General features: G+C 44.4%; 1 protein-coding gene and 1 pseudogene across 5 annotated transcripts; both read left to right on the top strand.

The window, feature by feature from the left end:
* The first annotated feature begins 60,690 nt into the window (after positions 1-60,690).
* On the top strand, positions 60,691-139,781 carry LOC115104075 (junction plakoglobin-like). 5 transcript variants are annotated; one of them, XM_065006425.1, is made up of 17 exons: positions 60,691-60,821; positions 95,772-95,902; positions 112,865-112,919; positions 113,533-113,697; positions 114,139-114,392; positions 125,248-125,486; positions 126,635-126,836; positions 128,058-128,202; positions 128,370-128,473; positions 129,159-129,497; positions 133,054-133,206; positions 134,314-134,433; positions 134,604-134,754; positions 135,598-135,719; positions 136,470-136,512; positions 138,352-138,501; positions 138,611-139,781. In XM_065006425.1, exons 3-16 carry the CDS (start codon positions 112,904-112,906, stop codon positions 138,486-138,488), a joined length of 2,190 nt encoding a protein of 729 aa, XP_064862497.1. In that variant the 5' UTR covers positions 60,691-60,821; positions 95,772-95,902; positions 112,865-112,903; the 3' UTR covers positions 138,489-138,501; positions 138,611-139,781. The 5 variants fall into 5 exon arrangements, with proteins under 5 accessions (XP_064862497.1, XP_029481114.2, XP_029481117.2 ...); XM_065006426.1 differs by lacking the exon at positions 60,691-60,821 and adding an exon at positions 60,828-61,009; XM_029625254.2 differs by lacking the exon at positions 95,772-95,902.
* A 4,058-nt stretch (positions 139,782-143,839) lies between these two features.
* The window catches only part of LOC115104074 (WAS/WASL-interacting protein family member 2-like), an 8,627-nt pseudogene continuing 8,287 nt past the window's right edge, over positions 143,840-144,179 (top strand).

Genomic DNA, 144,179 nt, shown 5'->3' with positions numbered 1-144,179 from the left:
CACACAGTGTTTAAGCTTTAATGTGAGTCAACTTGGCTATTCATTTTCATATGAGAAAACGTAAGTGCAGAACTCAGTGGTTAACTATAGACTTCTGTAGCCTTCTCTATCAGCCTCAATACTCAGTGTTTACAAATGGTCTTGAATTGCTGTTTCTGTCATTTCCAAATTTCTCCTATCCATATTTTTTATCTGCTTTGGGTTTCACATTTTCAACACCTACATAGTCATATGCTGCGTTCATAACCCAGCTGGAGGTGGGAATTCAACAGTTGGGAAGTCATAAATACCAGTTGGATGCATTCACGAGCTTTGAACCCGTTGAGAAACGCAGATTGGCTAATGGCTAACAAGCTGTGTAAACCATAAACTAAAAGTACAGCTATCTCTCTTGTAAAGAAATTATAGTGTTAAAAAACATTAATAAATTGCTTTTTCGAAATTATGTTTTGTTGTTTCATTTGCTGAAAATGCTGTTATCAGGGTAATTTCCTTAGTAGGTGATGTCAGAGGTCAGCATGTAGGAGCTCAGGATGATGGACAAGTTTCCCACTAGTAATTACCAGTTCAAGTAGATTTTCCCCAGTCGTACAGTATGTGGTAAATTGCCACTTCCCACTTGGTTCCGAACGCAGCTTTGGAGTAGGCGGAGGAGAAGGAGGACAATTCCATGGTAACAGAGTGATGCTGAGACTCACTTTTTTACTTTAAATTGTGAAAAAGGTCTAAAACAAACCATACACCTATATGCAGAAGTCTACTTTTAACAGTTGCCTCTGAAAATTGTACTAAAACGTAAATACTTGATTGTTTGGTAACAGAATGACAGTAAAATCTCCCTCAGTTTTATGTGAACATAAATATCTAATCCGAATTCAAATTCAAACATGTCTGCAGAAAGAATTTGGTGTCAGCTGTGATATGACATGTTTTAACAAATCTAACGCAGTGGTAAATCTTAGCGCTGGCGATCGTGCTATAGGTTAATACAGTAGGTTATTTTTGCTACTTTCACAACCGAAATTATGGGCGCAGCAGCTGTCGGTGGTTGTGGGTGTGTCAAGGCTTGACACCTCACTGGCCAATCAGAACGTGCTCCATGGATAAATATGTGGTTGCTTCAAGTTGTGTATTTCCGGTCTTTTATGTATTGCATTGTCATCAAGTCCAATTAGAATGCTAGTTCGTTAGCCTGCCCCATGCATTGCTTCAATATGGAAATACTGTAGATTGTTAAATATAGATGCTAGACGAGGGGAAAAACTCACTTTAACATGCATTGATGGATCAACATATAATCTGATAGCATTCACACTGATATAGGGCCTAGGCCTACTGTAAATTGCAGTCTGGACATGAACATGCCAAACAAAGTCAATAAGCAAATTTACATTTACTAGGCTGTTGATGAGGCTTAAAAAGAGAGTGTATAATTCGAATCAAATTTGAATAAAAAACGAAAGAACATGTATTAAATAGGCTGTCTAAATACAGTTACAGGCACCATAATTGCTCCCTGTGGGCGTATAAAACAGACACATCCAAACATTTCACACGAGCTGGACAAAGATACAATATAAAGGCAAACATCATGGAACTCATTTTCAGTTCATATTTGCACTTCTCCAGAAATAGCAGACAAAATTGCATTGCATTCGCGCTTTTTACGTTTTCAACATAAACCCATGGGCAGTGACTCTTTCTAATGAGTAAAAACAATATATATATCAAATTAAACAAAAACAATCGGTTTTCTCAAACAACGACAATATTCATAAATAGGATTGGTTCAGAAGCATGATATCGTAATTCACCTCTAGTTCCGTGAGCACAAGGCAATGTGAGCACACACAGCCCTAAAGGCGTCTGCATACATAGGTTCAGTTTGCTCCTAGCATAACTCAGCTAGGCGAATATTCCCTAAAGACCTTCTCTTGAAAAACAAGAAAAAGGTGGCAATATTACTGTTGTTTGTCCCTCTTGAGCCACTGTAGCAACAACATAGCCAGAAACACTTCCTCAAAAAAGTCTGAATTAATCTACGATAAATCAAGAAATCTGTCATTAATTTGGATGTTTTTGCCAAGGTCTTAGTCGTGCAATTTTACATCATAACTAAGATGTTTGGTGCAGTATTTCTTAAGTGAAAAAATGTGCATAAAAACTATCTCTCTTGTTGAATGAGAAGAAACACTTAATTGAATAATCCAGTCTATACTTCCCACTCCTACTAGGAGTAGTACTGTTGACCATTCACCGATAAAAAAACAGAAAAACCTCTGCCAAATCCCAAAATGAACAAAAACCTCTCAAAATGTTTCTATAATATATGCGCAAACTGTTTTGACTGGAAATGCCATTAGTAACCATAACATGTAATCCATATTGCTTAAAAATACATTTTTAAAGTATGTATAACAAAAAAAAGTAAGTTTTATTCTCGGTCACGATCTTCAACCAAAACCTAATATTAGATCAAGTGAAAGTCCATACCTAATCCAAGTTGAGATCTTGTGGCAGGACTTGAACCTGAGTAGTTCATGCTTGAAAACCTACAGATGTTGCTGTGTTGAAGCCGTTCTGCATGCAAGAGTGGGCCATAATTCCCCCACAGCGATGTGAGAGACTGATCAACAACTACAGGAAGCATTTGGTTGCAGTCATTGCAGCTAAAGGTGGCACAGCCAGTTATTAACTATAAGGGGGCAATTACTTTTTCACACAGAGGAATTGGATGTTGCATAACTTTGTTCATTAAATAATTAAATAAGTATCCATTTCTTTGTTATTTGTAAGCTTCTGGATCCCTTTATCTAATAATAGGTTTTGGTTGAAGATCTGATAACGTTCAGTATAAAAAAATATACAAAAACCGAGAAAATCAGAAAAGGGGCAAATACTTTTTCACCGCACTGTATTCCTCAGCCTACTTACCCACACACCTAAACCCAATTACTCACACCCCCCCAGCCCTGTCACCCTATGCCCTAACCCTAACACCCACATGCCAATACTGATACAATCATGTACAGATACAACCATATCCTATCTCTAAATGCCATATTTGTTACTCAATTCCTTTGCCAATACACCTCATCCCTATTACTTGCCAATCTCAGCCCTGTTACCCACTTTCTTTAGGCCTTAACCTGATCTGCCGTTGTGCAAGAGAAACTTAACAAATCTACCGACATTCAATATTTGTTAAGTTATTACACTAATTCAGTTTATGGGTCTATACATGGCCAATTCCCCCTGACCATCCCTGATTTAAGCATATGTAAAGGCTCATGGATAATGGTCAAATCTGTACGATCATCTTGATCAAATATATCCATAACCCAACACAATTTCAATTTACTGAAAAAATAAGTCATCTCTACTGAACTCAACTCAACTCTACTTTTTATTTTTTAACTTTACTGTACTCTACTGTGCTCTACTGCAAATGTGGTTTGTTACTATTATGTTTTCAATTCAATTGTGTTCATTCTGTTACAGATTTGGTAACAGAGTGACGTTTTTAGTCACTTAATAATGAATCAACTAAATTGATATCAGTTAAAGCACTAACTTATTGGTAGGTCTTCCTTTACTTGTTACTTCTGTGTACTTTCATAATCCTCCCTCCTCATCAGATAGAAATGTGAAATACATTAAAGATATGTGAGTTTTTGGTAACAGAATGACAAAACACTAGGTAATATTTCTTAAACTTACAGAAGGCATAATCTCTGCAAAACTAAATATAAATATTGATATTGGCATGGATTTTTCTTCAACATTATTCTGTTTTGATGTATTTCTAATACCATTTAAGGATTTTTCTAGTAGATTATTTTAAGGCCCCTTTTCCATCTTTGAAATCAAAAGTTTTTGCTTTATTCCTAATTTTTGGGGATGGAAAAAGCTTGAAAAACATATCTATGCCTCAATTTCCCCTATATATAGAGCCTTAGCTTAGTGTGTTAGTGCTCATGGGTCCTTTACATGGACATGACTAGTAGTATCTGTGAAGCATTTTGGATATTGCATTGTCATATTCTTGTATCAGTATTCCTAGACCTTACCGGTTGGTCCACCATGGTCTTTTATAAGGCCAAGCCAACCATAAAGTTGAGGTTAGGTTTATAACTTCACATGTTGATGCTTATGGGTCCTTTTACATGGAAATTACCAGGAGGAGAAGAGAGCAGATCTCAGTCAGAGATAGGTCAACTTTGAAATGGCAGTGAAAGGTGAATGTTTCCACACAGCTGTTACACAGTACACTCTTAGAAAAAAAGGGTTCCAAAAGGGTACTTCGGCTTCCACTTTCTGTCGAAAGGGTTTTATATGGAATCCAAAAGGGTTCTACCTGGAACCAAAAAGGGTTCTTCAAAGGGTTCTCCTGTGGGGACAGCCAAATAACCCTTTAACCCTTTAAGGTTCTAGATAGCACCTTTTTTTTCTAATAGTGTAGGTAGTGCAAAGTATAGCACAGAGAACTTTTGACCAACCTTTACATGGCGATACTTCCTCATTTCCCGACTTGAAAGACAACACGTCTTCTAAACTAAAATGTCTAGTTGCAGGGGGTTCGTTTGAATTTAGAAAATGCTCCATTAATAAATCAAATATTTGTTTTTGCTGCATGAAGTAATCAAGCAATGTGTATGCCGCCATCTTGTCTATTTCAAATCTTCTCATTGATCGAGACAGGTGAGTGTCATCATGATATGCAGCACTTTGGGGTGGACACCCACCTGTCTCAATCAATTAGAGAAGATTAGGAATTCAGATATCACCAACTGTCCCTTCCCTTACATTCAATGTGACACCATGTTCTTGAAAATAACAACGTTGTAGATGTCCGTGCCTCCAAACTAGTCGCCCAGCTTAAGGACCAGCTTGTTTTGTTAGCTCTGGAGTTATTGACTGCTACAAAATGTTTGTGTGAGCCATTTAAGATTGTCTCTGAAAACTGCTTAAACGAGGACACTTTTTGGCGTGGAAAGAAGTAGTTTGTCACAGGAGGGTGACACATACCAGTGATTTGGCTGAATTCCTAGGGCCACTGCCAGCCATAGGGTGCTTGCTGCTATGTTGAGGGCCCAGGGCCCCAACCCTCTGGTCAGAGAGCGCCATGAGTTGGGTGAGCAGGCTCACCTCTAGGTGTAAGGGAGCGGCAGGAAGTCTGAAGGAGGAGGACTAAACAATATTCACACGGACATAGTTTGGTCAGTATCGCCAATATTCAAGCATTAAAAAACACTCACCAAGTGTCTTGCTATTAGTCTTGCTTTGGCACTGTAGATGTCTAATCTGGTATTGTAATTTCCAATTTATGGTAGGGTAGCCCTATAATACTTACACTGTCCGATCCAGTATTTGGTCACCATATGCACATACAGTGTATTTGATATGGATTCTGAAGTCCTCCGAATACAGATCCTAGTTCTGATAAATGATAAATAGTTCTGCTAAATGACATAAAGCGTGAAAGGCTGGCTGGGTTTGGAGCTGAGCAGGTAGTAGCAGTCCCACAGCAGCTTTTCATCTAGGTATTATCAGCGTTCGGGCACACTGCACAGCTATGGCCGCGGGGTTCAAACCAAAGGTAATTGGCTTGAAGAAGATAAACCATCTGGTCTTTAATTGTCACTGATAAAATGTGTCCTTTTAAGTGGCTTACGCCTGTGATCTCTGCTGTGTGATCCAGAGTGTATCTGATTTACTTTGAGCTGTGTATTATATATTTAATATACATGCTCTGCAAGGAAAGCAGAAATACTGTAGATTCTTCTATGTTAAGAATACAAAATACACGTTGTATACACCAGGGCCATCATTACGATGATACTGCTGATGAGGATGCATTGATGATGATGATGATGATGATGATAACGATAACAACCCAATGGTTCAGCAACTTCAGATAAGTTAACTCTCTGATCAACAAGGGTCGGGGTGAAAGACAGATGCTTCTCACCAGCTCTGCTCAGCTCCCATCCTTCACGTCTCGTGATGACATATAGGGATGGGAAAATATCTTCCACCTGCAGCTTTTGCCAGGCAAAGGCAAAAAGGAGAGAGTGTGAGAAACGCCAGAGGACTCCAGGGACACGGAGACCAGAGTGGTTTTGTACTCTTTCATGTCTTGCTTTATTTTCCCCTCCAAGTTCATTTGATTATTTTCTCAAAGAAAAAGCATTTGGCATCTTAGGCATGATCTTGTCAACACAATAAAGCTGTTCCTCTGTTGGGAATATTGTGGCCTGGCCAAACTGCCAGCCACATTCAGAATTCCCTAACATCACCGTGCAAAGCCTCTTAGTGCCATGGCAACACAAGAGGCTGTGATTTGGACCGAGTTTGATATGTGGATGTGCTTTGTAGCCCCTCCGTTGATGAATGGGATCATCTCCTGAAAGGCCTTACAAAGTTGTGTAACATTCTCTGCTGCTGACTGAGTGCTTGAGTCAAAAAGTCTATGCCGGCTATTTTAACTTGATTGTTTTTGCGAAGGAAGAGCTGACAGACAGACAGACTGACAATACACATAAACACTTTTGTGAGTATTAACTAACAACTACTGTACTACACACACACACACACACACACACACACACACACACACACACACACACACACACACACACACACACACACACACACACACACACACACACACACACACTACATACACACACACACACACACACACACACACACATACACACACACCATGAGGTTGAACTGAACTGAGGTTGGGCCAGGACAGGTGTCTGTTCCATTTGTTTCAGGGAACGCCAGACCAGCGGTGATGAGTCCAGACAGGCCTCCATATGTAGCCCTCCTCAGAGATTCCTAATGAACTCCCCAAGGTAACAATTAGGCCCCACTCCTTCGTTCTCCCCTCCCTCTATCCCCTCCACTGGCCCTACTCCCTGGGGGACTGATGACAGCAACACCTGGGTTTTGATGGGTGCAGGGTAGAGCCAGAAAAATTGGCTCTGACTCTCCTCTCCACTGTCATAGCCGATGGGCAGAGGTGAGCGTTGTGACACAAAATGGCTGCCGTGTATCACCCAGCTGGGTGCTACAAATGGATGATGGATGTGGGAAGTTACCCCACAGTGAAAACCAGTGTTTCCCCCAGAATAAAGTACTTTTGACGCATAGTGAGAAGAGCTAACCTATAGAAATGCAACCCATTTCTCGCTGTTATTTATTATTAAGTGTGTGTGAGTTCAAGGGGAGGGGGTGGGGGGAGGAAATATAGGTTGAAGGGCATCAAATATCCTCCCCTGGTGTGCGATTTGAAAAGGACAGGAGTTTTCACGGATAGCGAGACAAACACATCCAGTCAATCAGTAAGTTCACACGCAGGATATGGTTTGTGCTAGTGCCTGTGTTTTCTTTGTCTGGAGGCTAGCGTGGGCCAATGCCAGGACAGTTCTAAGCTGACAGCTTGATGGAGTGCAAATACGCCTCCAATGTTTTTACAGTTTTTACAGCTTCTCTGGGATTGTGACCCATTAATACATTGGCACGGCCATGTATCACTTTGCAGGGGAATGCTGTCGAGCCAGAATGATGGATTTATAGACACCTCACTTATTGGTTCTAATGGAACGTAATCACAAAAACAGTGGTATGACTCACAACTCACCTCTGACAGGCAGGGAAAATGACTGTTGTGGTACATGTTGCGGTAGAGATCAGGGTACATCTGAAATCTCTTCAACAGGGATGAATCTGTGGTAATAGCCTTATTTCAAAGTCATAAAGGTAAGAGGACTTTGGTGTCACCATTAAAGTTACAGCTGAACTTGTAGTGTCACTAAAGAGGTATTAATTCAAGGTGATGGAGGCCTAGTTGAGATTCTGCTACAGGGTTGAACAGTATGCTAGACAGAAAATGGCATGTTAAAATAAGTGGCTATTTTGCGATATAATCTAACCAAAAAAGCATTTATCGAGCCATGTCTTAGAACAAATTACTACAATTTATGACCAAATTAAATGTCTGAGAAGGAAATTATTGGAAATATTTATTATGGGCTAAAGTGGATGAGGTAATTGACCAAGTAGAGGGATTATGAAGAAAAATCACATCTTGTCTGCAGCAGCTTCACCAGTATAGGGATAGCAGTGCAGATAATGAGGGATTCAGAAACCAAGCGCCAAAAATGTATTCTAAACCAACAAAGGGTTGACCTTTTGGTTCAGTTGCTTTGTCTTCGGCCAACCTTATGGCCATCCTTGGCCTCCTTTTTAAAGTGTTGCCGAGATAACGCAGCGAGACCTTCAATATCGCTATCATTGTAGCAGAGCGACTTATTTTGTGACAGAACCATTTGTACGGGTGGTTTTTCTTTCCTGTGGGACAAATACAGTATATCTAAGTGTTTCACCATTAGACCTTAACAGAAAGGCTTCCTCAATGCAACAGCGTAAATTGGTAGGCCGTTGCTAATCTAAGTTAAACGTTTTTTTAAAAATTGAAAGTATTATATTGTTTAAGTCCTCTCTCTCTCTTTCTGACGCAGTTATTAGCCTAAATCTGCTCTGTATGGTGTCTCTTGTCATCTTCATCTATGTCTACTGGTTATGATTATGGTCCGCAAGAACTTTGCACTTAGAGGTGAATTGCCACAGCCTATACTTTATTGAAATACTGTGTTCTATAACTACTTCTACAAGCGAGAAGATAGACATACTAATTCCCAAGTGACCATAACAGCACAACAGCATGCCAGACCATTAAGAATGGAACAAATGAAACACTCACAGCCTCATCTGAATCTGCCCCCCCCCACACACACACACGGCCCCTGCAGCTATTGAGCCGTTTTAGCAGGAACAAGATAAAGCCCTCCGAGGCCGGCCACTTCTCTGACCCAGAAATGAGCTGCAGGCACCGGGTCTGGAGTGGGCCCAGGCTCCCTGCTACTTTCTCTTTCTCTCATATAACAGGCTCCACATCAGCATCCCCTGCATAAGCCAGGAGGGTTTAGGGAGGAGTGGTAGTGGTTTCCATACTAATGTTTTTCTTGGTTAAATTATGATAATGGTCAAAAATAGGAAGAATTTAGAGATGCAAGCTTAGGAGAATGTAATGCCAGATGGAATGGCAATGGAATTGTCCCCTGACTTATGCGTCAGTGTAGTGCAGCAGCAACTTTAGCTGTCTGCTACAGTGTTTTTTTGGAGCAAGAAGCTTCCCAGCTAACAACAAACGTTCCCACAACTTTAGCTGTCTGCTACAGATTGTCTATTTGGAGCAAGAAGCTTCCCAGCTAACAACAAACGTTCCCACAACATTAGCTGTCTGCTACAGTGTGTCTAATTGGGGCAAGAAGCTTCCCAGCTAACAACAAACGTTCCCACAACTTTAGACAACATTCTCTTTAGAGTCTCATTAGGTCATTAACTAACATTAATGAACATTAAGGAATGTTCTGGTGATGTGCAAGGAATGTTTCCAAGAGACAATTCCCTTAAAAACCCTTAGCCTACAATTTCCACCCCCCTGCGGAAATTTAATTAACATAGTAAAAAAATCCCCATGAAAATCCATCTGTTTAAGCTAGATATCTGTTTTTTTGCATGGGCAGCATCTCAATCCACCGCATATCGCCCTTACACATCTGAGGAGCTAGAGAGGTGTTTGTCAGACCATGAGACATCCCAAAAATCGATCTTCTCACAAAAATGTCTGTAGCATCACAAACACCATTTTTTTTTAATTATCTTTTTTTATATACCTTTAAGGCGTCTTACAGTTTGAAATTAAATAGCTAAATGAACCTAGGTATGACCATCTTAAAACAATTCAATATGTTATCTTAGAACCCTCCTCTGCTTAGACAGGGCTTAGACTCCAGAGCAGGGGTGGGCACTCCATTCCTCGAGGGACTGATTGGTGTCACACTTTTTATCCATCCCCAGCAAACACAGCTGATTAATCAAAATGCATTCTAAACTGAAGATCATGATTAGGTGATTGGAGTCAGGTGTGTTAGCCGGGGCTGGGGCAAATCTGTGACACCAATCAGGCCCTTGAGGACTGGAATTTCCCACCCCTGCTCTAGAGGGATAATTATTCATGTATAATAGAACTTAACCAGAACGTGGTTGCCATGTTCTCAGAATATAAGATATCAATGTTCTAGACAATTTTCATAGTAACGTTGCAAGAACATTCATGTGTCCAGTTTTCTGAGGGTTAGGAGAATATTCCAACAACGTCCCACCAAACATATACGGAACATGGTTGACCATGTTCTCTGGATATAAGATATTAATGTTCTAGACACGTTTCAGGAATATTTCTGTGTATCAGTTGTCAGGATGGTCTCAAAGAAACGTTCTACCCCAGAAAAGTTACATTACACATCGTTACCGTGCCAATCAGGGTGAACCACTGATCCATTCATAGCACTTTGTCTGTTGGCCTGGTTAGGAACACTCACAAACAGTGCTTTTAACATAGTGTTTTCAATTTACATATTTGATTACATCATGTGTGTTGTTTTAAATAGTAATTCAGATTCAATTTGTCCACACCTGGAATTTGAACTCACAACCTCCTGGTTGACAGTACTCTGATCTCCCCCACTACGCCACTGTCAGGAATCACTTAATATGAAAATTCTCATCATGGAATTGATTCTTATTTCATCAATTTAAGAGTTTTCTGTATAGTTGACTAATGTTAGTGGGGCATGTTAACCTGTTTTAATGATACTCCTGAATCACTAGGATCAATAAAATCGTTTTGTTCTTGAATGTACTTTTGACAGAGCTGAGATGTATTTGAAAGTGCATTCACCCTATTGCTTACACCTATCACGTTGTTTCAACTACATACGTGAGAGAGGAGGGTTCAGGGATTCTTTTGGACAGGGCCTAACTATACTGGCCCAATAAGCACATGTCCTAGAAACATCACTTATTGGGACAGTGGTTAGGGTGTTCATCCTTGGTGCTAGTGGCCTGGATCTGAGATCCTCTAGGGCCTACTCTAGTCTCACATTCTTAGCACTATATGTTAGTCATTATTTGGCAACAGTTACAACACACCTATCTGATCTAACAAAACATTTAAATGAGTTTCTAGCTAGGTCACTTTCATCCCAATCTCAAATCAGCTATTTAACAATTGGGAGTGAAAATCGGCAACTGTATGGCAAGAACCTGGACTGCAAATTTACTGGCACCATTTTAGCTTGGTCTCAAAGCTAGCATAATAATTATGGGGGGGGGGATTTCTCTTCTGTTTGTGCTCATATTAAATCTAGACAATAGTGAAACATTGGATTCTTGATGCAGCAAAGGGACTCCCCTGCACAGTTTAAACCCACAAACCAGCGGTAGTGTCGCCGTTGTCGTGCCACCCGGGTCTCCATGGACACCGCAAGAGTCACTCATGCAGCACCTTTCTATTATTTCCATGAAACTAAAGTTCTTACATTTAATCCCAATTCATTTGCCTCTCTTTGAATACTTGTTTCAATGAGAGACAGATATTCCCAGGGAACAGCAGCAGCCTCCATCTCATGACACAGAACTAATGTAGAGGAGGAGGCATGGGGGACATTGCATGGGTGTGTAACTGGAAATACCATACATTACGCATCAACGTATCCATTATTCAGGATCACTTGTATAATATAAAGCAATGATAATAACTTGAATGCTTGTGTTAATCTGAAGAGTTACCATCCCTTGCCCTACACCAGTATAGATATTTAGTGAATGTATTGTACTTAAATACGTTCTTGGATTATATAGCTCTATTTATTTATTTTGTTGGGGGGGGGGTTGTCTCTCCATTTGTCTCAATAATAATGTTGTATCTCTTCTTCTCTCCCTCTTCCTCTCTCTCTCTCAGTCACTCACTCACTCTTTCCCTCCTCATTCCTCTCTCACTGTTTAGCTTCATTATGCTTTATGGAGGCATTGCTCTCTCGCCGGCCAGTCACAAACCAATAAATATTACAGCCTGTCCAATAGACTGTGGTAGGGGCTCCTTCGTCCTTGAGGTGAACTTAACCAGTGAGCATTTAATCACACACACACACACACACACACACACACACACACACACACACACACACACACACACACACACACACACACACACACACACACACACACACACACACACACACAAAGTGGGAGCTAGCAGAAAGTGAACTTGACATTTACCCAAAAGCATTTTAGCTCTTTTTTTTTCTCCCCCCATTACAATTTCCTACTTGTAATTTAAGTATATGATGAAGTGTTTGCATGGATAAGCAGTATGCTCTGAGTCACTGTTACAGCTTAGGTGATAGACAGTCACTGATTGGCCACAGCAATGAGTAACTGGTACCGTCCAGGTGTTGATTGGCTGGACACAGTTCCTCCAGGCTTGCCAAGCAGCGTGGCCAGTCCCGCCCCTAACAACATCTAAATGTTGGAGCTGTCATGCAAGAAGAGGGATTTAAATGTAACAATGTGACAGGCAGCTTGGAGGCATTCCCTCAAAATTGACAGAAATGTGGGTGAGGCTTGGGTTGATAGGGGACGGGCTAGCCTCCAAGCGAGAGGGCCTAACACGAAGATGCAGCATTTTTGTAAGCTACAACTGTACATTAGAACCCTGTCGTAAGAAACAAAGTTACTCTCTCTTCATCAGAACATGTTCTCAGCTAATGAATAATACAGCCATAATACCATTGTTTCACCCCTCTAATGTGGTTTTCATGTGAGCTTACAGTTAACACTGAATTTCCAGCCATGATTCTCAAATACATTTTGAATGACCATAGCCGGGTCAAGTATCAATAATCCTTCTTTTTTGAGACACCCTCGGCGTGCTTCCAATCTTAAATGGTCCGCACTGGAGACGGTCGTTTTGTCGGACAAGGCCTCATCTGATTGGTGGATGGGGGGTTTTCGCTATCTGACAGCATGCTAATGTTGAATAATAGATGTGCGTGAGCAAGAGCCAAGCTGCATTTAAAATCAATTATTCAAACTGCCTCCACGCTCTCCTCTTCCTCCTCTCGCCTTCCCTTCCTCCTCCTCTTCTTCTCACCCTCCTCCCCTGCCAGCTCTATTACGCCCGGCACTTTATTTATTTCATTCTCAAAACGTTTGTCGCGTGCTTCCGCGTGAGCGATAGCAGGGACCCGGCCCTAGCGAATAATTTGAATATGAGCTTTCTTATCGAACGATGAGGGAGCCTTTCATTATTGTCTCCCTTCCTCCTCCAGTTCGCCCCTGTCTCGCTTATCTGGGAGTCCCACACGCCGAACGCTCGCACGGACTCTTCTGTGTCACCCTCTCCCTCTCTCTCTTTCTCTCCTTCTCTCTCTCTCCCCTTCTCTCTCTCTCTCTCTCTCCCTCAACCTCTCTCTCTCATACTCTCTTCCCGCTTTCTTGTTTGTTTGTCCTCCGTTCCTCTTTTTTTCTCTCTCTCCCCATTGTAACTCTCTCTTGGTATGTATCCATCTGTTTATCCCTTGTTCACTGTCAGCTTTGGCCCTGTTATCTCCTTGTCCATCCCCATGTTCCCATTATATTTATCTTGCTCATTTTATAGCTATATTGCTGCCTGTGACATCCCCTGTGCCTCCCAATATGACGGTGTAGTTTCACCGTCATATGTGAGTGATGTACAGTAAGTGCTAGGAATTTTCCCTATAGGTTCTGTAAAGCTTTTTCTAACAGCTTTCACTTAGCTGTACACAGACACATTTGCATTGAGACTCATGGGATCTGTCAGAAGTTTTACTCTGCTTGAGGCTGATCCGGTGATTTCATGATGGGAGCCATCCCTTCCCTTTGAAATGTATTAGATCATATAGAAAACTGCTCAAATCCATCAGAAGCCTCATTTTACCTGTATTACATTCAACTATTACGACCAATCGTTTCTATCTTGAATCAAGAATGCTTGGCCTTTCAGTGATGCCCTTGATACTACATTTTCTCAATAGCACAGGCTTGACACTCAGTCAGTGCTTGTTCACAATGCTCAAACCTTTGGTTGAAAAATACACGTATTGATGGAGGTCTGAATGACATGGTAAGCTTTACAACTTGGTAAGCTTTACATGTTTACATTGTTTAATGGGACTGCAATAGGAGGCAAAAGGAGCTGGATGAATAGATAGACAGAGTTTCAGAATGGAGAAGTAAGGGGAGAGTCCTTAACCTTGGAGCTCACACACACACACACACACACACACACACACACACACACACACACACACACACACACACACACACACACACACACACACACACACACACACACACACACACACACACACACACACACACACACACACACACACACACAGGGTGTAGGCCAATAACAGGAATTTATGATCTGTGAAAGAGGCCTTATCTCCAGGTGAGTTATCACCCCCAGGAATAGGCCATGTCCTGGAAGACGTTCCCTGTCCTCCACAGTGTCCCCAACCCGCTGAACATCCAGGTAAACAGGCCCAGGTTAGGGGTCACCTCCATGTGTGATGCCTGCCAAGGTGCTGTGCATTGGGCTCTGGTTGACAAATGACGTCCCTAAGTCTCATTGGAGCCCGGATGACTGAGTCAATTCTTCCCCCTGGTTTAATTTCAGATTGTTAAATGTTATGGAAGACACTGTTCACTTCACCTGTCCTACACGTCATTGCATACAGCTAGTGTAGCATTAAAGGATAATCAAAGCTAGCTTTATTTAATAAATGTAATGAACAAGAAAAATAACGGTTTGCATGGGGAGAGATGGGCAGTATTTCTGTCATTGAAATACGTATGTAACTTGTATTTCACTGGTCTGAACTACAATCCAATGTATTTTGTAACAAGATACTTTTGAGACCTGTGTGTGTAAAATACATAATAGTTTTTTTTTTAATCTAAAAAACATTAAGCGGTTGACAATTTTGTGGCCCTCTTTCTCCCTGCATTGGTATAAGAAGTCTGATGGTAGTATGGTGTGATAAGTTCTAAATTGAGCAGCTGCTGAAAAATGAGCTCCTGTATATATTGAGATTTAAATGTTTTTTTAGAGTGAAGTACATCGAAAAAATCAAGAGAAAACTGCCAGACTCAATAGAAGACAAAACAAGGAACAAACCAAAAAGACAGGCTTTTGAAGAAGTAACTATTTTTCATAAAATTGTACAGTTATCTTAGCTAGCTGAATTGCTAGCTGAATTGTTTACTTGTTGCTAAGCAGTTGCTAGGGACTCTCCTGGAAGAAGCTAGCTAGCTTACAAATAATAGCAACAAAAAATATCTAGTTAACAGAAGAAAGGAAGACAAAATAAGGACAGAAGAAAAAGGAAAAGAAAAGGACAACAAAGTGAAACCTCTAAAGAAACAAGAGACCATAATACAAGAAACAGCACTATAGAGAGATAGAACAACAACAACGCAGCCACTGCCAGCTAGCCTACTTCAGCAGTACTGTATCATTTGAATTATTTTAGTCAATAAGATTCCTGCTACGTAAGCTTAACTTTCTGAACATTCGAGACGTGTAGTCCACTTGTCATTCCAATCTCCTTTGCATTAGCGTAGCCTCTTCTGTAGCCTGTCAACTATGTGTCTGTCTATCCCTGTTCTCTCCTCTCTGCACAGACCATACAAACGCTCCACACCGCGTGGCCGCGGCCACTCTAATCTGGTGGTCCCAGCGCGCACGACCCACGTGGAGTTCCAGGTCTCCGGTAGCCTCTGGAACTGCCGATCTGCGGCCAACAAGGCAGAGTTCATCTCAGCCTATGCCTCCCTCCAGTCCCTCGACTTCTTGGCACTGACGGAAACATGGATCACCACAGATAACACTGCTACTCCTACTGCTCTCTCTTCGTCCGCCCACGTGTTCTCGCACACCCCGAGAGCTTCTGGTCAGCGGGGTGGTGGCACCGGGATCCTCATCTCTCCCAAGTGGTCATTCTCTCTTTCTCCCCTTACCCATCTGTCTATCGCCTCCTTTGAATTCCATGCTGTCACAGTTACCAGCCCTTTCAAGCTTAACATCCTTATAATTTATCGCCCTCCAGGTTCCCTCGGAGAGTTCATCAATGAGCTTGATGCCTTGATAAGCTCCTTTCCTGAGGACGGCTCACCTCTCACAGTTCTGGGCGACTTTAACCTCCCCACGTCTACCTTTGACTCATTCCTCTCTGCCTCCTTCTTTCCACTCCTCTCCTCTTTTGACCTCACCCTCTCACCTTCCCCCTCTACTCACAAGGCAGGCAATACGCTCGACCTCATCTTTACTAGATGCTGTTCTTCCACTAACCTCACTGCAACTCCCCTCCAAGTCTCCGACCACTACCTTGTATCCTTTTCCCTCTTGCTCTCATCCAACACTTCCCACACTGCCCCTACTCGGATGGTATCGCGCCGTCCCAATCTTCGCTCTCTCTCCCCCGCTACTCTCTCCTCTTCCATCCTATCATCTCTTCCCTCTGCTCAAACCTTCTCCAACCTATCTCCTGATTCTGCCTCCTCAACCCTCCTCTCCTCCCTTTCTGCATCCCTTGATTCTCTATGTCCCCTATCCTCCAGGCCGGCTCGGTCCTCCCCTCCTGCTCCGTGGCTCGACGAATCATTGCGAGCTCACAGAACAGGGCTCCGGGCAGCCGAGTGGAAATGGAGGAAAACTCGCCTCCCTGCGGACCTGGCATCCTTTCACTCCCTCCTCTCTACATTTTCCTCTTCTGTCTCTGCTGCTAAAGCCACTTTCTACCACTCTAAATTCCAAGCATCTGCCTCTAACCCTAGGAAGCTCTTTGCCACCTTCTCCTCCCTCCTGAATCCTCCTCCCCCTCCCCCCCTCCTCCCTCTCTGCAGATGACTTCGTCAACCATTTTGAAAAGAAGGTCGACGACATCCGATCCTCGTTTGCTAAGTCAAACGACACCGCTGGTTCTGCTCACACTGCCCTACCCTGTGCTCTGACCTCTTTCTCCCCTCTCTCTCCAGATGAAATCTCGCGTCTTGTGACGGCCGGCCGCCCAACAACCTGCCCGCTTGACCCTATTCCCTCCTCTCTTCTCCAGACCATTTCCGGAGACCTTCTCCCTTACCTCACCTCGCTCATCAACTCATCCCTGACCGCTGGCTACGTCCCTTCTGTCTTCAAGAGAGCGAGAGTTGCACCCCTTCTGAAAAAACCTACACTCGATCCCTCTGATGTCAACAACTACAGACCAGTATCCCTTCTTTCTTTTCTCTCCAAAACTCTCGAACGTGCCGTCCTTGGCCAGCTCTCCCGCTATCTCTCTCAGAATGACCTTCTTGATCCAAATCAGTCAGGTTTCAAGACTAGTCATTCAACTGAGACTGCTCTTCTCTGTATCACGGAGGCCCTCCGCACTGCTAAAGCTAACTCTCTCTCCTCTGCTCTCATCCTTCTAGACCTATCGGCTGCCTTCGATACTGTGAACCATCAGATCCTCCTCTCCACCCTCTCCGAGTTGGGCATCTCCGGCGCGGCCCACGCTTGGATTGCGTCCTACCTGACAGGTCGCTCCTACCAGGTGGCGTGGCGAGAATCTGTCTCCTCACCACGCGCTCTCACCACTGGCGTCCCCCAGGGCTCTGTTCTAGGCCCTCTCCTATTCTCGCTATACACCAAGTCACTTGGCTCTGTCATAACCTCACATGGTCTCTCCTATCATTGCTATGCAGACGACACACAATTAATCTTCTCCTTTCCCCCTTCTGATGACCAGGTGGCGAATCGCATCTCTGCATGTCTGGCAGACATATCAGTGTGGATGACGGATCACCACCTCAAGCTGAACCTCGGCAAGACGGAGCTGCTCTTCCTCCCGGGGAAGGACTGCCCATTCCATGATCTCGCCATCACGGTTGACAACTCCATTGTGTCCTCCTCCCAGAGCGCTAAGAACCTTGGCGTGATCCTGGACAACACCCTGTCGTTCTCAACTAACATCAAGGCGGTGGCCCGTTCTTGTAGGTTCATGCTCTACAACATCCGCAGAGTACGACCCTGCCTCACACAGGAAGCAGCGCAGGTCCTAATCCAGGCACTTGTCATCTCCCGTCTGGATTACTGCAACTCGCTGTTGGCTGGGCTCCCTGCCTGTGCCATTAAACCCCTACAACTCATCCAGAACGCCGCAGCCCGTCTGGTGTTCAACCTTCCCAAGTTCTCTCACGTCACCCCGCTCCTCCGCTCTCTCCACTGGCTTCCAGTTGAAGCTCGCATCCGCTACAAGACCATGGTGCTTGCCTACGGAGCTGTGAGGGGAACGGCACCTCAGTACCTCCAGGCTCTGATCAGGCCCTACACCCAAACAAGGGCACTGCGTTCATCCACCTCTGGCCTGCTCGCCTCCCTACCACTGAGGAAGTACAGTTCCCGCGCAGCCCAGTCAAAACTGTTCGCTGCTCTGGCCCACCAATGGTGGAACAAACTCCCTCACGACGCCAGGACAGCGGAGTCAATCACCACCTTCCGGAGACACCTGAAACCCCACCTCTTTCAGGAATACCTAGGATAGGATAAAGTAATCCTTCTCACCCTCCCCCCCTTAAAAGATTTAGATGCACTATTGTAAAGTGGCTGTTCCACTGGATGTCTTAAGGTGAACGCACCAATTTGTAAGTCGCTCTGGATAAGAGCGTCTGCTAAATGACTTAAATGTAATGTAAATGTAATAAGAGTGTCTGGTAAATGACCAAAATGTCAGTTGTAAGTGTTAAAATAAACTCTTGCAAAGCATGGGCATTATTGTAATGAGCCCCACTCCCAAAGGCCAATAATAATTTAGTTAAATGTAAGGCGCTTTGTTGGCATGGGAAACATATGTTAACATTCCCAAAGCAAGTGAGGCAGATAATATACAGAAGTGAAATAAACAATAAAAATGAAAAGTAAACATTACACACCAAAAGTATAAAGACATTTCAAATGTCATATTATGTATATATACAGTGTTGTAACAATGTGCAAATGGTTAAAGTACAAAACAGAAAATAAATAAACGGAAATATGGGTTGTATTCATAATGGTGTTTGTTTTTCACTGGTTGCCCTTTTCTTGTGGCAACAGGTCACAAATATTGTTGCTGTGATGGCACACTGTGGTATTTCACCCAGTAGATATGGGAGTTTATCAAAATCGGGTTTGTTTTTGAGTTCTTTGTGGATCTTTGTAATCTGAGGGAAATATGTGTCTCTAATATGGTCATACATTTGGCAGGAGGTTAGGAAGTGTGTCACGTCCTGACCCTAGAGAGTTCTTATTTTCTATGGTAGTGTCACGTTCTGACCTTAGTTCCTTTATTATGTCTTTGTGTTAGTTTGGTCATGGTGTGAGTTGGGGTGGGTAGTCTATGTTCTTTTTTCTATGTAGTATTTATGTGTTTGGCCTGGTATGGTTCTCAATCAGAGGCAGGTGTCGTTCGTTGTCTCTGATTGAGAATCATACTTAGGTAGCCTGTTTCCCCCATTTTAGTTGTGGGTGATTGTTTTCTGTCTCTGGGTCTTCACCAGACAGAACTGTTTCGTTTTCGTATGTTCTCCTTGTAAAAATGTTTTTGTTTGTGTTCAGTGTTAATAAATATCAACATGGACACGTACCAGGCTGCATATTGGTCCGATCCTTCATACCCCTTGTCAGAGGAAGACGAATCTCGTTACAGGTAGAGTAGGTCAGGGCGTGACTGGGGGTTAGTCTAGTTTATTATTTCTATGTGGGGTTCTAGGTTTGTTTTTCTATGTTGGTGATTGTGTATGATTCCCAATTAGAGGCAGCTGGTAATTGTTGCCTCTAATTGGGGATCATATTTAAGTAGCTGTTTTTTCCACCTATGTTTTATGGGATATTGTTTTGAGTTAGTGCACGTAGCATCTCGTTAGTCACGGTTCGTTGTTTGTTTCTTTATTTGTTTTGTTCTAAGTATTCACTTTAATAAATGATGTGGACACCATATCGCGCTGCAGGTTGGTCCGACCATTATTACGACAAACTTGAAAGAATATCCCATCAAACCAGGACCAAGCAGCGTGTTCACCAGGTGAAAGATTTCTGAACATGGGAAGAAGTGATGGGGAGATTCGAAACCCTTCCTTGGCGACAGACGGAAGGAGATAACGGAGGACAGTGACGACGACAGGGTTCGCGACTACAGAAAGCCCAAGGAAAACCCAAGTTCTTTGGGGGCGGGCACATGGAGCTGGCGACTGAGCAGAAGAAGGAACCAGAGACTGTCAGGGAGGCAATGGCGAAGTTGGGAGAGAGTGAGATGAGAGAGATGTTTTGCAAGTGTGTTCTGCTCAACATCCGACCAGAGAATCCGGTTAGCAGTCTGGTGCAACCTGTGCCGGTTCCACATTTCTGCCCTCAAGTGCGCCTCTCCAGTCCGGTACGTCATGTGTCTCCTCCTCGCATTCTCCCTGAAGTGCGTGTCCCCAGTCGGGTACGTCCTGTGCCTGCTCCTCGCACTCTTCCTCAAGTGCGCCTTCCCAGTCCGGTACGTCCTGTGCCTGCTCCTCGCACTCTCCCTTAAGTGCATGTCCCCAGTCCGGTGAGTCCTGTGCCTGTTCCTCGCACTCTCCCTGAAGTGCGCTTCCCCAGTCTGGTACGTCCTGTGCCTGCTCCTCGCACTCTCCCTCAGCTCAGTTTACACCTCATTTTGTGGGCAGTGTGCACATAGCCTGTCTTCTCTTGAGAGCCAGGTCTGCCTACAGCGGCCTTTCTCAATAGCAAGGCTATGCTCACTGAGTCAGTACATAGTCAAAGCTTTCCTTAAGTTTGGGTCAGTCACAGGTATTCTGCCACCGGTCAGGTATTCTGCCACTGTGTACTCTCTGTTTGGGGTCAAATAGCATTCTAGTTTGCTCTGTTTTTTTGTTATTTTTTTCCAATGTGTCAAGTAATTATCTTTTTGTTTTCTCATGATTTGGTTGGGTCTAATTGTGTTGATGTTCTGGGGCTCTCTGGGGTCTGTTTGTGTTTGTGAACAGACCCCCAGGACTAGCTTGCTTAGGGGACTCTTCTCCAGATTCATCTGTCTGTAGGTGATGGCTTTGTTATGGAAGGTTTGGGAATCGCTTCCTTTTAGGTGGTTGTAGAATTTAGAGGCTCTTGTCTGGATTTTGATCATTAGCACGTATCGGCCTAATTCTGCTCTGCATGCATTATTTGGTGTTTTACATTGTACATTGAGGATATTTTTGCAGAATTCTGCATTCAGTCTCAATTTTGTCCCATTGTGTGAATTCTTGGTTGGTGAGCGGACCCCAGACCTCACAACCATAAAGGGCAATAGGTTCTATAACTTATTCAAGTATTTTTAGCCAGATCTTAATTGGTATGGCGAATTCTATATTCCGTTTTGATGGCATAGAAGGCCCTTCTTGCCTTGTCTCTCAAATCGTTCACAGCTTTGTGGAAGTTACCTGTGGCGCTGATTTTTAGGCCAAGGTATCTAGATGGAATTTGTATTTGTGGTCCTGGCGACTGGACCTTTTTTGGAACACCGTTATTTTGGTCTTACTGAGATTTACTGTCAGGGTCCAGGTACGGCAGAATCTGTGCAGAAGATCTAGGTGTTGCTGTAGGCCTTTCTTGGTTGGTGGCAGAAGCACCAGATTATCAGTAGAACAGTAGACATTTGACTTCAGATTCTAGTAGGGTGAGGCCGGGTGCTGCAGACTGTTCTAGTGCCCTCGCCAATTTGTTGATATATATATTGAAGAGGGTGGTGCTTAAGCTGCATCCCTGTCTCACCCCACGGCCCTGTGGGAAGAAATGTGTTTTTTTGCCAATTTTAACCACACATTTGTTGTTTGTGGACATGGATTTTATAATGTTGTATGTTTTTCCCCTAACACCACTTTCCATCAATTTGTACCCCCATGCCAAATTGAGTCAAAGGCTTTTTTGAAATCAACAAAGCATGAGAATTATATTTATTTAACCAGGAAAGTCAGTTAAGAACAAATTATTGTTTACAATGATGGCCTAGGAACAGAGCATTGGACTAGTAACTGGATGGTTGCTAGATCAAATCCCCCCGCTGGCAAGGTAAAAATCTGTTGTTCTGCCCCTGAGCAAGGCAGTTAACCCACTGTTCCTGGGCCATCATTGAAAATAAGAATTTGTTCTTGACTGACTTGCCCAGTTAAATAAAGGTAAAATAAAGGCAAAAAAATTGGAGAAGTGGTTTACCCATACATCTCCATTTTGGACAGATAATTATTCATGTTGTTGTTTGTTTAGTGTTTCCAATTTTTCCAGAAGTTGTTAGAGTCTATGGATTCTTCAATTACATTGATCTGATTTCCGATGTGCTGTTCCTTTTTTCCCCGTAGTGTATTTCTGTATTTTTTTAGTGATTCACCATAGTGAGGGCGTAGACTCAGGTTTTCTGGGTCTCTATTGTTTTGGTTGGACATGTTTCTCAAATTTCTTTCTTATGTTTTTGCATTCTTCATCAAACCATGTGTTGTTGTTGTTCATTTTCTTCGGGTTTCTGTTTGACATTTTTAGATTTGGTAGGGAAGCTGAGAGGTCAAATATACTGTTTAGATTGTTTACTGCCAAGTTTACACCTTCACTATTACAGCGTAATGTTTTGTCCAGGAAGTTGTCTAAAAGGGATTGCATTTGTTGTTGCTTTATTGTTTTTTTGGTAGGTTTCACCCTACATTCCTTCCATCTATAGCATTTCTTAATATTACTCAGTTCCTTTGGCTTTGATGCCTCATGATTGAGTATTACTCTGTTCAAGTAGATTGTGATTTTGCTGTGATCTGATAGGATTGTCAGTGGGCTGACTGTGAACGCTCTGAGAGACTCTGGGTTGAGGTCAGTGATAAAGTAGTCTACTTTATATTTATACTTTATATTTAGTACAGTACTACTGCCAAGAGATGAGCTATAGTTGTATCTACCATAGGAGTTCCCTCAAAGCCTACCATTGACTATGTACATACCCAGCGTGTGACAGAGCTGCAGGAGTTGTGATCCGTTTTTGTTGGTTATGTTGTCATAGTTGTGCCTAGGGGGGCATACCCAGTGTGCTTTGCAATTGCTTATTTTTACATAAACATTTACATTTTGGTCTTTTAGCATACATTCTTATCCAGAGCAACGTACAGTTAGTTCAACTGAGGTAGATAAACACCACATATCGTGGTTGAAGGATTATACTTGATTAAATACAATACTTTGCAAAAGTATTTTGTATTTTGTTATGATACATTGGTCTTTAAAGTATTTTGTAATTGTAACAGGTTATGATCTTTTCCCATCTATGTGGATGGGTAAAGTGATGCTTTGCCATATCCGCTGGAAAATGTTTAGGGGTACTGCAGCAACCTCACTAGCCCTACTTCCCACGGCTATGTGCTTCGCTACTAAAATGAGTAAATCATGGCCGAGGTAGACTTCTAATTCTATACAGGATATAGTATAAATGGTGATGATTGAATAGCGTGATCAGAACCTGCATGTACAGTATATGCATCAGACACCCTCAACCCACCAGATGAGGTACTCAATGGCTTTTTTCCACTCTTCCACATCCTTACGCCTTCAATAGGCTTGATTAGAGGGTACTGACCTTAGGGCCTCTTCTGAAGGCCAATTTGCCGCTTTTTGGATGAGGCCACTTAAATCATTTCTTCCATCTCCATCCCCATGTCCTTGCTCATGGAAAAAGGTTCTATATTTTAGTCCATGTGCTGTGACCCCTCTAAAATAGAGTACATATATAAGAGTAGACCTACATATAAAAAAAGTACATGAGTAATGGTACTGGCTGTTCTAATGCAACATGTGTGTCTAAGTACTGTAGAGTAAGAGCTCTGATACAGATATAGGGTCTTAATTAGAGTCAGTTTGCTAGAGCAGGAAAATATTCCTGCAGAAACAGGAAATGTGAATAATTATTTAATGGACATTTCTTTTGTAGGGGTTGATACATTTTTCATCCAGTCTGACATTTTAAAGTGGAAATTACACACTTTAGAAGCAATTTTAAACCTTGAAAACACTACAAATTTGCATTCCCTGCTGTGCACAAAATAGTGATCAAATTAAGATCCTACATCTGTATGTCAATGTACTGTATAATTATTGTTTAACTAGATTACTGTATAGGTGACCATGCTACTCAGAATTCCACTTATAATGGAATTAATGCAGTGGCAATACTGTATTAATTTATGGTGCTGATCAAGATGCCCAATTGAGTTGCGTAACTGATGCATTCTAAACGTGTGCCTCGTAACAGTATATTTGCTATGTAACAGTGTATTTTCAAATACGCTGCCAAAATGTCACTCTCACCCAGCCTGAAATAACACAACTGCCAATCCACTGTGTGTGTGTGTGTGTGTGTGTGTGTGTGTGTGTGTGTGTGTGTGTGTGTGTGTGTGTGTGTGTGTGTGTGTAAGCATTAAACCCCTGTAGCACTATTAGTGGAGTGTTTTAAGTGGAGTGGATGTGTCACCGGGGGATAGACTCTAGGGACTTGTCCATTTAGTCACTCTGAGTCTAGACTCAGCGTGCTTACGTTCCATGAGGGGAGTCCAGGAATGTCATAGTGTCAGTGAATCACCCATAAGGAATCTAAAGGTCTTTCCCCACACTGTACTATAGTGGAATGCCTGTAGCCTACTGTTGAACAGCACTACATAACATAGCCATCATCAATAACCACGACTGTTATCCCTTATGTATGAAGAATACTGATCATTATGATTAAGAGAACAATGGGATTATACAGTACCAGTCAAAAGTTTGGACACACCTATTCATTCAAGGGTTTTTCTTGACCTTGAATATTTTCTACATTGTAGAATCATAGTCAAGGTCGAATTCATGGTCGAATTGCTGCAGATAAACCATTACTAAAGGACACCAATGTGAGGAAGAGACATGCTTGGGCCAATAAACACGAGCAATGGACATTAGACCAGTGGAATTCTGTCCTTTTGAGATTTTTGGAACCAAAAATGTGAGATTTTCGCCATTTCTTTGTGAGAAGTAGAGTAGGTGAACGGATGATCTCCGCATGTATGGTTCCTACCGTGAAGCATGGAGGAGGAGGTGTGATGGTGTGCAGGTGCTTTGCTGGTGACACTGTCAGTGATTTATTAGAATTCAAGGCACACTTAACCAGCATGGCTACCACAGCATTCTGCAGCGATACGCCATTCCATCTGGTCGGTGCTTAGTGGGACTATCATTTGTTTTTCAACAGGACAATGACCCAACACACCTCCAGGCTGTGTAAGGACTATTTGATCAAGAAGGTAAGTGATGGAGGGATGGAGACCTGGCCTCCACAATTACCAGACCTCAACCAAATTGAGATGATTTGCGCTGAGTTGGACCACAGAGTGAAGGAAAAGCAGCCAACAAGTGCTCAGCATATGTAGGAACTCCTCCAAAGCATTCCAGGTGAAGCTGGTTGAGAGAATGTCAAAAGTGTGCAAGGCTCTCATCAAGGCAAATGGTAGCTAGTTTGAAGAATCTAACATCTAAAATATATTTGGATTTGTTGAAGACTTTTTTGGTGACTAAATGGTTCTATATGTGTTTTGATGTCTTCACTATTATCCTACAATGTAGAAAATAGTAAAAAATAAAATAAAAACCTTGACATGAGTTGGTGTGTCCAAACTTTTGACTGTTACTGTATGTTTACAGATGTGTAGCTATGTGTGTACGGTGTGTGTGTAACGGTTTTCTTTAGGTGAAGTAGAGGCGAACCAAAACACAGCGTGGTGGTTATTCATGTTATTTAATAAAGACACTAGACATGAATAAACTAACAAAAACAATAAACGTGGAAAACCTAAACTGTCCTATCTGGTGCAAAACACAGAGACAGGAACAATCACCCACAAACACACAGTGAAACCCAGGCTACCTAAATATGGTTCCCAATCAGAGACAATGACTAACACCTGCCTCTGATTGAGAACCATATCAGGCCAGACATAGAAATAGACAAACAAGACATCCAACATAGAATGCCCACTCAGATCACACCCTGACCAACCAAAACATAGAAACATACAAAGCAAACTATGGTCAGGGTGTGACAGTGTGAGTGCTGGTCTAGTTCATGATCTCCTCTGAAAGAATCTGGGTCTCACTTATTGTATGAGTAGAGAACTGTCTTCCCTAGCAGAGTCCATATCCCAAATAATACATCACTTCATTTTTTTTCAGAGGAGATGGGCCAGTAAAGATCATGAATTCTGTCTTTCTCACATCTCTCTCATGCTCTCTTTCTTTCCTTTACTTTCTCCTCCATCAATAACCAACATCGTCTGTGTGATTATGACCAGTGGCCTGGAAAGACGGTGTCTGTCTTAGGGCCCCCTCAGGTAATACAAACAACATTATCACCCTCCCCCAATAATCATCATCATGATCATGGCCATAATAATTCACCTTTATAAACTGCCATAAGGGAGTACTGGAGTTCATAAATGGCCCGTTAAGAATGTCCACTGTATTCCAAATGTTCTCCTCTCCCTGAGGATAGCTAAGCTTCACAAACAGGCACACGACCCACACCGCACTCTATCCTGGAACATGATAAACATTATAATAGCAACAGCAACACAAACACCAGAAGCCTGCAGCTCACCTAGTTAAAAGAGCAAGAGCATTTCCCTTCGTTTTTTTGGTGGCATTTTCCATACTCAATAATGTTCTTCTCATAGAAAATGCTCTCGGGTCCACTTCTGGTTGGGAAACTATAAATAGATAAAAATAGATTTAAAAAAAATAGAGGGCTACAGAGAGGCTGAGCTGAGGATGACACCAGGGTTAGCAAGGCAACTCCATCACCTGGCATCACAGGCTACAGAGAGGCTGAGCTGAGGATGACACCAGGGTTAGCAAGGCAACTCCATCACCTGGCATCACAGACTACAGAGAGGCTGAGCTGAGGATGACACCAGGGTTAGCAAGGCAACTCCATCACCTGGCATCACAGGCTACAGAGAGGCTGAGCTGAGGATGACACCAGGGTTAGCAAGGCAACTCCACCACCTGGCATCACAGGCTACAGAGAGGCTGAGCTGAGGATGACACCAGGGTTAGCAAGGCAACTCCATCACCTGGCATCACAGGCTACAGAGAGGCTGAGCTGAGGATGACACCAGGGTTAGCAAGGCAACTCCATCACCTGGCATCACAGACTACAGAGAGGCTGAGCTGAGGATGACACCAGGGTTAGCAAGGCAACTCCATCACCTGGCATCACAGGCTACAGAGAGGCTGAGCTGAGGATGACACCAGGTTTAGCAAGGCAACTCCATCACCTGGCATCACAGGCTACAGAGAGGCTGAGCTGAGGATGACACCAGGGTTAGCAAGGCAACTCCACCACCTGGCATCACAGGCTACAGAGAGGCTGAGCTGAGGATGACACCAGGGTTAGCAAGTCAACTCCATCACCTGGCATCACAGACTACAGAGAGGCTGAGCTGAGGATGACACCAGGGTTAGCAAGGCAACTCCATCACCTGGCATCACAGGCTACAGAGAGGCTGAGCAGAGGATAACATCAGAGCTGGCAAGCCAACTGCATCACCTGGCATCACCATCATCAACCATCATCAAACTCAGTTTAGAGGCTTGAGATCCCTGATTTACTGAGGAAGTCCTGCTCTATGGCTATGACAATGTCGCTCTGTCCTTTGTTCTGGTATGTGTGATATGTGTAACCCAAGTAGGCTAGGTCTACTGTGTAGCCTAGGACTACCATATGTATGTTTGTACATTTTATAACCATTAATAAAGGACCACAATGGACATAGGTTTTCAAACTTGTTTTGTGTCTTCCTCGATGTTTCTAAATGCTTTATCCACATGTGTGGTTGTATTGTGTTTTAAATGGTCCAAAATAAATGTATCTATCTATGTGGCTAAAAGGTTTGAGTGGGGTCCACAGTATGATCACGCATTTTTATTCAACCCTTAAAGAGGCAATGTATTTTGGGAGGTGAGGTATTTTCATAATAACTGTCAAGGGAATTGAGACAGGTAACATAAGTTATTTTCTCACTATAGAAACCATCCATGATTGCTAGGCAGAAGTAGGTTCTATTCATTGAAAATCATATTTATATTAATACACTCTAAAAGATCCTGGTTTTGAAACCCAGGTCAGCGCCGTACAGACAGACATCTACAGGAACTAGGATTGTATTGACATAAAGACATCATTAGAGCTACGAACAGTTCTTTAGATTGAGAGAAATGGCCAACATTGATCTGTTCCAATAAGAATCGATGTTGCTAGATAGACAGGGGTAGCTCGATCCTATAAATAGAAATCTACAGAGATAAGTTCCGCTGGTAAGGACCATTACTGTTGACTTGAAAGGTGGAGATGCTTTCATTGATACAAGACTGATGGCAAAACATCACGTCGATGTCAAAACATCACACCGCTGTCAGTTTCCGAGGCTTCTATACAGCCGACTTGTCAAGTTGTTACCCTCTTGTCTATGTATACGTTCTTTCCCCGCCTTTTTAGACGGAGGAAGCCTCCCGCCGCTTCTCTCCCTCCGGTAAATGACAGAAGCAAACAATCAGGGGCAGGTTGGTATCTGTGACCTGCTCGTATCTGTTCTTCTGTTATGTTTCTGTCTCTTGAGTTGAACAGTGTGGTAATAACTCAACGTCAGATGACTAAAAGTCCCAGTAAGCTTTAGTCTGATAAACAAAGGTTCAATAAAAAAATAAAAATAATAGTAAATCACCATGCAAGAGTATAGCACATTTATAGGCTTTGTAAATAATCATATGATAATTGCACGTCGATTAGCTGTTCACTGTCGTTAAGACAGATAGTTGAGTCACCACATCAGGTCCCACTAGAGTGGCCTAAGATCACACAAGGTATCATACTGATTGACTATGCATTGAATAGAGAATGCACTGTGTTGAGCTTGGTAGATTGATTCTACTGCATCACATTCTAAGGGCACTTCATTTCTCTTCTACAACTATGATCACGGCTCAGCCGAAGCTCAGGCTTCTTCACACCTGTGATTTGATGCGTTTTGAAGATTGCATTTAGCTGTAAATGAAACTATACAGAGGGATAGCTACCAAGTTGTTGTATCGTGCTTGAAATGAAATTCCTTGAACCTGACATTCTGTAGAGGGTGCATTATACTCAAGGCTGTCTCTGTCTTTCTGGCTGTCTCTTTGTCTGTATCTGTCCATGCCTAGCAGTCCATCCGTCTGCCACTTTGTCTGCCTCCACTATCTGTGTGTCAATATGTCCATCTGGGTGTTGGTTGTTTCTCTGTCTCCCTGTCTATTCATCTCTGTCTGTCTCCCTGTCTGTCTGTCTGTCTGTCTGTCTGACCCTTTTCCCTGTTTCTTTGGGCATGGATACCTGTTCATCTGTCTATAGAAATGTGGCCTTGTTGTTCCACCTAGCCTTGGCCCATCCACCTTATTTAGTCATTCCTGTTTGCGCCCATTCTTCCCCTTGTCAGGACTGCTGCACTCTCACAGTGAGCCCAGATACACCCCAGGCAGTGGCAGGCAGACTCATATTCCACTGCTGGTGCTGTACTCTGGCTGACTTCTATACTCCCATTAGAATCATTTTTTATTTGTCTCATTCCTTTTTCTCTCTCCCTCCATCTCTCTCTCACTCCACCATACACTTACTTGACCTCTTTGCTATTCATTATTCCCATACTCCTCTCCTCCTCTCTCTCTCTCTCTCTCTCTCTCTCTCTCTCCATTTATCCATATCTCTCCCTCTCTTGATCTCTCTCATATACCTCTCTGTCTTAGGGTGGATTTTCCTGCCAGGCAGATGAGTCCAGTTGTCAGTCTGCAACAGAAAGGGGAGGCGGTATCAGCTGGAGGGGTGGCAGATATACTGTATTCTAGTCAAGGCCATCCTATTCAACTATTGCTGTACAAATACTTTTCTATCCTACGTGTTCTACAGATATACTACATGTTCTATCCACATACTGTCCACAACGTCTATACATCCCATATGCTCCAGACAGTGCTCATCTTAATATTTCTTTATTTCTTAATTCCATTCTTTTACTTTTGGATTTGTGTGTATTGTTGTGTACTGTTAGATAATACTGCGCTGTTGGAGCTAGGAACACAAGCATTTCACTACACTCGCAATAACATCTGCCAAACGTGCGTACAACCGATGAAATTAGATTTAATTTCATTTGATAGGGGAAGAGGGGAAGAGTGTGTGTTCACTCAGCTAGCTAAACAACAACTGAAACAATGTATTTCAGAAATGTCTATATACACTTCACAATGGCCCATCAACTTGAAACATTTTAGGGTCATCAAAGACATTGCCATGATGAACTACGTTAAGTTTTGCATTATTATCTTGAAAAATAAGGAAACTATTAACAATTCACTTTTTTTTGTAACACTTATGCTTAAAATAATTGTTTTATCTTCTCATGGACTAAAAATCAAATTCACTCCAAATTTGGTCTTTGGAATCATCACAATAATTTGAGAAAATAACTATAATTCTTTAAAAGATGGCCACAATATACCAGTAGATGCATATTAACACATAAGCTAATATGTTGAAATATGCACAGCAAAATAATATAAAAAATCTTCTTCTCATGAACAATAGAACCAAATGACACAAAATGTGGAATGTAGGCCCGTAACTTAGCTTTTCTCTAACTAGGGATTGGTCAAAAGATGGTTGAGTTATTTACAAATGAAAATCTGATTTGACGTGTCCATTTAAACCAGTATAAATCCACTCCACAGGGGCCTATCAACTTGAAACATGTCATCGCTGTCATGGACTACCCTAAGATGAACCACACTGAATTTGCTATTAATATCTCAAAGAACAAAATAAACTATTAGCAAGTCCTTCTTAGCATACGTAATGCTAATGCTCAAAATCATCTGTAACATCTTCCCCGCATGAACGTTTCAATGTCAGGTGAATGTTTCATACAATCATCAGCACAACTGGAGAGTTTTTGTGTTATGAGAACATTTGCCACAACCTAACAAATGTTCTAGGAACTTTCATTAGAACTAATTTTGTTTGCTGTGTGTGTGTGTGTGTGTGTGTGTGTATTTGAGTTGCATTTGAGGTTAAGTTGGTGCTTTGAATATATATCGGCGAGGGTGTGCGTGAGTGTGCAACAAGATCTCACGGTTTGACCAATTTGACCTCAGATTCTGAAATTGTTCCACGTTTCTCTAAACGTCAAATTTCGAAGTTGCTCGCGAGAAACATTCATTACTGGGTTGCCTCCTCCTGCTAAGGCTCCCCCTTGATTAATTCTGAATGGTTAAGTTAAAGGTTAAAGTTTGGAATAGGTTAAACATTTATAAAAAATAATGAGTGTCTACCGCTGGGATTGAATATGCGACCCTCGGAGCCGGAGCTTGCGGCTTGTGCCCATCCGCCATTCCCTTCCATAATGCCATAGCAATACCCAAGCCTACTTGATGGTAATAGCGCTCAATCATGCCACTAGCGGCAAGTTTTGAAGGCATCTCCTGACATCCTCGGGACATGCATGGACGTACAATTTTGAAGTGAATCTTGAGCGAACTGGCTGGAATGTGACAGTTGACGGCTTATGTTTGGAAGCATGAATATGTGAGTGTGTCTACAGGTGTTGTATGTGTGAGCGTTGACGTATGTTAGAGAATGATGTGCTCGCACATGTGCGCGCATGTGCGTGTGTTGCTTATGTGTGTGTCGGAATAGTGGCTATGGTTCCAAACGCATCCACTCAGCCTGTTTCTGATGGCTTTTATCAGAGAGCACTGACTACATGGCACAGCATGTCATGACACATTTCCTGTGATAATCATGACTCTCTCTGATGGACGCAGTGGGCTTCGCTGGGAGCACTCTGACATTACACTCTGTGAAATGTGTTTGGGTGGAGGCGGCACATCTTTTCAACCCTAATGCAATGTTTTCATGCACACGCCCTCTCAAACAGCCACTGAAGTGGGCAAAAGCTCCTACTGTACTGTACTGCAGCACAAAAAAATCCATTATCCCCCCTTCCTTATAGTGTATAATTTAAGAAATACAAATAAAATATTAAGTCTTCGTATGTAACCATGGTGATGAATCAAATTGTCAGCATGTGTTTGAAGGGGTATCAAAACAACCATCTTCAATCGAAATGTGAAAATAATTTGTTTTGCATTACATCTTGAGGCCTGTGTTCACTACAACAACAAGAACACAGAGTGCATCATGGCATGAGGCAGCAGTATTGTGTCCATATGCTCCATATTGTGTCCACAAAGCCTTCACTCCCCTGTGTATAATTTTCTGCTTCAGTCCCATTGTGACTGAAATGTTTCCAGCCTGACAAAACACTTGGGCTATGCTCTGTTTTGAGTGTGTGTTTGTGTGTGTGTGTGTGTGTGTGTGTATGAGCTGCATTCTAAAAGACTGGGTCTGGTGCTGTGAGTGAGAACTGTGTGTAAGGGGACATTGTCCAGAGACGCTAATCAACCCCCCTCTGTCCCAATCGTCCCTCACCTCCATCCGTCACTCCCGCACAGACTTTATGGTGAGCCAGACAAAAACCAGCCACTGTACTGTGATTAAGCAGGCTCTGTTGTGTAGGGTAGTGGAGGGGGGTCAGGGGGTTGCTGGTGGTTGGTGGACAGTGAAGGGCTCATAGTCAACATCCAGCCAGCTATCCATCTGCCTAGGAACACTAAGCCTGTTCTCAGTGTAGCCTCTCTGAGCTGGACAATGGGCAGCCCTCCATGGCCGGATCCCAGGCAGCTGCTGGTTCTTCCGGTCTCGTGCCCAGGGAAGGGACAGTGCCTGGGTTCTGGAGGGGAAGGGGGTGGAGCTAGGGTTGGACAGTTCAAATGGCAGCGTTGTTGGGGAGCAGCCGCATCAGTCCATCAGAACAGCTGCTGAACAGGTTGCGGGTTCTCCAGCCAGAAACGACAGCTGCCGTGCGAGACGTTTTCCATAAACATCTGGCAGAAATTGGTGTGAGTGTGTGTGTGTGTGTGTGCACATGCCTCCTACTGCACAGCTGTGTGAATCGTACAGGAGAGAAAGAGAGTGTAGTCAATAATAGCACCATAAATATCATCAAGCACCAGGAAACTACACAGAAAGATTTTGAACAGGCATAGGGGTGATAATCTACTCCCATTCAATATACAACACATTAACCTATGTATAATATCTCCCCTAGGATGTCGAAAAGCCCCTCCACGATTACCGTGCCTCTTAACCCGAGAGTCATTAAATCTTGATTTAAATACACTTCCTGTTTAGCCAGATAAGTGTCCACAACATCCTGGTCCTAAGACTCGGGCCTAGGAAGGCTGGTTCCCTTGAGCCTAATCAATGAAGGACCATGGGTAATGAATCCACCATGTATCCTGTGTCGGTGGGGCAAGTGCAGGGTGATATCATCACCCATCATGTTCCTGTTACTTACATTTACATTTACATTTAAGTCATTTAGCAGACACTCTTATCCAGAGCGACTTACAAATTGGTGCGTTCACCTTAAGACATCCAGTGGAACAGCCACTTTACAATAGTGCATCTAAATCTTTTAAGGGGGAGGGGGTGAGAAGGATTACTTTATCCTATCCTAGGTATTCCTGAAAGAGGTGGGGTTTCAGGTGTCTCCGGAAGGTGGTGATTGACTCCGCTGTCCTGGCGTCGTGAGGGAGTTTGTTCCACCATTGGGGGGCCAGAGCAGCGAACAGTTTTGACTGGGCTGCGCGGGAACTGTACTTCCTCAGTGGTAGGGAGGCGAGCAGGCCAGAGGTGGATGAACGCAGTGCCCTTGTTTGGGTGTAGGGCCTGATCAGAGCCTGGAGGTACTGAGGTGCCGTTCCCCTCACAGCTCCGTAGGCAAGCACCATGGTCTTGTAGCGGATGCGAGCTTCAACTGGAAGCCAGTGGAGAGAGCGGAGGAGCGGGGTGACGTGAGAGAACTTGGGAAGGTTGAACACCAGACGGGCTGCGGCGTTCTGGATGAGTTGTAGGGGTTTAATGGCACAGGCAGGGAGCCCAGCCAACAGCGAGTTGCAGTAATCCAGACGGGAGATGACAAGTGCCTGGATTAGGACCTGCGCTGCTTCCTGTGTGAGGCAGGGTCGTACTCTGCGGATGTTGTAGAGCATGAACCTACAGGAACGGGCCACCGCCTTGATGTTAGTTGAGAACGACAGGGTGTTGTCCAGGATCACGCCAAGGTTCTTAGCGCTCTGGGAGGAGGACACAATGGAGTTGTCAACCGTGATGGCGAGATCATGGAACGGGCAGTCCTTCCCCGGGAGGAAGAGCAGCTCCGTCTTGCCGAGGTTCAGCTTGAGGTGGTGATCCGTCATCCACACTGATATGTCTGCCAGACATGCAGAGATGCGATTCGCCACCTGGTCATCAGAAGGGGGAAAGGAGAAGATTAATTGTGTGTCGTCTGCATAGCAATGATAGGAGAGACCATGTGAGGTTATGACAGAGCCAAGTGACTTGGTGTATAGCGAGAATAGGAGAGGGCCTAGAACAGAGCCCTGGGGACGCCAGTGGTGAGAGCGCGTGGTGAGGAGACAGATTCTCGCCACGCCACCTGGTAGGAGCGACCTGTCAGGTAGGACGCAATCCAAGCGTGGGCCGCGCCGGAGATGCCCAACTCGGAGAGGGTGGAGAGGAGGATCTGATGGTTCACAGTATCGAAGGCAGCCGATAGGTCTAGAAGGATGAGAGCAGAGGAGAGAGAGTTAGCTTTAGCAGTGCGGAGCGCCTCCGTGATACAGAGAAGAGCAGTCTCAGTTGAATGACTAGTCTTGAAACCTGACTGATTTGGATCAAGAAGGTCATTCTGAGAGAGATAGCGGGAGAGCTGGCCAAGGACGGCACGTTCAAGAGTTTTGGAGAGAAAAGAAAGAAGGGATACTGGTCTGTAGTTGTTGACATCGGAGGGATCGAGTGTAGGTTTTTTCAGAAGGGGTGCAACTCTCGCTCTCTTGAAGACGGAAGGGACGTAGCCAGCGGTCAGGGATGAGTTGATGAGCGAGGTGAGGTAAGGGAGAAGGTCTCCGGAAATGGTCTGGAGAAGAGAGGAGGGGATAGGGTCAAGCGGGCAGGTTGTTGGGCGGCCGGCCGTCACAAGACGCAAGATTTCATCTGGAGAGAGAGGGGAGAAAGAGGTCAGAGCACAGGGTAGGGCAGTGTGAGCAGAACCAGCGGTGTCGTTTGACTTAGCAAACGAGGATCGGATGTCCTCGACCTTCTTTTCAAAATGGTTGACGAAGTCATCTGCAGAGAGGGAGGAGGGGGAGGGGGAGGAGGATTCAGGAGGGAGGAGAAGGTGGCAAAGAGCTTCCTAGGGTTAGAGGCAGATGCTTGGAATTTAGAGTGGTAGAAAGTGGCTTTAGCAGCAGAGACAGAAGAGGAAAATGTAGAGAGGAGGGAGTGAAAGGATGCCAGGTCCGCAGGGAGGCGAGTTTTACTCCATTTCCGCTCGGCTGCCCGGAGCCCTGTTCTGTGAGCTCGCAATGAGTCGTCGAGCCACGGAGCGGGAGGGGAGGACCGAGCCGGCCTGGAGGATAGGGGACATAGAGAGTCAAAGGATGCAGAAAGGGAGGAGAGGAGGTTTGAGGAGGCAGAATCAGGAGATAGGTTGGAGAAGGTTTGAGCAGAGGGAAGAGATGATAGGATGGAAGAGGAGAGAGTAGCGGGGGAGAGAGAGCGAAGGTTGGGATGGCGCGATACCATCCGAGTAGGGGCAGTGTGGGAAGTGTTGGATGAGAGCGAGAGAGAAAAAGGATACAAGGTAGTGGTCGGAGACTTGGAGGGAGTTGCAGTGAGGTTAGTGGAAGAACAGCATCTAGTAAAGATGAGGTCGAGCGTATTTCCTGCCTTGTGAGTAGGGGGGAAGGTGAGAGGGTGAGGTCAAAAGAGGAGAGGAGTGGAAAGAAGGAGGCAGAGAGGAATGAGTCAAAGGTAGACGTGGGGAGGTTAAAGTCGCCCAGAACTGTGAGAGGTGAGCCGTCCTCAGGAAAGGAGCTTATCAAGGCATCAAGCTCATTGATGAACTCTCCGAGGTAACCTGGAGGGCGATAAATGATAAGGATGTTAAGCTTGAAAGGGCTGGTAACTGTGACAGCATGGAATTCAAAGGAGGCGATAGACAGATGGGTAAGGGGAGAAAGAGAGAATGACCACTTGGGGGAGATGAGGATCCCGGTGCCACCACCCCGCTGACCAGAAGCTCTCGGGGTGTGCGAGAACACGTGGGCGGACGAAGAGAGAGCAGTAGGAGTAGCAGTGTTATCTGTGGTGATCCATGTTTCCGTCAGTGCCAAGAAGTCGAGGGACTGGAGGGAGGCATAGGCTGAGATGAACTCTGCCTTGTTGGCCGCAGATCGGCAGTTCCAGAGGCTACCGGAGACCTGGAACTCCACGTGGGTCGTGCGCGCTGGGACCACCAGATTAGGGTGGTGGTTTGTACGATTTGTATGGTCTGTGCAGAGAGGAGAGAACAGGGATAGACAGACACATAGTTGACAGGCTACAGAAGAGGCTACGCTAATGCAAAGGAGATTGGAATGACAAGTGGACTACACGTCTCGAATGTTCAGAAAGTTAAGCTTACGTAGCAAGAATCTTATTGACTAAAATGATACAGTACTGCTGTATCATGATACAGTACTTGTCAGTCAGAAATCTACAGATGCATTGTGCATCTCTTGAATGTGTTCTCTGTCAACTTATCTGGTAAAAATGCAAAAATACTATAACTTTGTCTCAAAAATCCCCAAACCCGACCATGATTTCTTCCACAAAATAAGTTGGAGACGTTATACTGTGTTTTGTTTCACGCTCTACCGTACATTCAACTCAAAACAATAGGGACCATGGGGACTCAAGGTCAGTCTGACTCAAGGTCAGAGCTTTAATACTACGAATCAGGTTTGAGGAGTTACCGAGGTAACTTTGTACAACTCTGAGTTCAACTCGGGATAACCGGTACCACGAAAGTGACTCACATTTTAGCCAGGAAAATGTATAAGGCAACAAATCCTTCAGAACTAACCTGCTCCCGGGCAGGCCAACTCAGCAGATTCCCTTCCTCTTGCAAAGATCGTGTCATCATCCTCTTCATTTCAGGAAGATGACTGATTAAATATTTTATTTGTCAAATATGTTTTTTTGCATAGCCTGCTGAATTTGCAAGATAACTTTTGTTTAATTTTGATTTTGGCACAAATGTAAATGTGGCGCTGACTTCCCATGGGTTGATGTTTCAGCATTGTTTCCACGTTCAACTAGCCACGTGCGACATGCACGCGTAGTTACAAGCCTGCTGGAGCAGCAGGAGGACGAGCAATCCTAGTACGGATAAAGCCTGAGCTAGAATGTGAAGCTAACGGAAGCTGGCTAGAAAACCCTGAGTAGATTTAGCTTACTTTGTAGTATACCCCTCTGGTTTTCATTCTAAAGCAATGACAATTATCTGCGGTTTGTTCAGTCGATTTGGTAATTGGCTAATGGCTTGGAAAGAACATCATGTCACCCCAGTCAGGCAATTGCATACAACTGCAGCCCGCAATTCGGGGCATTCCTGCATGTGGGCATTCATGCATCTGCAGGACCGCCTCCCCTCAAACATCCCATTGGTTGCTTCATGAACACCCCCCCCCCCCCCGGGCACCCTATTGGTTCCTGCATGAACGCCCCCCCTTGAGCACCCTACAGGAAGGGAAATAAAAGTACTATCACCCCTGCCTACCGGAATTCTCCTTGCTAGCTAGCCGCAGACAGTGTCTTTTGCTCCAGTTGCAGCTCACGGTGTCACCCCCGCCACCCGCCTGATGTGTACCAGAGTCCTCCTTAGTACAAGCTGGCTAAGCTAGCACACAGTGTCATTCGCTCCCACCTGCCAAAAACCTGCCCTCACTGTCGTTAACAGAACTGCGTGAAAACAGTCCCCGACAGGCGGGGTGAAGGACATTATCTACCGGTGTACGACTACCTAGCTACCGTTGTAGCCCCACCCCTTCTCCCCTTCTTCTGTGGGGTTCATCGGCGGCTGGCATCCAACGCTATTGTACATTAATGCCACCTACTGTACTGGATCGCCCCTTGCCTGTCCTAACTTAAAAATGAACCAATCGAAGTATAAAGAGGAGTTCCTGCAGATGCAGGAACGCCTCGAATTACGAACCTCAATTGCACTCTTCTCCTGTCAGGCGTGATATACTGTCATCTGTGAGACCTGTCACAAGTTAATGTGTAGCCTTTAATGATGACAGCAGTGTCACATTGTCACAGCACACACATAGACACACTCATCATCAGAAACAACAGATATTTTGTTGTGGAGATTGACAGGAATGTCAGGAAAAAGAGTCAAGACAGATGTTTTATTCATGATCCGCCCAAAGGCACTCATTACCTGTCCCAAACTTACTTGTAGTAAAACAGTGATTCTCCTGGGGATTCTGTTTGTTAATTCTGTTAATACATGCACCATGTCTCATAGAAGGTCCTCCTAACCTTGAACTGACAAGTCGTGTTTAGGTTGATTTCTATGCTTGGCACCATATAAGATATATTTAACCTTTATTTAAGCAGGGAGTCATGCTGAGACCACGGTCTCTTTCACAAAACATGAAAAGCAAAACACAATCACATGAAACAAACATATTCTTCAGTATAAGGCTCTGCAACATCCACCTGAATTGCCCTATAGACACCAACTCCACCAGCTTTAAGGAGTTTTAGAGATAATTCCACATGATAGGCATAAAACATCAAACAGGTGGAGATTAAAGGGATCTCCAGGGTTAGCATTTCCTGAGTCCGGGTCTGGTAACTTATACGTCTGAAGGTTAACAATGAGGTAAGGTATGGCGGACGGAAAGAGTACAATGCATTGATCTACGAGACATCAAAGAGGGCCAGCTTACTTTTTGACGCAAAATGCAATGATGTGTACTGCATTTATTTCCCGTAAGAAAGAAGACACCATACAAGACCTCAAACAACCAGCTGGTGATAATGAGAATGTGCAGATAAGCTAGGCTGGAGTGAAATCGAACAGTGTTTCCCTACCTCGTGCATAAGCAAGCACCTGCTTTTGAATGGCAAGAACTCCCTGTTCTTCTCCAATGATTTCTAATATAACATAACATCACTGTTAATTTTATTTACTTGCATTGAATTAGCGTAAGTTAACGCATGGGGTTTTAAAGTGGAAGTCACCGCAGTGTTGAGCACTCTCTGAATCCGACATCAATCAGGTTCTGGCTCCCCGCCATGAGACGCAGCAGTCACCCATCATAGAGGCCTGACACTTTACAGTGAACAGTGCATGTTCCGCTGTGTCAACTCTCCCTTCATTCTGAGAAGGATCTGACAGCCACACTCCTTTCAGAGCCTGTGTGGAGATGGAAGAGGTGAAGTTAAAGAAGTCTACAGTAGGACAGGAATGGTATAATATAGGCTACAGTCTGATGCTGTATTTTACCTCCATTCTAAGGGAGGTTGTGCGTTGTATCAATACTATGACTATATACTGTATATATACAGTATATATTATTGGCTGCATCATTTCCAATTTCCCATATATATTTCTTTTAAATGTGTGTATATACAGTGGGGCAAACAAGTATTTAGTCAACCACCAATTGTGCAAGTTCTCCCACTTAAAAAGATGCGAGAGGCCTGTAATTGTCATCATAGGTACACTTCAACTATGACAGACAAAATTAGGGAAAAAAATCCAGAAAATCACATTGTAGGATTTTTAATGAATTTATTTGCGAATTATGGTGGAAAATAAGTATTTGGTCAATAACAAAAGTTTATCTCAATACTTTGTTATATACACTTTGTTTGCAATGACAGAGGTCAAACGTTTTCTGTAAGTCTTCACAAGGTTTTCACACACTGTTGCTGGTATTTTGGCCCATTCCTCCATGCAGATCTCCTCTAGAGCAGTGATGTTTTGGGGCTGTTACTGGGCAACACGGACTTTCAACTCCCTCCAAAGATTTTCTATGGGGTTGAGATCTGGAGACTGGCTAGGCCTCTCCAGGACCTTGAAATGCTCCTTCATTGCCCGGGCGGTGTGTTTGGGATCATTGTCATGCTGAAAGACCCAGCCATGTTTCATCTTCAATGCCCTTGCTGATGGAAGGAGGTTTTCACTCAAAATCTCACGATACATGGCCCCATTCATTCTTTCCTTTACACGGATCAGTCATCCTGGTCCCTTTGCAGAAAAACAGCCCCAAAGCATGATGTTTCCACCCCCATGCTTCACAGTAGGTATGGTGTTCTTTGGATGCAACTCAGCATTCTTTGTCCTCCAAACACGACGAGTTGAGTTTTTACCAAAAAGTTATATTTTGGTTTCATCTGACCATATGACATTCTCCCAATCTTCTTCTGGATCATCCAAATGCTCTCTAGCAAACTTCAGACGGGCCTGGACATGTACTGGCTTAAGCAGGGGGACACGTCTGGCACTGCAGGATTTGAGTTCCTGGCGGCGTAGTGTGTTACCGATGGTAAGCTTTGTTACTTGGGCCCCAGCTCTCTGCAGGTCATTCACTAGGTCCCCCCGTGTGGTTCCGGGATTTTTGCTCACCGTTCTTGTGATCATTTTGACCCCACGGGGTGAGATCTTGCGTGGAGCCCCAGATCGAGGGAGATTATCAGTGGTCTTGTATGTCTTCCATTTCCTAATAATTGCTCCCACAGTTGATTTCTTCAAACCAAGCTGCTTACCTATTGCAGATTCAGTCTTCCCAGCCTGGTGCAGGTCTACAATTTTGTTTCTGGTGTCCTTTGACAGCTCTTTGGTCTTGGCCATAGTGGAGTTTGGAGTGTGACTGTTTGAGGTTGTGGACAGGTGCCTTTTATACTGATAACAAGTTCAAACAGGTGCCATTAATACAGGTAACGAGTGGAGGACAGAGGAGCCTCTTAAAGAAATCTTGCTTGTTTGTAGGTGACCAAATACTTATTTTCCACCATAATTTGCAAATAAATTCATTAAAAATCCTACAATGTGATTTTCTGGATTTTTTTTCTCATTTTGTCTGTCATAGTTGAAGTGTACCTATGATGAAAATTACAGGCCTCTCTCATCTTTTTAAGTGGGAGAACTTGCACAATTGGTGACTGACTAAATACTTTTTTGCCCCACTGTATATATATATACAGTGCCTTCGGAAAGTATTCAGACCCCTTGACTTTTTCTCCATTGTATTAGGTTACAGTTTATTTTAAAATTGATTAAATTGTTTTTACACACAATACCCCATAATGATAAAGTAAAATCAGCTTTTTAGAAATAAATAGAAATAATATGAAAAATAAAAAACAGAAACATCACATAAGTATTCATACCCTTTACTTCCCGTATCCGCATCAGGTGGTAAGCGTTCCATAGCTCCAGCTTGGAGAACACGGTGGCCTCCCCGAGCGGCTCGAATGCCGAGGAGATGAGAGGTAGCGGGTAGCGGTTCTTTACCGTGATATCGTTGAGACCCCTGTATTTGATGCATGGGTGCAGAGTTTTGTCCTTCTTCTTCACAAGAAGAACCCTGCGCTGGCGTGGGAGGCAGAAGGACAGATGAACCCTGCAGCTAGGGAGTCCTCAATGTCGGTCTCCATAGCCTTGGTCTCCAGACCCGACAAAGAGTACAGTCGTCCCAGGGCCGGAGTGATGCCTGGGAGAAGGTCAATCCCACAGTCATATGGTCGGTGTGGTGGCAACGAAGTGGCCTGGGCCTTACTGAACACCTCCCGGAGGTCCTGGTACTCCGCGGGAATGGCAGGAATACAGGAATACTAAACAAATACAGTACAGTATATGAGGTTGCTCTAAGAGAGTGAATACCACCCCCACTGTTGTCAGAGTATCTGTGGCTTACCTCCAATCAATTGTACTAAACGTATTTCTGTATGATCTCATTATCAAGCTGCACTCAAGGCCATTTTAATAAATCACAGTTCACATCTCTAGGTCCTGAGTGTCTCTTAAAATTCAAGTATTTCAGGCCCACTAAACTTTTAAATATCCAATCAAGATGAATCACAGTCTTGACTGGAGTAACCATGTGCTCCTGATGGCTCTTCAGGTGTGTGTGTGTGTGTGTGTGTGTGTGTGTGTGTGTGTGTGTGTGTGTGTGTGTGTGTGTGTGTGTGTGTGTGTGTGTGTGTGTGTGTGTGTGCGCATATATGTGTGTGAGTAAGAGATTTGGTTTGTCGACTCCCTCTCCTCCCATCCTCCCCACATGTTATTATTTTCTACACACTAAGCAAATAAGTAAATAATCAAACAGGATCAACATACGTTGCAATTATCACTTAGCACATCAGCAGCTGTAATCCTCATCTTCTGCCTTTACTTCACAAGTGAGACACACACCAAATACTAGAACAGAGCAGCACAGCAGCACATTGCCTGCCCTGTAGGTAGTGACATATGAGTAATCCTGTTGAGGCACTGCTGAATACATTAGTCATTCTGAATACATGGTTGTTGTTGTTGTTGTTGTTGTTGTTACAGAAACTCAACACATACAGTATGACAGCTAGTAACAGCTACAGTGAAGGACTGTGTGTGTGTGTGTGTGTGTGTGTGTGTGTGTGTGTGTGTATGCGCGCGTGTGTGTATGCGCGTGTGTGTGTATGCACGTGTGTGTGTGTCTGCATGTACGAGTGTGTGTGTGTATGTGTGTGTATGTGTATACGCGAGTGTGTGTATGCGTGTGTGTGTGTGTGTGTGTGTGTGTGTGTGTGTGTGTGTGTGTGTGCACGTCTGTGTGTGTGAAATGTGAGGGAGGGACTCAACAAAAGGCCATAGAGAGTGAAAGCAACGTGAGGATGATAAGCCCTGAGGCATTTAAAGCTCACCAGCATTATCTTATATGTATGGTGGTATCATGGAGATTAGGCTTCAACCGTGTTATAGGACTGTGGCGCTATGCACACACACACACATGCGTGCAATAGCATAATTTGCACTCACGCACGCACGTACACACACACACACATGCACACACACATGCACACACACACATACGCATGTATGCATGACACATATTTTTATCAGGACGTCACAGTGAGAATAAGATCTCTCTTGTAAGTGTGTAAACACAAGCTTGTTTATATACACGCAAACAGGCACACATGCAAACACACGCACAAACACACAAATATAAACACATGCTTGAACAAACAAACACACATATGGGCAGCTTGCATGGGTCTCAGGAGATTAAACAGGAGCACATTCCTCTGGCCGATAAATTCAGCAACGATGCACATCTCTCCCAGTACCCTCAGGGTTAGACAATAACAAGCCAACCAAGGGAGGGAGAAGAATGAGCTAGGTTTGATTTTCCACAACCTATAACCAGAACCAGGCTCAAATTAGGTTTTTCATCATAAACGTGCTACACGTAACTCGTCACAAGTCACTAATCTGTTCCAAGATGGCGTAGCAGTCGGACGTGTGTTTTGTCTTGTCCCGTCCTGTATAGTGTAAATATAGTTTTTTTCCTCTTTTTTTCCGTATATATTTCGTACATATTTTAATCTCACTTCCCAACCACAGGCTGAATATACTCTCCTGCAACCCGCATCACCCAATGTGGTACGGATCTGCTTTTTCTATGCTTTAGAATCGGAACCCTCATCAGAAGCTAGCCGCTAACTAGCTACTAGCTAGCCACTGCTAGCGGTCTTCAACGCTAACTAGGACACCAGCGCGACATCTACCCAAAGCATATCAGACTGCTTTTTCTCTACCACATCTCCGGACTCCTACCGCAAGCTCTGAAGCTTTATACCGGATCATCGTAAATAGCTAGCTGCAATCCGAGTGGCTACTCCTGGCTAACGTCTCTGTCCCAGAGCAAGCACCAGTTAGCCTGGAGCTAGCCTCGAGCTAAACCCATCTCCCGACTACCCGAAGAGGTCCAAAAATACCTAATTTGCCAATTGGCCTGGACCCTCGACTGACCCTCTACTGCCGACACGGAGCCCCGCCGATCCATCACGACTGGTCCGCCGACATAATCGTCCGAGGGGGTTTCAACAGGCTTCTCCGCTGCGACATCGCCAAAGATCCATCTGCTGGCCAAGGCCCGCGAGCTTTCTGAATCGCTGTATCTCCAGCTCACCGCATGAAGAGGAATAAATAAACAGACTCACCCCATCGCGACGTCCCCCAAAGGTTAACTCTCTAGCCCTCGCTATCTCCCTGCTTGCTAATTCGGCCTGCTAACGGCTAGCTTGTCAAGCTCCGGTCCGCTAACTGCTACCTTGTCCAGCTCGGGCCTACGAACTGTTAGCTTGTTAGCACAGGCCTGCTAACCGTCTGTACCACCGCGTCCCAATCACTCTCTGACCCCATTTACTTTCTATCTCTTTTTGATTTTTAATTTGTTTATACCTTCCGGAAACCTGCCTCACCCAATGTGATACGGAATCGCTATTACTTTTACTCTTATTTTTATTTTTATGACACTCAAGAACCTCCAGACGCTAACCAGCTAACTAGCTACAAGCTATTGTTAGTTAAAAAAAAAAAATTAAAAAAAAAAAAAAAACCTGAATCACTCGCCAGCCCCCTGCCCATCCACCGCTGCCCCCTGGACACTGATCTCTTGGCTACATAGCTGACGCACGCTGGACTGTCCATTAATCACGGTACTCCTTTCTGCTTGTTTGTCTTACCTGTCGGCCCCGTTGCCTAGTCAACGCCATTTTACCTGCTGTTTGTTGTGCTAGCGGATTAGCCTCGCCTACTGTTTTTAGCTAGCTTTCCAAATTCAACACCTGTGATTACTGTATGCCTCGCTGTATGTCTCTCTCAGATGTCAATATGCCTTGTATACTGTTGTTCAGGTTAGTTATAATTGTTTTAGTTCACAATGGAGCCCCTAGACCCACTCTGCATACCCCTGTTACCTCCTTTGTCCCACCTCCCACACATGCGGTGACCTCACCCATTACAACCAGCATGTCCAGAGATACAACCTGTCTCATCATCACCCAGTGCCTGGGCTTACCTCCGCTGTACCCGCACCCCACCATACCCCTGTCTGTGCATTATGCCCTGAATATATTCTACCATGCCCAGAAACCTGCTCCTCTTATCCTCTGCCCCCAACGCTCTAGGCGACCAGTTTTGATAGCCTTTAGCCGCACCCTCATACTACTCCTTCTCTGTTCCGCGGGTGATGTGGAGGTAAACCCAGGCCCTGCATGTCCCCAGGTACCCTCATTTGTTGACTTCTGTGATCGAAAAAGCCTTGGTTTTATGCATGTCAACATCAGAAGCCTCCTCCCTAAGTTTGTTTTACTCACTGCTTTAGCACACTCTGCTAACCCTGATGTCCTTGCCGTGTCTGAATCCTGGCTCAGGAAGGCCACCAAAAATTCAGAGATTTCCATACCCAACTATAACATCTTCCGTCAAGATAGAACTACCAAAGGGGGCGGAGTTGCAGTCTACTGCAGAGATAGCCTGCAAAGTAATGTCATACTTTCCAGGTCCATACCCAAACAGTTCGAACTACTAATTTTGAAAATTACCCTCTCCAGAAATAAGTCTCTCACTGTTGCCGCCTGCTACCGGCCACCCTCAGCTCCCAGCTGTGCCCTGGACACCATTTGTGAATTGATCGCCCCCATCTAGCTTCAGAGTTTGTTCTGTTAGGTGACCTAAACTGGGATATGCTTAACACCCGGCAGTCCTACAATGTAAGCTAGATGCCCTCAATCTCACTCAAATCATCAAGGAACCCACCAGGTACAACCCTAACTCTGTAAACAAGGGCACCCTCATAGACGTCATCCTGACCAACTGGCCCTCCAAATACACCTCCGCTGTCTTCAACCAGGATCTCAGCGATCATTGCCTCATTGCCTGTATCCGCCACGGAGCCGCAGTCAAACGACCACCCCTCATCACTGTCAAACGCTCCCTAAAACACTTCTGTGAGCAGGCCTTTCTAATCGACCTGGCCCGGGTATCCTGGAAGGACATTGACCTCATCCCGTCAGTTGAGGATGCCTGGTCATTCTTTAAAAGTAACTTCCTCACCATTTTAGATAAGCATGCTCCGTTCAAAAAATGCAGAACCAAGAACAGATACAGCCCTTGGTTCACTCCAGACCTGACTGCCCTCGACCAGCACAAAAACATCCTGTGGCGGACTGCAATAGCATCGAATAGCCCCGTGATATGCAACTGTTCAGGGAAGTCAGGAACCAATACACGCAGTCAGTCAGGAAAGCTAAGGCCAGCTTCTTCAGGCAGAAGTTTGCATCCTGTAGCTCCAACTCCAAAAAGTTCTGGGACACTGTGAAGTCCATGGAGAACAAGAGTACCTCCTCCCAGCTGCCCACTGCACTGAGGCTAGGTAACACGGTCTCCACCGATAAATCCACGATTATCGAAAGCTTCAATAAGCACTTCTCAACGGCTGGCCATGCCTTCCGCCTGGCTACTCCAACCTCGGCCAACAGCTCCGCCCCCGCAGCTCCTCGCCCAAGCCTCTCCAGGTTCTCCTTTACCCAAATCCAGATAGCAGATGTTCTGAAAGAGCTGCAAAACCTAGACCCGTACAAATCAGCTGGGCTTGACAATCTGGACCCTCTATTTCTGAAACTATCTGCCGCCATTGTCGCAACCCCTATTACCAGCCTGTTCAACCTCTCTTTCATATCGTCTGAGATCCCCAAGGATTGGAAAGCTGCCGCAGTCATCCCCCTCTTCAAAGGGGGAGACACCCTGGACCCAAACTGCTATAGACCTATATCCATCCTGCCCTGCCTATCTAAGGTCTTGAAAGCCAAGTCAACAAACAGGTCACTGACCATCTCGAATCCCACCGTACCTTCTCCGCTGTGCAATCTGGTTTCCGAGCCGGTCACGGGTGCACCTCAGCCACGCTCAAGGTACTAAACGATATCATAACCGCCATCGATAAAAGACAGTACTGTGCAGCCGTCTTCATCGACCTCGCCAAGGCTTTCGACTCTGTCAATCACCATATTCTTATCGGCAGACTCAATAGCCTCGGTTTCTCGGATGACTGCCTTGCCTGGTTCACCAATTACTTTGCAGACAGAGTTCAGTGTGTCAAATCGGAGGGCATGCTGTCCGGTCCTCTGGCAGTCTCTATGGGGGTGCCACAGGGTTCAATTCTCGGGCCGACTCTTTTCTCTGTATATATCAATGATGTTGCTCTTGCTGCGGGCGATTCCCTGATCCACCTCTACGCAGACGACACCATTCTATATACTTTCGGCCCGTCATTGGACACTGTGCTATCTAACCTCCAAACGAGCTTCAATGCCATACAGCACTCCTTCCGTGGCCTCCAACTGCTCTTAAACGCGAGTAAAACCAAATGCATGCTTTTCAACCGATCGCTGCCTGCACCCGCATGCCCGACTAGCATCACCACCCTGGATGGTTCCGACCTTGAATATGTGGACATCTATAAGTACCTAGGTGTCTGGCTAGACTGCAAACTCTCCTTCCAGACTCACATCAAACATCTCCAATCGAAAATCAAATCAAGAGTCGGCTTTCTATTCCGCAACAAAGCCTCCTTCACTCACGCCGCCAAGCTTACCCTAGTAAAACTGACTATCCTACCGATCCTCGATTTCGGCGATGTCATCTACAAAATGGCTTCCAACACTCTACTCAGCAGCAAACTGGATGCAGTCTATCATAGTGCCATCCGTTTTGTCACCAAAGCACCTTATACCACCCACCACTGCGACTTGTATACTCTAGTCGGCTGGCCCTCGCTACATATTCGTCGCCAGACCCACTGGCTCCAGGTCATCTACAAGTCCATGCTAGGTAAAGCTCCGCCTTATCTCAGTTCACTGGTCACGATGGCAACACCCATCCGTAGCACACGCTCCAGCAGGTGTATCTCACTGATCATCCCTAAAGCCAACACCTCATTTGGCCGCCTCTCGTTCCAGTACTCTGCTGCCTGTGACTGGAATGAACTGCAAAAATCGCTGAAGTTGGAGACTTTTATCTCCCTCACCAACTTCAAACATCAGCTATCCGAGCAGCTAACCGATCGCTGCAGCTGTACATAGTCTATTGGTAAATAGCCCACCCATTTTCACCTACCTCATCCCCATACTGTTTTTATACTGTTTTTTTATTTTATTTATTTATTTACCTTTCTGCTCTTTTGCACACCAATATCTCTACCTGTACATGACCATCTGATCATTTATCACCCCAGTGTTAATCTGCAAAATTGTATTATTCGCCTACCTCATGCCTTTTGCACACATTGTATATAGACTGCCCATTTTTTTTTCTACTGTGTTATTGACTTGTTAATTGCTTACTCCATGTGTAACTCTGTGTTGTCTGTTCACACTGCTATGCTTTATCTTGGCCAGGTCGCAGTTGCAAATGAGAACTTGTTCTCAACTAGCCTACCTGGTTAAATAAAGGTGAAATAAAATAAAATAAAATAAACAAGAATGTTTTTTAAAAAAGCCATCCGCTACGGAGAAGGTCAAGAGGTCAAAAGGTTGATGATAGGACAACAAACTGGAAGGTCACGATCGCTACAGACACGAAGCAGTGCTTGTTAACTGGGAGTTTAACCTCCATATCATACATTATCACCCAGTTGAGTCACAGACCAGATGTAATTATAGGCATAAGGAGGTACTAGAAAGCCTTCTAGTGTGGTTAAAGAGGACTAGAAATTGGCCTCCCGGGTTGTGCAGTGGTCTAAGGCACTGCATCGCAGTGCTAGCTGTGCCATTACAGATTCTGGGTTAAAGTCCAGGCTCTGTCGCAGCCGGCCGCGACCGGGAGGCCCATGGGGCGGCGCACCATTGGCCCAGCGTCGTCCGGGTTAGGGAGGGTTTGGACTCCTGTGGCGGGCCGGGCGCAGTGCACGCTGACCAGGTCGCCAGGTGTACGGTGTTTCCTCCGACACATTGGTGCGGCTGGCTTCCGGTTGGATGGGCATTGTGTCAAGAAGCAATGCGGCTTGGTTGGGTTGTGTTTCGGAGGACGCATGGCTCTCGAGCTTCGCCTCTCCCGAGTCCGTACGGGAGTTGCAGCGATGAGACAAGACTAACTACTACCAATTGGATACCACGAAATTGGGAAGAAAAAAGGGGTAAAAAAAAGAAAGAAGACTAGAAATTAGGAAGGCAAAGACGGTAACACTTTACACTAACTTGCTCTATACCTGTGTAGTAACGCTGCAATTACAGTAGCAATGTCGCAGCAAGTTTCAGAGCTTTAAAAAGAGGGCATTGCTGTGTCTTTGAGACACACATATCTTGAATAGTTTCTGGTTGTGTTCCAGATGTGCAAATGAACATCTTGTCCTGGTACCATTTATGTCGGTCCTCTCATTCCTGTGGAACAAGCATGGTCAGAACAGAACACACTGCTATTTTATGTTCAGGAGTAGCAAACCAAAGACAAAAATAAAACAGAAAAATGTTTTCATGGAACCGAGCATTTTGAACAATTGACTATAAAACAATCAATGTGTATTCAACACAGCTGTTGCAGTGCACAGTCATTTCAACACATACAAAATAGCCGATGGGTTTGGGCACCGGGAGCAGTGATACCACAGTGTTTTCAGACGTGGATAATGGTGGTAATACGTGCTCCTGCCTCCTGCTCCTCCCACTGGTTTTTGGGCAGAAGGCAACAGTGAGTGTCAGTGTGAGTCTCCCTCCACTGCGCTACACTGTGTCTGGATGTTAATTACAATGATAATGGCGCCTATCTGCCAGCTGCCAAACCACAGCCTGTTTTTTATTTCATTTTTTCATTTTGTGGAGCAGCCGTGGGAGGACAGCCTGATAACGGCTGTGGTTGTTGTGTTCCGCTGCGAACAACAGTGATAACCGTGATAACAATTGATAAGAATGAGTCCTAATTCAAATACTTTTATTAATCATGCAAATTGCCACTGCCTCAGGAAATATGCTGCTTTCACTTACTGGCAACAGCCACTCCCAGCTCCCCTCTATAGCACTGCAAGCCAGTGCTGTGATAGCAGGAGCCCATAGGCATGCCGTGATGGTGATAGTGGATGCTTTGCCTGTTGTTCTCAAATGCAGAGGGGAAGTTTCTTTCAGAGCGTGCTTCCAGTTCAGTCAGTGATTGCAGCAGAATTAGTTGCTGGCTGTCTAGACGGGGGGGCGTGATAATAATGGATTAATAGCATTTATAGCCAAGCACTTTCCACTGTCTCCAAAGCACTTTACATCACATGAACTAAGCAAGTCAGTTAAGAACATGTTCTTGTTTTACAATAACAGCCTACCCCAGCCAAACTCTCCCCTAACCAGGACGACGCTGGGCAAATGGTGCGCCGCCCTATGGGACTCCCGATCATGGTCGGTTGTGATACAGACGGGGATCGAACCAGGGTCTACAGTGACATCTTTAGCACTGCGATGCAGTGCCTTAGACTGCTGCGCCACTCGGGAGCCTGAACGGAGACTCTTTGGTCTTCAACATGAGTTGTGTTTGTAGCAGGAGGAGAAGAAACAGTTGACCAGTGTACTAATAGTGGTACACCTACAGCACTGAGTTAACCACACATTCATCAAAACTGTTCCAAGTTTCCTCTTCCTTCAGCCTCTCTCTGTGCAAACAGTCTTACTGAACACCCCTCAAAACTCCCACAATCCACTATCCTTCCACTCTCATATTCAAGAAGCACACTGGCATCGCATTGGCCAAGGTACACTTATCGGCTCTTAACCAATCGTGCTATTTTGTTTGTTTTTTTGCGTTGTTTGTAACTTGTTTTGTACATAATGTTGCTGCTACCGTCTCTTATGACCGAAAAGAGCTTCTGGATATCAGAACTATGATTGCTCACCTCAAACTGGACGAACGGGAGGGATATACTACTACAGACACCCAAACAGGCCCAGATCCATGTGATTCTCTGGAGAAGGAAACTGAGATTTAGTGGAAAAAGATTTGGGTGCCTTGTGAGGATCAGGCGACGAGTGGCTAATCTGCCCTTGTCTTCTGTCCTGCTAGCTAATGTTCAATCGCTGGAAAATAAATGTGACAAGCTGAACGCACTTATATCCTACCAAAGGGACATTAAAAACTGTAATGTTTCACTTATGTTTCACCGAGTCGTGGCTGAACGACGACATTAAGAACATACAGCTGGCGGGTTATACACTCCATCGGCAGGACAGAACAGCAGCCTCTGGTAAAGACACGGAGCGGGGGCCTATGCATACAGTTGAAGTCAGAAGTTTACATACACCTTAGCCAAATACATTTAAACTCAGTTTTTCACAATTCCTGACATTTAATCGTAGTAGAAATTCCCTGTCTTGGCTCAGTTTGGGATCACCACTTTATTTTAAGAATGTGAAATGTCAGAATGATTTATTTAAGTTTTTATTTCTTTCATCCCATTCCCAGTGGGTCAGAAGTTTACATACATGCAATTAGTATTCAGTAGCATTGGCTTTAAATTGTTGAACTTGGGTCAAACATTTAGGGTAGCCTTCCACAAGCTTCCCACAATGAGTTGGGTGAATTTTGGCCCATTCTTCCAGACAGAACTGGTGTAACTGAGTCAGTTTTATAGGCCTCCTTGCTCGCACTAGATTTTTCAGTTCTGCCCACAAATGTTCAATAGGATTGAGGTCAGGGCTTTGTGATGGCCACTCTAATACCTTGACTTTGTTGTCCTCAAGCCATTTTGACACAACTTTGGAAGTATGCTTTGGGTCATTGTCCATTTGGAAGACCCATTTGCGACCAAGCTTTAACTTCCTGACTGATGTCTGAGATGTTTCTTCAATATATCCACATAATTTTCCATCCTCATGGTGCCATCTATTTTATGAAGTGCACCGGTCCCTCCTGCAGCAAAGCACCCCCACAACATGATGCTGCCACCCCCGTGCTTCACGATTGGGATGGTGTGAACCCAGGGTCTCTGGTGGCACAGCTAGCACTGTGATGCAGTGCCCTAGACCACTGCGCCACCCGAGAGGCCCCCACACAAATTTTCTATAGGATTGAGGTCAGGGCAATAGTACACAAGTATAAACAACAGCCATCATACCGCTCAGGAAGGAGACACGTTATGTCTCCTAGAGATGAACGTACTTTGGTGCGAAAAGTGCAAATCAATCTCAGAACAACAGCAAAGGACCTTGTGAAGATGCTGGATGAAACAGGTACAAAGGTATCTATATCCACAGTAAAACGAGTCAAATATCGACATAGGCCGCTCAGCAAGGAAGAAGCCATTGCTCCAAAACCACCATAAAAAGCCAGACGACGGTTTGCAACTGCACATGGGGACAAAGATCATACTTTTTGGAGAAATGTCCTCTGGTCTGATGAAACAGAAATAGAACTGTTTGGCCATAATGACTGTCGTTATGTTTGGAGGAAAAAGGGGGAGGCTTGCAACCCGAAGAACACAATCCCAACCGTGAAGCACACCATCCCAATCGTGAAGCACGGGGGTGGCAGCATCATGTTGTGGGGGTGCTTTGCTGCAGGAGGGACCGGTGCACTTCATAAAATAGATGGCACCATGAGGATGGAAAATTATGTGGATATATTGAAGAAACATCTCAGACATCAGTCAGGAAGTTAAAGCTTGGTCGCAAATGGGTCTTCCAAATGGACAATGACCCAAAGCATACTTCCAAAGTTGTGTCAAAATGGCTTGAGGACAACAAAGTCAAGGTATTAGAGTGGCCATCACAAAGCCCTGACCTCAATCCTATTGAACATTTGTGGGCAGAACTGAAAAATCTAGTGCGAGCAAGGAGGCCTATAAAACTGACTCAGTTACACCAGTTCTGTCTGGAAGAATGGGCCAGCCTCTGTCGCAGCCGGCCGCGACCGGGAGGTCCGTGGGGTGAAGCCCAATTGGCCTAGCGTCGTCCGGGTTAGGGAGGGTTTGGCCGGTAGGGATATCCTTATCTCATCGTGCACTAGCGACTCCTGTGGCGGGCCAGGCGCAGTGCACGCTAACCAGGTTGCACGGTGTTTCCTCTGACATGTTGGTGCAGCTGGCTTCCAGGTTGTATGCGTATTTTCATTTTTGGAAAAAAAACGTTCCCGTTTTCAACGGGATATTTTGTCAGGACAAGATGCTAGAATATGCATATAATTGACAGCTTTGGATAGAAAACACTCTAACGTTTCCAAAACTGTAAAGATATTGTCTGTGAGTATAACTGATGTTGCCGGCAAAAGCCTGAGAAAAATGCAATCCGGAAGTGCCCCATATTTTGAAAGCGCTGCGTTCCAATGAGTCCCTATTGAGTTGTGAATGTGCCATCAACCAGCTTACGCTTTCTACGTATTCCCCAAGGTGTCTACAGCATTGTGACTGTAGTTTTACACATTTATGTTGAAGAATACCCGTAGGGGGCTACATTGCGCAAGTGGTCACATGATGCTCCTGGAAAAAATCTCGCGTAAAGTACAGAGGTAGCCATTATTATCGAATAGATATTTGAAAAACACCCTGAGGATTGATTCTAAACAACGTTTGCCATGTTTCTGTCGATATTATGGAGCTAATTTGGAATATTTTTCGGCGTTGTCGTGACTGCAATTTCCGGTCGATTTCTCAGCCAAACCTGAAGAAAAAATGAACTCTATCTACCTGGGAGTCTCATGAGTGAAAACATCCGAAGTTCATCAAAGGTAAACGATTTAATTTGATTGCTTTTCTGATTTTCGTGACAAGGTTGCCTGCTGCTAGCAGGGCATAATGCTATGCTAGGCTATCGATAAACTTCCACAAATGCTTGTCTAGCTTTGGCTATAAAGCATATTTTGAAAATCTGAGATGACAGGGTGATTAACAAAAGGCTAAGCTGTGTTCCAATATATTTCACTTGTGATTTTCATGAATAGGAATATTTTCTAGGAAGATTTATGTCCATTGCGTTATGCTAATTAGTGTCAGATGATGACAATCATGGGATGGGGTGTCACTAGAGGTTTAAGAAGCAGATTAGCTTGGTTGGGTTGTGTTTCGGAGGAAGCATGGCTTTCGACCTTCTTCTCTCCCGAGTCCGTACGGGAGTTGTAGCGATGAGACAATATACTAACAATTGGATACAACGAAAAGGGGGTAAAACATTTTTTTTATTCTTATTTATTTTATTTTTTTAGAAAAAAAAATAAAAAGCGTGTGCGAGCAAGGAGGCCTACAAACGTGACTCAGTTACATCAGCCCTGTCAGGAGGAATGGGCCAAAATTCACACAACTCATTGTGGGAAGCTTGTAGAAGGCTATCCAAAATATTTGACCCAAGTTAAAGAATTTAAAGGCAATGCTACCAAATATTAATTGACTGTATGTAAACTTCTGACCCACTGGGAATGTGATGAAAGAAATAATAGCTGAATTAAATTATCTCGCCTATTATTCTAACATTTCACATTCTTAACATGAAGTGGTGATACTAATTGCGAAAAACTGAGTTTAAATGTATTTGGCTAAGGTGTATGTAAACTTCCGACTTTAACTGTATGTGAGAATGCTGTTCATTGACTACAGCTCAGCGTTCAACACCATAGTGCCCTCAAAGCTCATCACTAAGCTAAGGACCCTGGGACTAAGCACCTCCCTTTGCAACTGGATCCTGGACTTCCTGACGGGCCGCCCACAGGTGGTAAGGGTAGGTAACAACACTTCCGCCACGCTGATCCTCAACACAGGGGCCCCTCAGGGGTGCATGCTCAACCCCCTGCTGTACTCCCTGTTCCCTCATGACTGCACGGTCAGGCACGACTCCAACATCATCATTAAGTTTGCTGATGACATAACAGTGGTAACGATGAGACAGGCTATATGGAGGAGGTCATAGACCTGACAGTGTGGTGCAAGGACAACAACCTCTCCCTCAACGTGATCAAGACAGAGGAAATGATTGTGGACTACAGGAAAAGGAGGACCGAGCCCGCCCCCATTCTCATCGACAGGGGTGTAGTGGAGCAGGTTGAGAGTTTCAAGTTCCTTGGCATCCACATCACCAAGCACACCAAGAGGGCATGACAAAACCTATTCCCCCTCAGGAGACTGAAAAGATTTGGCATGGGTCCTTAGATCCTCAAAGGGTTTTTCAGCTGCACCATCAAGAGCATCCTGACTGGCTGCATCACTGTCTGGTATGGCAACTGCTCGGCTTCCAACCGCAAGGCACTACAGAGAGGGTAGTGCGTACGGCCCAGTACATCACCGGGGCCAAGCTTTCTGCCATCCAGGACCTCTATACCAGGCGTTGTCAGAGGAAGGCTCTTTTTGCATTTCCCCCACTCCCTTGGAACACTGCTGCTACTCTCTGTTATTATCTATGCATAGTCACTTTAATAACTCTACCTACATGTACATATTACCTCAATTACCTCAACACCAGTTGCCCCGCACATTGACATTGACTTTGTCCCAGTACCCCCTGTATATAGCCCCGCCATTGTTATTTAATGTTATAATTATTTGTTATTCTTATCTCATACTTTTTGGGGGAGTATTTTCTTAAAACTGCATTGTTGGTTAAGGGCTTGTAAGTAAGCATTTCACTGTAAGGTTGAATACCTGTTGTATTCGGCGCATGTGACAAATACAATTTGATTTGATTTAATTAACTAATACCAATCCCTAACAATGGTGAGTGCACCTGACGTAACTAATGTGTCTGTGATATAAAGGCCTCATCTGCCCAACCAATCCAGACACGATTAAGACAGTAATTGTCCGCAGGCACAGCGAATAGAATAGCCCCGCTCCGGAAATTAAGCTACTTTTTAAAGCCTAAAGTAATAGAGAGAGAGAGAGAGGTCTTCATACGACGCTAGCTGCTATCTCCTCACAGGCAGGGAGTAATATTACTCACCATGGCAACAAAATGGAGGCCTTTCGTCATGCTTTACCAGCCATGGTAATCAGGGGAAACATCCGCTGCACCTTCAATAATCATAGGGAAATTCAGCTTTTGTGGCATTTTGTGCCGTCATATGACTTGTACAGGCAGGGGAGATGATTGTGTCGAGTCCTGCATGTGTAGGCTGAATGAGGCAGCTATTCTCCTACTATCTGGTGCATTATGAGTTTGGGAATAGCCTCATTCACGACTGGGTGTTTAAGTAAAGCCCCTGCTTTACTTTAGAAGATAGATATTGCTCAATCTGAAAGAGATTACTCAATCTATTCCAAAAACAGGGCAGTAAATCTAATGGGACTGGGAGCTCACCAAGATCCACACAACTGTTGGGTATTGTCAGGGGCGGACTGAGACCAGAAATCGGCCCTGGCATTTCTAACACACCGGCCCATTTTTTCCTTGAGGTCCCCACACTGGTACATTTTCTTCCTGAAGGCCCAAACACTGGCCCATTTCTTTCCTTGAGGCCCCCATTATTAACCAGATAATGATAATTTTGCACCAAAAATATATATATAGTTAGACCAACACTAGGCTAAAAACGGGCCAGCACATCTGGCATTTGCCCGAAATTGTCACACCCTGACCTTAGATATCTCTGTTTTCTATTTTGGTTAGGTCAGGGTGTGACTAGGGTGGGTACTCTAGGTTTTTGTATGTCTAGGGATTTTGTATGTCTATGTTGGCCTGATATGGTTCCAAATCAGAGACAGCTGTTTATCGTTGTCTCTGATTGGGGATCATATTTAGGCAGGCCTTTTCCCCACTTTCTGGTGTGGGATCTTGACTATGTGTAGTTGCCTGTCAGCACTCTATTATATAGCGTCACGGTTCGGTTGTTATTTTGTTTGGTGTTCATTCTTTTAATAAAGAGAATGTACGCATACCAAGCTGCGCCTTGGTCTCCTTCATACGATGAACGTGACAGAAATGCCAGATGGCCAGTCCGCCCCTGGGTATTGTTGTGAAGTCTGGTCTAGAAGTAGACAAAAATCCCTGTCCTCACCCCAACCCCAGAGGTTTAGGCCAAATGTTTAGCTGGTACCATAAACACAGTATTTAACAGCTACCACAAGCCAAAATGTTGATGTATCGTCTTTATCGTCTATGACTTTCTACTGGACTACCACTCAGGATGTATTTACTGCAATGCATTTCATTTCACAGTTCACACAGTATCCTGTGCATATATGATGAATAAACTTTGATTTGATTGTATTTGGCTTCTTCTCCATAGATTTTTTTTAACTACCAGACTGCCAGAGTAGTAGCCTTGCAGGGGCACTGCACTGCTGCTGACCATGTCCTCCAAGCGATCTGTGGGTGTGTGTACAGTATGTGTGTATGTGTGTCTCACAGGGGTTAGGATAAAGGAAAGAGACAAATATCAGTATCTCAGTGACAATTGAAAAAGTCATTTTCTTCTTCAGTCATATCTCACATGGCCTTTCCATCACTTCCCTAACAATAAGAAGCCTTGAACGATGACCACAATTAGATGCCATCATAAGAGGAATGTACATGCCTAAGGGGATAGCGCAAAGTAAATCATCATAACTTCCCCCACACTGTCACATTTGGCATTAAAACCCATTAAAACGAACTGAAAATGGGTTTGAACATTCACTTGATAATGAAGGTGGGCAGAGACAATATCAATAGAATCATTTGTTTTCTTCTGAGACACTCCATAATCATATTATTGGTGTTGTTCATTTGAACCCATTATGAAGTGTGTTTTTTTCTCACCTTTTCAACATCTACCTCCCCTTTAAATCCCTTTCTCGTTTAGTCAGAGAAACATGTCAAGTAGCAAAACAATCAATGTCTCAGCAGATAACTGGCAATTAAATGGGAAGGAAGTCACAAGGTAGGAGGCAGATGCTTGCCTTCCAGTCGAGCACAGTTCTTAGATGGGCACCCCAGTGTGAAATTGGTTGAGTTAATTTCCTCAATTCAAGTCGCTGCCATGGGCCAACCCACACAAATACACTATATATACAAAAGTATGTGGACACCCCTTTAAATGAGTGTATTTGGCTATTTCAGCCACACCCGTTGCTGACAGGTGTATAAAATTGAGCACACTGCCGTGCAATCTCCACAGACAAACATTGGCAGTAGAATGGCCTTACTGAAGAGCTCAGTGAATTTCAACATGGCTGGAAAGGATGTCACCTTTCCAACAAGTCAGTTTGTAAAATGTATGCCCTGCTAGAGCTGCCCTGGTTAACTGTAAGTGCTGTTATTGCGAAGTGGAAACGTTTAGGAGCAACAACGGCTCAACCACAAAATGGTAGGCCACACAAACTCACAGAATTGGACCGCCAAGGCCTGAAGCGTGTAGTGTGTAAAAATCGTCTGTCCTTGGTTGCAACACTCACTACCGAATTCCAAATTGCGTCTGGAAGCAACTTCAGCACAATAGCTGTTCGTCAGGATCTTCATGAAGTGGGTTTCCATGGCCGAGCAGCCGCACACAAGCCTAAGATCACCACATGCAATGCCAAGTGTTGGCTACAGTGGATTAAAGCTCGCCGCCATTGGACTCTGGAACAGTGGAAACGTGTTCTCTGAATCAAGATTCACCATCTAGCAGTCCGATGGACGAATCTGGGTTTGGCGTATGCCAGGAGAAAGCTACCTGCCCTAATGCATAGTGCCAACTGTAAAGTTTGGTGGAGGGGGAATAATGGTCTGGGGCAGTTTTTCATGGTTCAGGTTAGGCCCCTTGAAGGGAAATCTTAATGCCACAGCATTCAATGACATTCTAGATGATTCTGTGCTTCCAACTTTGTGGCAACCGTTGCAGGAAGGCCCTTTCCTGTTTCATCATGGCAATGCCCCCATGCACAAAGCGAGGTCCATACAGAAATGGTGTGTCGAGATCGGTGTGGAAGAACTTTACCGGCCTGCATAGAGTCCTGACCTCAACCCCATCAAATAGGAACACCAAATAGGAGCAACGCCTAATTGCCCAACATTAGTGTCGACCTCACTAATGCTCTTGTGGCTGAATGGAAGCAAGTCCACGCAGCAATGTTCCAACATCTAGTGGAAAGCTTTTCCAGAAGAGTTAAGGCTGTTATAGCAGCAAATGGGGGACCAACTCCATGTTAACGCCCATGATTTTGGAATGAGATGTTTGACAAGCAAGTGTCCACATACATTTGGTCATGGAATATATGTTCTCGTAGATTGTGGATTTCCCTTTCAGTACAGTAGCTGCAAACCTCATATTCTTCTAATTAAACTATTTGTCTTCATATTAGCCACACAAAAGTCTGTTGTCGGACACACTGACTGATTCATGGTCATTTTGTGACTAGATCTCATACATGTGTTGTCATGTTTTCAGAAACATGTCCAAATGTCATACCAGATGCCTGATAGACAAACCAAAATGGTTTCTCGTATGCCATGTGAAGAAGTGTCAGGTCAGGAGAGGACTGAATCCAACCTCTTAGATATAACCGTCATAGAGAACAGAGACTGGTCAATGGAGTTCTTCTTTCACACATTCTGCCTTGAGTGGTGAGCTGGTGGTTTGTGGTCCAGTTGGTTAGGCCCTAAGTGTTTTTCAGTGTACAGTATGTTCTCTGGTCAATGAAGTGGAACACATGACAGGAACACATACATGGAGTATGATGGCGGGTGCAGAAAGATAGGTTAGGCTGACATTGGGTGTCCCTGGCCTAGACTGACCCATCTGACCTCTGAGCTCTCTTAACCTACGCAAACACATGCACATGCACACATGCATGCACATGCATGCACACACACTTATTTGTATTTTTGTATTTTTATAACCCCTTTTTCTCCCCAATATCGTGATAACCAATTGCGATCCAATTACAATCTTGTCTCATCACTGCAACTCCCCAACGAACTTAGGAGAGGCGAAGGTCGAGATGTGTCAAAAGAAACACTGTTCAACTGACAACCGAATTCAGCCTGCAGGTCGTAAAGTCCCCTCGACCAAACCCTCCCCCCCCCACACACACACACTTATAAGGCACATTCTGTATAATACACACATTGACTAATTACTTTCACAATGCTTCTCTGTTGCCTCAGTGACAATCACACATCACAATCTTTAAGTGGAGAGGCTGGCAGAGTACAGGAGTTAAGAGGGATTATTTGGTCATAACTCTCTAATGAGGGCACTGAACGTTTAATTAGATTAGATGTACATAAGAGAGGAAGAGCCATGATATTGCCCACATATTTAATTTGGTTGTAATTATTGTGGCAGGTTCTGGAGATGTATGGGTGATAGATAGGAAAGCAAACATTTCAATGTAGGCTTTTCTGCTTAGATTTAAAACAAGCAGGAATTATTACATTTGGTGAATGTCATATTGGACATTATGTTTTTAAATTGTTGTTGAATGTCTCTTGATGATAGTTATTCCTCATGATGTATCACAATCTATTTCATAATTGTGCAGGGAGAAACATAAAGGAGACGAATATTTAGGCTATTCCTCACTCCAGAAGGAATTGAAAATTGTTACCGATATTGCACATACTTTTCAATTACCTTGTAATAACACTGTATTTGTTGATTTAGCCAATGACCGTTTCAACAACCCACCTATTGGGTCTCTCTTGGTGCCGTGGGTGGAGACTCCGCGAAATTGGCGTTGTCACTGAACCGTTGCTCAACACATTCCCGACTTGCTTGGAACGGAGGGATCCAGAACGAGCAGGCGAACACGGGATTTAAGAAAAGTTTATACTCGGAGTGCTGCGCGCAAGGAGGTCCTGAAACCGGCGATTTAATTGCGCAAGGTAACCAACCTGTCAACACACTGGCGCTCTGGGGCGTCGCTTCAGTCGCATGCTGTAACATAGTGGAGTTTATTTGAGATAATGTTATGTTTTGTAGTGTTCGGAAAAGCGAATGTTCTCTGTTACGATCAAAGATATTCGAGCAACAGTGTTTTCTCCAACAAGATGCTGTGATGCGTTGTGAATAGGTAAGGTATTGATCAGGTGTAGTTTATAGCATTATCAATACCAAGTGACATTCCTTTCCAGCTGCTGAGACTGATATGCTCCCTCTATGTCGTGTTTGTCTGGCATTTTTGATTGTGTCCGTGAACGTAGCCAGCCAATCTTCCTGAGCGTTTCAGTCTTGCCAGATGTGGGACATTTTGTTTCGGTCGAATAGGCTACGCACTGAGCTATATAATTGTTACCAGAATTGTCTCACACTTCTGCAATGTTGCTGTTGCTTTTGAATCGACATTCTTTGTCTGTGACATGGGTGTAGGCAGCAACCCATCGGTGTCGGTGCGAGTGACCTGGCTAGGGGAAACTTGACTGTTTATTGATAGGAACTCAGGAATAGAGGTGCATGCACCTCTATCTCCAAATAGGGATGCATGCGAGTAGAATAGCCTAGGCATGACTAGTTTGGTATAAGTAGCCTAGACTATTGTTTTAGCTCATTCTAAAACATGAAACTCACCCTGTTGTCAATTCACCAAATATTTGTGTGGGTATTGCAATACGCTCAGTGTTACCGTATGCTACAGTTATGTCCTCTCCTGTGCGTTGTGCGTGGCTACCCGGACGATGCGGTCATGATAATTACAATTACAGTAGAAGTTGTTTTGTAGTGGTATTCGTTGTGAAAATCGATACGTGAGTGAGTCCCATAAGTGCCACCACACCTATATCAAATTATCTCACACTCACCGTGAGCGTCAGTCATGTTTCCTAATTGTAGCCTAGGCTACGTGTAAAACGGATTGGAGTTCTTGCCGTTAGGGAAAATCAATGTTTAACTTTCTGTTTCGGAGCCAGGGTTGCCAGGTCTTGCTAATATTTCTAGCCCAGTGACCAACCAAAACCTACGCAAAAGCCTGAAAACTAGCCTATTTGTTTTCTTCACAGCAAGACCGGAGTTGCCACATTGATACAATAAACCCTTTTTCCATAACATAATCAAAATTCGGTTTTCACCAAAATAATAATTATTGCAAACGAATTTGAATATGTTGCAAGAGAAAAGATTAGTTGTCTATATTAAACTCATCAGTGAAGATCTTTTTCGATCAATGGATGTCGACTACTATGATTAAGCAATAAGGAACAACGGGGTATGGTATATGGCCAATATATCATGGCGAATGACTGTTCTTAAGCATGATGCAACGAGTGCCTGCGTACAGCTGTTAGCCTTGGTATATTGGCCATATACCACAAACCATATGTTAAGACTACAAACAGTTATAAATGACCCATTTACGAGATTTACTTGTTATTTCAGTAAGCATAGGCTAGAGACTCAAATCTGGGTTTATGATTGTAATTCAACCTTGCCATGGTTTGTTTAGATAGATGCAGCTAGCCTATAGCCCCTGATAGGCCTACATCTTATTTCAGATAGGCTACAGTAACCTAGGCGAGATGAAGGCAAGATGTAAACTGAACGATTTAGCAGCTTGCTTGGTTCAAATTAACATAGTAATTGATTCAACATGAATAGTTTGGCGATTTCGAGGTAAGAAGAGCTTGAGTTTCACAATAGCCTGCTGGAATAGGATACTGAGGATGGGGTCGTAATTTCAACCACTGAATTAAATATGAATAATATGTACAGTACCAGTCAAAAGTTTGGATACACCTACTAATTCAAGGGTTTTTCTTAATTTTTACTATTTTCTACATTGTAGAATAATAGTGAAGACATCAAAACTATGAAATAACACATATGGAAACATGGAGTAACCAAAAAAGTGTGGCAGGTAGAGTAGTAGTTAGAGCGTTGGCCATGAACCGAAAGGTTGCTGGATTGAATCCCTAAACTGACAAGGTGAAAATCTGTCATTCTGCCCCTGAAGAAGGCAGTTAACCCACTGTTCCCCAGTAGGCCATCATTGTAAAGTAGAATTTGTTTTTAACTGACTTGCCTAGTTAAATAAATACAAATATTTCAGATTCTTCAAAGTAGCCACCCTTTTCCTTGATGACAGCTTTGCACACTCTTGGCATTCTCTCAACCAGATTCACCTGGAATGCTTTTCCACGAGTCTTGAAGGAGTTCCCACATATGCTGAGCACTTGTTGGCTGTTTTTCCTTCACTCCCTGGTCCAACTAATCCCAAACCATCTCCATTGGGTTGAGGTCAGGTGATTGTGGAGGCCAGGTCATCTAATGCAGCACTCCATCATTCTCTTTCTTGATCAAATAGCCCTTACACAGCCTGGAAGTGTGTTGGGTCATTGTCCTGTTGAAAAACAAATGATAGTCCCACTAAGTGCAAACCAGATGGTATGGCGTATCGCTGCAGAATGCTGTGGTACCCATGCTGGTTAAGTGTGCCTTGAATTTGAAATAAATCATGGATCGTGTCACCAGCAAGCATCCCCACACCATCACACCTCCTTCATGCTTCACAGTGGGAACCACACATCCATTCACCTATTCTGCATCTCACAAAGACATGGCGGTTGGAACAAAAATAACAATTTGGACTCATCGGACCAAAGGACAGATTTCCACCAGTCTAATATCCATTGCTCATCTTTCTTCGGAGCAAGCAAGTCTCTTCTTCTTATTGGTGTCCTTTAGTAGTGATACATTTTATTTTACCTGTAGCCTAATCTGACTGAATGTTGCAGTCAGTCTAATGCATTCCAACAACTGATCGGCATTTGCGATAGAGCTTTTAGAACTTCCAAGTTAATTAACTAAACATGGCCATTAATAATTGCATTATAACACAAGTTATAGGCTATGTATTACATTTGTTTGACAGCTCCAGGTAGGCTACACAAGTGGCACAAATTGATTTGCAATAACTCCAGTAATATAGTTATTTCAACATATTTATTGTATCAAATGTTAGCCTACAGTAGCCTGCAATGGCATATAAATGAATAGGCTACTTGATGGCCAGCAGACGCAAATGTATCATTCTCCACATTTAATGTCAGTTTCATTGAGGACTTTTCACCATAACAGAAGCACACCAGGGAGTTCCATAACTCCATGAAAATGTGCGGAAAAAGTTGTCACGATGTCTCACTCACGTGACTCAGCCAATAGTGGACTAAGCTGCATACTGCAGTGCTCTCTCAACACCCTGCCTCATTGCCTGATAGTCAGCAGCAGCAGGTCACAATGAAATAGACTTGTATTTCTTTAAAGAGAAATGCCATGGCGGCCGCGTAGCAAGTAGAAGTAGCCCAAAAACCCGCAACCTTAGGACCAATACATTTTCAAATCGTTTTCAAAGTTGCCCAATTTACAGAAAAACTGCGGACATGGCAACCCTGTTTGGAGCACATTGGGTGAATGGAATTGGATGGGACTGCTGCTGGCTACATGAGAAAAGTACTGGAGAAAAGTAGCTACACATCAGTCAGAGAGCTGTATGCTGATAGAATGCCTGTTCGGGAATTCTCATCCGAGTGGAGAAGTGCAACTGAAGCAGAAAATGCATCTGATGCCGAGCAGAAATTACGATAAGAAGCATTTTACACCTGCATTTAAAAAATTAGAATTGTTGTGAAAAACTCTGAATTTTGCCTTAACCCAAACCCTATATTTAACTTGCTAGTTAATCGAAGTAAGTGTCTGAATTAATAAGGTTGGACAGGGCATCATGTAGTACCAGCTTTCTGCCATGTTTGAGAAGTCAAAGTTATTTGGATTAGTTATTTGTACAGCTGCCACTATCTTGATTTCCTTATGTTTTTTCTCCTCTCCGTTCTCAGCCAGTCTTCTCCTCCCTCTCTTCACTGAGCAGAGCAGAGAGCCCTGTTGCCCTAGCGACTCCAGACTCCACAAAGACACAGCGTGTACACATTTTTATTTTTAATTTTTTTATTTCACCTTTATTTAACCAGGTAGGCTAGTTGAGAACAAGTTCTCATTTGCAACTGCGACCTGGCCAAGATAAAGCATAGCAGTGTGAACAGACAACAACACAGAGTTACACATGGAGTAAACAATAAACAATAAACAAGTCAATAACATAGTAGGAAAAAAATATATACATTGTGTGCAAAAGGCATGAGGAGGTAGGCAATAAATAGGCCATAGGAGTGAATAATTACAATTTAGCAGATTAACACTGGAGTGATAAATGATCAGATGAACATGTGCAGGTAGAGATACTGGTGTGCAAAAGAGCAGAAAAGTAAATTAAATAAAAACAGTATGGGGATGAGGTAGGTAAATTGGGTGGGCTATATACCGATGGACTATGTACAGCTGCAGCGATCGGTTAGCTGCTCAGATAGCAGATGTTTAAAGTTGGTGAGGGAGATAAAAGTCTCCAACTTCAGGGATTTTTGCAATTCGTTCCAGTCGCAGGCAGCAGAGAACTGGAAGGAAAGGCAGCCAAATGAGGTTTTGGCTTTAGGGATGATCAGTGAGATACACCTGCTGGAGCGCGTGCTACGGGTGGGTGTTGCCATCGTGACCAGTGAACTGAGATAAGAGGGAGCTTTACATGGCATAGACTTGTAGATGACCTGGAGCCAATGGGTCTGGCGACGAACATGTAGCGAGGGCCAGTCGACTAGAGCATACAGGTCGCAGTGGTGGGTGGTATAAGGTGCTTTAATAACAAAACGGATGGCACTGTGATAAACTGCATCCAGTTTGCTGAGATGTCCACATATTCTAGGTCAGAACCATCCAGGGTGGTGATGCTAGTCGGGCGTGCGGGTGCAGGCAGCGAACGTTTGAAAATCATGCATTTGGTTTTACTAGAGTTTAAGAGCAGTTGGAGGCCACGGATGGAGTGTTGTATGGCATTGAAGCTCGTTTGGAGGTTAGATAGCACAGTGTCCAAGGAAGGGCCAGAAGTATACAGAATGGTGTCGTCTGCGTAGAGGTGGATCAGGGAATCGCCTGCAGCAAGAGCAACATCATTGATATATACAGAGAAAAGAGTCGGCCCGAGAATTGAACCCTGTGGTACCCCCATAGAGACTGCCAGAGGACCGGACAACATGCCCTCCGATTTGACACACTGAACTCTGTCTGCAAAGTAGTTGGTGAACCAGGCAAGGCAGTCATTAGAAAAACCGAGGCTACTGAGTCTGCCGATAAGAATATGGTGATTGACAGATTCGAAAGCCTTGGCCAGGTCGATGAAGACGGCTGCACAGTACTGTTTTTTATCGATGGCGGTTATATGATATCGTTTAGTACCTTGAGCGTGGCTGAGGTGCACCCGTGACCGGCTCGGAAACCGGATTGTACAGCGGAGAAGGTACGGTGGGATTCGAGATGGTCAGTGATCTGTTTGTTGACTTGGCTTTCGAAGACCTTAGATAGGCAGGGCAGGATGGATATAGGTCTGTAACAGTTTGGGACCAGGGTGTCTCCCCCTTTGAAGAGAGGGGTGACCGCGGCAGCTTTCCAATCCTTGGGGATCTCAGATGATACGAAGGAGAGGTTGAACAGGCTGGTAATAGGGGTTGCGCCAATGGCGGCGGACAGTTTCAGAAATAGAGGGTCCAGATTGTCAAGCCCAGCTGATTTGTATGGGTCCAGGTTTTGCAGCTCTTTCAGAACATCTGCTATCTGGATTTGGGTAAAGGAGAAGCTGGGGAGGCGTGGGCGAGTAGCTGCGGGAGGGGGGGGGGGGACTGTTGGAGTAGCCAGGAGGAAGGCATGGCCAGCCGTTGAGAAATGCTTGTTGAAGTTTTCGATCATCACGGATTTATCGGTGGTGACCGTGTTACATAGCCTCAGTGCAATGGGCAGCTGGGAGGAGGTGCTCTTGTTCTCCATGGACTTTACAGTGTCCCAGAACTTTTTGGAGTTAGAGCTACAGGATGGAAATTTCTGCTCGAAAAAGCTGGCCTTTGCTTTCCTGACTGACTGCGTGTATTGGTTCCTGACTTCCCTGAACAGTTGGATATCGCGGGGACTATGCAATGCTATTGCAGTCCGCCACAGGATGTTTTTGTGCTGGTCGAGGGCAGTCAGGTCTGGAGTGAACCAAGGGCTATATCTGTTCTTAGTTCTGCATTTTTTGAACGGAGCATGCTTGTCTAAGATGGTGAGTTCTGACTTTTAAAGAATGACCAGGCATCCTCAACTGGCGGGATGAGGTCAATATCCTTCCAGGATACCCGGGCCAGGTCGATTAGAAAGGCCTGCTCGCAGAAGTGTTTTAGGGAGCGTTTGACAGTGATGAGGGGTGGTCGTTTGATCGCGGACCCGTAGCGGATACAAGCAATGAGGCAGTGATCGCTGAGATCCTGATTGAAGACAGCAGAGGTGTATTTGGAGGGCAAGTTGGTCAGGATAAGGTCAAAGAAAGAAACGATATATAGAAGGGACACGACAGGACAAAGAAATCTGACTGCTACACCATCTTGGATTACACATGCCGCTCGTTTGCATATTAAGCTAGCAGCCTCCATGGAAATTTGCTATTACTTGTGCTAATTTTGTTAGCATTCTGGTAATAGATGCCCAATGGGTTATTTTTTGCGTTTTTGGGCGTCCCCTTGATATAATCCGGGAATACCATATATCAGGATATAAGAGAAGGACGGTATAACGCTATGAAAATCTGGATACCACCCAACCCCAGGTTAGGGGAAGAGTTAGCTAAAAGGGTTAAGAGTAGGGTTAGTGTTAGGCAAAGGGTTAGCTAACATGCTATGTAGTCGCAAAGTAGCTCAAAAGTAATAGTAGTTGAAAAGTTTCTAATTAGCTAAAATGCTAAAGTAGTCCGTGATGAAATTCAAACTTGCAACCTTTGGGTTGTTAGATGTTCACATTGTACGCTTACCCATCCACCCTGACCAACCACCCGTTTCCATCTGTCTTATGTAACCATACCAAACATAACATAATTTGACTGTCTCCGATTTATATTTACTATGTTACGTCTAGTCTATGAGACCAGGCTGGGAAACAAGTTTCTAAAAGAGCTTGTGACAGTGGATGCTCTGCTTTGCGGTCTACAAGCCCCCATCACACGCCTATCAACTGTCACTGCTCACTCCATCTCGCGCAGACCTACTACGGCCACTTTAGTTGTCAATAATTATCCCTTTGTGAAAATAGGGTATGGTCATGTTCTTGTCCAAATGCTGTAAAATTGCCGTCATTCAGTTGCTCATTCAGTAGCTCACTTTCCCCCCCTCATATTATGCCTTTGAGATTTAGGCCACAGCCTTTCCCCCTCTCCAAATAGCTTTTTTCCTCTCCTCATAGATATTTCCAGGTGGTAACCTATCCCTCTTCTTTGAATCACTATCATAGTGGTTTTCCTCCTTTTCCCCCTTATTACATCTTCAAGTGCAGTAGCCTTTTATGACATTAAGCCAGGTTGCTCTGGGTGCTAATGAAATCTCATTTCTAGCTGGTTGGTTGGCAACTGACGTCAAACTTGGGCAGATCTCAACACCCAAAATAGTTTGCAGGTTTTCAGGTGAATCCAGTCATCCGTATTTCAATACCTAGATGGCTGAATGCTTTTGTGAAGTGTCAAATATAGCCTACCACATCACAAGATGGATTATAGCCAAGTTATCTAGGTTTTAACCTAGGTGGCTGACATAATGTGTTTGTCAGGTGGAAAAGGGAACCGACTGGAAGTTCAAACGTAAAGCTTTTAAAGCAGTGGCTGCATCTTGTTCCATAAGCTATTCATCCCATCCTCCTATTTCTCTCCACTTTGCTGATCAAGGCTTCATTTACTGGGATACTATCAGAAACATGCCTATAGTTCCATCTTGCCCTCTGTTAAGTTGAGTTTCATATTGCCTTCCGCCATACTGCTTTCTTATCTGATCCATGAAGAAGTTTGCAGAATGAAATGTAGCCAGAGTCTCTGTTTAGCCTAGATTAGTGGTTACCAAACTGCTTACAACATTTTTACGGTTGCCTTGCAGTGTTTGTTGATACTGTTGTTGAAACTGCCCATCAAAATCACTTCTCTTCGGTGGGTTGTGGCGTCTTGCCCATGTGCAAGAGACCAGAAGGGAGTACTGCCAGGGCCCCGGGTTCACACAGGGACTGTCATGGGATAAAGTTATAATAAGGTATTTTTTGAGTGGGCAGGAGTGTCACGGCTGTCGTAAGAACGGGACCAAGGCGCAGCGGATGTTTAGTTCCACATATTTAATTAAAAGAGAACTTAAACAAAACAAAATATATCAATAAACGAACAACTAAACGCGACTACGTGGTGCACATGCACAAACACAAAACAATATCCCACAAACACAGGTGGGAAAAATAGCTACTTAAATATGATCCCCAATTAGAGACAACGATTACCAGCTGCCTCTTAATTGGGAATCATACAAAACCAACATAGAAAATATAAACTAGAACACAACATAGAAATTATAAACTAGAAAACTGTTACGTTCGATGGAATAATCATCGGACCAAGGTGCAGCGCGATATGGTTTACACATATTTAATAGAGAAACACACAAAACAAAACAATAAAGATATCAACGAAACGTGACGACAATGGAGTGCTAACATGCAACTACACATAAACAATATCCCACCAAACACAGGTGACAAAATCCTACTTAAATATGATCCCCAATTAGAGACAACGATAGCCAGCTGCCTCTAATTGGGAATCGTACCAAACACCAACATAGAAAACAAATCTAGAACCCCACATAGAAAATATAAACTAGACTAACCCCCAGTCATGCCCTGACCTACTACACCATAGAGAAACAAGGGCTTTCTATGGTCAGGGCGTGACAGTACCCCCCCCCCCCCCTGGAGGAAGGCTCCGGCCATGGAGCTGGACTGGACACCGGCGCAAAGGAAGGCTCCTGCCCTGGAGCTGGACTGGACACCGTGCCAGGACTGGGCACCGGCGCAGAGGAAGGCTCCTGCTCTGGAGCGGAACTGGACGCCGTGCCTGGACTGGCCACCGGCGCAGAGGAAGGCTCCTGCCCTGGAGCTGGACTGGACGCCTTTCCTGGAAACGCCGGACCGTTGACCCTCGCTGGAGGTTACGAACCATGGACCGTCGCAGGATGTTCCCGGACCATGGACCATCGCAGGAGATTCTGGACCGTGGACCGTTGCAGGAGGTTCCGGACTGTGGACCGTTGCAGGAGGTTCCGGACTGTGGACCGTTGCAGGAGGTTCCGGACTGTGAACCGTCGCCGGAAGCTCTGGACTGTGAATGCGCACTGGATGCCTAGTGCGTGGAGCCGGTACAGGTGGCACCAGACTGGTGACACGCACCTCCGGGCGAGTGCTGGGAGAAGGCACAGGACGTACCGGACTGGGGAGCCGCACTGGAGTCCAGATGTGTGGAGCCGGTACAGGTTTCACCAGACTGCCTACTGGATCCTCTGGTCGAATGTTGAGCAGAACACACTTGCACAACATCTCCCTCCTCTCTCTCTCTCCCAACTTCTCCATCGCCTCCCTGATGGTCTCTGGCTCTTCAGGGAGAGTGCGGGGAGCTGGCACAGGACGTACCGGACTGGGGACACGCACTTCAGGACGAGTGTGCTGTAGCATTCTCATCGCTACCACCTCTCTCCGGAATCTTTCATCGAATTCCTCCTCTGACTCCCACACAGGCTCTGGCACTCTCCGCTGCTCGACCGCCAGCTCCATGTGCCCCCTCCCCAAAGATCATTTGGCAGCGGACTGATGACACGCTCCTTATGGCGAGTGCGAGGAACCGGCACAGGACATACCAGGCTGAGGAGGCGCACCGGAGATCTGGTGCGTGGAGCCGTCACATATGGCACCGGACTGATGACCCACTCTTCAGCACGCTTGCGCTGCCGCATACTCCTAGCCAACTCCATTCTCCTGTATCCTTCCTCACACTTATCCATCGACTCCCATGCGGGCTCTGGCACTCTCCTTGGGTCGACTGACCACATCTCTATCGCCTGCTCCATGTGCTCTGGCTCTTCCCGCGGCTCAGCCAGCCACCCCTTGTGCCCCCAAAAAAATATTGGGGTTGTCCTTGGGGTTTCTGTGGACGTGAACCCTGTCGTCGTCGCTGTCCTCCACTATTACCTTCCGTCTGTCGCCAAGGAAGGGTCTCGCATCTACCCATCACTTCTTCCCATGTCCAAAACTCCTTTACCTCATGGATACGCTGCTTGGTCCTCTTTTGGTGGGATATTCTTCTATCCTTGTGGGGACCTAAAATTCCCCAAAGTCCCCACAAGGATAGTAAAACAAGGAAAATTATCCCCATTTATCACACCCCCATGAGGACAAAGGCTATTTTAAGCATAAGGTTTAGGGTTAGAATTAGAATTAGGGTTAGAATTACGGTAAGGGTAAGGGATTAGTGGTTAGGTTAGGGTTAGGTTTATGGTTTGGGTTAGGATTACGGGATAAGGTTAGGGTTACGTTTAGGGTTAGGGGGTCAGGAAAAATAGGATGTAAATACATTTAATGTCCCCATGAGAATAGAGAACGAAACGCGCGCGTGTGTGTGTGTGTGTGTGTGTGTGTGTGTGTGTGTGTGTGTGTGTGTGTGTGTGTGTCTGTCTGTCTGTCTGTCTGTTTGTCCATCTGGTATGTTGGTAGTTGTCTCGTGTTTTGGGTTTAGTTTGTTAAATAGTACTCTAATTACACCAGTAACAACAGTATGTTGTCACATCCATGTGTGTGTGTGGTATCTGCAGGTTTGGCTGGTGTGTGTGTCTGATGTGCATACGTGCTTAAGAGTGGGTGAGTGGCAGATGCCTTGAGTGGCGTCAAGTGTGTACTAGCTACATCTGTGGATTTGGTGTGACTGAGTATTTGTGTGGGTGTTAGCACTGACCTGAGTGTGTACAAGTGGTAAATATGTGGGTTATGCAAAGGGATTGTTTGATACAAGGCTTCTTCATTACTAGAGACCTGTGGTATGTGCTTGGATGGTGGGAACAGCATGCTCCTCTCCCATTAACTTCATCTCTCCCTGCAACATACATTTGGCATGACCATGTGTTATGCCGCCTCAACATGGGCTTTATCTTCAAGGCGACGCTTTGTGGAAGAATGATCTTAGGCCTCAATCAATGGACTCTTGTTTCATTTCTCCAATAGCTTTTGGGCTCATCTGATGGTGGAATAGCATCAAAGCAATGGGCGGGTGGCTTCAGATACTGTAAACCAGATGGCTATTGCCAACAACATCCCTCAAAGGTCAAGGAAGATTCACTAGGTCAGTTTCAAAGTTGAACTCAACTAGAAACAATGCCAAGGCCTCCAATTAAAAAACATCCAATTTAAAAAACAAACTCACAAAAGGGAAGATAACGTCCATATGAGCGCAGCTTTAGCCCTGTAAGTGCTGCTCTGTAATGGTCCTTAGGGTAGTGTTCAATTTAAGGATCACTCTGCCTTTAAAGCGGCTGAATGTCAGGAGCATTCTAATTGAAGCAAATGGGAAGCAAAGGCACAGTGTGAGACGAGTCCTGCGTGCGCCTCAGTGCCAGTACTGAAAGACGATACTTAATTCAAGGAAAAAGTACATTGCAGATACTTTCAAGGTAAGCTGCCATTCAAGATAAAAACGAAAGCCCCTTATTCTTATAGTACCTCTGAAATCACGAGCCCAGATTTAAAGGGACTATGTCAGTGGTCGCAATGGAGAATTTCAGCACATTCCAACCACAGGTGTGAGTGAATGTGATTGAAATTGGACCACTCAGAATTGCTTAGAAGTGAGACCATTCAAACAAATCCACACACGCAGCCCCCTCTTCTCTCCTCCTCCTTTCACTCTCTACCTTACCTACACACATTCCAACCATCCATCCAACTGCTGCCAGCAGTGTAAGAGCGCTAGCCAACATTATCTTTCTGTTCCTTTCGCCCATATCATCAGAGAAACCTGCAGACGGAGCCTGACAAGCTAAAGTGACACGCTAAAGGCGCTTCCCCTGTGGAGCCTTTCTGCTTATCCCCTACCACCTGCTCACGTCGCGATATCGCCCGCTCCCTCCTCCCCCACCCCCCATCCTTCGCACTCCCCTCATCAAAGCTTCAGGGATATTGCAGCCCCACTACTGCCTGCCAACATACACCCCCCCCCAAGCCATAACCACCCTCAATCCATGGAGTGTGTCAATTCTCTCCCTGAGAGAAGCGGGAATAATCGTGAGTAGCATATTCATGACAGCGTCGGTTTAATAAGCGTCCTCTAGTCGTCAGGTTTGGACCGTGACAGTGACAGTATGATAGGCGTTACGGTTGGTGTAAGTGGTGGTGAAAAGGAAACTGGGTTGTGTGTACGTGAGTGGAGAGTGCTTTGCTTTGCCTAGAAGAGGAGGTTTATAATAGACAGGGTCTGTTAAATATGCTGGGCTAAACGTCAGGGGTGTTTGGCGAAGGTTTGACGTTCCGCAGGGCTCAGGCTGCCAGCAAAGCAGTGTCTGGTCCTTTCAGAGGAGACTGGTTTGAGGCAGTCAGCCTAGCTAATCTCATTCCCCCACCATAGTCGAAGTCCAGACTCTCTTTTCTTTGTCTCTCGTTCACTCTCTCTTTCCATCTCTCTAAGTCTCTCTCTCTCTTTCTCACTCTATCTCTCCCCTCCAACCCATCCCTCACCATGCTGGAAACGCCTACTCTCTTTTTCTTTATTTTTTCTCCCTCACACACTCTCTCTATCTCTCTCCCCCCTCCAACCCTGCTGCTTGTACTCTGTCCCTGTAATCTGTCAGGGACCTTTGAGAGAGATGGCAGGTTACACCTGGATCAGCTAGTCCTATATTCCCCCACTGATAGTGGGGTCTGCTCTGGTCCTCTTCCTCGTGCGCAGTGTGTGTGTGTGTGTGTGTGTGTGTGTGTGTGTGTGTGTGTGTGTGTGTGTGTGTGTGTGTGTGTGTGTGTGTGTGTGTCGGCATGTTGCCTTTTCTGTAGAGGGCACACATTTGGTGTGTGTCTGTGTGTGGGTATATGTGCTCTGCATGTCTGTTATTATGTTTGCATGCATTTTACGTTGCGTTTTCTGTGTTTGTGTGTGTGCTGCTCAGTGACAGAACTGGCAGTGGATACTGGAAATGACCTTTGTTGTCAAAAGCAGGTATATTCTCCCTATGGTTATGTAAGGCCTAATTATTATACAACCTGTCAGTTTGGTGTATTCCTATACTTCCCGCCGACCAGGATTTCTCCTCCGTGCTCCGAGCAGTATTGTCCCACATCTACTGTTGTCGGAACACTACACTACACTGCCCTCGATAGTATGACCCAAATACTCTATGTATTCAAAACGACACTGTTGTTCAAATACCTTGTACAACATTCTAGTGCTGTGCATAACCACTTAACTATGCAATTTATACACTAAAGCTAGGCCTTTGGGCAGTAGTTTGAGCACTCCTGATTTTTTAATCATCGTTCTGCATATTGTAGTTTAAACACTATTCTAACAGTGATTTAGCCTGGATCCCTTCACGCGCCAATCCCTTTAGTGGGATTTGACAACATACAGTGAAATGGCAGTGCGCCAAATTCAAACTACACGAATATCAATATTCAACATTCACGAAAATATATGTGTAATACATCAAAATAAAGCTTCACTTCTTGTTAATCCAGACGCTGTGTCAGATTTCAAAAAGGCTTTATGGCGAAAGTGGACCATGCGATTATCTGAGGACAGCGCTCAGCATACAAACACACAAAAATAATATTTCAACCAGACATGTGCGCCACAAAAGTCAGAAATAAAGATATAATTAATGCCTTACCTTTGAAGATCTTCTTCTGTTGACACTCCAAAATGTCCCAGAAACATCACACATGGTCCTCTTGTTCGATAATGTCCTTCTTTATGTTCCAAGAATTTCCATTTATTTGGCCTGTTTGATTCAGAAGTACACCGGTTTCAACTCGCCCAACATGCCTACAAAGTATCTAATAAGTTACCTGTAAACTTGGTCCAAACATTTCAAACAACGTTCCTAATCCAACCTCAGGTACCCTAAAACGTAAATAATCGATCAAATTTAAGATGGAATAAACTGTTTCTAAAACCGGATAAAAACAACATGAAGCGCGTTCCGGTTCACGCGCACCAAAACAGTAGAGTCCACCTGGAGTGCCACTTACAATGAATAGCACTACTTCTTCATTTCTCAAAAGAAAAACATCAACCAATTTCTAAAGACAGTTGACATCTAGTGGAAGCCATAGGAACTACAACCAGGTTCCTCATAAATAGGGCTTCCCAAAGAAAACAATTGGAAAACACAATGACCTCAAACATTTTTTTCCCTGGATGGATTGTGCTCGGTGTTTTGCCTGCCAAATCAGTTCTGTTATACTCACATACATTATTCTAACAGTTTTAGAAACGTCAGTGTTTTCTATCCAAATCTACAAATCTATTATATGCACATCCTAGCTTCTGGGCCTGAGTAGCAGGCAGTTTACTTTGGGCACACTTTTCATCCGGACGTCAAAATACTGCCCCCTAGCCTTAAGAAGTTTAAAGAGCGACTGAACGCACTGATTCTGCATATTTTTCTTTTGCTCATTAAGAAAAACAAGATTTTAGTCTTGGGGGTGTGGTTCGATGTGGCAGTTACTTAAGTTTGCCCCACATTGGACACCATAAGAACAAAGCCAGTATCACTTCCTCATAATAGTCCAAATGAATCTAAGATAAATCAAGAAATCTGTAATTAATGTTGATGATTTTTCTGAGGATCTTTTATATAGCAATTTTACTAGCTAAGGTGTTTGGTGCAGTATTTTGCAGGTCAAAGTTTGATCCGCTGTGCTGCTGAGCAGGTCTGTCTCACTGTCTATGTGTTCTGCTGTACGATTGGGTTCTAGTGCAAGGACTTCACACAGCATCATTCCGAAGACATGACACTCTTGACACTCAACTTGACATCTTACAGCAGTCAAAACACTGATACTACTCGCGCTAGTCAAGACAACAATAAATTATTCATAAAACAACACATGCAGTAGTGAAAATGCTGCTTTTCCCACGTTAGTTAAAACATATTCTGGACTCACACACAATCAAATGGGACCTTAACAAGAGTAATCTTCAATTAATCTTTAAAGGAGAGAAGTGGTTGATTACATTTACATTTACATTTAAGTCATTTAGCAGACGCTCTTATCCAGAGCGACTTACAAATTGGTGCATTCACCTTATGACCTCCAGTGGAACAGTAGTGCATCTAAATCTTTTCAGGGGGAGGGGGGGTGAGAGGGATTACTTTATCCTATCCTAGGTATTCCTTAAAGAGGTGGGGTTTCAGGTGTCTCCGGAAGGTGGTGATTGACTCCGCTGTCCTGGCGTCGTGAGGGAGTTTGTTCCACCATTGGGGGGCCAGAGCAGCGAACAGTTTTGACTGGGCTGAGCGGGAACTGTACTTCCTCAGTGGTAGGGAGGCGAGCAGGCCAGAGGTGGATGAACGCAGTGCCCTTGTTTGGGTGTAGGGCCTGATCAGAGCCTGGAGGTACTGAGGTGCCGTTCCCCTCACAGCTCCGTAGGCAAGCACCATGGTCTTGTAGCGGATGCGAGCTTCAACTGGAAGCCAGTGGAGGGAGCGGAGGAGCGGGGTGACGTGAGAGAACTTGGGAAGGTTGAACACCAGACGGGCTGCGGCGTTCTGGATGAGTTGTAGGGGTTTAATGGCACAGGCAGGGAGCCCAGCCAACAGCGAGTTGCAGTAATCCAGACGGGAGATGACAAGTGCCTGGATTAGGACCTGCGCCGCTTCCTGTGTGAGGCAGGGTCGTACTCTGCGGATGTTGTAGAGCATGAACCTACAGGAACGGGCCACCGCCTTGATGTTAGTTGAGAACGACAGGGTGTTGTCCAGGATCACGCCAAGGTTCTTAGCGCTCTGGGAGGAGGACACAATGGAGTTGTCAACCGTGATGGCGAGATCATGGAACGGGCAGTCCTTCCCGGGAGGAAGAGCAGCTCCGTCTTGCCGAGGTTCAGCTTGAGGTGGTGATCCGTCATCCACACGGATATGTCTGCCAGACATGCAGAGATGCGATTCGCCACCTGGTCATCAGAAGGGGGAAAGGAGAAGATTAATTGTGTGTCGTCTGCATAGCAATGATAGGAGAGACCATGTGAGGTTATGACAGAGCCAAGTGACTTGGTGTATAGCGAGAATAGGAGAGGGCCTAGAACAGAGCCCTGGGGGACACCAGTGGTGAGAGCACGTGGTGTGGAGACGGATTCTCGCCACGCCACCTGGTAGGAGCGACCTGTCAGGTAGGACGCAATCCAAGCGTGGGCCGCGCCGGAGATGCCCAACTCGGAGAGGGTGGAGAGGAGGATCTGATGGTTCACAGTATCGAAGGCAGCCGATAGGTCTAGAAGGATGAGAGCAGAGGAGAGAGAGTTAGCTTTAGCAGTGCGGAGCGCCTCCGTGATACAGAGAAGAGCAGTCTCAGTTGAATGACTAGTCTTGAAACCTGACTGATTTGGATCAAGAAGGTCATTCTGAGAGAGATAGCGGGAGAGCTGGCCAAGGACGGCACGTTCAAGAGTTTTGGAGAGAAAAGAAAGAAGGGATACTGGTCTGTAGTTGTTGACATCGGATTATTTCAGCCTTTGTATTTACAACTCAATCTACTTAGCCAATTCTTTGTCTACACCAGTGGAGGCTCGTAGAGGAGGAAGGGGAGGACCATCCTCCTCAGTGAATTTCATAAAAATAAAAGTATTGAAACATTAAAAAGTGATCTACAGTAGCCTCAACAGCACTCTGTAGGGTAAGCACCATGGTGTAGCCGGAGGACAGCTAGCTTCCATCCTCCTCTGGGTACATTTTCTTCAATACAAAACCTAGGAGGCTCATGATTCTCACCCCCTTCCATAGACTTACACAGTAATTATGACAACTTCCGGAGAACGTCCTCCAACCTATCAGAGCTATTGCAGCATGAACTGACATGTTTTCCACCTAATCAAAATACTAGAGAATGAATCTAGTACTGAAAGCATAAACTACAGGTAGCTAGCACTGCAGTGCATAAAATGTGTTGAGTAGTTGACTTAAAGAGAGAGAAAGACAGTAGTGGAACAGTTTTGAACAAATACATTTCTTCCAAAATTAAGGAGAAGTGAGAGAGAGCTAGCTATAGTTGATTGTATTTTACAGGGCACGTCTGTCACACTGTCTGTGTGTTCTGCTGTACGATTGGATAGACCACAATCACCGCAGCTGTTTATCCCATGGTAGTCGGCAAGTGGGTATTGTCGAAATCAAAACCCAACCCTTAAATAAGTCATGACGAGCTCATCTACACAAATCCCACTAAACTGTCTTTTGGATAATACTGACTTTATGACAGAAATGAACCTACTTGCACTTTGTCGTCAATTTGTGCACTGGAATAAATGTTTCTGACTAATATTGGTGTCACATATGTCATTTTCAACTAGGGAAGTTGGTTTTTGAGTTCAGTTCTGCTTTAAAGAGTGCACTACGTAGTCGTCTTAAGAGTTAACTCTACCCTTTATTCTGAATACCACAAGGTAGTTCTAGTGCAAAGACTTCACACATCATTCTGAAGACATGACACTCTTGACACTCAACTTGACCTCTTACAGCACTGCTACTACACGCAATAGTCAAAACAACACAAAATGGTTTATAAAGAAACACATGCAGTAGTGAAAATGCTGCTTTGCCCACATTAGTTAAGGCATTTTCTGGACTCACACACCATCAAATGGGACCTTAACAAGAGTAATCTTCAATTCATCGTTAAAGGAGAGAAGTGGTTGATTATTTCAGCCTCTGTGTTTACGACACAATTTACTTAGCCAAGAATGCTTTTCAATTTATTCCTTGACTTCCACCTCCACCTTTCCTCCTTTGTGTTTACGTAATGATTGTTTTGATGTAAGCCTTCATTTATTTGAATTATAGGCGATGGCAACCAATTTGAATTGGCACATTGAGGTATAATGAGTGTAGCTCAAGGAACAGAACAATGAGGTGCTCTCGTCAACAAGCATCGATTGGAACATGAGAAAATTAGAAGTGACTGAGTCGTCTGAAATGGCTCGCGAGCAATCCACTTTAGCCTTGAACGAACATATCCATTTCTACACATGCTATGTCAATGGGTACGTCTCCCCCGCTTGTTGCACCCTCGCTTGGTTTCTTCCTCCTCAGCTCTGGGCAGTTTGATCTGTTAAATTTCACAGGGCTTAACCGTCCCCTGTTTTTCTCCGTCTGTGTGTGGAGGAAGAGTTCACTCAGTGTGCGGATTATTTCTCCCATGAGGCTGAGGGGGTGAGGAGAGCCCAGTCTGTCAGATCTGCCCACGTTGCCTCGCGGTTACCGTGCCAACCCCTAGGGTCGGAGGGTGGGAGGGAGAGTGGAGCCGGGTGTCTGCAGGCTGTCAGGTCTCTGCCAGGTCTCCCTGCGACAGACCAGACCAGACCGGCTACATCTCCACAATGGCCAGCGCCTGTTGTTTTCAGGTTAAGGTCTTGTTCAAATGGCCTTTGCATACTCTGGTCTTGTAGTCCACTTCTGTTCTCCATCTGTGTGTGTGTGTGTGTGTGTGTGTGTGTGTGTGTGTGTGTGTGTGTGTGTGTGTGTGTGTGTGTGTGTGTGTGTGTGTGTGTGTGTGTGTGTGTGTGTAGGCCTGTTGAGCCATACAGCATACAGCTGGCTCCTTTGCACAAAATCAGGATGACTGGGGGACAAGAGGGTGTAGGAGGGCTCAGGTTTTAGCCTACAAGCTTCTTGTCTCTCTTTGTGTCTCTCTCTCTCTCTCTCTCTCTCTCTGCCTCTCTGTCTCTCTCTCTCTCTTCTTTGTCGTACCATCTCTGACCCCGTTCCCCCACTGATGCACTCTCCCTGTCTCTTAACTTTGTCTTCCTGTCCATCTTTTCCCTCTGTCGTTTTCTCAGCCTTCCTCACTTTTAACATGTTTCTCTCAGAGGTCCACTTGTCTCTCTTTATCTGTACTGATCCTTACACTAGTCCAACTGGCTTTGGCCATATGTGACCGACCAGCTCGATTCAGTTCTATGTAGCAACATTTAAAAAACGTTTTAAGCTAGAAAACGGTATATCATACACTGCAGTTGAGGAACAATGGGAAGGTAATTCTGCTTTGATGTTGATAAACTTGTAACCCAATTTTTGAGAAAATGGCCCTTGAATGTTCTGGTACACCTACTGGAGAGCTCTTCTTTGCCTACCCCAGTGGAGGCTCCACAGAGGAGAAAGGGGAGGACCATCCTCCTCAGTGAGTTTCATAAAAATACAAATAGTGAAACATTAAAAAAGTTATCCTTTTTAGATAAAAGTATACTAAATATATTCAAGTCACCAAATAATTGATTAAAACACTGTTTTGTAATGAAGGTCTAAAGTAGCCTCAATAGCAGTCTGTAGGTTAGGACCATGGTTTAGCCGGAGGACAGCTAGCTTCCATCCTCCTCTGGGTACATTGACATCAATACAAAACCTAGGAGGATCGTGGTTCTCACCCCTTTCCATAGACTTACACAGTAATTATGACAACTTTCAGAGGACGTCCTCCAACCTTTCAGAGCTCTTGTAGCATGAACTGACATGTTGTCCAACCAATCAAAATATCAGAGAATGAATTTAGTACTGCAAGCATAACTTACAGCTAGCTAGCACTGCAGTGCATAAAATGTGATGAGTAGTTGACTCAAAGAGAGAGAAAGACAATAGTTGAACAGTTTTGAACAAATTAATTTCTTCCAAAATGAAGAAGAAGCGAGAGAGAGAGCTACCTATATTTGTTTGTATTTCTTCATACTCTCACTTTCACTTAGCTACTGAATGCAACTAGCTAGTTTAGCCTACTCAAACACTCGGCTCAAACAGAGAGGGATGCTATGTTAGCTAGCTGGCTATGGCTATCCAACACTGGAACTCTTCCAAGTCAAGGTAAGCTTTTGGTTTTATTAATTTCTTGCCACCGGGGCCTGCCGGTGTAACTGCTAAACTGTTTTCTGACTGTACACTGTACTGCATGATTGTAGCGGGTTTACTAACACGTTAGTTCTTGTAGCTATGTTGACTATGAAGTGATAACGATGTAGGCTGTGTGCAGCGGTTATAGCGGTCATGTTATGAGGGTTTGGCTTGTAAAGTTTATTTTTGTCTAGTCACAGATAGCTGATGTGTTGTGCACTGAAGTCCACAAGCGAAGGAAAAAGGTGAGAGGAGGAGAGTGCGTAGATAGTTGCTGTTTTCATGTGGCTGCTATGAAAGTGAATTGTGTTTGCGTGTGATCAGGGATATATTTATTCCGCCGATTATGTTCAAAAACGTTTCTTAAACAGAAGCAAACGGAACGAAAATACCTGAATTTGTCCAGTAGAAATTCTAATTTGCAACTGTTGGACTGATGATTACTCCCTAGATCGGCTAGTTGAAGGCAAGGGTGTGCAAGGCATGTCACGCCTGCTCCCAATCTCCCTCCCTGGCGCTAGAGGGAGCCAGGCTTTCCTGCACTATGCACTCCTGCCACCATCATTATGTACACCTGCTTCACTCGTCATGCGCATCAGCGATTCATTGGACTCACCTGTGTTATTACCTCCCCCATATCTGTCTGTTCCCCAGCTCTGTTCCCCGCTTCAGCATTGATTGTCATATGTCGTTGTGTTACCCGGTTCTGACGCTGTTCCTGTCCTGTTCCAGGTCTGTGCAAAATGAAATGTTCACTTTCCGTACCTGCTTCTCTACCCTACTCGGTTTTTACAAGACAGTATAGAATGTGTCACTGTCTGTCACCTTGATTACTAAACATTTTCTAATTTGATAACATTTTCATTCATAGGCTATGTTGTAGCAACCTCGTGATGGGTACAGGGAAAATTCAAGTAAACCTATCGATGTTACATTGAGCTGGGTGAATGAAATATGAATGACAGCCATACAATATGCTGTAATAGAAATAAGGCCATGCTCATAAAAGAAAATGATCATCCCCCCTCACCTTGGACCGGACCGACCGCCACTGATCTACACCCATTCAGTATCATTCACACCCTCGTAAGCCTTAGCCTCACCCATCTCTTTAAGGATACATATTTAAGGCCATGTGCTAAACAGTGAGTTAGGTAGTGTAGTAAATATACAAACATTTCAAGACTAAAAGTGGTGAAAGTAGTAGCAAAAATACACTTTATCTAGTCCTTGACCTATATCCTAATCCAGTGTTTCCCCAAGTACCCCCAACAGTACACATTTTCATTGTAGCCATGGAGAAACACACCTCATTCAACTCATTGAGGGCTTGATGATTAGTTGACAAGTTGAATCAGGTGTGCTTGTCCAGGGTTACAATACAAATGTGTACTATTGGGGATACTCGAGGATCAGGGTTGGGAAACACTGTCCTAATCTGACTTTGCCGCAGGTCATGTTGTTATTCACATTATTGTCTCTGGTTAACAAACACTATATCAAATCAAATCTAAGTTTATTTGTCACATGAACAGGATACGTAAGGTGTAAACTGTACAGTGAAATGGTTACTTGCGTATTTGCATAGTAGCAATATCAAAAATAGAAAGTGTCCAGATAAATATTCTATAAATATTTTATAGTTATTAGATGACTCCTACCCAGACACACTTGTCTAAATTGATGGACAAGTGAAAGAAATGCTATAACCAACCCCCAGCCACAGCTATCTAAGTGGACGGGTCACTATTGTTTAGACATGTACACATGTTCATGAAATACTGTACAATAGATGACCGTAATCACCACCAGATACACTTGTCTAACTTGATAGGGCATGTAATCATCTGACGAAGTGGAGTCTTTTGTTTAGGCATGTAGCTAGCTAGCTAAACAATGTGCCTAATGGTGCTTTCAAGACAACTGGAAACTTGGAAAAATGCGAGGTCAAATCATCACGTCAGTGATCTTCAGATCATAAAATTGGGGCTCTAGAAAGAGGCCCGAGCCACCGAGTTGGAATTCCAAGTTGGCTGACCGTTCAAAATTATTTTTCCCTGTCGGAGTATGCTTTTTTCTGAGTTCCCTGTTATCTTGAACGCCCTGAAGTCGGAAGTCGGAGATTTCCAAGTTCCCAGTTCAGAGTTCCCAGTTGTTTTGACCGTGGAAATAATCCCAACCCATACTACTAGAAATACAAACTGATTGTGATAGCTAGCCAACATGCATGAATCTGCAGGTAGCTAAAGCTAACTAACTAGGTTCAATGTTAGCTAGCTAGCTAACATTAGGCTATAACTAGCTATGCAAATAAATTTCTGAGATACAAATAATATTACGACACAGATCATACACATAATGTTAGCTAGCTAATAGTATGCTTTAACTTTCAATGAAAATTACTTTCTGACAAAATTAGAAACGTAAAATATCTGAAAATGTAGCCTACTAGACTAGTTTGAAGATGTAACCCGGAGACAGGTGTTTTCTGTGTTCTCTTTTCGACTCCCCTCCGCATATGTGTAAAGAAATGCCAGGATTTTCTCCATCTCCTGAGCTATCATCCTCTGCTTCCACCGGGCATTCCAACATCTTCCATGACAATAACACTGTTGACTGCCGTTTCTTCCCCATCACTGTCATCAGAAGGCTCTACAATGTCTGCTTCAATGAAAATGTTTTTACCTAAATCAGGTATTTCCCCGTCGTCTGATTCATTTTCAGAGTCAGAGAGAGTCGACGTGGCACGATCGTCCTCCAGAAGGTATCTCCATTACCACATTTTCCCACTGATCTTCGTCAATAGTGCCTGTTAATTTCAGGGTAGCTCTTTTTGCAGTTCTTCATGACATCTTTCAAAAAAGACACAGTAGAAAGGATTATCTACACATACTGAGCAGCTCATGTTATAGACGGAAGCCTGCTACATGGCAGACCAACTCAAACTCATCTCTCGGCATGTCCTATCCATTATCTCAGGCAATCATGGCTATCGAGAAGGTTCCTGTCTTTTTCTGTGGCTAAACCAACCAGGTTCCTAATTGAACAATTGTATTTGTACTTACAGATGGAATACACGCTTGTTATTAAGGCACATGAAAGTTCACATGTTCCAGAAGGCAAAAATGTTCTGCCAAAAAAGGCATTTTGATTAAAAAAAACATATTGTGTATATACAGTATTATGGTCCAATGGCTGTATGTTTTTGTGTGTATTTGTCAGTATTTTGTGTGTGTGTGTGTATATATATATATATATATGTGTGTGTGCGTAAGCGTGAGAACAGAGCAGTGTCGATAGTGGTTAAGAGACATGACCTCAAGATTATCCGGTGCTGTGTTTTATCAGGGTTTTTTGAGGGGAAGGGTGACATATTGCAGGCCACAATGCCATCCCCTGAGGCTGTCTCACACACACACACACACACACACACACACACACACACACACACACACACACACACACACACACACACACACACACACACACATATATATAGATTCACACATACAGACACACACACACACACACTTTTATCTCTATCTGACAGAGACAGTTTCTCTCTGGTCAAGGAACAGTTCCCACAGGATCTAAGAAGTAAAGAGGGCTGCAGGGAGAGGAGTAGAGGAGAGAGGAAGACAGGCAGAGATAGAGACAGATCTAGACAGACAGAGAGCGGGAGGCTGGAGACAGAGGGTGGAGAGATGGAGATGATGAAAGGACTTAGACTTGTTGAAAGACAGAAATGAGGTGGTTGCCAAAGGAGGAAAACATGTTTTGTTCAGATTTTGTTTTACCAATAGTGCTTTGTGCAAAAATGTAGCATGCAATGTCAGTGGGGAGAATTCCAGTTAAATAAGCACCTTTTCAATCCCTGCTTTGTCGCTGTGAAAGAAAAGTAGCGTGTGTGTGTACATGTGTGTTTGCATACACGCATGTGTGTGTCTATGGTGTGTGTGTTCAGGCAAGCCCCAGTAGTCTATAACCCGTGTGTCTCCAGTGAGAGGATGTGTACCGAGCCAGGCCCCTCCAGTGAGCCAGTCGAATCCTTTCAATTGATGCCTCGCTCAGAATATTGAAGGCCCTGTCTTCTCCAATTACCGTCACTGTCTCCCCCCACCTCCTTCACTTTCTAACCTCTTCACGATCTCCTCCTCTCCGCTCTTCACTCCATCTTCCTTATCTCTCTTTGCTGTTCTCTACCATTTTCCTTTCCTGCCTAACGGTCTTTCTGGGTACTTTTCCTTTCCTCTGTTGCGCCATATCCCTCCTTCTTTTCCGACTATTTATTTTTCTACTCGTTACGTTCCCCCTATCCCTCGTCTGTCCGGTTCTCCTCTCTCTATCTCGCCTCGCTTGCCCTCGGTCCTCAACGTCTTTGAACCGCTTCCACTTTCACACTCTCTCTGTTGCCTTGTCTTTTGCTCAGTCTGTCGGCGGCAGAGTTGGAATTGGCTGCATTGCTACGACATCCTGCAGTGCTTCAGTATGCAAAGCTGAGAAGCTGGCTGGGTTTTCACCCAGTGCAGTGACAGCATAATGTCCTCCTGGCGTCACACACCAGCAGCTGAGGGGCTAAATAGTCACTGTTAGCAAACCAAGCGGGTTCATTTAGAAAACAAACCAACATCTTTTATTGGAAGAACTATGAGTTTAGGCAATAACAAGTTGCTTGATGAATTCTGTTGTGCAGTTCAGCAGCTGAGACACATTTTTGGAGGCCTCCCTCTCTCTCTCTCTCTCTCTCTCTCTCTCTCTGTCTGATCTTTGAAATCAATTTTCTTCTGGCAAGGCAGGCTAGTATCTACAAATGTTTTCTCCTGTTGAATGTTATATTATTTTCCAGACAAGCTCTAAAGGGAATTTGGGGGATTTTCTCTGCTCCCTTCAAACAGAGGGAAAGTAAATTCTATATCCATCCGATATAGAAAATTGGATAAATGTTGCCTGTAAACATAGGCTCTAGCCCTCTGCCTCCCTCCACTATTTCTGTCTTCCTCAGTCACCCTCACTCTCTTTCTGTCACTCTTTCCTCTCTATTCTCATTGCTCCAATTCCATCCCTCTTTCTTTTCCCCTCTAGTTTATTATTTCTGTTCAATCTTCTCTGTATATTTTTCTGCTTCTTTGTCCAATTCATGCACCCTTTCTTTCTCGCTTTCTCTCACTCCCCTCATCTTTCATTTTCTGTCTCTGAGGTCTCTGTGGTCGGGCTCAGCTCAGTATCCCATGGGCACAGTTTCAAAGTGAGCCGTTTAGGTGCTCGGCTGATTTATTTAACGCCTAGTGTGTAATCGCCACAAATCCGCCCCGCTCACCAGGAGCCAGCACTCTTTTTTTTTTCCTTCTCGATCCTTCGTTTCTCTCTCTCCTCCTGTACTCATTTCAAAGTCTGTCCCCATCTTAGCCATTGCTGAGCCTGGCATTGATTGGTGGGCCCAATACTCTAACCATTCGGCTATCTGCCAGCCCTTGTGGTAGGGGGCTGTGGGTAAAATGGACTGAATGGGGGAAATAAAAACAACACTTCAAGGGAAACCTGGAGAGGGAGAAAACAAACATTCGTCCGCCTCGCCTCAGTCCCTGGAGCTTTTTTCTGGTATGAAGGAGGACTGGATAGATTGTGGAGTGTGGCGCGTGGATAAAGGGTACTGCTACAAAAATGATGTTATCTGCTGGGTAAAACGCTCGCCTCCTCATATCGCACAATCAAAGAAGAGGCTGGCTGTGGTTGGTACCAGGGGGAAGTAGCAAAACAACGCTGGGGATGGAGCTTGAGATGGAACTTGAAAGTCCTGGTTGGAGGGTCGTTGTGAAACTCACACCACACAGCATTCCTCACAACGTTCAGAGTGTTCTTTTCCCCTTTCTACGCTGCTATTGAAAGTCAACACGCCACAAGAGTTCACAGAAGTGAAACTCTTTTCACCTTGGTTTAAAAGGACTGAGTTGATTTTGGCATGCTACATGCTACGTGCAATTTTGCCAACACAATTATATTTGTAAGCCATGTTTCTTGTTGCATAATGGACTCTCGTATCCTAGTTGTCCATAAAGGGTATTCACAACCTGTGTGGAGAGAAGGATGTGGGGGAAACCTGGTATAAAACATGTCTGCAAATTGTCACTAATTTGCTGATAAAATTAGTAAATAGAGATGCTATCAGTGGTTATGGCCAGGACGTAACCTGTCCCCCACCCTGGCATGGCCAGGACGTAACCTGTCCCCCACCCTGACATGGCCAGGGTTTAACCTGTCCCCCACCCTGACATGGCCAGGGTTTAACCTGTCCCCCACCTTGACATGGCCAGGGTTTAACCTGTCCCCCACCCTGGCCCCCCAGTCCTCCAGGCACTGCACTGTAGTGAGGAAATGCAACGGAGCATTTTGATTTACTCTTGTGAAGCCTGGCTTTCTCAACCCGAACCTCGTCCATTTTTCCTTTTTTTTTCCCTTCATATGCTGCTGAGACTGCTGTTTCTCCTACCAGGGACCTTTGACCCGCTAGAGGCACTTTCTGCCATGTCCAGGCTTTTGCTCTACTGACCTTGACCTGTGAGGGTCGGCCCTAGTGGTTCCACCCACAGTGTATATCTAGCATTGGATCCACTGTACCCCAATGGCCTGGATTCCAGTCTGTGTCCATCCCTCGCTGCTTTTCATTTTCATTTCCTCAGCTTTAATCAACCTACAGTGAGCTAGCCACACACCACCCTCCCCCTCATACTGTTTAAAGTCATCCTCCGTCGGCTCGGGGATCTCTTCCCATTTACTCATAGCACAGGAAGGCATGCCAAAACGGATAAGGGATCTGATGAGTGAAGATAGCTCAAACCCCCCGCCTTCCTCTCTCTGAAGACCTGATGCTTTCATCGTTCCCCTCCGTCAGCTTTGAGCCCAACCTTCTGGGCCTTTAAACCACGCTTCTCCCTCGTTCTCATTTACTGGCTTGTAAACGCACACGGACATATCCTCAAGTGCATTGACTGATACACACATAGATGCAGATGCACACGCACACACAAACACACAGACTACAGACTAGTGTGGGAGCTGCAGACACTGCTTGCAATTAGACTATGTCAGTGAACTTGCTGCTAGTGGCTAATGACTCACTCTATCCATATGTGTGAGATCCTATAGGCTAATAGCACAGAGAGAGAGAGAGAGAGAGAGAGAGAGAGAGAGAGAGAGAGAGAGAGAGAGAGAGAGAGAGAGAGAGAGAGAGAGAGAGAGAGAGAGAGAGAGAGAGAGAGAGAGAGAGAGAGAGAGAGAGACTGGAACTTATGATGGTTGTTAGGTTAGCACCCCTCCCACTCACTCTGTGCTTCATTAAAATCCTACAGAGGGGACAGAGCAGAGAGAGAGGGTGGGTGGGTGGCGGTTAGGAACAGAGGGAAATTCCTTCCTCTCTACTTTTAACACAACAACACACCATACCACAGCTGCAGTGTCAGCCCATTTGGAAGGAAGGCATGAGAGGACAATGTGGATAGTATGGTATAAGTTAGACGACGTATTTGTTTTGTTCAGGAGACTGTTACAGAATAAGCTACAGTCCAAGACGGAGTACATGTGATCATTATGTATGTTACGGTTTGGTGTGTCTTTGAGATGACTGCCCATTCGGTAGAAGGGAAGAGACCTGTGATGAAATGGTAGAAATGAGGGTTGTAAGTCAGATTTCAGATGTGTTGTGTTTGCAGTTAAACTGGATGTTGTTGTTGTTGTTTTTTTTAATTGATTTGAGAGTTTAACATGTCATATAGTGCAGCTTATGTGACACTCTGAATGAGACGTTTTTGAAAGGGAGAGCTTAATCACTATAACGGTTCATTTCTATTGTCTCTCGTTCAGTCTCAATAGAGAAACCTTCATCCCTCAACCTTCCCCAGAGCACTTGATATGAGCTATTGAACTGGCAAATCACATCCAGGAACAAGGTCCAACGGATCCACTACAATGTCGACCAAAATAAATCCGATAAGAGAGCCCTTTGTCAACATTTACGGACTTAGACGTAAAAACCGATTCAGAGAACCTAGAATAGTGTTACACTTGATAGTGATTGGGCTTCGTCATGGTCTTCCTTCGCTCACTAGTTTTCTCTCTGAACTGACCTCTGAGAGAAGGTAGAACAGAGGAGGTGTGTGTGTGTGTGTGTGCGTGTGCGTGCACCGCGTATACACTTTACCAACCCAAACACTGTTTTCATTTCAGCTCAGCTCTGCAGTGCACACATAGGAGCAGGATTTAATTTACCTCTACCTCTCTATTGATTTAATCACAGTTGGTTGCGGAGTGGCTCTGCTTTGCCATGTTGATCGCTTTGGCGAAAAGGTGAAACGCTGCTTTCCTACTAAATAATTACCAAGCGCATGGGGGAACAGGGCGGAGCAGGTGCGGCGTGGGAGCTGGCATTGTCGTCAAAAACAGCTCCCACAGCGCTCTGGAACTAGGAAGGAATCGTAACCACGGTGACAAAGTACTGTACATATGCCACAAAAGCTGAGGGAAGCGCTAGAATGTTTCCCATCTTCGTGGATCTTTGACTGGATATGTCGGCTAAATCATTTAGCTTTAGTTAGCCTGTGATTTTGGGTGCACTTCTACCGGGACCCATATGGGGAAGTACGTCTGAGATTGAATGTGTGGCCATGTGTAAATTCCATTTCCACTATGTCGAGACTGACACCTTTACAGTGTTGGTTCGTGACCAGCTGTAGACATGCTCCTGATATATCTCCTCTGTGTAATTCAATAATACATGACTCTCCTCACTCTCTCTCCGTGTTTACGCAGCAATTTCATATTTCATGAGCCTCTGATACCTCCAGAAGGTCACTATGCATTCGGGACAGAAAGCATTCAAGGTTTGTCAGAAGCTGCTACAGTATGTAAATCAAAAGAATCACATCTTGGTCAAAAACCACGATCGTGCCTCAACCATTTAAAGTGTTTTTCCGGATGAACAGACAGTCAGACATTGGATTGGATATGGATGGTGCTGTAAATGTCATCCCCAGCCTGATCCAGTAGAAATGACAGCTAGACTCATCCTCCGCGACCTTCAACCTCCCTTGTTAACTTTAAATGCAGGAAGTGTTGCTCCCCCCCGGATATCAATTATATGCACATTGACATACCGCAGTGCACTGTACACATATGCACGCACACACACACACTTAATCTCGTGCACACAAACACACACCACAGCGCCCCACTGTGACACTCACAGAATCCATCATGGATATTAGCAGGGGGTTCGATCTCTCCCGTGTTTACGTTTCATCGTTCTCTCATCATTCCCCGGGATCCCCATTCCTGCCGTCAGATGTCCTGATGTTCTGTGGGCTGACAGCCTCCATCCACCAGAGAGAAAGCAGAAGCGCTATCGATCCCTGCCTTGCGCCTTCCCATTGATTTATCTGCAGGTGGCACGTTCAGGGTCTTATTGATTCAGTAAGATGCCATTCGGCCTGTAATAAAGACCACCTACAACAAACAAAAACATTTTGACTGCTCACTGTGAAGGTTATTAGAATTTTTTTTACTCTGAAATGAATGTATTTACATCGGTAATGATGTCTGATGATGTCTGCGATGGGTATTTGACATTTTTTTACTTTTTCGAGAACTCGCATTATTTATTTTTTGAGTACTCAGGTACTCAAATGAAATAAATCTATACTTTTAGAACACAAGGCCGGCACTGGAAAAAAAGATGCTGAATTGCTAAATTGCCCCATATACAGTATACTATTCAGTCAATAAAAAAACAAGTGCCAGTAATATCAACTGGTACCAGTACCGAGTCAATGTGCGGGGGTACAGGTTAGTTGAGGTAATTTGTAAAGTGACTATGCATAGATCAAAAACAGCGAGTAACAGCAGTGTAAAAACAAGGGGGTCAATGTAACGAGTCCGACTGGCAATTTGATTAATTGTTCAACAGTCTTATGGCTTGGGGGGTAGAAGCTGTTAATGAGCCTTTTGGTCCTACATTTGGCACTCCGGTACCGCTTGCCGTGTGGTAGCAGAGAGAAAAGTCTATGACTTGGGTGACTGGAGTCTTTGACAATTATTTGGGCCTTCCTCTGACACCACCTAGTATATAGTAACCTCAACAGTGGCGCTTGCTTGTAGAATCCTATGGCGGTGCAATGGCTCTTGTTTCCCGAGCCCTTATCACAGTCAAGACACACCTATTTATATTTTTATATATGAAAAACATGATGTAATATAACAGAATAATAGGTTTCTTAAGGAAAAAAGTTGCCAACGCGAAGTGATGTGCATCTTGCGTCTGGAACAGTTATTCTCAAAGAGTGGTTTTGTGTCGCTTCTATTGCGTTCAGTGCCAGCAGAGTCAGGGTATATGCAGCAGTTTGGGCCGCCTGGCTCGTTGTGAACAGTGTGAAGACCATTTCTTCCTAAAAAAAAAAGCCCGTAATTAATTTTCCAGACTTTTACATAATTATGACATAACATTGAAGGTTGTGCAATGTAACAGCAATATTTCGACTTAGGGTTGCCACCCATTCGATAAAATACGGAACGGTTCCGTATTTCACTGAAAGAATAAACATTTTGTTTTCGAAATGATAGTTTCCGGATTTTACCATATTAATTAATGACCCAAGGCTCATATTTCTGTGTGTTTATTATATTATAATTAAGTCTATGATTTTATATTTGATAGAGCAGTCTGACTGAGCGGTGGTAGGCAGCAGCAGGCTCGTAAGCATTCATTCAAACAGCACTTTCCTGCGTTTGCCAGCAGCTCTTCTCAATGCTTGAAGCACAGCGCTGTTTATGACTTCAAGCCTGTCAACTCCCGAGATTAGGCTGGCAATACTATAGTGCCTATAAGAACATCCAATAGTCAAAGTTATAAGAAATACAAATGGTATAGAGAGAAATAGTCCTATAATTCCTAAAATAACTACAACTGTCAGCGATTGGGTGCAGAGATTTAGCGGAGTCGGACACAACTGAGTTTACTCAAAAAGTCAATAAAAAATTCCAAATAGGAACATACATACACACTAGCACAATCAACAACCACTAAAGACACCAACAATCACGGACAGAACAGAAATGTGAACCAGAGGTTTAAATAAGGAACATGATATGGGAGTTGAAACCAGGTGTGTGTAATACAGACAAAACAAAACGAAATTGAAACATGGATCGGTGGTGACTAGAAAGCCGGTGACGTCGACCGTCGAACACCACCCGAACAAGGAGAAGGGCCGACTTCGGCGGAAGCCGTGACAACAACCTAAAACTTCTTAGCTAGGAATATTGAAGACTCATGTTAAAAGGAACCACCAGCTTTCATATGTTCTAATGTTCTGAGCAAGGAACTTAAACGTTAGCTTTTTTACATGGCACATATTGCACTTTTACTTTCTTCTCCGCCACTGTGTTTTTGCATTATTTAAACCAAATTGAACATGTTTCATTATTTATTTGAGACTAAATTGATTGTATTTCTGTATTATATTAAGTTAAAATAAAAGTCTTCATTCAGTATTGTTGTAATTGTCAATATTACGAATATACAGTTGAAGTCAGAAGTTTACATACACCTTAGCCAAATACATTTAAACTCAGTTTTTCACAATTGCTGACGTTTAATCCAAGTAAAAATTCCCTGTCTTAGGTCAGTTAGGATCACCACTTTATTTTAAGAATGTGAAATACCAGAATAATAGTAGAGAGAATTATTTATTTCAGCTTGTATTTATTTTATCACATTCCCAGTGGGTCAGAAGTCCACATACACTCAATTAGTATTTGGTAGCATTGCATTTAAATTGTTTGACTTGGGTCCAACATTTCGTGCAGCCTTCCACAAGCTTCCCACAATAAGTTGAGTGAATTTTGGCCCATTTCTCCTGACAGAGTTGGTGTAACTGAGTCAGGTTTGTAGGCATCCTTGCACACGCTTTTTCAGTTCTGCCCATAAATGTTCTATAGGATTGAGGTCAGGGCTTTGTGATGGCCACTCGAATACCTTGACTTATAGTCCTTACACCATTTTGCCACAACTTTGGAAGTATGCTTGGGGTGATTGTCCATTTGGAAGATCCATTTGCGACCAAGCTTTAACTTCTTGACTGATGTCTTGCAAAGCACCCCAACAACATGATGCTGCCACCTCCGTGCTTCACGGTTGGGATGGTGAACGTCAGCTTGCAAGCCCCCACCTTTTTCCTCCAAACATAACAATGGTCATTATGGCCAGACAGTTCTATTTTTGTTTCATCAGACCAGAGGATATTTCTCCAAAAAGTACCATCTGTGTCCCCATGTGCAATTGCAAACTGTAGTCTGGATTTTTGATGGCGATATTGGAGCAGTGGCTTCTTCCTTGCTGAGCGGCCTTTCAGGTTATGTCGATATACAAGTCATTTTACTGTGGATGTCACTGTCTCCTCCAACATCTTCACAAGATCCTTTGCTGTTGTTCTGGGATTGATTTGCACTTTTCACACCAAAGTACGTTCATCTCTAGGAGACAGAACACGTCTCCTTCCTGAGTGGTATGACGGCTGCGTGGTCCTATGGTATTTATACTTGCGTACTATTGTTTGTACAGATGAACATGGTACCTTCAGGCGTTTGTAAATTGCTCCCACCTGACTTGTGGAGGTCTATAATTTTTTTCTGAGGTCTTGGCTGATTTCTTTTGATTTTCCCATGATGTCAAGCAAAGAGGCACTGAGTTTGAAGGTAGGCCTTGAAATACATCCACAGGTACACCTCCAATTGACTCAAATTATGTCAATTATCAGAAGCTTCTAAAGTCATAATAATATTCTGGAATTTTCCATGCTGTTTAAATGCACATTCAACTTAGTGTATGTAAACTTCTAACCCAATGGAATTGTGATACAGTGAAATAATCTGTCTGTAAACAATTGTTGTGTCATGCACAAAGTAGATGTCCTAACCGACTTGCCAAAACTATAGTTTGTTAACAAGAAATTTGTGGAGTGGTTGAAAAACGAGTTTTAATGACTCCAACCTAAGTGTTTGTAAACTTCTGACTTTAACTGTATATATAGAAATCGGCCGATTAATTGGTATCTGCTTTTTTTGGTCCGCCAATGATCAGTATCGGCATTGAAAAATCATAATCAGTCGACGTTCAATTTAGTTTATTCTGCCTGTTCTTTGGAATTTTCCAAATGTATGAATATTTCCACATTGAACACTGCATGGGGATGAATTACAGCCCCAACATCTGTTTGATGAATAGGCCTAAGCTTAATGATTCGGATGAAAAGACACTCTTTATCTAATTCATGTTTTTGCATATGTTCAGTGTGGAATCTGTCTATGTTTAGAAGGTTTATGGCCTAGGCTAAACAATTAATTTGCAAAATTGTAATTACTTCACTACTATGGCCTATTTATTGCCTTACCTCCTCATGCCATTTGCACACACTGTATATAAACATTATTTTTTTCTATTGTGTTATTGACTGTACGCTTGTGTAACTCTGTGTTGTTGTTTGTGTCGCACTGCTTTGCTTTATCTTGGCCGGGTCGCAGTTGTAAATGAGAACTTGTTCTGAACTAGCCTACCTGGTTAAATAAAGGTGAAATAAAAAAATGACAAATACTTTTAAATGGCTCTAGTAGTTCACAAAAGTAGCCTAAGCGGAAAATAGATGGGATGCAATTATTCCAAAACTGCAGTTGGAGCACATATTTCCCTACTTCAATCAACCAGTCATTTTTGAAAGTGTGATGAAACTGTCATCATTTGGCAAGGAATGTAGCTTGTGTATCCCATCAGTTAGATACATTTTTATCGGCATTTATTTCTGTAGGCTTACGGGAGCTTCTGTGCGCACTCAGCAGCACACGTGTGTAGAGGAAGCGGTCAGAACGCAATTGAGTGAGTGAGACAAGGATGGGAAAGAGAATTTAGAGAGATGCCCCACCTCTTTTGACCCTCACCTGTTTAGTAAAAAAAAATGTTTTGCATGTTATTTTGTCATTATTACGTGTCATATATCAGTTTCAAAACAATGTAAAAAAAAAATATATATATATATTTGTGTTAATAAAGCTGCATACAAACATGGACTCTCTTTTGTTTTCTTGAGGAAGGCAACTCCAAAATGCATGTGTTTCAGCCTAGCTCAGTGCTTTCTGTGGTAGTGGGGCAGCCAGCGGAAAATACGAAGCGTAGGGGTTGGTAATGTTCTCTAGTTCTGTTACTCATGGGGACACTACGTCACAGCAAAATCGACAGGGAGAGCCCTAAAATTCAAGCCCCTTTGGTGCTGCCAAATAGTTACATTAGAAGTTCCCATCCAAGTAGGCTCAAGGTCATTGGCCACAGATAAAATGATCTCAAATCATCTTATGTCTCACCGTAGCTTTGATTGTACTGATCATGTCAACATCATACTTTCAAAATCTTAGCTAGCAAGCTAGAAGAGAAGTTGTGGAAATAAATTATAGATAAAACGTATTGGTGCTCATCGGCCATTGGACATGGACATTACACAACAATTTGGAAATTGCAAATTCAACAATGAGGGGTTTGGATGGAATCAGTGCCTAATTGCAAGCATTGCAAAACAATCATTAGACTGCTAATCAGTGGAGTGGGTGTGTGGACCAAGCTTAAAAGGATAAACATTCAACATTGGCCATGACTTCTGCCTCGTTCAAAACAACTGGAAACTTGGAACTGGGAAATCTCAGACTTCAGTGAGTTCAAGACAACTCGGAACTCTGGGAATTCCATGTCGAGAACTCTGGCCTCTTTTCCGACCTGAAGATCACTGCCGTCATCATGATTTGACCTGTTTGTTTCAGGGTTCCCAGTTGTCTTGAAAGCACCATAAATCCAGAGAATGCCAGACTTTGATGACAAAGTTTGTTGACAAAATTTACCAACAAAGGACCTCTGCGCCTCCTTCCTGTTCAAGTGAATACAGCATAACAAGGTGAGTCAGAAAATGTCTTGTATGCTGCTGCATAAATTATGTAATATGCCAGGGAGATATGTATACTGTAGCTAAGGAAGTCATACTAAGTATGTTGTGTAGTAGCCCATGTGCCTCACCCTAATAACTTAGCCTACTGTTCTGACTTGGTGGTGCACATATGGCGTAAAGATTTTTTGGGAGAAATGTCATCATCAAATATTCTAAGAGCTTTCATTGTCTGCTTATATGCCCCATTTATTTATTCTACGGTTCTGACTTGGTGTACAGGGAGAACAATGTAAGAACGGCCCATGTTCTGAATTCTGTACATTTCAAAATCGCTGAACAAATAGTTATTGACTCCATCCTAGCTCGCTTATTAATGTCTTAATCAAAATCGTCCTCTTATGCCATAGTTTGTGCATCTCAATTGTCAGTAGAAACCACATTTGTTTAAGCAAGTCAGTCATATCAGCTCTGTGTTTCTAAGTAAATGAGGCTGAATTAACTGTTTCGCTGCCAGACAAGGCTCCACTGATAGCCAGTTGTAGCAGTGGTAAGGTGTTGGGACTACTGTTAGGACTCTGCTGTAGGGACAGCTTTATGTAGGCCCTGACAGTTTGTGGGCACCGTTTGTCACCGTTATAGTGTGGGGGTTTGCCCCACCAAGATTTACATGCTAAAATCGCCACTGAACATGAAACATGAAATCCATTTCCTCTCCAACAACACTCTCCCACTCAGCATTCTACTCGGGTGAAGTTATTGACGGATGTGTTTATTTTATTCCTGTAGCAGACTTTCAAGGTTTCATTTTTCGCAATAAACTTGTTGCAGTGGACCATAGCTTTGGCCTTGGCTGAACAGACAGTACAGTCGGAGGCTAGTGTTTTGAAAAGCATAATTGGCTGAATATATTCCACAAACCGGGCATCAACTCCTTCGAGTTTTCATGCTCTTTAATTTGCATTTTATGTTTCGCACAGTTGCGCAGGTTTATCCCTCTTTAATTTGCTACTGTTGAGTGTACCTCATTTCGTTTCCATAACTGCTTGTCCAACGGCAGTTTAGCAAACCAAACACAGGCTATCGTTCAGTATCCATTCTTCCATACTCTGATTCTCAGCACCCTCATGTAGAGTATTTCTCAAAACTATGATTAGCTTAGCTTGCAGACTCATAACGAGCGAAGGAGGCGTTGATAAGGCAATGATGACGGAAGTCTTGTTAGGCTCAAATACGTTTTGCATTCATTAATTAGCGAGCTTCCTAGGGATTAATTCCCTCTCCGTGTCCCATGTGCAGAGCTTGTCGAGATGAGAGGGATTGTTCTATTTGCCGCCTCAGCTTGCCTCTCAGGATCACCAGTCACCGCCATGCTGGCACATATCCGTCATCCCAGGGCCGTTACGCGACTCCCTCCCTCCTCTCAGCACTGCTAATAGCAGCGGATTACTGAAGACTGAAGATGAAAAGGCTTTCATTCCCCACAGAGGCGTGTGCGTGTGCGTGTGTGTGCGTGTGTGTGTGTGTGTGTGTGTGTGTGTGTGTGTGTGTGTGTGTGTGTGCGCGCTTGTGTGCGTGCGTGCATGGCTGACTTGGTTATCCTGTTGTACTGAAACTGCTGTGCTGGGATACAGGCAGGAGATAAGTGGAGGTATTTTCTTTCAGCATCCACCTTCCCACACCTCATTAGCCAACAAGGCATCAAAGGTGCACACAAAAAAATGCATCCCGATTTCCAATGATTTTTATAGTCTAAATTTAGATTCTAATACCGCTGCTGAATTGACGCCAGCCGTCATTTCATGACTGTTTTCAGAAGTGGATGATAATAGGATTTTTCACTTTCGATAATCACCCTGTAGCTCTGTTTTTCTCAAATCTTTGGTGGCTGTTTGAAGTTGCGGGATGCATCGCTCAACTGCTTAAAGCCAGACTGTCTGTCTGTCTGCCTGGTATCTTTGAATTGAGCCACCAGTTTCAGGACCTTTTGAAGTCTTTAGAACAGAAAGCTGCAGTTGTTGTTTTTTTGCCAACGTTAAGTAGCCCATTGGGGGAACATTACGATTCTTGACAAAAAGTCGGAAATAGTTTTTCACACTTCATTAAAAAGTCTCCTCTTGATGTTCCCTCAGTCTAGTGGATGAGTCTGGCTGGGAACTGGAACTGGGTGCATTCTGAAAAATGGCCAACTAATTAATTCATGACACTGTCGTGACAGGATCCATTTGTTACCTGGCCTTCAAACGTTTGGCCGAGTTGGTGTCTCTTTACCTTATCTATGCGGGGCACAGCACTTGCCAGTGCATTTTAAGATTAGGAGAAAGGGATAGAAAATAAGTTGTTCCTCTTTGGGGGCATGTGAGGTTAGGCATGTCCTTTTGTGAACCTGAAAAAGCAGTTTTCGGGTCTCTTCTTTGACCTGTATCCTCATCCCCCTTGTGCTCGGGTTCCTTGTGAGCTGAGCCCACTTACGTGGGGCGGCAGGGTAGCCTAGTGGTTAGAGCGTTGGACTAGTAACCGAAAGGTTGGAAGTTCAAATCCCCGAGCTGACAAGGTACAAATCTGTCGTTCTGCCCCTGAACAGGCAGTTAACCCACTGTTCCTAGGCCGTCATTGAAAATAAGAATTTGTTCTTAACTGACTTGCCTAGTTAAATAAAGGTAAAATAAAAAATAAAATAAAAAACGTGGCAGATATGAGATAATTAGCCAGTCATGTGAGACAACGCTACTACTCTTACTGGAACAAAGTCTCTGTAAAAGAAATAATTGACTGTCCTTTTGGTCAGCTTTTATTTATTCTGTTTCTCACATTTGACCCGCTTTGTAGTTTGTTGCACACTAAGTTCTTACGCCAACTCATTATTACAGAAAGGTATTCCTAAAGCTCCTTTGAACAAACCAAACTCATCACCTTGATCGTGCTTGTGTGAAGGGCAGTTCTTTTGAACAAACTGAATAAAAGTGAGAGCAAAAGGTCCTGGCTATAATGTCTTGGTTAGTTGGTCCAATACAATAGACCATAATTCCTTTCCATCTGGTCAGTCCCATCATTCCATTGAAATCCATAGAAAGTTCACCACTAGCAAGGACGTTTTTTTGTTGTGCTCAAATCATTTCTCACCCTCCGCGACTCACTTGGAAACTTTCTTATGACACCTGGCCCTTGGCTGAGCTTTAAAGATATACTGCATAGAGCTGAGCTATGACACAAATTAGCCTAAACCCTGCTGTTACCTCTGAGTTTGAATGCTAGTCCATGCTGCGCTCGTTCACATGGAAACATGACATCTACTAATTCCCAACATTCTCCTATCCTATTCTGTGAGTGCACCATGTTTAATCACCTCATCGATCTCCATAAGTACATTAGTGACATCATTTCAGTTAATGATCACCCGCCATCCTCCAATGATCAGTCTGTATTGATTGATGATTAGTCATATTAGATCATCTACCCTATGGAGTTTGTTAACTACTGAGTGTAGCCACTTGCAGAGGATGAGCTGATTCAGCTAGACTCATTTTTTAAATATATTTTTTCTTATTTCACCTTTATTTAATCAGGTAGGCCAGTTGAGAACATTATTAAAAATCCTAAATTACTTGGAATGATCATTTCGAGATATTCCTACAGATCTAGCCTACCTATACAAGTGCATACACCATTTCCAGTTCTCTGCTGCCAATGACTGAAACTTATATCTCCCTCTCTAACTTTAAGCATCAGCTGTCAGAGCAGCTTTACCGTTCACTGTACCTGTACACAGCCCATCTGTAAATAGCACACCCAACTACCTCATCCCCATATTGTTATTTATTTATTTTTTGCTCTTTTGCACCCCACCCCATCATCTGCACATCTATCACTCCAGTGTTAATGCTAAATTGTAATTATTTTGCCTCTGTGGCCTATTTATTGCCTTACCTCCCTAATCTTACTACATTTGCACACACTGTACATATATTTTTCTATTGTGTTATTGACTGTACGTGTGTTTATCCCATGTGTAACTCTGTTGTCGCTGAAATGCGAAAACAACAACAAAATGTTGTTGTAATGATGTTGTAGGGGGAAAATCCAGTAATTCTTTATATCCAAATCCATTATAGCCCTTGTTTCAAGTCGTATAGCAACAATTGTGCAAACACAAACGATTTGATTGGAATCTGGATGGATGGGAAGAGAGAGGGAACAGAGAAATGGCGGTTGGGGCAAAGAAAGAAAGAGGTGGTTAATTTTCTGTAAAGTCAGAAAAGGAAAGCATAGAGTTGCCTCTATAATATGTGGGAAAAAATGTGAGGGAGCAAGTGAAGATATTGCTTGTAAAGGCTTTACATATAAAAGACGTCTAGTATACGTCTATCCCTTATAAACAACATCTTCTCTGAGTACGGTTACATGCACACAATAATGTGAGTATTGCGGATAGTCAGATTAATAGAATAGTTTGTTTAAAATGTTTACATGCTTTGCAAGAAGAATGATATTCCTAATAATCCTGTTTACATGGATACATCTGAAATCAGGCTACCTGATGGCACTTTGATAAATGCAGAAAATCACCAATCAAAATAAATGTTCTACCACATGCGATTTTTTTGAAGAATATTTGATTCTTCTCAAAAAGTTTGTAAACTATACTGAACAAAAATATCAATGCAACATTTAAGGTGCTGGTCCCATGTTTCATGAGCTGAAGTAAAAGATCCCAGAAATGTTCCATGCGCACAAAAAGCTTATTTCTCTCAAATTTTGTGCACAAATTTGTTTATGTCCCTGTTGGTGAGCATCCTTTGCCAAGATAATCCATCCACCTGACAGGTGTGGCATATCAAGAAGTGGATTATAAGCAGCATGAGCATTACCTTGTGCTGGCCACTCAAACATTTGTTAACAAATTTTGTCACACAAACAGAATGCTACAGATGTCCACATTTTTGAGGGAGCATGCAATTGGCTTGCTGACTGCAGGAATGTCCACAAGAGCTATTGCCAGAGAATTTAATGTTAATTTCTCTGCCATAAACCGCCTTCAACGTCGTTTTAGAGAATTTGGCAGTAGGTCCAACCGGCCTCACAACCACAGACCACGTGTAGCCACGCCAGCCCAGAACCTCCACATCCAGCTTCTTCACCTGCGAGATCATCTGAGACCAGCCACCCGGGCAACTGATAAAACTATAGGTTTGCACAACCGAAGTTTCTGACCGTTTGTGCAGAAATTCTATCTCAGGGAAGCTCATCTGCGTGCCTGTCGTCCTTACCAGGGTCTTGACCTGACTGCAGTTCGGCGTTGTAACTGACTTCAGTGGGCAAATGCTCACATTCGATGACCACTGGCACGCTGGAGAAGTGTTCTCTTCGCAGATGAATCCCGGGTTTCAACTGTACCGGGCAGATGGTAGTGCTAAAGAGGTAGGCTCGCTCGGCTGGTGCTAGCACACGCATATGAAATACACAGCTGGAACGCCAATGAAAGTGTTCATATGTGCTCATAATTTCAAAGATTGCTTCGAAAACCAGATGTGTTAATCGGCGTTATAATTACTTCAATGTTGACCTTACGCCGACTAAGACTAGCAGGGTAAGGTGTTTACATGACTATTGCATAATCTGCCTACTTGACATACACAGTAATGCTTTCATATTAAACTGATTATGTAAATGTACTCACTGTGAGGAATAAGAAACTCCAGTAGCAAAAAAGTACTTTCCCTGAACTGAACCAGCTACTCTCTTTAAAAGCCTTTCATCATGCAGTGCAGTGTTGCTGTGGAATCAACATGTTCTTTTCAAGCCAATGTCTTATATGGAATACTAAAGTGTATAATTAAGCCTTCATCTTCACAGGTGGGAGTAGAACAAAGTTAACCATCAAGACACTGATCTAAGGCCAGTTTTACATTTTATATCATAGTTAAGGTTTAAAATTGGAGGAGTGCAAGATGATTCTAGATTACCTAGGCTGTGACTTGACAGTAATGCAGTTTTTCTATTCTGATCGTGGAGTTCTGATCATGGAATTCCAAACACAACATGCGTTTACACCTACATGTACAGTTGAAGTCGGAAATGTACATACACTTTAGCCAAATACATTTAAACTCAGTTTTTCACAATTCCTGACATTTAATCCTAGTAAAATTTAGGTCAGTTAGGATCACCACTTTATTTTAAGAATGGGAATTGTCAGAATAATAGCAAAGAGAATGATTTATTTATTTCATCACATTCCCAGTGGGTCAGAAGTTTACATACACTCAATTAGTATTTGGTAGCATTGCCTTTAAATTGTTTAACTTGGGTCAAACATTTCGGGTAGCCTTCCACAAGCTTCCCACAATAAGTTGGGTGAATTTTGGCCCATTCCTCCTGACAGAGCTGGTGTAGTCAGGTTTATAGGCCTCCTTGCTCGCATATGATTTTTCAATTCTGCCCACAAATGTTCTATAGGATTGAGGTCAGGGCTTTGTGATGGCCACTCCAATACATTGACTTTGTTGTCCTCAATCCATTTTGACACAACTTTGGATGTAGGCTTGGGTCATTGTCCATTTGGAAGACCCATTTGCGACCAAGCTGACCTGACTGATGTCTTGAGATGTTGCTTCAATATATCCACATCATTTTCCTACCTTATGATGCCATGTATTTTGTGAAGTGTACCAGTCCCTCCTGCAGCAAAGCACCCCCACAACATGATGCTGCCACCCCCATGCTTCACGGTTGGGATTGTGTTCTTCGGCTTGTAAGCCTCCCCATTTTTTCCTCCAAACATAATGATGGTCATTATGCCCAAACAGTTCTATTGTTGTTTCATCAGACCAGAGGACATTTCTCCAAAAAGTACGATCTTTGTCCCGATGTGCAGTTGCAAACCATAGTCTGGGTTTTTATGGCGGTTTTGGAGCAGTGGGTTCTTCCTTGCTGAGCAGCCTTTCCGGTTATGTCGATATAGGACTCGTTTTACTTTGGATATAGATACTTTTGTACCTGTTTCCTCCAGCATCTTCACAAGGTCCCTTGCTGTTGTTCTGTGATTGATTTGCACTTTTCACACCAAAGTACGTTCATCTCTAGGAGACAGAACGCGTCTCCTTCCTGAGCAGTATGAGGGCTGCGTGGTCCCATGATGTTTATACTTGCGTACTGTCACGGCCCCTCCTCTGCAGTGCAGGGGCGGTTCCTCCTGCAGGCAGAGGGTCATTAGTGATTGGAGTCACCTGGGCTCAGGGTATTTAAACCGCTTCACTAATCACTCTTGTCTCTCTCGCTGCTCCTCCAGGTATGATCCTGTTTTGTTTGGTCCTTTGTAGTTTTGCATAGTTTTCACTCAGTCATTCACACACAGAGATTCACATATCCCTGCACTTTACATACACCTTACATTATGATACTTTCACACCTCATTCCTTTTTCTTTGTTTAAAGTTAATAGTTTGGTTTATAATAAAGAACCTTTTTGATTGGCCCATACCTGTTGTTCGTGTCCCCTCATTTTTGCCACAGGCTATGAGCCGGCCTGTGACAAGTGGGGGCTCATCCGGGATCTGAACCCGGGACCTCTCGCAGTATTGTTTGTACAGATGAACATGGTACCTTCAGGCGTTTGGAAATTGCCCCCAAGGACGAACCAGACATGTGGAGGTCTAAAAAAATAAATCTGAGGTCCTGGCTGATTTCTTTTGATTTTCCCAGTGTGTCAAGCAAAGAGGCACTGAGTTTGAAGGTAGGCCTTGAAATACATCCACAGGTACACCTCCAATTGACTCAAATGATGTCTGTAATGATGTCTGTAAATGTGTCCACCATGTCCACATTGAGTCCGGATTCCCTTTTCCCATGCTATATTCAAATTCCCAATGTGCATTCTGCAAATGGTGGAATAGGCTAAACATGAAAATAACACAACACCAACTTGTAGCTAGCTAACTACTGTAGCTAACTAGCCAGCTGTAGCTAGCTAACTACTGTAACTAACTAGCCAGCTGTAGCTAGCTAGCAAGCAAAGCTAAAAGGATTGCAGACACATGCCTTTACATTCTTGGAACGTAATTTCCTCAAACATTTTAAAGGTGTCTCTTGTTCCCAAAGCACAAGTTATCTGGAGACTTGTGGGCAGAGTCTTGATGAAGTCGCCCACAATATGCGCTTTCGGTAGCCTGATAACATCTAGACTGAGGAGAAATTGGCACACAATATATCCCTGATCTGAACAAAGTCAGACTACAATGCGACCTGTCTTGTCAATGCAATCTTTGTATTCTGATAGAAGAAGTTGCATGTACAGTGCATTCGGAAAGTATTCAGACCCCTTGACTTTTTCCACATTTTGTTACGTTACAGCCTTATTCTAAAATGGATTAAATAAAACATTTTCCTCATCAATCTACAAACAATACCCATAATGGCAAAGCGAAAAAAGTTTTTTTAGAAATGTTTAAAAAAAAAACTTTAAAAAAAAACTGAAATACCTTATTTACATAAGTATTCGAACCCTTTGCTATGAGACTCGAAATTGAGCTCAGGTGCATCCTGTTTCCATTGATCATCCTAGAGATGTTTCTACAACTTGATTAGAGTCCTCCTGTGGTAAATTTAATTGATTCGACATGATTTGGAAAGGCACACAGCTATCTATATGAGGTCCCACAGTTGACTGTGCATGTCAGAGCAAAACCAAGCTATGAGGTTTGAAGGAATTGTCCGTAGAGCTCAGAGACAGGATTGTGTCGAGGCATAGATCTGGGGAAGGGTACCAAAACATTTCTGCAGCACTGAATGTCCCCCAAGAACACAGTGGCCTCCATCATCCTTAACTGGAAGAAATTTGGAACCACAGACTCTTCCTAGACCTGGCCGCCCGGCGAAACTGAGCAAACTGTGGAGAAGGGCCTTGGTCAGGGTGGTGAGAAACAAGATTGTCTGGTCCGATGAATTCAAGATTAAACTCTTTGGCCAGAATGCCAAGCGTCACGTCTGGAGGAAACCTGGCACCATCCCTACGGTGAAGCAAGGTGGGGGCAGCATCATGCCTTGGGGATGTTTTCATCGGCAGGGACTGGGAGACTAGTCAGAATCGAGGGAAAGATGAACGGAGCAGAGTACAGAGAGATCCTTGATGAAAAACTGCTCCAGAGTGCTCAGAACCTCAGACTGGGGTGAAGGTTCACATTCCAACAGGACATCTACCCTAAGCACACAGCCAAGACAACACAGGACTGGCTTCTGGACAAGTCTCTGAATGTCCTTGAGTGACCCAGCCAGAGCCCGGACTTGAACCCGATCGAATATCTCTGGAGAGACCTGCAAATAGCTGTGCAGCGACGCTCCCCATCCAACCTGACAGAGCTTGAGAGGATCTGCAGAGAAGAATGGGAGAAACTCCCCAAATACAGGTGTGCCAAGCTTGTAGCACCAGATTTGATGCTGTTAATTGTTGCCAAAGATGCTTCAACAAAGTATTGAGTAAAGGGTCTGAATTCTTATGTAAATGTGATATCTTTTTCTTTCTAAATGTGCAAATAAATGTTAGGTGTGTAGATTGATGAGGATTTTTTTTTATTGAATCCATCTTAGAATAAGGCAGTAACGTAACAAAATGTGGAAAAAGTCAATGGGTCTAAATACTTTCTGAATGCACTGTAAATGTCATGTGTAGACACAGCCCTAGACTTCTATAGATGCATTTAAAGGCATATTTCAGGCCAAATCTATATTTGGGTCGAATTACCCTTACCTTGAGTTGTGTCTGAAGCCCCATGGTGTCAGGCCACAGCCAGGAGTTAGCATATTAGGAGTTCCTGGGCTGGCGTGGTTACACATGGTCTGCGATTGTAAGGTTGGTTGGACGTACTGCCAAATTCTCTAAAACGACGTTAGAGGCAGCTAATGGTCGAGAAATGACTTTTCTTGTCCCCCGCACAAGGTGCACCTGTGTAATGGTCATGCTGTTCAATCAGCTTCTTGATATGCCACATCTGTCAGGTGGATGGATTATCTAGGCAATGGAGACATGCTCACTAACAGGGATGTCAACAAATGTGTGCACAAAATGTGAGAGAAAAAAGCTTGTTGTGCATATGGAACATTTCTGGGATCTTTTATTTCAGCTCATGAAACATAGAACCAACATTTTACACATTAAACTGGAACTTTTTACTCATGTAGTCGCACTATTTTTCTGTTCTATGCTGTAAAATGTACAATAAAGTTTTATTGTATTCCATTGGGCACTCACAGATTGATTACCAGAGCTGTGAACAAACTCAACAGTGGCTTAATTGAACTATCAGAGCATTGGAATATTTGCTTAATACTGCAAAAATAGTCGTTTTAAGTGTTTTTGAAGAAGTTTGGGCTTGTAGTGCAGCATTGCTAACATCGTTTTGGCTGTTTACATTCATGAATTTTAACGAAGTTGGAAGGACAAAAGCAGAACTCTGCACAGCATCCACGCTCCAAACTAATTTGCAGCTCAGTGTGATAGTTTCTCTGGAGCTCAGTGTGATGGTTTCTCTAAAATACACAAGGTTGCTAACTCGCCGCCGTGGCAGAAGTAACTAATGGATTCTTGTGGATTCTGTCAGCATGGCCTTCAGACAACTCAGGTAAGGGTAATTCGACTCAAATATAAATTTGACCTGATCTATCCCTTTAAGTGACATGTGAGCTGCTGTCAGGGTGATGGTGACAGAAGGGTGTTGTAAACACCTGAATTATTTAGGTTGGGAGGACAAAAGCAGAACTCTGCACAGCGTCCACTCTCCAAACTCATTTGCAGCTCAGTGAGATGGTTTCTCTGGAGCTCAGTGTGGCGGTTTCTCTGGAGCTCAGTGAGATGGTTTCTCTGGAGCTCAGTGAGATGGTTTCACTGGAGCTCAGTGTGGTAGTTGTGTCTCCACTGGAATACTTAGGTCAACCTGACCTATCAAAGTACAAAATGTTACTGTTAGCTCCTCACAGGTCTAGGAACAGTGGGTGAATAGAGCAACTGGGAGGGCACAACAATAGGAACAGCACTAGCACATTTGCAAAGGTCTGAGAACAGTGGGAGAGTGTCAGTGAGCTTAGAATAACAGCAGCAGCAGCACCTTTTCACAGGTCTAGGAACAGTGGCAGAGCATTGTGGAGGGAACAACAGGGCCATCCCTAGGCATAAGTGGCATAAGCGACCGCTTAGGTTCCCGCACCTTTTATGGGGGAGGGGAACGCAGTCATGGTCTCAACTTACTTTTGAGAGTTAGAATAGTAGAATACACAAGGTGCAGTTTATAAATTTGGTTGTGCATAAACAGTTTATCTCTTGTAATGTCAGTCACTGATAGTCACTCAATTTGCCCATGTCAGCTAAGATTTTTTTGATTGGTAAGTTAGTCTAGACAGCTATCTAAACGTGTACTAATCGTGGTCTCAATTAACGACTGGTCATGTAGGGCACGTGCCCAGGAGCCCTGACCTCCAGGGGGCCCCCATTCATTTGATTAGTCACTCTCTCTCAGATAGCATAACATGGCTTAAGTCATGGCAAAATGTGTAGAATTGCAGGGAATGAACTCTAAAACATGTTTTGTCACTGCACCGTCAAGAGTTGAGCCACTAAAATGATTCCCTGCAGGGTGGAGGGGATGGGGGCAACAATTGTTCACTTAAGGCCCCAAAAGCGTAGGGCTTGCCCTGGGGAACAACAACGTAGAAATATAATTAACAACAGCAACAGCAACAGCAGTAGCTTTTCAAAAGTCTGAGATCAGTAGCACAGATCGGGGGGAAGGAAAGTTGGGAACACTGTCTGGGTTTGTAATTGGAGGGCGACCGGCGGGGGGGAGTGACGGTGTCATCAGATCCAGTCCAGGAATTTGGCAAACATGGCGTGTCTGCAGCCGACTGTGATGCCAAATAAACGTCCACTGCTTTCATTTGCATGGCCCGGTGTGTATAGCGATTAGAGAGTTAGAGAGAGAGAGACTGTCATCTCATTATCAGATCCCGGAGATGAGTCAGTCATGGAGAGACGGGGTGACCGTTGACCTTGTCTGCACACACACACACACACACACACACACACACACACACACACACACACACACACACACTGTCACTCACCCACACACATTTTGATCCAGAGTGAAGTATAAGTACCAAGGACCCGTGAGTCAGTCACCAATACATTTGTGTGTCATGAACATCAATACGTCTTACACACATACAAACACATCGCACACAATCTGTTGACCTGCGACTTACAAACGAAAACACACATACGCAGACTGCCAAACTTGCACAGGCCCTTGAGGTCAGATGGAAGAAGGCAGATCCGCTGGTGTATCATTGTTCAGCTGTGCGCCGTACAAAAACATCCTTCCTGAGCCTGAGAGCCCTGGCAACAGCAGCCTTGATGTGTGTGTGAGTGAAAGAGAGAAAGAGAGAAGGAGAGAAATTGATATGTGAGATGAATACAAGAGAGAAGTAGATACATACAAGGAGAGAAGCCAAGAATTATTGAGAAAGCACGCAGGGAACTTATAAAGGTGAAAGAAAGAATGGGATATAGAGAAAAGGAAAGTGAAAAAGAGATTACGTGAATATAATCATGACCTTCACTGGGACAATGGACAGAAAACAGGAATTTCCTCTCTTCTGCTCTTTCCTGCCCTGGTTATTTCTGTCCTTGACCTATGAGGATACACACGTATACACACACACACACACACACACACATTTAATACTCTTCAAAGCAACAGATCAAGATTAAACCCAGCAGTACGTGTGTATAGCCTACTTTAAATAGTATCACGGTTGTATTCTAATGTGAAAGGAAATAAAAAAAATATCCTTCTCTTTCTAAATCAGAGAGCAGGGTTAAAAGAGGTTTTTGCCCTTTGAACCAAACCAAAGCCTTCAGATAAACTGAATGAACATTAATGAAGAAGGTTCATCTAAGAGTAATATACTAACCGTGTATTATTTAATTATGTCAAGGCAGTTCTGTAAAAAGCCATTTTGAATTCCACCAGTGTTTTTAAGTGCTTTTTAATTAACTCAATATCATCCCTGGCCACCTTTGGCTAGACCAACTGGCTCTTGGGGCGTGTGTGTGTGTGTGTGTGTGCGTGTGAGTGTGTGCGTGTGTGCGTGCGTGCATCGACATGAGACACTCCATGGCCAGTTTGATTAATGACTTGGTGGAAAACAGGCTCTGTGGCATCATAACAACAACAATTAAAAAAGCTATTTCCCAGAAGCCTTGTGTGTGTCCCAGCGACAGTGAGAGAATGGTGGAGTTGTTTTTTATCTTCTCCAGAGTAAATGGAGAATGAGAGAGAGAGAGAGAGAGAGACTAGAGAGGAACAGAGGTTTGGAAAGAGAAAAAAGGGAAAAAACATTTGAAGGAAAAGTTATTTTTTAATAGAGGGTTGAAGGAACGATTGAGAAAATACAACCTAGAGAGTTTAATGGTGTGGCTGAAAGTGATCAAAGAGATTGGGTGTCCTTGGAGAGAGAACATGAGGGATGGATTGAAATAGAGAAAGGAAAAAGAGGTTGTGAGAAAAAGGCGTGTCCGTAGAGATTGCAGAAACAAACTTAAGAATGACGGCTTCTGTCAAAAACACCCTTGTGCTAAAGAGAATTGTCAGTTTGTCTTAGTGGAGGTTTCTAAATGTTTTATATAGAGAACTAACATTCAGGTTTTTTTCTCTCAAGGTGCCGCTGAACATCGAACGGTAAACCTGAGAAAATGGCTTTCTGAAAGCCTGTTGTGACAGTCCAAATGTCCAAATCTGCTTCTGTTTTCATGTCACCCTGCCATTTTGTGTCAGACAGACAGGCTGCATTATCTCTTAGTGTGGGTGCGGATCGAGGCCCTCGCTCATTGGCTCTATGGGTGATTGTGTGGTTGGTGTGGAAACTGGAGGTCTTTCATCTACCTGTCAGTCACACGGAACACTTCATTACGTCGTGAAGGGGGTGATGATGAAATGTATGAGCCGTTTTCCATGCCTGGAGAAAAGCAGTTACGCTTTGCTCATTTGTTTTGTTCTCCGTCTGCCTTCCAGTCAGTTTAAGTTCAGTTAAAGAGAGTGTATCTGTCATCATTTGTTAGCAATTTCTCATTCGGAATGGAGAAAATGTGGTTTATATGCAGGCTAGCATAATGAGTTTTAGATATCTCGCTTCGAACAAGATTAGTATCAGATGCATATACAGTTGAAGTCGGAAGTTTACATACACCTTAGCCAAATACATTTAAACTCAGTTTTTCACAATTCCTGACATTTAATCCTAGTAAAAATTCCCTGTCTTAGGTCAGTTAGGATCATCACTTTATTTTAAGATTGTGAAATGTCAGAATGATAGTAGAGAGAATCATTTATTTCAGCTTTGATTTCTTTCATCACATTCCCAGTGGGTCAGAAGTTTACATACACTCAATTAGTTTTTGGTAGCATTGCCTTTAAATTGTTTAACTTGGGTCAAACATTTGAGGTAGCCTTCCACAAGCTTCCCACAATAAGTTGAATGTATTTTGGCTCATTCCTCCTGACAGAGCTGCTGTAACTGAGTCAGGTTTGTAGGCCTCCTTGCTCGCACACTTTTTTAGTTCTGCAAAACACATTTTCTATAGGATTGAGGTCATGGCTTTGTGATGGCCACTCCAATACCTTGACTTTGTTGTTCTTAAGCCATTTTGCCATTTTACTTTGGAAGTATGCTTGGGGTCATTGTCCATTTGGAAGACCCATTTGCGACCAAGCTTTAACTTTCTGACTTGATGTCTTGAGATGTTGCTTCAATATATCCACATAATTTTCCCACCTTATGATTCCATCTATTTTGTGAAGTGCACCAGTCCCTCCTGCAGCAAAGCACCCACACAACATGATGCTGCCACCCCCGTGCTTCACGGATGGGATTGTGTTCTTTGGCTTGCAAGCCTCCCCATTTATTCCTCCAAACATAATGATGGTCATTATGGCCAAACAGTTCTATTTTTGTTTCATCAGACCAGAGGACATTTCTCCAAAAAGTACGATCTTTGTCCCCATGTGCAGTTGCAAACCGTAGTCTCTTTTTTTTATGGCGGTTGTGGAGCAGTAGCTTCTTCCTTGCTGAGCGGCCTTTCAGATTACATCGTTATAGGACTCGTTTTACTGTGGATATAGATACTTTTGCACCTGTTTCCTCCAGCATCTTCACAGGGCCCTTTGTTGTTGTTCTGGGATTGATTTGCACTTTTCGCACCAAAGTACGTTCATCTCTAGGAGACAGAGATCTCCTTCCTGAGCAGTATGACGGCTGCGTGGTCCCATTATGTTTATACTTGTGTACTATTGTTTGTACAGATGAACGTGTTACCTTCAGGCGTTTTTAAATTGCTCCCAGGGATGAACCAGACTTGATTTGATTTTCCCATGATGTCAAGCAAAGAGGCACTGAGTTTGAAGGTAGGCCTTGAAATACATCCACAGGTACACCTCCAATTGACTCAAATTATGTCTGTAATGATGTCTGTCAGAAGCTTCTAAAGCCATGACATAATTTTCTGGAATTTTCCAAGCTGTTTAAAGGCACAGTCAACTTAGTGTATGTAAACTTCTGACCCACTGGAATTGTGATACAGTGAGCTATAAGTGAAATAATCTGTCTGTAAACAATTGTTGGAAAAAATGACTTATGTCATTGCACAAAGTACATGTCCTAACCGACTTGCCAAAACTATAGTTTGTTAACAAGAAATTTGTGGAGTGGTTGAAAAACTAGTTTTAATCACTCCAACCTAAGTGTATGTAAACTTCTGACTTCAGCTGTACATGGACAGTGGACATACACCGCACACACAGACACACTCATATTGTGCTCCACACAACCACACATTCCAAGTAGCCTAGGTCACTCGCTCATGCATTTATCACTTTGTTTTATATGCTGCTCAGTAAGTGGTTAGCAAATAGATCTGAGCTATTTGGCAGAATGGCCAATTCAGACATTGATTAGCCACGAGGAGAGAAGAAAAACAAGATTTCCCACCCAAAATTAGGGTCGATAATTGATTAAGCGCCTTCCAGCGAGTACTTTGCAGCTATTTACATCAGCGACAAACATGCAGAAAAGCTCTCTGATGTCTCTTGGGGAATTTTTGTCACAAACAGCAGGGGACAATGCTCTTTCCCATAATGCATTTGGATTATTCCTCTGCAACACCACCGCCAGCCTCCTCCCTCTGTCGCTCATCTCCACCATTGGCCTAATTATAGTCATGAATTAAGCATTGTTCTGCGAACGGAAAGGAGAAACCTTTTCAGGGAGTGACGCTCACCACTTCTTAAATGTCACCGTCCCCCCCCCCCCCCCAACACCCGCCCTGCAGTAGTTGGGCCGGGCTGTACCGTAGGGACAGGATATGTCTGTCCCAGTTACGCCACTCTCAGTCCTTACTGTCGTGCTGCACAAACTTTGTTTGATTTTATGGGGACGCACAAACTTAGTTCGATTTTATGGGGGCACTTAATATTATGTTGACATTAATTTGACATTTTACATTGTTTGGAGTGTCCAGTTTAGTTGTGCCTCACTTACATGGGAGCATTGGACTCAATGAAACAAATCAACAGCCAAAGGTGTTTTATGAACTTTTCAGTTGTTACCAGGCAGATAATAGTCTAGTTGTTTATTCAATGAGTTATTACAGTAGATGCTCCAAATTTTTTGGCATCCCGCAGCAATAAGGGCATTGTAATGTATAGTTGCTCTGGATGCATTTGTTTTTGTTTTTCTTCAGATTTATTAGCTCTCTGATGGTCGTTTTCCATTTATGTCATTTAGCAGAAGCCCTTATCCAGAGCGACTTACAGTAGTGATACCAACCCACAACCCTGGCGCTGCAAGGGCCATGGTCTACCAATTGAGCCACACAGGACCATGATTCATGGCCTAATGTTCTCTCTTTCTCTTTTATTTTCCTTTCTTCTAGAAAGTTTTCTCCAAAGGCCAGTTTTGAGAGTGGACAGTGATGATGTCCATGCAAAGTAAGTATTTTGTTAAAGACTCGCTGGCTTCGTTTAATCTGCCAAGAATCATTCTTGATGAACCAAAGTTTGGAGCACTGTGTTTCTGTACCCTAGAAACACACTAGCAACCGTCCACTCAGTGTCCCTTCAGAGTGGCTGAGCATAAGTATAGTGTCTGAATATGGTGCAGAGGGAGACAACAGACCACTAGCTGTCAGTCAATCAATCACACTATTTTTATAGCCTGTTTTACATATCCACTGTGTCACAAGGTTAATCCAGGGTCTAGGATGGTGAAAAGGGATATGTCACTCTTCCAACCCGTCTCCAACCTCTCTCTTTCTCTCTCTCTCTCTCTCTCTCTCTTTCTCTCTCTCTCTCTTTCGCTATCTCTCTCGTTATCTCTCGCTCTCTCTCTCTCGCTCTCTCGCTTGCTCTCTCTCGCTCTCTCTCTCTCTCGCTCTCTCTTTCTCTCTCTCTCTCTCTCTCTCTCTCTTCTCTTTGTCTCTCGCTCTCTCCCCATCTCTCTCTTCTCTCGCTCTCTCCCCATCTCTCTCTCTCCCTCTCTCTCTTCCCTCTCTCTTCTCTCTCTCTCCCTCTCTCTCTCTTCTCTCTCTCCCTCTCCTCACAGTGAACGAGGCAGAGGGGTCAGTGAAGGTGGCCGAGTGGCAGCAGACGTACTACGCCCACGACTCCGGCATCCAATCAGGTGCCACCACCATGCGAGATGATGAGGGCACAGAATACAGCGCCAAGAAGTATGCCGTCACCACCACCTTGTTGGAAAACCCTACAGGTATAAGTTCTCTCTCTCTCTCTCTCTCCCTTTCTCTCATAGTCCCACTTCCCACTCTCTCTTCCCGTCCCTCCCTTTCTCTCTCATTCCAATTTTCCTTCTTGCTCTACTTCTCTTTCAGTCTCTCTACATCTCTCTGTCTGTCTGTACAAATAGGTCAACACTTACTCATTCAATGTCATAATCATGCTGTGATTCACTCACTCGCTCATGCGCCATCACATACGTACACAGGCCAGTTTGGACTGTCCTCATGTCATAAAATAGGCATGATTCTTCTTCTGAAAACTCACTGACTAGGAACTCACTGACTAGGGGCTAGAACAACTTTCAAACTATCACTAGTTTGAAACACTATCTATGGATGTATCTATCACGTATCCAATGATCTCCCCCTCCTCCTCCCTTTCTCCACCCTCTTTCATCCCTCTCTCCCACCAGAGATGGAGGCCCAGTACACCCTGACACGGGCCCAGCGAGTGAGAGCGGCCATGTTCCCAGAGACCCTGGTGGAGGGCGAGGCGGTGCTGTCCACTCAGACTGACCCGGGTCAGCAGACCAACGTCCAGCGGCTAGCTGAGCCCTCGCAGCTCCTCAAGACCGCCATCGTCCACCTCATTAACTACCAGGATGACGCCGAGCTGGCCACTCGCGCCGTGCCCGAGCTCACCAAGCTGCTGGCCGATGATGATGCGGTAACTAACCTCTAAGAGTTAACAAAAAAAACTGAAAACTGAACAAAGCCCAGCTGTTAACGCATGAATGCATTAAACAACACTATTTCCAATGTGCTCCTATTTAAAAAAAATAATAATTTAAAAAAAATCTGATCCTTCAGTATTAATCAGTATTAATAAATTAGTGATGCAGCTAATCAAATAGAAGAGATGGTCTTTGATTTCTAGATTAAAGACATTGCAATGGATGACCTTGTCCCTCCTCCCTCCCTCAACCGCCTCATGCTGCCTGGTGGGAGCAATCTTTGATAAAACTCTAGTGCACTGTTTAAACAAATAGGCTGATTTGGAAATGATTCAGCAAGTGACTATTGTAAGATACATGTGTGTACTATGTGTATCTAATGTACAGTGTCTTCAGAAATGATTCACACCACTTTTACTTAAAATTCATTAAATTGCCTTTTTTTGTTGTCACTGGCCAACACAAAATACCCCCCAAAATGTCAAAGAGGAATTATGTTTTTAGAAATATATATTTTTTTTAAAGGAAAAGCTGAAATGTCTTCAGTCATTAAGTATTCAACCACTTTGCTAAGGCAAGCCTAAATAAGGAGTAAAAGGTTGCTTAACAAGTCACGTAAATTGCATGGACTCTGTATGCAATAATAGTGTTTATCATGATTTTTGAATGACTACCACATCTCTGTCCCGACATACACATACAATGATGTGTAAGGTCCCTCAGTGGAGCAGTGCATTCCACAGATTCAACCACAGTGACCAGGGAAACGCAGACATTGAATATCTGTTTGAGCATGGTGGAGTTTTTAATTACACTTTGGATGGTGTATCAATATACTCAGTCACTACCAAGATAACAGGCGTCCTTCCTAGGGCTGTGGCGGCCATGAAATGTGTCAGACCGTTACTGTCATGCAAAAGGCTGCCGGTCTCATGGTAATTTCCCGTTAATTAACATTAACACGCTTAGCGTCGCCAGGCCTCGACGCGTTCAAGCTGCTGATGCGCGCCTTTGAAACATCTACAATTAACAAGCGCTTCATAAATCTATTTAAAATACACCATCACAACGCATCCATTATTTATTTGAGTCCGTTCTAAATAAACATTATGATATGAAGAAAATGTATTTCAGAAAAACAGAATATGAGTTGGCCTACTGTAGGACTATGTTATTATAATTGTTTGTGTGTATGTGTTGCAAATGTATTTATTGCACTTGATGCATGTCTACTGTGTCTTCCTGTCCTTGGGTCCACACACATCGCAGCGCTTCTTCTTGTTGCTACCGGCTGCAATCTAGAAGGATGATAACACTTACTTTAGGAATTGTACTAACATCTCACTCACTCATTCACATACATTATATAGTTACAACAGGCCAAGGTAAGAGAGTCAGACGCACACAAATGCAACAACATCACTCACACTTACTTCTGGTATTGGAGTTGTTGGTTCTGTGGGTCGGGCGGATGGGGCATCAGCATCCTTCACCTGAATCCTCCTCATGATGGCTCCAGAATCTGGGGTCCTTTGGGATATGGTGCCTCCTCTGGAGCTTCCCTCTGGTCCAATCTGGGTTCAACGCCACCTGGATGACAAACGCGTTGTACACCGAGAAGTCCAGGATGTTGAAGAATATCACAAGTGGCCAGCGTAGGGTTCTTCTTTTGCAGCTGTAGCCAGTCACCATCTTGTCTAAATTGTCCACCCCTCCTTTTGTGGCATTGTAATCAATTATGATTTGCGTTTTTTTATGTTCCTGGCCACAGATTCTCCCATCCCTATGCAGCGTACTCATGAGTTATCGCATGTGATGATGTCAACCCGCATCCCTTGGTTCTTCTCAGGGGCTCCTCCATCTGGCTTCCCCGTACACACTTGCAAGTTCCACGCATATGATGAAGCAGCGTCACAGGCAGCCCAGATCTTGATTCCATATTTTGTTTAGACAGTATGTGCTGCTTGAAAGGGGCAGCGGCCCCTAAATGGCATGACCGGCTCATCAACAGTAACGCTGGGCCCAGGGTTGTAAAATAGGGGAAGGTGGTCCACCCACTCGTCCCACACTGACCTGATAGCAGCTAGCTTGTCTCTCTGCACTGACCTGATAGCAGCTAGCTTGTCTCTCTACACTGACCTGATAGCAGCTAGCTTGTCTCTCTGCACTGACCTGACTGCAGCTAGCTTGTCTCTCTACACTGACCTGACTGCAGCTAGCTTGTCTCTCTGCACTGACCTGACTGCAGCTAGCTTGTCTCTCTACACTGACCTGATAGCAGCTAGCTTGTCTCTCTACACTGACCTGATGGCAGCTAGCTTGTCTCTCTGCACTGACCTGACTGCAGCTAGCTTGTCTTTCTGCACTGACGTGATTGCAGCTAGCTTGTCTCTCTGCACTGACCTGATTGCAGCTAGCTTGTCTCTCTACACTGACCTGATTGCAGCTAGCTTGTCTCTCTGCACTGACCTGATTGCAGCTAGCTTGTCTCTCTACACTGACCTGATGGCAGCTAGCTTGTCTCTCTGCACTGACCTGACTGCAGCTAGCTTGTCTTTCTGCACTGACGTGATTGCAGCTAGCTTGTCTCTCTGCACTGACCTGATTGCAGCTAGCTTGTCTCGCTACACTGACCTGATTGCAGCTAGCTTGTCTCTCTGTACTGACCTGATTGCAGCTAGCTTGTCTTTCTGCACTGACGTGATTGCAGCTAGCTTGTCTCTCTGCACTGACCTGATTGCAGCTAGCTTGTCTCTCTACACTGACCTGTCTCTCTGCACTTGCAGCTAGCTTGTCTCTCTACTGACCTGACCTGATTGACTGCAGCTAGCTTGTCTCTCTGCACTGACCTGACTGCAGCTAGCTTGTCTCTCTACACTGACCTGATGAGCAGCTAGCTTGTCTCTCTACACTGACCTGATAGCAGCTAGCTTGTCTCTCTGCACTGACCTGACTAGCTTGTCTGATTGCACTGACCTGCAGCTAGCTTGTCTCTCTACACTGACCTGACTGCAGCTAGCTTGTCTCTCTGCACTGACCTGACTGCAGCTAGCTTGTCTCTCTACACTGACCTGATAGCAGCTAGCTTGTCTCTCTACACTGACCTGATGGCAGCTAGCTTGTCTCTCTGCACTGACCTGACTGCAGCTAGCTTGTCTTTCTGCACTGACTAGCTTGATTGCAGCTAGCTTGTCTCTCTGCACTGACCTGATTGCAGCTAGCTTGTCTCTCTACACTGACCTGATTGCAGCTAGCTTGTCTCTCTACACTGACCTGATGGCAGCTAGCTTGTCTCTCTGCACTGACCTGACTGCAGCTAGCTTGTCTTTCTGCACTGACGTGATTGCAGCTAGCTTGTCTCTCTGCACTGACACTGACCTGATTGCAGCTTGTCTCTCTGCACTGACTTGTCTTTCTGCACTGAGCTTGATTGCAGCTGACCTGACTGTCTCTCTCTGCACTGACCTGATTGCAGCTAGCTTGTCTCTCTGCACTGACCTGATTGCAGCTAGCTTGTCTCTCTGACCTGACTGCAGCCTTGTCTTGCACTGACTGATTGCTTGTCTCTTCTGCACTGACCTGATTGCAGCTAGCTTGTCTCTCTGCACTGACCTGATTGCAGCTAGCTTGTCTCTCTGCACTGACCTGATTGCAGCTAGCTTGTCTCTCTACACTGACCTGACTGCAGCTAGCTTGTCTCTCTGCACTGACCTGACTGCAGCTAGCTTGTCTCTCTGCACTGACCTGACTGCAGCTAGCTTGTCTCTCTACACTGACCTGATGGCAGCTAGCTTGTCTCTCTGCACTGACCTGATTGCAGCTAGCTTGTCTTTCTGCACTGACCTGATTGCAGCTAGCTTGTCTCTCTGCACTGACCTGATTGCAGCTAGCTTGTCTCTCTGCACTGACCTGATTGCAGCTAGCTTGTCTCTGCTGACACTGACTTGTCTCTCTGCACTGACCTGACTGATTTGCAGCTGAGCTTGTCTCTCTGACCTGACTGCACTGACCTGATTGCAGCTAGCTTGTCTCTCTGCACTGACACTGACCTGATTGCAGCTAGCTTGTCTCTCTGTACTGACCTGATTGCAGCTAGCTTGTCTCTCTGCACTGACGTGATTGCAGCTAGCTTGTCTCTCTGCACTGACGTGATTGCAGCTAGCTTGTCTCTCTGCACTGACCTGATTGCAGCTAGCTTGTCTCTCTGCACTGACCTGATTGCAGCTAGCTTGTCTCTCTACACTGACGTGATTGCAGCTAGCTTGTCTCTCTGCACTGACCTGATTGCAGCTAGCTTGTCTCTCTACACTGACCTGATTGCAGCTAGCTTGTCTCTCTGTACTGACCTGATTGCAGCTAGCTTGTCTTTCTGCACTGACGTGATTGCAGCTAGCTTGTCTCTCTGCACTGACCTGATTGCAGCTAGCTTGTCTCTCTACACTGACCTGATTGCAGCTAGCTTGTCTCTCTACACTGACCTGACTGCAGCTAGCTTGTCTCTCTGCACTGACCTGACTGCAGCTAGCTTGTCTCTCTACACTGACCTGATAGCAGCTAGCTTGTCTCTCTGCACACTGACCTGACTGACCTGATTGCAGCTAGTCTCTGTGACCTGATAGCAGCTAGCTTGTCTCTCTACACTGACCTGATTGCAGCTAGCTCTGATCTGCACTGACCTGACTGCAGCTAGCTTGTCTTTCTGCACTGACGTGATTGCAGCTAGCTTGTCTCTCTGCACTGACGTGATTGCAGCTAGCTTGTCTCTCTGCACTGACCTGATTGCAGCTAGCTTGTCTCTCTACACTGACCTGATTGCAGCTAGCTTGTCTCTCTGCACTGACCTGATTGCAGCTAGCTTGTCTCTCTGATTGCACTGACCTGATGGCAGCTAGCTTGTCTCTCTGCACTGACCTGACTGCAGCTAGCTTGTCTTTCTGCACTGACGTGATTGCAGCTAGCTTGTCTCTCTGCACTGACCTGATTGCAGCTAGCTTGTCTCTCTACACTGACCTGATGGCAGCTAGCTTGTCTCTCTGCACTGACCTGACTGCAGCTAGCTTGTCTTTCTGCACTGACGTGATTGCAGCTAGCTTGTCTCTCTGCACTGACCTGATTGCAGCTAGCTTGTCTCTCTGCACTGACCTGATTGCAGCTAGCTTGTCTCTCTACACTGACCTGATTGCAGCTAGCTTGTCTCTCTGCACTGACCTGATTGCAGCTAGCTTGTCTCTCTGCCACAGAGCTGGTCAGGTGTCTCGATTATCGAAGCGGATCATCCTGGAAATATTGGGACATTGTTGCACAGGAAAGTTCTCTGCCAGTTTCTGCATCCCCACAGGGATTTTGTTGATTCCCCATTAGATCTGAAAACACCAGCAAGGATAAGAACCCGAAAGAATGCATGTAAAAGAGTTGGTTCATCTCCTTCCACCAAAAACACGCCTTCCCTCCAAATTAGTGCAGTCCAGAATGATTTTCTACATGGTGTCTGGGATGAACAGTTCAAAAGAAGACTATATGTTCTGCACATGAGTTACCGCCATCTGCGTCGACCTTGGTTGCATCCTTATCACATTGGCAGCCATGCGGGTGGCTCATTCCTTGGGCAAGAAGACCATTCAATTTCTTTTCTACATCCATATTTCTGCTCCTGCAGGCTGCTGATGAGCTAGTTGCTGACGGGCTGGTCCTGAGGGTCAATCTCATCCTCTTCTTCCAACTCACTGTCAGACTCCGAATTGACAGAGACATGTTCCTAATATTCTGAAAATACATCATCTTTCAACGTGGAAGACATTTCTTCCACATTAGCTTCTCTCTCTGCAAAACAAATGGCTAAGGCCCTCTGAGCAGAGATTCTTTTTGCCATACTGATTGATTGTGGTAAGGAGCCACACATGCAAAGCTATTTATTTGTTGTGTCCCTCCCCCAATTTGCACTTGGCTGGGGTAGAGTGTGGGAAAATGCTGAATTTTGTACAATGTATCGAAAGATAATGTATTGTAATAACATTGTGCAGGTACCCACAAGACATTGTGTAGTTTAACACACTACAAAGGGTAAAGAGTGCAAGAAAAGCGGGAGACAGGGAGAGAGACAGACAGGTTCTTGGTGCTATGTTGAAACTGCAGGCTCAGGGAGGAGGAAGACCGAGTGAAGGCACACAGCAAAACTTTTTGTTTAAATTTAACTTGTTTTCACCTACAAACACACTTTTACACACTTTATTTACCCTCGGGTCCAGTGGACCCGAACACCACATATGTAATATACATTTGTAGGGGGATGCACAGTGTGCACTCAATGAAAATGTGTTCTTTTAGTAAACATTGAAAATGGGTCAACAGACCCGAACGCCACACAAGGGTTAATATGAGCAGCTGTGAAATAAATCTAAAAACACGTGTTTCATTCCACGCTTCAACCACTGTTTGAGGAGCATGCTATCGCTTCCTGACAGGAGATATTCTGCCCAAACTCTATATGCCATGGGCTTTCAAACATTGTTCCTGCAGCTACCCTGTGCTTAATTTGGGAAACCAAGTGAAATCAAATCAAATCAAAGTTTATTTGTCACGTGAGCCGATTAAAACAGGTGTAAACCTTACAGTGAAATGCTTACTTACAGGCTCTAACCAATGGTGCCAAAAAAAGGTATGTGTGTGTGTGTGTGTGTGTGTGTGTGTGTGTGTGTGTGTGTGTGTGTGTGTGTGCGTGCGTGCGTGAGGTAGGTAAGTAAAGAAATAAAACAACAGTAGAAAGACATTTGAAAAAAGAGTAGCAAGGCTATATACAGACACCTGTTAGTCAGGCTTATTGAGGTAGTATGTACATGTAGGTATAGTTAAAGTGACTAAGCATATAAGATAAACAGAGAGTAGCAGCAGCGTAAAAGAGGGGTTGGGGGGGCACACAATGAAAATAGTCCGGGTAACCATTGGTTACCTGTTCAGGAGTCTTATGGCTTGGAGGTAAAAACTGTTGAGAATCCTTTTTGTCCTAGACTTGGCACTCCAGTACTGCTTGCCATGCGGTAGTAGAGAGAACAGTCTATGACTAGGGTGGCTGGGGTCTTTGACAATTTTTAGGGCCTTCCTCTGACACCGCCTGGTGTAGAGGTCCTGGATGGCAGGCAGCTTTGCCCCAGTGATGTACTGGGCCGTACGCATTACCCTCTGAAGTGCCTTGCGGTCGGAGGCCGAGCAGTTGTCATACCAGGCAGTGATGCAACCGGTTAGGATGCTCTCGATGTTGCAGCTGTAGAACCTTTTGAGGATCTCAGGACCCATGCAAAATCTTTTTAGTTTTCTGAGGGGGAATAGGCTTTGTCGTGCCCTCTTCACGACTGTCATGGTGTGTTTGGACCAATCTAGTTTGTTGTTGATGTGGACACCAATGAATTTGAAGCTCTCAACCTGCTCCACTACAGCCCTGTCAATTAGAATGTGGACGTGCTTGGTGTTTAGTCCCAGGAGCCTTAGCTTGGTGATGAGCTTTGAGGGTACTATGGTGTTGAACGCTGAGCTGTAGTCAATGAACAGCATTCTCACATAGGTGTTCCTTTTGTCCAGGTGGGAAAGGGCAGTGTGGAGTGCAATAGAGATTGCATCATCTGTGGATCTGTTTGGGCGGTTTGCAAATTGGAGTGGGTCTAGGGTTTCTGGGATAATGGTGTTGATGTGAGCCATTACCAGCCTTTCAAAGCTCTTCATGGCTACGGACATGAGTGCTACTGGTCTGTAGTCATTTAGGCAGGTTGCCTTTGTGTTCTTGGGCACAGGGACTATGGTGGTCTGCTTGAAGCATGTTGGTATTACAGACTCAATCAGAGACATGTTGAAAATGTCAGTGAAGACACCTGCCAGTTGGTCAGCACATGCCCGGAGCACACGTCCTGGTAATCCATCTGACCCCGCAGCCTTGTGAATGTTGACCTGTTTAAAGGTCTTACTCACGTCTGCTACGGAGAGCGTGATCACACAGTCGTCCAGAACAGCTGATGCTCTCATACATGCCTCAGTGTTGCTTGCCTCAAAGCGAGCATAGATCATAGAGCATAGGGAACATTACATTTACATTACATTTAAGTCATTTAGCAGACGCTCTTATCCAGAGCGACTTACAAATTGGTGCATTCACCTTATGACATCCAGTGGAACAGCCACTTTACAATAGTGCATCTAAATCTTTTAAGGGGGGGGGGGGTGAGAAGGATTACTTTATCCTATCCTAGGTATTCCTTAAAGAGGTGGGGTTTCAGGTGTCTCCGGAAGGTGGTGATTGACTCCGCTGTCCTGGCGTCGTGAGGGAGTTTGTTCCACCATTGGGGGGCCAGAGCAGCGAACAGTTTTGACTGGGCTAAGCGGGAACTGTCAATACTACATCAATAGTAGTGTCTTTTTGTAACAAAACAACTGTTGACAGCCTGTCTGCATGCCCAAGAAAGGATAAAGGAGAGAGAGGAGGAGATGGAAATGCTTGGTGGTGAGAAATTCTGTATAGCTGAAGGTAATGTGACACTCAATTAATATGAAGATATTTGTAAAATATCCCTATTACTAGGCTATTCCAAATCAAATACGAATTCACTAATTGTAGGCTAACTGTAAGCCGCCCTGCACAAACAATGAACCAATAGCATCGCCTAGGCCTGGCTATATGTTCTCTCCCAGACTCGTTGATATACATTTTGGATCGTAGCGTAAGGTCCATCCCGTATGAATAATAATACAGTCCACACTCAAAGGCGATTACACAAATGTGTTTACTTTTGGAGCATAGGCTAGAACAATTATGTACCAAGATGTCTTAAATCAGTGTTTTTTATGTTTTTCTGCCATGCGTAATATGCTCTAGGCTGTGTGTTGTTTAACGGCACAATCATCATTTTAATTGAGTTTTTTTTCTGGCTTGGGCTGGTAAGCCTATGCAGAAGCTTTAATATGCGTGAGTGTTTCGAATGAATCATCACCTTAGAAAGGCTGTCCAGTTCGTCGTGTTAGGCTTTGAAACAGCATCCACAACAACCATGTTAACACTGTTTCAACCTGCTGTTGAACTTCTTTCTTCAAATTAATCATCACAGTGAGGTGAGTTGTAAAGTATGATTGGCCAACTGTTGATAAGATGATAAGTGTTTGATGTGTTTTTCGAAGCATTTTCATGGATGTCAGAGCGGTTAGGGGGAAAATAGAGGCCTGTGTACCAGGCCATTAGGACCTGATGGTAGTTAGCAAATTGGGTACTACCAAAGCATGTCCAGAGGGCATAAAATGAGATTACTGTGACTCAACAGTCAACTGGAATTTTACTGTGGTCACGACTCATGACTGCCTGTGTGGCGGTAACATGGTCACTACAACAGCCCAAGTCCACTCAGGGATTTCACAATGAGGCCAATTGTGACAGTTACAGAGTTTAATGGCTGTGATAGAGAAAACTGAGGATGGATCAACAACATTGTAGTTGCTCCACAATACTAACCTAAATGACAAAGTGAAAAGAAGGGAACCTATACAGAATACAAATATTCCAAAACATGCATCCTGTTTACAACAAGGCACTAAAGTAATACTGCAAAAAATGTGTCAAAGTTATGTTTGGGGCAAATCCAATACAACACATTACTGAGTACCAATCTCCATATTTTCAAGCATAGTGGTGGCTGCATCATGTTATAGGTACGCTTGTAATCGTTAAGGACTGGAGAGTTTTTCAGGATAAAAAATAAACAGAATGGCGCTAAGCACAGGCAAAATCCTAGAGTAAAACCTGGTTCAGTCTGCCTTCCACCAGACACTGGGAGATTAATTCACAGTTCATCAGGACAATAACCTAAAACACAAGGCCAAATCTACACTGGAGTTGCTTACCAAGAAGACAGTAATTGTTCCTGAGTGGCCGAGTTACAGTTTTGACTTAAATATATTCTCAAAATTCTTTTGAGCTTGAAGAATTTTGAAAATAATAATGGGTAAATGTTGCACATTCCAGGTGTGTAAAGCTCTTAGAGACTTACCCAAAAAGACTCACAGCTATAATTGCTGCCAAAGGTGCTTCTAGAAAGTATGAAAATGAGATATTTCTGTATTTCATTTTCAAAAAATGTGCAAACATTTCAAATAAAATAAATCCACTTTGTCATTAAGGGGTATTGTGTGTAGATATGTGAGATTTTTTAAAATTTAATCAATGTTTAGTTTCAGGCCATAACACAACAAAATGTGGAATAAGTCAAGGGGTATGAATATTTTCTGAAGGCACTGTATCTGTTGTACTATAGAAGTACCATTATGTACTTAATAGTGACATTGACTCTGTCACTATTGTGTGCTGTCCCTCCTCACACTCGAGCACCGTCCTACTGGCTATCATTGATCCAGTTCCATGCTTGACTAGCTCCTAGCTCTCTGTGGCTGTGGCTGTGCTTGTCAAGGTCGTGACTGAGCCAGTTAGATTGGACACAGATTAGGACGACCCCAGAAACAAATCCTCTATAGGTTTATATTGTCATTGAACATCATTTCAGCTGTCCTTAAAGGATTCAGTGTACAACATTGCTTGTGTTGAAGCCTAGTTCTGATTATGATTGAAAGTCATGATGAACCCTAGTCCTTCTCTGTCTTCTACTCACAATTCAAACTCAAGGCGTGGTCTGTTCCTGAATCGTGTTATCAATGCCTATGTTCAATGAACCAATGAATTGCTGAAGTGCAACGTTTGAAATCAGCTATGCTGCAAAGCCATGACCTTAAAGAAATGTGCAGACCTAACATTGGGTCCCAATCCAATGTCACCATTTTGCATGCACAGAAATGCACAATTATGCATGGTCTCATTCCCCACAGGTGGTGGTCAACAAGGCGGCCATGATCGTGAACCAGCTGACGCGGAAAGAGGCGTCTCGCCGGGTGCTGATGCAGTCCCCCCAGATGGTGGCGGCGGTGGTGCGGGCCATGCAGAACACGGGAGACATGGAGACAGCCCGTTGTGCCGCCAGCATCCTCCACAGCCTGTCCCACCAGAGAGAGGGCCTGCTCGCCATCTTCAAGTCTGGGGGCATCCCTGCCCTGGTCCGCATGCTCAGGTAGGAGAGGAGGGATGGATTAGTGGGTGGATGGATGTTGAGGGGTAGATGGGAGTGGATAGATGGAGGGAAGTATCGACAGATGTTTGGATAGATTGTTGGTAAATGGTTTGATGTGAAGGAGTAGGTATGGATGGATGGGTGGATAGAAGGATCGATAGATGTTTGGATACTTTTATGGTTAAAGTAGGGAATGGACTGGTTGGGGTGAATAGGCATGGATGGATGGATGGATGGAGGGATGGATGGATGGTGATGGATTTATATTTTTATAGGCATTGTAGGTTTGTGGTTTGATTGGGAGTGAATTAGTGAAATATAGAGAGAGAAAAAGCAAGGGGGTGAAAGAGAGAAAGAGATATACTCGTCAGATGGAATTCAGTGTTAGAAATAAAGTGATTTAGGCACGCACTGTTCTGGCCTGTCTCTGCATCTGCAATTGTGTACGTGCTGTGTGTGCTAATTTGTGTGTGTGTGTGCTTGCATGTATGCAAGCATGAGCGTGTGTGTGTGTGTGTGCATACATGCTTATGTGTGTGTATCCCCACCACCATGTCCACTACTGCCTGCAGGCTATGATATTAGCCTATCACATTATTACCCATCAGAAATGAGGTGTCATGCTGTGCTCATTAACTTGGCCAAACTGGTCTGCACATCATTTCAACCTGACCACCAGGCTCATTTTAACCTCACGATAAGCGGTGGCCATTTTTCATATTCATTTCTCATAGAGGCAGAGAGTCTCTTTATCTCTGTTCACACAGTATAAACCCCGTAAAACAGTCTAGGAGGCATTAGACAGAAACTGAATCAAGACATTTAATTAATTCAGAAACATAATTCAGATAAATACAAATGGAAAAACCTACCTATACAAGACTATCAAATAGGGATTTAGATGCAGATTCACGATAGAAAAATATGTGCTTTTTAATGATACAAAGAGCAGATTCAAGCAAATTAAATTCAGAGGGAACTAATTGGGAAAAGAAAGGTCATGCTAATTTCTCTCACACCTCAATTTCTTCCTCTGCTCTCCTCTGTCTCTCTATTTTTCTCAACCTACTCTCCCTATTTCCCTCCCTCTCCCTCTCCCCTCCCTCCACTCTCCTCTTACCTCCCCCTCCCCTCTCCTCTTCCCTCAGTTCTCCCATGGAGTCAGTGCTGTTCTATGCCATCACCACCCTCCACAACCTGCTACTGCATCAGGAGGGAGCCAAGATGGCGGTGCGCCTGGCCGACGGCCTGCAGAGGATGGTGCCCCTGCTGAAGAAGAGCAACCCCAAGTTCCTGGCCATCACCACAGACTGCCTGCAGCTGCTCTCCTACGGAAACCAGGAGAGCAAGGTGTGTGGTGGGGGGTCTTTGAAGGATAATGCTTGAGCCATCATATTTGGCATAGTGGTATTGGCACAGACTACCTGCATCTTCACTGCAGCCAGGGTTGTGTGTGTGTGTGTGTGTGTGTGTGTGTGTGTGTGTGTGTGTGTGTGTGTGTGTGTGTGTGTGTGTGTGTGTGTGTTGTGGTGGTTAATTTCTTTACTGTCAATTGAGGAGAGACAAACTTATAATACAAGTCAGAGTTATACTTCAACTAAATCTTTATTCACCTATTAGTAAGAGAGCAGGTCAATACAACACACACTTATAAAGTGAATTGATTGAGTGCTCTACGTTAATGATGACTGGTCGACGAATCACCCTCGGATGATTCGTTGAGAGCCCCGAGACAATGGTACAAAGGTCTTTTATAGCCAAGATACACCTCCGTCAGTCTACATGACAAACAACAGATGTATGGAATGGGCCACAAGGTGAAGATTTGTATGAAAGATACTTAGAATTCACAGCAGACAGTATCTGATTGTGTAGGGACCAGGGTCTGGCCCTGGAGTCATCTCTCCCTGGTACCTTATAGAACAGAAACATTAACTCATGATCTGGAATGCGGTATCACCCAAAGACATCGTAAATCTTCCAGAGGCCCATCCTCAGTAGAACACACACAGATGAGAGTTCTAACAACCCCTTATTCTGTTGCATTAAACAACCCTTTGATGCAATTACAGCATTATAGCATAATCTTGCCATTTTGCTCTCACAGTGTGCGTGTGTGTGTGTGTGAATGTGTGTGTGTGTGTGTGTGTGTGTGTGTGTGTGTGTGTGTGTGTGTGTGTGTGTAGTTGCAGGTCTGGATTATGCGTGGTCCCTTTTAGTGCCACCTGCAGCTACACTGCAGGAGAGCAAGGGTGTATATGCACGTGATGTGTGTGTGTGTACATGCACACACACGAGCACTCACACACTGTACATGTCCTCAACACTGGCTGCTTGCAGCTGCATTGGTGCAGCAAATGTAAAACCCTGTATGGGGTTAGTAATGTACCCTCTATTACATCAGTAATATACTGAACATTGTAAATAGAATTAAATTAAATACACACACTGCTATTATTACTCTAACAATCATATGCGAGACAATTCATAATGCAATGTAATGTAATGTCCAAACTCTGTAATGATATTTCATTGTACATGACAGTGTGTTTTCATTGTTATTCCTCTCAGCTTATCATTTTAGCTAACGGGGGCCCTGAGGGGCTGGTCTTCATCATGAGGAACTATAATTATGAGAAACTGCTGTGGACCACCAGCCGTGTGCTCAAAGTTCTCTCAGTGTGCCCTAGCAACAAGCCCGCCATAGTGGAAGCTGGTGAGTGTGTGTGTGTGTGTGTGTGTGTGTGTGTGTGTGTGTGTGTGTGTTTGGGGAGGGTGTGTGTTATGTGTGTGTTAGTACATGTGTGTGTGTCTGTACGTGTGTTTGTTATCTCATCCTTACCATAAAAGAGCCATTTAACCTCCCCTCTCTCATCCTTCCAGGGGGCATGCAAGCCCTGGGACAGCACCTGACTGGCTCCAGCCAGCGCCTCACACAGAACTGCCTCTGGACCCTGAGGAATCTGTCTGATGCTGCCACTAAACAGGTAGGAGGTCAGGAGTCCATTTTGAATCCGCAGAGACCGTACCATAGAGTAATACAGAGATAGTACAGAGTTTATAAAGACCAATGACTATATATATTAATGAACAAAGCCATCGATCACGTGACAGTATCTATTCCTATGTGAAGACTCTATAGCGCATTGAAACCAAATTAAGTCGGTTAAGATTGCGCCTCATGGAGATGTAACATGCACAGTTTGAGCTAATTCAGGAAGTGACGTTGCAGGCTAGCTCAGTGCTGCCCGCTTTCATTGAGTAATTCAAGTTGAAGGCCGACCAGGGTACGGCAGGCTGCCATTCGCAAACTAATTTGAAAATAATCGGTACAAGGACATACTGTACATCTTGTGTATGTGAAAAACAGTTATTGGTACCATGATTGTCTTCATAACATTTATTTATTTTTATGAAGACGGACCACGAAGATCGACATTTTTCCATTTTCTATAATGGGAGATCCTGTTTTCTCCCGCAATCGGCCTCGAACTGCTGTGGCTTCAATGAGGCAGTCGTTCTCCCCTGTTAAAGACAGTACCATCGAGTTCCACAGAGACAGTAACATACAGTAGTTGGAGTTCTACAGTAAAACATATAATGAACAAACAAAGACAAATATGGAATTCTCAATCCCCAATCTTCCTACCTCCCCCCGTTCTCTGTCTGTAGGAGGGTCTGGACAGCCTGCTGCAGGTGTTAGTGGGACAGCTGGGTTCGGACGATGTCAACATGCTGACGTGCGCCACGGGGATCCTGTCCAACCTCACCTGCAACAACTCCCGCAACAAGACCCTGGTCACACAGTGCGGCGGCGTCGAGGCGCTCATCCACGCCGTGCTGCGGGCCGGAGAAAAGGAGGACGTGGCCGAGCCCGCCGTCTGCGCCCTGCGCCACTTGACGTCACGCCACCAGGACGCCGAGCTTGCCCAGAATGCTGTGAGGCTGCATTATGGTATTCCTGCCATTGTCAAGCTGCTGGGGCAGCCCCACTACTGGCCTGTGGTGAAGGTGAGAGGGGAGATAGTTGGTTGGGGAGGGAGTGGGAGTGGGGAAGAGCTGAGAAAAAGGGTATACTGTTTTTTTTGTCTTGCTCATTGTTTTGTCTGGCTGGAAGCTCCATTACTGTTGAAGTTGAAGGTGAGGGGTTGAAGGATCAAAGAGTTTGCAGGTTTGTTGTGGTTGTTTTGTCTGGCCAGTTGATCTTTTGTTTGTTGTTTTGTCTGGCTTGAGTGTTCGGTTGTTTTGTTTGGTTGGCTGCTTTGTCTTTGTGGTTCTTTTGTTTACCTAAATAACTGGTTGTGGTACATCCGATTTGTCTATGTGTCTATATCCAACAGCTGCAGTCTGCCTTTAATGATTCCTGATTTAACGGGCGCTTGAGTGAGGTTAAAATCATTGCGTACAGCCACCACTCATTGTCCCCTTCTTTGCAATGTATGATGCGCTCTACATATGAATGCATTTTCTTTGAGGCTTTAATTGGAAACAACATGGCTGTACTATATAGGGCTCTATTTAATTTGCATTGCGGATGTTCAACTTTACAGCGTGATTGAATGTTCCCGCTTTAGTGGAGACTTTGTTCATAGTGAACACTGCATATGTCGGCCCAATTGGAAATGACCTTAACTTAACATTTCTATCTGCGGAATCCGTAACACTTCAGCATTAGAGATTGAATAGAGCCCTTCATTTAGCTGGAAGTGTCGTTTGAAAATTGTGGTACTTTAATGAAGAATTACTTTTAAATTAAAGCAGGTCAGAGGGGATGTTTTGGAGAGAGTGAGACCTGCATAGGGGATGAAGTTGTTCACGATGCTAGATGTAGTGCAGGCAGGGTTCTGGGCTGTACCCCGAGGCAGGGCACAGGACGTGCCTTCCATAATCCTGCTGGGACAACACCCGCTGGCTCCCACTGTCACCTCTCTGGCTTTTTGTTTTTGTTTTGGAGAAAATGAGGGAGGGGGAGGGAGGGAGGGAGGGAGGGAGGGAGGGAAAAAATACACAAAGATTAAGTAAGATAGAAATGGCTAACTTGTTGAGAGAGAGAGAGAGAGAGAGAGAGAGAGAGAGAGAGAGAGAGAGAGAGAGAGAGAGAGAGAGAGAGAGAGAGATGCTCACATGCAGCGAGTGTAGTATATGCTTCACACAACAATGTCACTGTGAAACAAGGATAACATCATCTGGGATTTGCAAGGCCGTCGCTGTCATTTCTTTTTTTTTTTTGCAATGAAAACAAGATTGGTTGGATTTTTCCAAAGTGGCTACCTTGGGAATTTATATCAATGTGTTATTGTTTCATCAGGGAATAATGCACACCCATCTTTGACAGCAGGTGGATTTAAGGATGGCAAGTTAGTTACATGCTCAACTTGCCAGAATAATCAAACAAAATAAATCATGCTAAAATGTCAGCCTAGTATGAGGGTAAACCAATATCTAACATTATTAGCTAATGCTATTGATATACAGTAGATATACTAAGAGGATAGTAGGCATAACAGTAATATCAATAGTAATACAGTATAGCAATAGTTTGATACCAGTAATAGTAATATCAATGGTACATTGTCATTGTTTTAAAAATACCACCTACCAATTCATGTCACCTTTGCTTTATGATTGGTCGTTTTCCTCTCTTATGATCTAGACAGTCAACTAGTATGATAAGGAAGGTTCGTTTCCCTTCCCCCTCCAACCCCGTGCTTCAGTGTCTGATCGCTGATTGGTTTCGAGATGCTCCTCTGATTCGCTCCGAGCAAAGCAGAATCCGTGAAGCACGCTTGAATTCATGCCAATCGGAACAGAACCCTTCAATGGTCGAGTGTGCTTGTGTGTCTTGCTGTCCTGCTCTGTTCCCATGGGCACTGGTCCACAAGAATGGCCCTTTATTTTTACCCCGATGTGCACTAGCCTCTCTGTGTGTCGTGGTTGTCTCCCAATAGTCCATCGAGGTGTTCTTTCCTTGTGTCCTTTCCTTCAATTCTGATCTGAAAGTATTTGATGAGTGAGTGAAAGCACTATGGTAGGCAGCTATCTAGTCTTTTCTACCTGTCATTGGTCTTTAAGGACAGAGGAAAGTAATCAATTTAAGAGTATTTGTACTCTCTGTGTGTGTGCATGTAGGCCTATGCCTGTACACTTGACAAGTGGCCATGTGTATCTTCATGACTCCAGTGACACATCTCCCCCATCTGTAGCACCAGGTAAACATTGACGTCTCTCATCCTCTACTCCAACTGAAAGAAAGGTGTTTTCTAAGGCCTATCGGCAGCTAGCTATCCTTGTATTGGCACCTTGTTCCCGATTCCTTGACCATGTATACAACTCTTCCCATTTGGGGGATATTAGGCTTTTTGAGTTCATTAGCTCTGATTGACTAGTACTTAGTTCCCACACAAAGAACATGAATGACACACACACTCTGCTCTCTCCCACACACACACACAGCTCTCTCTCTCCCTCACACGCACACACACACGCACGCACGCACGCACGCACACACACACACATACACACACACACACAGCTCTCTCCCTCACACACACACTGCTCTCTCCATAACACACACACACTGCTCTCTCCATAACACACACACACTCCTCTATCTCTGCCTCCTTCTGCTCTACGTCAGCCAGAAGGTCGCTCTGCACCAAGCTGTGCCTAATCACTCATTTACGCCTTCTGAATTTAAATCTCATACTGTGGCGGAGTGTGTGTGTGTGTGTGGGGGGGGGGGGCATATAAATATTTACCTGGGAATGCTGGAATGCACTCGTGTGTATGTTCATCTGTGACTGCGTACACATACATGTCTGTGCCTAAGCGGGATTTAATAATTCATTTACAGTCTGAATGAGCCAATCGTTCCGACCTCTCCCTCTCCCTCTCTCTCAGTGCGGTACGGAGGCAGACGCTATGAGCCATGCCTGAATTTTCCTCCTGATCTGCACTCCTCATTGACAGACAGCAGGGAATGTGTGTGTGCTTGTGTGTGTGTGTGTGTGTGTGTGTGTGGAGAATTAGGCAACCCGATCTCCATCACAGCACACGCCAGTGGAGGATTCTCAATCCAGCCGGAGCTCTTTTAATAAAGGGGATGTTGTTATTTTATGATGCGAAATGAATGATGCGATTTTTAAAAGGGGACTTTATATAAGATGTTATTGGCCCCTGTTGGGACTAGGGGTCTGGGTATGTGAAATGGGAGGAAACATCAGAGGACAGGGCAGGGTTATGGTAAGCCAGACCATCATTTCAGGAGATGGCATCTCACGTTCTGCTAAATGTGACTGCAGTTACATTGCCGCAGCGTGCATCGGCTTGCACAGTCGCACATATAGGTGTATATCTTAGGGTACGCATGCGTTCTTTCACATGAGCGTCACACTGCCGTGCCAAGTCCTTAATAGATGTGTACTGTATGCTTTCATACATGCACTCTCATAGTCATGCAGTATATCATGTATTTGTGGACAAGGTGTTGTAGCAGTAAAAGAGATTATATTGATGCTTTTTCCCCATACAGCTACGTTCAACCCCCCCCCCCCCCTCTTTCCCATAGGCCACGGTTGGTCTGATCCGTAACCTGGCGCTGTGCCCAGTCAATCAGGCCCCACTGAGGGATGCTGGAGCCATCCCCCGATTGGTCAACCTGCTGCTGAAGGCTCACCAGGACACCCAGAGACACGCCTCCAGTTCTCAGCAGACGTACCAGGTCGGCCACGACGCCATTCAACACATAAGACTCACTGTCACAGGAATGACACTGTCATAATGCAGAATGATAGAAGTTATGTCGCCTTCACCACAAATACGCAAGTCACTCACAGTCACAGCACTTGCACAGAGGGAGTCGCCTCCGTTGCAACCCACGTACCACGGATGAATCCACTCCATTACACACTAGCCATATCACACAATCACCTCAGCCGAATACAGAATTCAAACACACTGAAGCACTCGAGGCAACATTCTTTCAGGACTCCTGCACATCAAATCACACAAATTCCAAGACTGCATTCTCTGTGTTTGAAACCGTTCCTCACGCTGTACAACAAGTAGGTTGCATTTCAGACTCAGTAAAGGGCTGCAATGCGTCACACAGGGGTCCCAGCAGGATAGTCCAGTGGTCAACACCATGCCACGGCGCCAGCACACGCCCCCCCCCCATTCCAGGCCTCTCCAACCCAGTGTAGGCCAGTTGGCCGCTCGGGAGACCCAGTGGCAGAGATCCATTTCAGTCCACTGGCCCACTTTGAACTCTGAGCTGCACAACAATACTCACACGTATAGACAGAGAGCTGTGGCTTGAGGGAAAATAAGAAATGTAGGCTAAGTTTGTGAGAGACGACCGGGGAGTTTTTCACTGATTCTCAGCAGAAGGTTGCAGACATATGCTCCCACCTGTTTCGGGTTTTCACCTGTCAGCTTTTTCCAGCAAGCCAAAAAGGATTACTAAGCACAACAGGCCCATTCCCCTTGGTCGTTGTCTGTAAATGGTTTACTTAAACATGAGGCAGGATACATGCACACACATACACACCAATACACCCTCTCAAGTCTATTAATCATTTTACAGGGTTTTGACACCATTGGGATTAAGGTCCTCTCTGAGTGTCAAAGTGAATGGCGCCCAGCTGTTGTATTGTTAAGATTGTCAAACCAGCTTACATGAAGTAGATCAGACACACACACACACACACATAATGTTAAGTGCTGAAAACAAACCCATACATCAATGTATCATCCCACAGAGGATTCCACAAAGTTACACATACTACACACACACACTTCCTAAATCTCTTCCCCGCTCTCTTCCCAGGATGGTGTTCGTATGGAGGAGATAGTGGAGGGCTGTACAGGAGCCCTGCACATCCTGGCCAGAGACCCCGTCAACAGGGGAGAGATCGCCAGCATGCAGACCATCCCACTCTTTGTACAGGTTAATGTCTAATACACCATACTCTCGGTTGGTGTTGTATGCGCTTGTGTGAGAGAGAGAGAGAACGTGGGAAAGAGAGTGAAAATAAGCGAGTGTGTGTACTTGTGAGTTTTTGGTGTATTCTAGCAGATGTGTCTGAGCTCTCCCTTCCTCTCTCCATCCGTCCGTAGCTGTTGTACTCGTACGTGGAGAACGTGAAGCGTGTGTCTGCGGGGGTGCTGTGTGAGCTGGCCCTAGACAAGCAGTCTGCGGAGATGATCGACGCAGAGGGAGCCTCTGCCCCGCTCATGGAGCTGCTGCACTCCAACAACGAGGGCATCGGTCAGTCTCTTCATAAACAGCAGCTTGCGCTTTAGTGGATTTTATGTAGCACTTGGACTTTCAACAAACAATCAAATATATCTTGTTTACAGACTTGGGCTTTCAAAACAGTGCCATATACTGTACATACAAATATACACGCACGCACACACACGTTACACTCCTACACTCTTAGAGGAGAAAGGTGCTAGAACCTGAAAGGGTTCTTCAGCTGTCCCCATAGGAAAACCCTTTGTAGAACCTGTTTTGGTACCGGGTAGAACCCGTTTGGATCTAGGTAGAACCTTTTTGAAATCCATGTAGAACCCTTTCCACAGAGGGTTCTACGTGGAACCCAAAAGGGTTCTACCTGGAACCAAAAAGGGTTCTACTATGGGGACAACCGAAGAATCCTTTTGGAAAACCTTTTTTTCTAAGAGTGTACGCACAAGTCTTCAGAAACAAACACACCGTAAGCCACACTTTCTTTATTTTATCTCTCTCTCTCGCTCTGTCTCTCTCTCTCACAAGCATATGCACACAGACCTCTTACAAACAAATATGACCTCTTTCTCTATCTCTCCCTGGGCTCTCTCCATCTCCTTTTAATAATGTGTGCTGACTAATCAAACATGACTCTCTGTCTCTTTAAATCTCTCTATATCTCTGCCTCCCACCTCTCTCTGCCCATCTCACTTTCTCAATGTTTCTCAATGTACCCCATTAGCATTTTGAGTACTCATCATAACTGTCGTAGCATAGAGGCAATGACAAACAACCTCTTGATATCTCTTCCTTCTTCTCTCCCGCCCTCTTTCCCCCACTCCCTCTTTCCATGTCTCTCCCCACACCTCTCCCTCACAGCCACCTATGCGGCAGCCGTTCTCTTCCGTATCTCGGAGGACAAGAGTTCCGACTACAGGAAGCGTGTGTCCGTGGAGCTCACCCACTCACTGTTCAAACATGACCCTGTGGCCTGGGAGATGGTAAGCCTCTGCCTCTGACGCCGCCTATAGCCTGGGAGCGACCAGCACAAGGATCAGTAGTGGCTGGCCCTGCTTGAACACCTTTAAGGTTAATCTCAGTTGTCTATAGGGGCTTGACTGGCCTCCACCCTGGCATAGCTTTGAACCAATCCAATATTTCTCAGGTCAGTCATTGCTTCAGGGAAGAACTGTAGCAAAATCAAAATACACGCCACACTACGACACAATCGATACCACTCAGTAATCAATCTGTATGTTCACCTTCCATGCTTGCATTACTATAAGAATGAATCGCCGACAACTAACTATATCTAGTGTTTGAACATGATTTCAAAACCGGCATGCCTAATGCGCTAAGTATCTCCAAGCTCCACACTTCGCCACAGGCTCCCAAAGCTCATTGGATAATTACCACTATCGAGGCTCACCGATTGGATTAGTGGCGGATCTGGCCCAGGTGTGAATCAATCACATCGAGCCGGGAACCTGCTGACTCATCAGGTTGTCAAGGGGAAAGGAGACAGGGAGGCCCAAAGCAGACAGGTATACTGTTTACACTACATCCGCCATGAGGAAGTATCGACCTCCAAAGGGATAGATTTAATGACTGAGCGTCGTGGGCACCAGGTGTAAAGTCAACGTCTGCCTCTGTCGATTTTTTTAGAAGGGGATCGGTGAAAATATTGTGTTTTGAAGCTAGAATGGTACAGATTTACATGAATATTTCTCAATCTCTCTCTTTCTCTCCAGGCCCACAATGCTGTACCCATGCAAGCTGCATACTTGGCGGATGGTGAGTGTGGACCAGTCCTATCTTACAGTACAATACACCAATGTACACCACTATTGTATACTATGCTAGATTATAAACCAGGTGGTTCAAGCCCTGAATGCTGATTGACTGAAAGCCGTGGTATATCAGACTGTATACCATGGGTATAACAACTATTTACTATTTACTGGTCTAATTGTGTTGGTAAGCAGTTTATAATAGCACCTTGGGGGTTTGCGGTATTTGGCCAACACACCGCGGCTAATGTCTGACAGCCCTTCGCCATGGTGCATCAGCCACATACCACACCTCCTCAGGCCTTAATGCTTAATTATACTACTGCAATGAACATCTTACATTACACTACTGCGTTTCACCCCCCCAAAAAAGGCAAGAGCGAGTTAGATTGCAGACCAGAAGAGAGAGAGGCAGAGATGGATTGACACACACGGATTGAAATGGATTGACAAGCACACACACACACCAGCATCAGATCGCATTTAGGTTAAGTGCCACTTGATTGGTTTCCTGTTAGTGGCTGTGACGAGTGACAGTGGACTGTGTGTGCCAGAGGGTGTTCATTAAGTCAACGCGCAAACAATGTCACAGCAAAGTCTGCCCTCATCTCACTAGTCACGCACACACACAAACACTTACTTGAACATGAGTGGAAGAAAATTTAAAAAACAAATAATTGAGTTTCTCTCTCATAGTGAGCATCAGAGAGGAGGGAAACGAGAGACACGTGTCTATAGAAAGCCGGAGCCAGATCTTGTCCTTTTCCCCTCAGCAGTCCATCAGACCCCAGGGAGTGTGGGGGACCCCTGCTGTTTATACAATGTACTCGGCCCCCTGGCCACACTGCGGAGAGTGTGGGTGTGTGTGCGTGCGTGCATTCATGTCCGTTCATGTGTGTGTGTGTGTTTCTCTCTGATGTGTCTGCTCCCTCCATGCCCTGGAGAGGGGTGGGGTGGGGGGGTGGGGGGGTGTAAGGGAGGGAGGAGGGGTGCTGTCATCTGGGATGGAATTAAATTCACAGAGGTATCTATCTATTTCCCCTCTGGTCACATTTCCATGTCATTTACATTTCCATTAACTGGCCATCTATCATCGTCAAGCGATCTCCCGCACTCTATCCCGCTCTCTCTCTCTCACACACACACACACACGCTGCCGAGTTGACACACACTCTCTCTTTTCCACTGCTCGGCTAATGCTCCCTCCCGCCTTCCTGTGATTGCGTAACACTTCTCCTCTACAGAAAACACCGGCACTCTCTCTATCTGGTGAATTTATCTTTTGTTTTTTCCCCCTAGCTCTATCGGTCACTACTTTATCTCTTTGCAGTCATACGGCGTCTTTCTCCAGCTAAGCTTCAGGCCTCTGTCACATGTCCTAGTTGTGAATCTCCACTCTGTCTTCCTCTCCTCTCGTCCATCCCTCTCTCTGCATACAGTAAATCCTCCTCATCTCAATATCTTTAATTATAATTCTGAACTCTATCCCTCCTATATCCCCCAGTGTGCGTGTGTGCGCGTGTGTGGTACATTAGTCACCATCCGTCCTTTCGCTGCTGACGCTTTATCCATATTGCAGTGCTCACATTATTAAACAGGGTATGAAATAGCATTAATGGAATAGAATAGAGGTGAAGGTGAAGAGATTGTTATTCCTGCTCTTCTATCCATCTGTCACAGGAAAACGCCTGCTGATGGGAGCAAAGCCCCTTTCTGACTGCCTGTCTAATAATTTGGATGCCTGCACACCGTCTGTCAGTGTCAATCCACCAGATGAGCTTGCCTCTCTGTTGGCCTGTGAATTCTATATTTCTCTCATCTCTCTCGCCCTCCTTCCCCTCAGAGCTGGATGGAGGCTACCCCCCCTACGGCTACTCTGACCTGGGCGTGGACGGGATGCCACTGGAAGCGGAGATGCATGAGCAGTACATGCCTGAGATGGCCTACGATCCCCGACAGGCCTACCCAGAGCCACTCTAACACACAGTGCAAGGTCAGTGATATGGCAAGGTCAATGAATAACTCAACATACCATAATTGCAACATTTTAAGACACGCATGAAACATGACTTATGTCTAAATAACTGCCTCTTCCATTGAAGGCACAAAATGGAAGGAATGAAATTGGCATGAACACCATGGGAGGGACAGCTGAACGAGGATTTCACAAAGGGAAACTCCTATTTCATGGGGAGACATTGGCCAATCAGGGGCTGTTGTCAGAAAACACAAGAAAAATGTAAGAAAAAAAGAAAAAAACGAATTTAGTGTTCCTCAAAATGAAAAGTTGCTTTGTTACAGTTAATGTGGCGGGAAATTGAACTTTAACTTTCAGATTCTGTGTTGGTTTTAGGCGTTTCCTTGCATATTTACCTTGCACATTTTTTTATATTTTCGTCATGCGTATAATTTACATGGCGGTATGCAGAGCCACATACAGTAGTCCTCGACAATAACCAGTAACATTGAGTTCAGACAAGAAATCCTATTCATCACGTAATGAGTGCTCAGGCCCAGCAGTGCTGTCTACCCCCCCCCCAGTCCAGTCCATGATCCAGACTGCTGCTGGGCCTGAGGTTCTGAGACAAGCACCCCCCCCCCCCACAACCACTTTCTCCCAGTCGAGTGGTCTCCCAAGCACACTGGACCACAACTTCAGCTGGTGCGGTTGGTGCACCCTCTGTTCCTGTGGACCGGTCTTGCTCACCAACAGATATGCATCGTGGACTAATACATTGTGCTTCAACATAAAAATGTGTGTACGATCCAAAAACGTCATGTCTGGCAGGCCCGCACCCTTTTACAGCTACTACAACTGACGTTTCCACAAAGTATGTGCGTTGTTATGGAAGATGTTTTTGATTTTGTCTTGATTCCTGGGGGTTTGGGGGAGGCGGGGAGGAAGATTGGGAGTGTGTTTTACTGAGGTAAGAGGCAGGGGGTGTATGCCAAAGAGATTTATTTTGTGACGATGATAATCATATAGCTTTCTGTTTATTTTCTATTTTGATTGGGTGGGGGGGTTGTGTGGGGGGGAAGCAGTAATCGTGATCCTGTTGTTTGTAGAGTGTGTGTTCCATAGCGACCCCGCTGCACATTCCTACCTACCAAACGATAGAAAAGGCAAAGAAAACGAGGGATGATCGAAGGATGATGTTGATAAGAGAGGAGTGTACCATATGAATGAAGGGGAAATTAACACTATGAATATGCATTTTTACAGAACATTTTTAGTTTGAAACTTTTTTCCAAATAAACAAACTATATTAACTAGCCTGTCTCCTGTGTATTTGTGTGGCTAATTGGATCTTATTTAGCCTTGAGGTCATTATTGCTTTCACACACTGTCAGTCAAGCAAGGCCCGAGCCTTTGAAACCACTGCAGGCTGGCGGTGAAGAATCCAAAGGAAACTCTGTCTCACAGCGCCCCCATGTGTCCCTAAGAGGCAGGAAATCTGCCCTCGCAGTACCACATTTGGGTTTCAAATAGTAATAACAACCCAACGCTTATGATGAATATGCTGATAACTAACCCCTATTCATCTGTGCATGTAACAGAGGAAGATCGTACCGGATAAACTCACCCACAACTTGAAACGGCGCCATTGAATCGGATCCGGGTTACGGCTCCAATGTAACCGCCATTACTGTGCGTCACATGTGCCAAGAGAGCCATAAAAAAAAGAGAGAAGTATGAAATAAAGTGTATAAAGAGAAGGTAGAGATTCAGCATTGATTATAGGGATAGGATTTCTGGGATAACATAAGAGAACGGAGGCAGCCAGTGGTTGTGTGTCTGTCTCCCGACTTCATACAGTATAGGCCTACTGCCACCAAGTGACTGTTGTGGTAATTCACTGGGCAGGATGTCTGACGTTTCCATCTCAAATCAAATCAAATTGTATTTGTCACATGCGCCTCATACAACAGGTGAAATACATAATTACAAGTCCTTAACCAAAAATATGTACATGTAGGTAGAGTTATTAAAGTGAATACGCATAGATAATAACAGAGAGTAGCAGCAGTACAGAAGGGGGGGATGCAAATAGTCTGGGTAGCCATTTGAATAGATGTTCAGGAATCTTATGGCTTGGGGGTAGAAGCTGTTTAGAAGCCTCTTGGACCTAGACTTAGCGCTCCGGGAACCGCTTGCCGTGCTCTGACAATTTTTAGGACCTTCCTCTGACATCACCTGGTACAGAGGTCCTGGATGTCAGGAAGCTTGGCCATCTACTTTGTGCATGACATTTTCCAACAATTGTTTACAGACAGATTATTTCACTTATAATTCACTGTATCACAATTCCAGTGGGTCAGAATTTACATACATTAAGTTGACCGTGCCTTTAAACAGCTTGGAAAATTCCAAAAAAATGATGTCATTGCTTTAGAAGCTTCTGATAGGCTGACATAATTTGAGTCAACTGGAGGTGTACCTGTGAATGTATTTCAAGGCATACCTTCAAACTCAGTGCCTCTTTGCTTGACATCAAGGGAAAATCAAAAGAAATCAGCCAAGACCTCAGAAAAAATGTATTTGACCTCCACAAGTCTGGTTCATCCTCGGAAGAAATTTCCAAATGCCTGAAGGTACCACATTCATCTGTACAAACAATAGTACACAAGTATAAACACCATGGGACCACGCAGCCGTCATATGGCTCAGGAAGGAGACGCGTTATGTCTCCTAGAGATGAATGTACTTTGGTGCGTAAAGTGAAAATCAATCCCAGAACAACAGCAAAGGACCTTGTGAAGACGCTGGAGGAAACCGGTACAAAAGTATCTATATCCACTGTAAATTGAATCCTATTTCGACATAACCTGAAAGGCCACTCAGCAAGGAAGAAGCCACTGCTCCAAAACCGCCATAAAAACAACTAACTACGGTTTGCAACTGCACATGGGGACAAAGATCGTACTTTTTGGAGAAATGTCCTCTGGTCTGATGAAACAAAAATAGAACTGTTTGGCAGTAATGACCATCATTATGTTTGGAGGAAAAAGGGGGAGACTTGCAAGCCAAAGAACACCATCCCAACTGTGAAACACAGGCAGCATCATGTTGTGGGGGTGCTTTGCTGCAGGAGGGACTGGTGTACTTCACAAAATAGATGGAATCATGAGGTAGGAAAATGATGTGGATATATTGAAGCAACATCTCAAGACATGAGTCAGGAAGTTAAAGCTTGGTCGCAAATGAGTCTTCCAAATGGACAATGCCCCAAGCATACTTCCAAAGTTGTGGCAAAATGGCTTAAGGACAACAAAGGCAAGGTATTGGAGTGGCCATCACAAAGCCCTGACCTCAATCCTATAGAACATTTGATAGATAGTGTGGTCTACAGCTTATCATGAGATACTCTAACTCAGGTGAGCAAAACCTGGCCAATAAAAATAAAAGATTAAGATGGGCAAAAGAACACAGGCACTGGACAGAGGAACTCTGCCTAGAATCCCAGAGTCGCCTCTTCGCGGTTGACGTTGAGACTGGTGTTTTGCATGTATTATTTAATGAAGCTGCCAGTTGAGGACTTGTGAGGCATCTATTTCCCAAACTAGACACTCTAATGTACTTGTCCTCTTGCCCAGTTGGGCACCAGGGCTTCCAATGTTAACATGCATGAAAACAATGCTTTTACAGTTACAGAAGTCAACAAATGAGAGCGCCTGGGGAATGGGAGTGATGCTGGGGGCTGCAGGGCCTGGGTTAACCTCAACGTCACCAGAGGAAGAGGAGGAGTAGGATAAGAGTACTGAAGGGCTAAAAGAACTGGTTGTCTAGTGCATTCGGAACAGAGAGTAAAAGGAGCAGGTTTCTGGGAGCGGAAGAATAGATTCAAGGCTAAATGTACAGACAAGGGTATGGTAGGATATGAGGACAGTGGAGGTAAGCCTAGGCATTGAGTGACAATGAGAGAAGTTTTGTCTCTAGAGGCACCATTTTACCGCATGGAACATAAGTGCTAGCTAAGGCATTGTGAGCAGGGCTGGAGGCTCTACAGTGAAATAAGACAACAATTACTAACCAAAACAGCAAAAGACAAGGCATATTGACATTAGGGAGAGGCATGTGTAGCCGAGTGATCATATGGTCCAGTGAGTAGCTAGGCAAGCTGGCGGCACGGCGATTCAGACAGCTAGCGGGCCGGGGAAAGCAGCAGGCTAGCAGATGGGCCTCGGGGGGACGTTGCAAAGGGAGAGCCTGTTGAAACCCCCTCGGACGGTTACGTCGGCAGACCAGTCGTGATGGATCGGCGGGGCTCCGTGTAGGCAGCAAAGGGTCCAGGACAATTGGCAAAAGAGGCATTGAAGCCCAGGAATTATCTAATGGATTTCTTCGGCTAGCCGGGAGACGGGCCTAGCACGAGGCTAGCTCCAGGCTAACTGGTGCTTGCTTCGGGACAGAGATGTTAGCCAGTAGTAGCCACTCGGATAGCAGCTAGCTAGCTGCAATGATCCGGAGTAATGGTTCAGAACTTGTGATGTGGTAGAGAAAAGCAGTCCGATATGCTCTGGGTTGATATCGCGCTGTGCAGGCTGGCAGGAGTTGACCGGGCTGAGGCTGGCAGTTGTCCGAGTTAACGGTGATGACCGCTAGCAGTGGCTAACTGACTACTAGCTAGTTAGCTGGCTAGCTTCTGAAGGGGGTTCCAGTTCTAAAGTATAAAAACTAGCAGATCAATACCACATTGGGTGAGGCGGGTTGCAGGAGAGTATGTTTCAGTCCGTAGATGGAAAATTAGATAAAAAATATTTAAAAAATATTAATGGAGATAGATAGAGGACTCATCTTTATATCTGCGCCATTATAGTCGGTGACAGCATGGGCAGCACCATTGAGGCAACAACAACCCTTAGGAGTCCCCACCCAGCTGACTACTATGACTACTTTAAAATAGCAGAAGCATGGTGGAAGCCCTCAATGGCGCTGGCCATGCGAATATGGCCTTTGGCCATTAGAGGCCTCTATCGTTCTCTGTAAAGTGACGTGTTCTGACGATACAGACCTCAAGGCTCATGGTACGTGTAGTTATTTTGTGCTCTTTGTGGCAGAAAGTGACGGTAAAGACATGACTTCTCAAGACAGAGTTTGAAACATTCTTAACCAATGGGCACTACATCAACATACGAATTGTACGTTGTACAGTAATATTGCTATCGATAATATTTATCACAACGGGTGATTTTATTGAGAATTCACTTCCTGGAACCGCTCATTGGTGCCCTATTGCCCCCTCCCTGTCCTAGAAAGATGTCACGTTTCTGGGGGCTCCCCCTCCGCGGGGCGGGGGCAATAGGTAGACCACGGTGGTGCCAGCCCCGACTCGAAAAAATAGGGAGTGGGGTGTCTCGCTTTCTTTACCATCTCTGGGCATTTTCCGTCTGCACACTTCCATATTCTCTGCTGCAAGTGAAGGGGCGTGTGCGTGCATGCAGGAATGAAATATCAATGGCCAGCTTGAAACTTATTAATACACTTGAGATGAAGGAACTACCGAGAACGAAGAAACTAATATGAGTTAAAACTTCAAATATCAAACGAATGGGCTGCTAAGAAACTCCAGTAAGTTGCATTCTGAAGCAATCTCGCTAGCAATTCGCCTAATTAAGCTAATTTGCAAAGGTTGCCAACTCTTGCAAGCTAACCCAGGTAGTTCGCAACAT

The sequence above is a fragment of the Oncorhynchus nerka genome, linkage group LG21, assembly GCF_034236695.1.
Source record: "Oncorhynchus nerka isolate Pitt River linkage group LG21, Oner_Uvic_2.0, whole genome shotgun sequence".
NCBI lineage: Eukaryota > Metazoa > Chordata > Actinopteri > Salmoniformes > Salmonidae > Oncorhynchus > Oncorhynchus nerka.
This window is presented reverse-complemented; position numbering and strand designations above follow the sequence as displayed.

Coding starts and splice junctions, on each gene's coding strand:
- LOC115104075 (XM_029625254.2), top strand. Junction 134,434..134,603: donor CCATCCCACTCTTTGTACAG/GTTAATGTCTAA, acceptor ATCCGTCCGTAG/CTGTTGTACTCGTACGTGGA. Junction 134,755..135,597: donor CTCCAACAACGAGGGCATCG/GTCAGTCTCTTC, acceptor TCTCCCTCACAG/CCACCTATGCGGCAGCCGTT.